Source organism: Aspergillus thermomutatus (genome assembly GCF_002237265.1).
Source record: "Aspergillus thermomutatus strain HMR AF 39 chromosome Unknown NODE_27, whole genome shotgun sequence".
Lineage (NCBI taxonomy): Eukaryota > Fungi > Ascomycota > Eurotiomycetes > Eurotiales > Aspergillaceae > Aspergillus > Aspergillus thermomutatus.
In genome coordinates this window covers 1-132268 of record NW_020798075.1, presented here as the reverse complement: position 1 = coordinate 132268, position 132268 = coordinate 1, and the positions used below count along the sequence as shown (strand labels likewise).

The window sequence follows — 132268 nt, the reverse complement described above, 5'->3', positions numbered from 1 at the left end:
AAACAACGGCTATGTAGTTCCTTGAGAAAAGATCTGCATTGCAGCCTAGAAAGAGGTACCTCCATGGTACGTCTATGTCTTTCTGTCCAATATGATTTGCTCGCTCTGCTAAGTCGTCCGAAAGGCCTCTCAGATTTCTGAGAGCTCTGGATACTGGCAAATGGATCCCCAATATAGAAACAGCTGTCTTAATGCTAGCAAAAACCAACTCCTTCTTCCTCTCAGTCGATGATCTCTGCCAACACTTGCTGCGAGCAGTCTGTCACGTCGCTCGCCAAGTACATACTTACGTTCAAACCTCATGAATAAAATCTTCAGCTAGTTACCTGGTACTATCAATCTCATCTTATTACTCCGTCGATTTTCTGGGTACTGTTTACTGTAACATATCAAGCCATAGCCTCATTTCATGGGTCTGCTTGGTGCCTCAGGCAGCAGTTCTCTACCTCGGCACACCGGTGTCCGCCTTGACACGATCACACGATCACAACAGCACATCCACTCGGCAGTCAAAGCCACTGAGCCCCATATCTATCTCTCGAACATGTCCAGCCGTCGTAATCGTTCTGCAGTTGCATGCCAAGCATGTCGTCGACGCAAAGTCCGGTGCACCGTCACTGTAACCGGCATTCCCTGCATCAATTGTTCCCAAGATGGAATTGAGTGCACAGTGGCGCAACGCCGAGGGACGTAGGTACATCCTGATCGGGATAGATACGAGACAATATAGCACTACAGAAAAGAACTAATCCTGATCTGATATAGCCAGCAGACAAGAAGTCAGCCCCTGCGCGAGATCCGCGCGCTCCCTCATCCGAGGCCCAGCCCGAAGCAGAACCCCAGAACATCCCGAGTCGAGTCTGGCGAGATGGTCGGTAGCAGCACCGTTTCAACTCTTCCCAGGAACATGCCTCAGTCCGGACGAGCTGTTTCGGAGCCAACTGCTGCGGCGGGCACGACGACTCCGTATTCCGAGCAAAGCCGGATTGAAGATGAAGAGCGCAGTGCGGCTGACTTCGCTACGGCTTCGCTGAAGCCTCGGGATGCCGAAGCAAATGATATGCCTATATACACTGGTCTGCTTCCATGACAGAATGCATTTGAAAAAAAAAAAAGCTAACTGTAATAGGGGAATCTTTGGGATTTTGTGCCGTCTTGGATGTTTTCGCCACACAAGCTGTCCCCAGACATGTATTCCGGCCATCGTCGCATCCTAGTCTTACCGCTCAGGATGTCGAGTATCTGAAGCTTAAGGGATGCTTGACATTGCCATCCAGTGACATATGCCGCGAGCTGCTTCGTGCTTATTTCCACCACGTGCATCCTATTCTACCGGTGGTAGATGCTGCTCAGGTATTGAAGTTTGAGCAGCAGCATGACCGACCAGCCGAATGGAATCTGCTACTTTTGTGGAGCATCTTCTTCGTCGCAGTCAATGTCAGTACCTTAATCACTGGAGGTCACACCCATCTTACTGACTGATCAGTTTATTCCTGCTGAGACTTGCACGGCCGCAGGATACTCTTCCAGGAAAGAGATGAAGGAAGCCATGTACTCCCGTGCAAAGGTGCCCTTCGCACTGACATTCTCGTCTTCTAGTACTGACGATCGTGACAGTGTATGTATAACAACGGCGCTGACGACAAAATCACGCAGATGCAATCTGCCCTCCTGCTCGGATTCTGGCACTCGGAGATGAACAACCACGCCCAGCCCTGGTACTGGACGGGCATTGCAATCAACCTCGGTCAGATCATGGGTCTCCATCGCGACCCCGACGCAATCAGATTCAATCCATCCATCACCGGCCGTCGACGAGCTTTATGGCGGCGTCTATGGTGGTCCTGTTTCTTTCGAGACCGCTGGCTGAGTCTCACCCTCGGACGGCCGTTGAGGATTAACCTGCTCGATTGTGATATTCCGATGCCGACAACAGCGGATGTTCTGAGTGATCTGTCCGAAGTGTCGCCATCCGTGGCAAGTCTGTTCATCCCGGATGACCTGGCACAATTGACCGAGTATTGGATTCTTCTACTGCGGTTGTCGAAAATACTGGGGGACGCTCTGACTCTCAGCTATCAGCCGAGAAGGTCAAACCCTACTACTGAGCAAATTGAGGCCATAGAGTCCGAGCTTCTGGCTCTCGAGATTCCGCACGAATGTGGCTCTGAGCAGAGCCAGTGGGCAAGGTTTGCCGTGTACCATTTGCAGTTACATTATCAGTATGTCGATCTCTCATAATCTTTACTCGTAACTGACATGAGAAGAGCGTTTCTGATCACATTCTATCGCCCTTTCACGAAGCGGCTCCCGGAAGGCGTGCCTTCTATCAATCAGACCGCATATCAGTCGGCAATACGTGGCAAAGTAGAGGCTGCTGCACTACAGACGAACCACATCCTCGATTCCCTGGCCCGCGAGAAACTTCTCAACTATGCCGGTCCAATGACGTGAGGCTTCCTCTTCACCATGCGATTCGGTTTCTAACTAGAATCCAGACCACCTCTCCTTGTCCCCGCCATGCACATCCACCTGCTCAACTGCAAGTCCGACGATCCTCTCACGCGGCAGCTCAGTCTCAACAAACTCGACTTTTGCATGCTGATACTCAAGGTCATGCAGGACGTGCACTCGGCCGCGTCGTATTACCGGGGTATCTTCTCCGAGGCGATCCGCCATATCTCATCCACATCGAGTAAGCCAACCGAACCTGGACCAGTTACGGTCGAGATGCCGCCGTCTATCCCAGGCGAACCCACGATGGAGACGTTGCTCAGCAGTGATTTTCTCGACGGGCTGATGGACGAAGCTTCATTTTTCAATTTTTGGGAGTCGCTCAGTAATATGTGATTCTGCAAGAATAATGCAGCAGCTATCTATTGGTATAGAAGTCTAGATAGTCTACATATTCTGCAGCTCAAGCACACGCTCTCTCGGCTATCAGTGGCTCACGCATTCGACTTGGGAGGCCACTTGATCCTCCTCTCAGCCCTCACATACAGATTATTCGGTCTAATCAACTGAAACATCGGATCGTACTCAATCGGTCCATCTCCTTCCCGCGTAAACTTATACCTGTAGATCAACTTGGGTAGGAATACCTTGATCTCTTGCAGAGCAAAATTGAAACCGATACACATGCGCGGCCCCATCGCAAAGGGGATATACGCCGCCTTATGCCGCTTCTTCACCTCGTCCGTCTCCCACCGGTCCGGGTTGAAGCGCGCCGGGTTATCCCAGATGGCAGGGTTATTATGGATGTGATGTAGGGCAGGGATGACCACCGCGTCTTGAGGGATTCTATACCCTCCCGGGAGGATCAAGTCGACCTTTGCGGTGCGCCCGGGCTGGAAGGAAGGGTTGTGCCGGCGCTGCGTTTCCTTGATATACTTGTCTAGGAAAGTCAGTTTATCAGTGAAGTCGGCTGTGATCTCTGTGCTGTCGTCGAAGCCGTGGTCGATGAGTTCCTGGAGCAGACGGTCCTGCATGCCTGGGTAGGTGACAAGGCCGTAGATGAGCCAGGAGAGAAGGGAGCTGGTCGTCGTGAAGCCGGCGCCGGTGGCGACGACGAGGGCCCAGACGAGACTGGATTTGGGAAGTTTCTCGCCTTTGTTGTCCGTTGCCCGGACGGCATAGTCTATTGCTGTTAGCAGTACTCGAAGCTCAGGGGGCTGGGTAGACCCACCAACCATGTTCGACGCTCGCAGCGCGGCATCCTGCAGCGGTAGATCCTCGACACCTCCCCTCTGCGCATTCCGGACCGACTCCTCGACCATCTGCTCGATGCGCGCCTTGCACTCTTTTAGACGCTTGGGATCCCCAAACGGCAAAGCGGTGTACCAATCCCCCTTCGATGTCACCTTTTTGTTCAGTGAGAGCACCTCCGCGATCAGGTGCACCATTTCATGGATTGGCGCGTCCGCTGAGGAGAAATGCTCAAAGTCTAGGCCTAGGGTTAACTTGCCCACTGCCTGGGACCCTAGCTTCAGCATATACTGATACACATTCCAGGCCTCGCCCTGCTCATCTAGCCGATCAAACACGGCACACGCATCTTCGACAGTCGTCTGCATGGTGGGCGCGTAATGCCGGACGGCTTTTGGACCTAATGCAGGCGGGAGGAACTTGTGTGCGACCCGCCATTCGGGGGTATCTGTGTCCCCTAAGAACACGCCAGCGGCAGGGGTCTTGAGCGAGTACAGCGGGTGCGCCTCGTTGATTTTCTTGGTGAAGAAGTCGGATTCGTTGAAGATGATGGCGGAGAGGACGGGGTCATTTGTCTGGTACACTGTGCGGCCTAGAGTGTTGGTCTTGATAAGGGGTCCGTATTGCTCGAAGAGACGCTGGTGGTTGCCCAGGTGGTCCGGGTAGACCTGGAAGAAGTTGCCGACGAGGGGGAGGCCTTTAGGCGAGGGGGCGTCCCGGACGGCGTGACCGTCAATCGCGATGGCGACGGGAACTGCGGATGAAATGATCTCGCTGATATCCGTGAGGCATGTGTCTTGTCTCGAAAATTCAATTCCTAGGAGAGTCAGTGCCGTTGGTTGAAGCGTTGGAGTTAGACTCACCACTCGGTTCCACAACGGCAAAATGCGATGCAGTCAGGTGCCGCAAGCCCTCGAGATCATGGATGCCGTCCAATGGAATTGTCCTCGCTGAAGAGATAGGTTCTCCCAGAAGGTAAAACTGTTGCGATGGCATCTTGGTGGCTCCGCTCTACAGGATTTGGTGCAGACGGTGGCGTATGACAGCTTATATACAAGTATTTTGACACTAGACATAAAGATTGGTCAGAGTTAGTAGAGAAAGCAGTATACTCGGCCGGCATACCGGGGATGCATGTCTGGAACTGACATTTTGATTGGCTATATTGCCTCGGTATGCATCCACTGATCTGCTTGTCTCATTTCCGGTGACAATGACAGTCATGTTCTCGGTCACTGGTCAATAGGATGAATTCGAGGGAATTAACATAGGAGATAATGAGATTTAAGTAATTTCCAGCCGAATATCCGTTGCCGAAGTGGAATGAGGCAAGAACTGACAAAAACGATATAACCACCCGTCTAGGACCCAATTGAGGACTTAAAACGACAGTCTCTGTTCCAACCACTGCTTCAGAGCTTCATGATGCCTGAATTCACGGTCGAAGACGTCGCAGGCCATAAAACCCGTGATGACCTCTGGGTGATCATTCACGGCAAAGGTACAGCCAGGCTCGCTCTCATCTGCTCTGTCCGGCAGAGCTAACTTGCCTAGTTTACGATCTCACCAAGTACATTCGGGATCATCCTGGTGGCGCAGATGTGCTGCTCGATGTTGCCGGTACTGATGCGACTGCTGCGTACGAGGATGTTGGTCACTCGGAGGATGCGGACGAAATCATGCAAACCTACCTGGTGGGCACGTTGAAGGATGCGACTCAGTTTGTTCGCAAGTCAGTCGTGCGTGTCGTCCAACAGACCTCTCAGCCAGTAGTAGAAAGCAACCCTTCGTCTCGGGTTCGCAAAGTTGCCGCCGCCAGCTCAGCGGCGGGGATCCTGAGCCTCTTATACTACGTCTCCCCCCGGCGTGGATCCTCGCAACTGCCGCTGGCCCTTCGCGACATACCAGCCTATCTGCCTGGTCTGCACCGCCTGTTGCCGTCAGCCATGACCGACATGCGCCTGCCACACGGGGGCTTCGTCAGTGGATTTGCAGCCGCTGCCCTGCTCTCCACTCTCATCGGTGGTGTTGTGGGCATCAAACTTTCGAAACTGACGCACATCGACTCCGGCTTCACTCGATATCCCAGTCGCATCAAGTGCCAGCCGAGACCCAAACCAGAGCCTCACAACATTCCTGGCTTCCTCAATCCGAAAGATTACAAGACGCTCCCTCTCGTCGAAAAAGAACTGCTGGCGCCCAACGTTTACCGATTCGTCTTCCAGCTGCCAGGCCCAACGGATATCATCGGCCTCCCGATAGGCCAACACGTTTCTATCAAAGCTACCGTCAACGGACAGTCCGTTTCGCGATCCTACACACCAACCTCCAACAACCTCGACCGCGGCCGCTTGGAGCTGGTCATCAAATGCTACCCAGACGGTCTCCTGACGGGCCAGTACCTCGCCAACCTGCAGCTCGGCGAGAAAGTGCAGTTCCGCGGTCCCAAAGGCGCAATGAAGTACCAGCGCAACCTATGCAGGAAGATCGGCATGATCGCTGGCGGCACGGGGATCACGCCCATGTATCAGCTCATCCGGGCAATCTGCGAAGACGACAGAGATACCACCGAGATCAGCTTGGTATATGCCAACCGCAGCGAGGGGGATATTCTGCTCCGCGCGGAACTGGAGGCGTTTGCGCGCAAGTACCCGAAGCAGTTTCAGATCTACTATATGCTGGATGATCCGCCCAAGGATTGGAGCTATGGCACGGGGTATGTGACGCCCGATGTGATGGCGTCCAGGCTGCCTAAGCCAGCAGCCGACACGAAGATCTTGCTGTGTGGTCCACCGGGGATGATCAATGCTGCGAAGAAGGGCCTTGTCTCGCTGGGCTTCGAGGCGCCAGGTGCTGTGGGCAGAATGACGGATCAGATTTTTTGTTTTTAGTTCTTTATTTTTCTTGGCCGTATTCTATTTGCATGGTGTCATGACAGAGGATAGACTGTGTGCTACACTGAGAGCTTTACTATAATATAAAAACTTTGATCTGTGGGACCGCAGTTACATGATACTTGCAAACGGTACTGTCATGGTGAATTCATTCATTCGATGTGGAAGTAAAATAGAAGGAAAGCATACGCCTACATTCTATTCCTCATATTGGTCATTGAACATACGGCTCAGGGGTGAAGATGGATCCAAGGATTCTCTGTCTCATGGATCAGTTCAACCACTCCCAGGAACATCCGGAAAAGCGGCAAAAGCGACTTGATTGATTCGTCCAGTGGGTGGATACGTTGCAGAGACTGCAATGCATGGCTCAAAGCCACCACGATGTTATCCAGAAGCTTCGTTCATCAAGCTTTAGCTTTCCGTCCCGTCGGCATCCACGGCATGCCGAGTCCCGCGGCACTCTAGCCAACCAGAATTCGGAAGCTCAGTTGGGTTCTTGGTATTCAAGTAGATGATCCAATCGGTAGAGGTATTGCTATCATGGTCCCCTCTAGAATGCGCGGACTGTACTGTGTCATTCATGCAGATCCCGCGGCTGCGATAGGAATCCGCCCCGAGAAGCTCCGGTTGTATACTCAGTCTGCACAAATGGATACCGTCTGCCGGCATGCCATTCTCGAAATATGCCCATCATTCGTCATCACAGTGTAGCCGTGGAGATATGACGCCTGGATGGTATGCCTCGTGGCCGCTGGGTCCGGACATAAATGCCTTGATTCATGCCTCTGGATACCTCTGCTCCTACTCTACTTTCTGAGCATACACACAGCTTTATACAATGCATCCGACGTGGCAGCCCCCAAAGAACTATCGCCAACGCCCTGTCGCTATTCTCGGTGCAGGCGTGCTTGGTCGTAGACTTGGTATGCCCTTCTGTCACATCAAGTGTCCACGATAAGACTGACTTTACCAGCATGTGTCTGGGCCTCAGCAGGCTACGATGTCCAAGTCCGCGATCCGAGTCCCCAGCAGCGCGCAGACTGTCTCGCCTATGTGAAGGATAACGTGGCTTTATATGCCGAGGGCACAGGCAAGAAGCCAGGCGCGGTAGAGACAACCGACAACCTCAAAGAAGCAGTGGAGAATGCCTGGCTGGTCATCGAGGCGGTACCGGAGAAAATCCAGCTCAAGATCGACACGTTTGCGGAACTTGATGCTCTCGCGCCGGGTGACTGTATCCTTGCGTCCAACTCCTCGTCGTACAAGTCTTCGGAGATGCTTGAGAGGGTGTCAGCGGCGACGAAAAGCCGGATTCTGAATATGCACTACTATATGCCACCGCAGTGTATGATTGTCGAGCTCATGACGGACGGGTATACCGCGGCTGAGATTTTTCCGTTTATGGTTGAGCGGTCCAAGGAGGCCGCGACGATCCCTTATGTTGCTCGCAAGGAGTCGACAGGGTTCATTTTCAATCGTCTGTGGGCGGCAGTCAAGCGAGAGGTGCTGACGATCCTGGCGGAGGGGGTCTCGGTACCGGAGGAGATTGACGCGATGTGGCAGGAGATGTTTGTCAAAGGAGGGAGCTTGCCTTGCAGGATGATGGATAGTGCGTATGCCCCGTGCCTCTTAATAGCTGTGTCTGACAAAGGAATAGATGTCGGCCTAGATACCGTCGCTTTCATCGAAAGCCATTACGTTTCAGAGCGAGGTCTCTCACCCGAGAAGACTGTCGACTTTCTCAAGGAGAACTATCTTGCTAAGGGTAAGCTCGGCAACAAGTGTCCAAATGGTGGGCTTTATCCTGCAGCATCACCCTCGGCGAATAGCACTGCCCAGCCGAAAATCATCGCCCTCGATATAGGTCTGTCTGCCGCCACCCCTGGTTTCAACGCCGGCCAGATTGTGGAACTCTCAGCCGACGGAAAGCTTCAACAAATACTCGTCAAGGATCAAGCCATGCCAGACGGTTTGGCAATTGACCCCGCGAGTCACTGCATGTTCTGGACCAACATGGGTATACCAGGCAAGAACGACGGAGCCGTCTACTCGGCCAACCTTGACGGCTCAGATATCAAGACAATTGTTGCACCGGGGACGACCAACACCCCAAAACAACTAGCACTGGATCTGTCTGCTCAAAAGGTCTACTTCTGTGACCGGGAAGGACTACGCGTATTCCGATGCAACTACGACGGAAGTGATCTCGAGATCATCATCCAAACGGGCAATTACCAATCTAAAGAGGGCCAAGACGCCACAAAGTGGTGTGTGGGCATCGCCGTTTGCCCTCGTCTAGGCAAGTTTTTCTGGACGCAGAAGGGACCTTCAAAGGGCGGCAGGGGCAGGATCTTCTGTGCTGGTATTGACATGCCCCGAGGTCAGACTGCCACGACGAGAGAGGATATCCAGTGTCTCTTGGAGGATCTGCCGGAACCCATTGATTTAGAGGTGGATGAAGAATCCGGGAAATTGTACTGGACGGATCGCGGTGAGCTTCCTTTTGGAAACTCGCTGAACCGGATCTCGCTGAATGAGACCGGGTCGGAGGTCGAACGGACTGGTCCTCTAGGCTATGAGGTGCTCACACGGAATCTGAACGAGGCAATCGGGTTGAAGTTGGATCTGGGGCATGGTCATATCTACTTGACCGATCTCGGGGGCAACGTTTACCGGACAGACGCGGATGGGAAACAGAAGGTTAAGTTGCATTCGGATGAGAGCCGTGCTTTTACCGGGATTGCTGTAGTTTAGACCGTTGAGTAGTCTGGATCTTACACTATTTGTAGCTTAAGCCGTGCAACTATACTAGAGATATCTTTTCGTGCCGTACCTGCTGACCTCGATAGAAGCATTTTATTGAGGGATGTATTTTTATGTGCCATCCTGTACGATGATCCACAATGATGCCAAAGTACGCGGAATAACTAGACTACGACTCATTGGCTAATTATCTGGATCATGTTTGATGAACCATGTTGGTTAGCAAAATGAATACGAAAAAGCCGCTCTCTAGTCTGCTTGTTGCAGTATAGCTCTCCCGGCGGCAATTACAGCCTCCAATAACGAATATCATCCCTCAGCCACCAGGTTGCAGCCTACTCTAATCCGTTAGCCGTCTACCAAGAATATATAAGTCCCAGGTTTCACTGTAACCAGTCCAACACAACCACTTCGAACATCATGGCAGCCCCTTCACTGGACAGTCTTCCCGTCGAGCTCCTCACTCAGATCAGCAGCTATTTGTGCCCCCTCTGCTGTGGAAGATATCCCAGCAGATTGAGCCAGAAGCACCTCTCCAGACTCAGTCGAACATGTCGGCGGCTACGCAACGTGTGCCAACCGCTTCTCTTCGACCACTACCACCAGGCCTCCAAGTCCATGACGCGTCTTCTCTCTTTCCTCCGGACACTGGATGCTCGCCCTGATCTCGCAAAGTGTGTCACTAGCTTAGACTTCCATGAGCCGGGCCAGTGTGATACCCTCAACGACGAAGATCGACAGCTGGTGGAGAGCTGCATCGCCGGGCTTGGTCTGCCCCAGTTGCCGGTCGACTGGCACAACTATCTCGGCGTGGAAAGACGACTGATCTTGACAGAACTGGTGGTCGCGTCGTGCCCTAACCTCGAGGTCCTCAGGGTGCCCATGAACCCAGAATGGATGGTGGGAGTGCTCGACTCGCTTCCAAAGGATCTTGTCTTTGCGAGGCTGAAGAAGCTAGATGTTTGGCATTACTATATCAGCGGCGACCACATGGCTATTGCATACAGGAAGATTCGCGGGCTGTTGCATGCGGCCCCCAATCTGGAGCACCTCCGCCTTCCCTCCATCGAGATGTTCTACCCCGGCAAGGCTGGAGTACCGACCTTTGAGAAGCTGACGGACCTCGATCTCGGCGAGGGTGCACCGCCTCCGTACTTTCTCAAGTGTGCTCTCGAGAGGTGTCCGCGTCTCCGAAAGTTCCGGCTACATTGGGTCAACTCGGACGGATACGACGAGGATTCCGAAGAGTGGTCGCCTTTGGACGGGTGGCGCGCCTTGCAGCATGTTCAGAGCTCCGTCCGCGAGATCACCTTTGAAGCCGGCATCGAGTTTCCGGACGGCGACAGTCTTGAAGAGGGCGTTTCGACGCTGCGGGACTTTGTGCATTTGGAGATTCTCAAAGTCAGTGGCGTGGCTCTGCAGGCCCTGTATAAAGTCTGGGCGCATCATACGCGCAACGGAAGTATGGAGCGATTTGTGTACCAGGTGTTTCCCTCTACGATTACAGAGCTTACTCTCTGGGATCCGGATGCGTCGCTTATCGAGGCTGTCCTCCTTCTCGCTCGCGAGGCTGCTCGAGAGCCGTATCCCCATCTAGCAAGGATAACAATTGGTCAGTCAGAGCATCTGTCGGGATACAGGTTTGATGTGGTGCAATGGGTCAGCCAGGAAGCCACTGTGAGGCGCGAGTTCGAGCGTTCAAGGATAGAGTTATGCATGGAACTGCCGCTGATCCCTGATTATTCGCAATCCTATGGTTTTAGATGAAGCACTCATTAAATATCAACTGTCTGGATATCATAATCGCCATAGTCGCATTCCCCTCAACTTCCCCCATTGAGTATCTTCTTGACCGACCCAAATCGGTGTTTCTTGGTCGTCTTCTCGGCTTCTTTGGTGCCTTTCCCTCCATCCAGGCCACGCAGCCGCCAGAGCATCCCCAGCACACTCGCTACAATCATCGCCTCGGACTTGGGATCTGCGCATGGCGGGAGTAGAAGCACACCTTCACTATGCGACACGGACATCGACACGCCCAGTCCGATGTGGTGGTAGATTGCATGTATCTCAGCCTTGGGCTCAGTGCTGCTCTCATCCGCGGTTTCCTCCGGCAGGCGAACCAGGGTATACCGCAGCGGGCCATGCTCGACTGGATGGACTTGCCAGTCGAACTGGGTCATCTTTGACTCGAAAGGCAGCCGGAAATGAAAGTAGGGGTGCTTGACTTTCCCGACTTTGGTCTCGGATGGCGGAATGGGATACGAGATGCCGACTGTGACCGGGTCAATTGGCTGAGCACTGTTCCCGTTTACTTTGATCGAGCAAGCTTCTTCCTCGGTTTTGCCGATTGTCCTGAAACATTAGCGATTTGCATATCGATGTCGAAGAGCAAACGTACATCTCCACCTCGGCATTATCCGCCACTGTCGAATCCGGTTGAACACGATACTCCACCGTCCCGACGACCTTGTCCTTGTCCCCTGCGGTAAAGTTGACGATATACGCCACGGGGATGTGATCCGTACCGTCACCCTTCGGCCGCTTCATCATCCCCAGGGAAACGGTGTACTTGCTCGACCCGATGGGTGCATCCCCAATCGCCTCAAAATACCGGGAGCTGATATCGTAAAGCGGCAAATGCGAGGTCGTACCGTCATGGCGGGGAATATACAAGACCCTGGACAGATGCTCGGGCGTAGTGGACAGCTGGCGTCCGAGAGTAGCCGCGATGGATCTCCAGCCGCTCCGGCCCTGTTGCTTTTGAGATGCATAAACCTCCCAGGCGATAGGGTCTTCCATTCTGCTGGTTCACTTTTCAACTATGGCGAGAGAAGTTGTGTGCTGTTACAGACTTGAATTCTGCGTCTTATATCTAGCGCAAATCTGCCATGTGGCCCATGACGGGAGGCGGGGCGCAGGAATCAAGGATATAAACAATACGAGATCGCCTGATTAGGCTCAGCCTCCGTGGGCAAGGTTTGATTGCCCGAGATTCATCGCAGAAGTTGCCGATTGGTGATTGCATCGACAAGCTTTACCTCTTTGAGTGTATGCAAGCGATGGTCGTCCGCAGTGCATTGTCTAAGCAGTAGGGCTGTGTTGCTCTACCAATGTCCCCGCCAGCAAAGCCCGATTGTTATTCTTCGAAAGGCTTGGAGATCTGATTGAACAGTGCGACAGCGTCATCGCATGGTAGTAGAGCCTTATTCCTTATATCCAGATCGTAATACAGCTAGAGGGGGCAATGAGTATAAGGCAGGGTGTATAGATCAAGTTAATCATAATGCCATACCCTAGGATCATCTCTGCTGTTCTATGCTACTCATTTCTTTAGGGACAGGATGATATAGTCCCAGGCAATATCTCATATTAGCCTAGGTCTCTAGTCACCATTCATGTATATAAAACCTGTGCAAATATCATACTCAAATCCAGCCTAAAATATCTGCTCCGCACCCTCTTCATATCGAATACCACGTATATCCTGCTCAATAAGCTGTCGAGCTTGACCGTCAAGAGGCCATAATGGTCGAACACCATGGTCACGCTCGACTGAGTAGCCGCCAGACCGTTTCACCCTTGAGCATCTGTCTGAGCCATGATAAACGCTTAGCAGCGTTCTCTTCCGTAGTTTCTGGCTGAGTTTGTTGTTTCCATTTGCGGAATCATTGGCGGACTGTGGTCTTTGAAGGAGAGCTATTAACTGCGGCCTGAAGTTTACGCATCTTAACAAGAGGATCTTCATTTGCCAGCTCAACTAGGATATCTTGTTGCTCACTAGTTAAGACTCTGGGCGACCACAGCGGGGTCAGGATGGCTGATCGTTAGATTAAGCCTTTAAGCCTAACCTCTCCAGGCTGCCAGAAAGGAACTTATGGTTCCCTTACTGCGATAGATTTCTGAATCAGATACCTGCTTGATCATATAGATCAAGTAACTGGCTCTGTTTCCTGTAATATCTTCTCCATACGTACTTCACCTTGCCGAGAAGAGACAGTTATAAGGCATTGTTCGCAAGTCATGTTGGGGTATATCCGGCAGTCTGAGGTATATGAGTTATGTATGATTGCTCCTTTGCATAAGTGATTCTTTTACCTGTTTGTGATTACAAAAGGATAGTGATACTAAGGGGCGGAAGTCAAATCCTCTTACTACCACGTAGATGTCAGATTCCGCGAGATATGCACATGGCAACAACCCAAGAAGGTATCGCAAGCGAAGACAAGACCCAACGCCACTGCCAGTTCTCGAATGCTGCTAGTGCATCCACCATGCCCGGAGATGCCGTCAATGGCCCTAAAGACAAACTATTATTGACCCCGCGCCACGCGATCAATGTGCTAGCACGGGCAAAGCAGCACATGTGGACCTGTGTGCCTGCGTGACAGGACATCAGCAAGCCTGCATGGTGCATGTGCGTATTACTAGTAGGAAAGTCGTATAAGACGGGCTGTAAGTAAATTGACCAGCTCTGGAAGGACTGAACATTGTATTACACTACTATTTCTACTAGTCTAGACGCCTTTTTAGTCGAGTGGTCTATGGTCGACAGACTGCTATATTATTACTATATCAATCCCCGGATGTTCTCGGACGTTCCCCCACTCCCACTCTATCCCATCCCAATAGAACGAAGCAACGAACCCGCAAGATCACGATGGCGACCGATGCAGATGCAGATTCCCGTCACAATGTCGACTTACACACCGGTAGCAAGTCGTACGATGAAGCCGTCGCGTTTACCGAGCGCATCATCAACAAAAACTTCGAGCAGCTCTTCACATTGTACCCGCAAATGAAGAAAGTCAAACGGACAAAATACGGCCAGCCCACCATCGACGCCGTCCTGCACCCGTCCCAGATCATCATTCCAACCGATTCGGCGACTTACGGGACCAACACGGTGTTGTACCAGCTGCGGTAAGTCGCTCCACAAAGCCTGTCATTGAGTCGGCGGTTGACGGCCCTAGATTCAAACAAGGCATGATGAAAGATGCCCTATCTAGTCCACTACCGCCAAAAGCTCGACGGCTCGAGGGTCCCGTTCTCCATCATTAAGAAAAAGGAGGACTCTGCACAGCAGGTGGTGAGTGACTTCATGAAAATGCTTAAAAAACAGGCACCAGAATTGGCTACCAAGATCAAAAAGATGATGAAAGCGATTCCAAATTTAAAGCTTGACTGATGTATGCAGGGCGCAGGAATCGAGGGTATTGGCAATATGAGATCGCCTGATGAGGCCCAGCCTCTGTAGCCAAGGTTCAATTGCTCGAGATTCATGGCAGAAGTTGCTACTTGGTGATTGCATTGACAGCTTTATCTCTTTAAGTATACGCAAGCAATGGTGGTTGGGCCAGTTCTGATCATTGTCTAATAACTCTTCATCACAATTATGGACTTACCACTCCTTCCTATGCCCTTGGCAGATAGACGCATCACAACAAGGACAGTCTAAGCTTCTAGACAAGATCAACAAGTTACACACGATCAGAGTCAGCCGTCTCATAGAACTACCCCAGCTAATCATTCATGGCAATCAGTCAAGTGGAAAGACTCCATTCTCAAAACCATCTCATGCATGCGCCAGTCACAAATTAAAGACACTGTTACCTTTTCACTTGACCAACTAATGGTCCTATATAGCTTGATGCTCAATCTGGGACCAACGGGTGAAATAATCATAAAATGAGAAAAATCAGTTCCGAAATAGCAGACATCGAACAAGCTCTGCTAGCACCGGAGGACCCAGTCAGAGAGACCGTTCAGGAGCTAGACCTCTGTCACTATCCAAGCGATTCCGAACCTACTGGAGGGAAAATTGCATCATCACCGTGCGTGGACGAAGCACAATAGCGTACTCCTGGCTCGGAAGGCCAGTGAACTCAGCAATCTCGTAATTGTTATCGAAAGAAGAGGAGTTGGCGACTTGAACTCCACGATCATCCAACACAAGCAGGTCATATCTTCGGTTCAGATACGATATGCCTGGTATAACAGGTCCGGTTGCGTTGGCGGGGACGACACTATCCCATGTAAAGGCGACTTTGACGGTGAATCTGCCAGTGGTAGTCGCAGGCGGGACCTGGATACGGTATCGAAACTTGGAGATCTTGTCTGGCCCGAAATTGCCCCTGAAAAAGTTTTCGCCCCCGTCCCAAGCATGGTTCCTTGGTGGCCTGTCTTTGATGGCACGAGTCTGGACAATGAGCACGGCTGCTTCCGCGTTGAGGGACCTGGACGTCCTGCCACCATGTGCCCCCGGATATGTTTCGATCGGCGCTGGCTAAAAGAATGGCTCTAAGTGCAACTGTTCCTGCAACCAGTGGAGATGCGAAGCTTGTGCTGCTCTTCGTCACACCGACTGCAGTGACCCCTTCACCATTTGCAGTTAAATGAGGGAGCTCGCGATCGAGGGAACGAGGGTTTCTATATACAGAAGAGCTGCTCATGGCCGTTGCGGCGTCGTTGTGATTGCCAACCACGATAGTGTTGTACCCCTTACCATTCACAAACTCACTTGCCGTGGAAGGGGGTGTATTGTTGGGACTGAAGTTGCCTGCAGCCTGTACAATGGTTATGCCTTTGCCAATCGCGTCCTTGAGCACATCATCCGCGAATATTCTGCTGAAGTTTGCTCATCTTGCCGGTGGAAGCTTTGGTTGATGACACTGCATTTTTGTTGGACGGCCCATCTCAACGCGTCGTTGCTCGTACTGTTGGCGGAGAAGAGATTGCAACCAGGCGCCATTCCATGGGGCCGTAGTACCTCGGTGTTGCTGATGATCCCACATACCAGACGTCCATGCTCATCATTCCCGTTACTAACGGGAGGAGGGGCCGCAGAATAACGACTTCTGATAGGGAGGTCGGCAGCAGTGGTTCGTGGTCCACTCTCGAAGACCGCTATGTTCACGCCTGTGCCGGTGAGACCGAGAGCATGTGCTCTGTCCGCATGAGAGACGGCAATCAAGTTGCCTAGATCTGTGACTTCGCTGTGATCGTCAAACAGCACGAACCCAATGCTCTCCATTCTGCTAACATGTCGAACCTGACCAGGTGACATGGATGCGTGAATGAAGTGCAAGAAGTAGGGAGCTTCTTTGATATGGATCCCAAGATTACGCAGCTCGCTCGCAACAGCGCAGACCTGCTCCTCGACCTTTTGCCAAACTCGACGCTCTTCTTCCGGCTGTTTCACGGAGCCAACTTCAATCCTGGCAAGCTCGGTGGCAAGCTCACCCAAGTTAGGTAAGATCACGACATCCACAGTGTCATTGTCGGCCAGGTGCTCAAGACGCTTCCAAAGCGTCTCGTTAACGCATCCGAACTTGGCCTTGCGGCTGCTCTCGATTCCAGCAAGGTGAGCAGATCCATCAATCTCTTCACCACTCTCATTAAATGCTTTTATGACCATCTGGCCATTTTCACAGTGCACAGCTTTGACAAACTCCACATAGCAGTCTCCCGAACGTGGACTCTGCCCAGGGGAGAGCCTGATAGCTCCTTGGTTGCCAAATGGACAGCGTGCTCAACTCGTAAGTCGTTTGACACACAACGCTCCTATGATAAAAGGGATCGTGATAGGCCCTGCCACTTATAAGGAATCTAGCCGGATTCTAGTATTCCCACAAGGCCAAAAGACCAACATTACCCATCTCGCAAATCCAGTAAGCATAACCACGTGACCATACACGCCTTAGCACCTGGTAAGAGCAAGACATTCTCTCATGCGAGGGAACTGCTTCAAGGACCCCCAACCTTGACGGACGTCATAGGTATCATAATCTATTCAACTAACCAATCTAGCCTACAGTGTATCACCAACCAAGGAGCCCACGGAGGACAGCAAGTCATACAGCAAATCATAAGACAAATCAAGCAGATGATGCAGATTAAGATCCAACTCACGATCAGATGGATAGCAAATGATTTACAGAACCAAGGACTTCAAATGGCTAAGGCAGCGAGCCACTACGCCACCCAGAAGGGAGCTCAGCCGGATCCACCAGCTTGGGCTACCCAACGCGCAAGATCCACTGCGTGGAGGCAAATGCGGAATACGCTCAATCAGGCACGAAAGGAGCAGTTCCTACAAAATCCCTTTGGCAAGTACACAAGAGAGATCGATGCGTCCCTTCCAGGACGACATACTAGGACCTTGTATGATCAGCTCAGCAGGACACAAGCATCGACCTTGGCACAACTCCGAACAGGCCACACTCAATTGAATCAATACCTACGTCGAATTGGACAAGCAGCTGAGGAAACCTGTGAATGCACAGAGGGGCAAGAAACAGTACAGCATTTTCTTTTCGAATGTAAACGATGGGAAACATACCGTGGGGAAATGAGAGTGGCAATGGGCAATCGATACGGGGACATGTCATACGCATTAGGAGGCCGATCAAGGAGAAAGAAACCCACAGGAGAAGAACTCGACCAGGAAAAGAATTGGAGACCGAACATGGAGGTGGTTAGAACAGTGATACGATTTGCTATGGCAACAGGGCGATTGAACCATGAGAACTAAGAAAAGGCATGTCACATGCATAGATAGATGACTCAGCATAATCAGCGCGGAGGCTACATGCAGCCTTAGGCTGCGCACAGCCGGAGGAATAATTCATTCATTCATTCTCACAGAGATCTACATACAAATTTCAATTGAACCTTTGAACCCCTTGTTCAAAGTGTGGAGTTGTTTTTACTAGTCCACTTACATCCTTATGATAGCTTCATAATCTGTCATTGCATAGTGCCTTGACTATGAACCCCTTCGTTCGGCTCGGTCGATTCCTTCGACGGCCATCATCTCCACCAACAATACTCAAGTCCTCCACCTTTCCCATACTGGACTCTGCCACGAAAATCGAGGAAGAACGAATGCCTGCGTTTGACCGAGGTCTTTATTATCCAGTCAAACTTGGGGATGTGTTTCACTCTAGATACCAGGTCCTCAGCAAGTTGGGGTTTGGTGCAAATTCAACAGTGTGGTTCTGCCGTGACCTTCAGTATTACGACCGGACCCTCCCTTATGTCTCATAAACTAGGCTAACCTTTATGATAGACGACACCGGTATATTGCACTAAAGATTTACATCAGCAGTCCCAAGGCGAATCAGGAGGTGCGCGTACTGGAGCATCTTTCAAGGATCAAGACACACCATCCCGGCAGCGGTCTTGTCCGTCAAATGATAGAAAAGTTTGCACTCGCAGGACCTCGCGGGATCCATCAGTGCATTGTTTACGAGCCGCTATTAACGAGTCTTTTGCATTTTCAAGCAACCCTGAATCCAAAGAGCCTTCCGGAGGACTTACTAAAGGGAGCGCTACAGCAGCTGTTACTTGCCCTTGACTATCTACACTCAGAAGCACATGTAATACACACTGGTTTGTACTCTTCAAAGACCTACTACTTGTAAACGGCTAATGTCCTGTCTAGATATACAAGCAAAGAATATTATTATTGGCGCAAAGGATGATTCAATCTTTCGTGAATGGGCTGATAACGAGGAAAATGACCCGAGCCCGCGAAAGGTTGATGGCGACTACACTGTCTATCTGTCTCGCCCGTTCCGTCGTAAGAAGGGATGGAGCGGTTTCGGGATGCCCCTTCTCTCAGATTTCGGGGAAGCTCGTCTGGGGAATGTACATGAGGGATTGATCCAGCCAGACATTTATCGTGCGCCTGAGGTCATCCTTGGAATGACTTGGACATCGAAAGTTGATATGGAACGTTGGGGTGTTGGTAAGCAAGAACGATAATTTTTTACCATTTTCTATGATATGATATGAATAATTAACAGGTGAAAGATCTGGGACCTCTTTGAGGACCACCATTTATTTGATGGTAGAGGACCGGACGGGAGTCATTCGGATGCACAGCTTCTCGCCGAAATGGTAGCCATGCTGGGCCCTCCACCCCCCGATTTTCTTCGCAAGTCTCCTCACAGTCTGAAGTATTGGGACTCCTCAGGTAGGATACTCACTACTAGAAGAATTCACCTAGTCTCCAGCTAACTCCCCGAACAGGGCAGTGGAAAGCCGCGGTAGAAGTACCACACAACTCGTTGGAGGACTCAGAAGAGTATCTTGAGGGTGAAAACAAGAAGATGTTTCTGCAGTTCGTGAGAAAGATGCTGCAATGGGATCCAGAGGAGAGGCAGAGCGCCCGTGAACTTCTGACGGATCCTTGGTTAACAACTCAGTAGCTGGCCGTACCTTCTATCATCCTCACTGGCAAGGCGGCTGCAGTAGGGTTTTCTTTTGTATGTAATGAGTCACACAAATGGCATACTTTCTGCTTGTTGGGTTTGCAAGCTTCGAAAGTACAAGCCAGGCCTATGGAGGGGCAGTTGGAAACCATAATGCATCCCCAGCAGTGGCAGCATTCCTGCATGAGGAAAATGCTCTCTTTTCTGGAGGCATCGAATCAATCATCAGTAATCTCGCACGCGAAAGAGGCCTTCTGCAGCAGGGTCAAGATGCCATTCGGAAAATCATCCTCATCTGGTCACGAACCTCCATGCCGGCACCGTCACAGGGAACTTTAGAGACCTATTCGAATATACTCCGATTCCTACCAACCCGTCCACCTCCCCCACGAGTGGGAAGCATTCGCAGTTTCCCGGCCATCCCTAAGTCAACGCCATCAGAGATTCAGCTATTGCTGTTTCCAACTCACACCCATGGACAATAAGGAGGTATGGAAGAGTCATTCAGACGGGATTTATCCTTATCTATGGTCAGAAGGCATGGCTTGTATGAAATCTTGTCGGACAAATGGCCGGTCACCTATCAGGTGTGTGCAATATTCTGCATATCGGCCATATGGACTTGTATCCTGGGCGAGGAACAGATTGATGCCTTGGGCTTTGTGAATTGGAATCGGTTGATCGGACTGGTTTTTAGCTGGTCCTCGATCCTGACTGAAGAGGATTGGGCCGAGCTTCTCGAAAGACAGCTAGTCACTCCACGACGTTGGATGATGATGATCCCACGAAAATTACCTGGGTACTTGATGTTCTTTGTTTGCGATAACCTCAGCACCTGGATTATGATTATTTGTCTCTATCTGTGAAATTCTCCTTCATTACTGCATCCGAATCAAAACCAGGATTCGGGATCGGGGAGAATGGCGCGTCCAAGTTGTACAAATCAAAACCCATGTTTGACAATTGGCTCCAGTCAAATCCCATGTAAGCAGTGTCATCCGCCTGTTCTATATCCGCCATGTCCCCGAGACTTTGTCCCGCATCAAGCGGAACATCACCTTCCTGCATAAAATCAGAAGCTTCCTTCTGAGGAAAGCAAGACTCCGCAGCCCGGAACATTGACTGAAAGGGAGGAGGGGCTATCGAGAAATCAGTGCCGAGGGGTGGTTCGAGCAAGGGCAGGGTGTCCACGTCCGTGGACGCCAGCGAGGGGACCCAGGACGCCGGACCTCGTGAACTGCCATCATCGGAGGCGGCTTCGACCATGTTCATGGAGTGCGCGTGTCGGTCCTGGGACGGGGGCTTAAACTCCCACAGAGTGAGCCACGACCCTGCCTGCTGCAACCTCTGTCGATTGCCGTCTTCCCCGCTTTCAAACCACGACCGCATTCTGATAAACACGGTGGTGAGTTTCGTAGCGGGCCACAGAGGGCCCCATCCCGCTGACATCTGGATAACGTGATTGAGGCGCTGGGAGACCTGGAGCCGGTCGACTGGCAAGAGTGTGTCTTGAGTCGGTAGCTTGGTTGCCGCGAAGTAAAGTTTGACCAAGATGATGAACGTGTAGATTATCCGGATCAGGTACATGGCGGGGAGGGCCCGAATCGTCGACATATCCAGAGAGGTGAACACGCGAAAGATGTTGTCTATCGTTTCCATAAACTCGGTGATCGCATGCGGCTCGATTGCAACAATCGGGGGTAATGGAGTCGAGCGGTCTTCATAGGTAACATCATCACTCATCGCTGTGCAGTGCGCCACTTCGTTTATGTATAGGCATGAGAAATAATACGAAAACTCGAGGGATTCTTACAACTCTCTGCGTCAGTCGCCGTCGTTCAAGACTGAGCCAGAAAATTCATAAGGACAGAAAAAAAGAGAAGGTTTTACCATCCCAACCATCAGCAACGTTCCTACGCCATTCGTGGAGCTGCCGTTTAAAAGCCCGATGTGTCACCTGGGTCTGAATAGCCCGTGATTTCTCGGGAGCAGAAGTCTCCTCCGCGGACAATTGCATCGCAAATTCTTCGGTAATATGCTGCAGCCGAATATGCCGACACAGAAGCTTGTCGGATGGAAGGGCCGCCGGTGAAGTCTCCAATACCTCCAGGCATTCGTCCATAAGACGGGTCCATCTCATGACGTTCGGGGCGCGAAGGGACATGGAGGTACTGGACATAGACCACGTTAACACCGCTGCACCAAAGAGACACCCTTTCTTGTTGTCCCCTTACTTCGAGCAAATATAGTGACACCCTAACCATACTCGCCGAGCTTCCAGCGACTCGGCCTGGAAGGCGCTTCCAGGACCCTTTTGCTTCTCCCGCCGGGGAAACATGGGGCTACCCCAGGATTTCGCATTCAGACTCTCCCCTAGTCTCATGATCAAGGCCATGTTGGCTGCTGTGTGGCTGATCTGGTAAATGTCCATTTGTTCCCCAGGCTCGACAGGCTCGATCGTGCGGTACCATGTGGCAGACACGATCAAGGCCTGGAGCAATCCGAGGGTATATTGTTCCGTTCGGAGCATGCAATGCACATATGCCTGGACTATTAGCTTCCGGAGTTTCCTCTGGGTTTCAACCGCACAGAATCCCGACGACGCCACGTCGAGAATAGCCAGGAAAAGAACGGGGTTATCACTTCGGACGTCGGCCGCCGTGATGCCTGGCGGAAAGACGACCACCGGGAATGTGGACGCCATGTTGGTCAAATAACGACCGAAGATCGTTTCGGTGGTACGGTCATCGAGGTCCGTGATGTTGTCGTCTAGCCATGATTGTATGGTAGATTTGAGATCTTCCATCCCCGAATTACCTGCCCAGGCGGATGGAAGGTTGGAGATGTTAGCGATGAAGACATCTTGGGAGCGCACTACCGAGCAGACTCACCATTGACCACGGACAGATTCCGATCATGTTGCTGGGTGTTGTGCGACAATTCTGAAGGCGAACGGACAGGGCTGGATTGGACGGTGTTCCCGACCGCGGGAGGGTTCTTCTCCCCAGCGCTGTCCTGCAATTCTGCAGACGACAACATCGATTCAATTCTCGATTCCATCTCCAGAATGCGGTTGTTCAATTGCCGTTGTCTCTTCCCTGGTTGACTCGTGGCATCAATGCAAGGCTTGCCGGATTTCTGGCACCGAAGGCACGGCATGCCAGGGTTAGGCTGGTCGCATCTTACTTTAGAGGCACGGCATGACTGGCATGCTCGAGGAATATTGCTATTATTGCTGCCGGAGTTGCAACGAGCATGCCTCTGCTGGGACTGCTGCTGCTCTTCTCCCATGCTCACGTCCCCCGAATCTGCGCCTTCATTGTCGGGAGGTGAAAAAGGTGTATTTACCCTCGAACTCCATGGATCCATGCTGTGATGTTGATGATCGGATAAGACTCACTGCGAGCAAATGTCGACGGAGTAAAATATCAGAAGGAACGACGAGCAGTAAAAGCGATAAAAGCTGACCGAAGCAAGGCGCTACTCAACCACCCACATTCCCCTCCGCAAGAGTTGAGACTTGAGGGCATTTAAGCAATCCCAGACACCTTCGACACGGTGAATTGGCACCAGATAGACTAGCGCTGACCTCGCAGAACGACGTTGAAACCTAAGAATATGACCACTGATATCGAGAACCACGGGGGGTCGAGATTGACAGTTGAGAGTTCAGACGAGACAAAGATCAGCTAGCTCCGTTTACCAAAGGGCCGGAGGGGCTGGTCGTCCCAGTGGACTCAAATCTGCCATTCCATTGTTGTGAGAAGTGCGTAGATAGTGCTGACTGTGTTTCGTGTATCAGCGTAAAGCAGCGAGTAGAGTCGCGTCTTAAATGTTGGTTTGCCAGCGTCTCACTCTCAAAGGATGAAGGAAGCAGGCCGTTGTGCTCTATCACATCATTCTATTTCAGTGGGAAATACTAGATAACTAGTACTAATATCCACTCTACTCCGTGACCAGCCCTGGGGGCCTTACGATCGTGGTCCAACTCTGGGAACTCGCTTCTGGCCTACCGGAAGTAGTTAATGCTCGCAGCATCCCATGAGTCAATCAAGCAAAAGTACTACTGTACTGCTACTTGTGATAGGCTAGATCGGATGTTAATCAGTTTCATAGGCTACCGCGTGGGCCTTGGTGGCTTAGGCCTTAGCCTACTAAGGTAAAGTAGCTGCTCGCCTCATGCTCTAAGGCCTGGGAGATCCAGCAAAATACGGAGTATGTAGTAGTCCTATCTACTCCGTCTCCATACTTGTCCGCAGTTATCCCCATGACTACAGGTTAGCCACCTACCCGGACGTGGATAGACACCTCGTAAGCCAGCCTCCTCACCTGCTTACCAGAGTACACCTCATAGAAACATCTGCCAGGTACCTTAGGATCTCAGGATTCGTGAATTACTTGGCCAAACTCTGCTAGAGGACTGTCTAGTTATCTAGGCTAGTGCCAGACCGATCTGCGTGTCAGAAAGTAGTAGGTTTCTAGGCAGTTACAAACTTGAAAGTACTACTACCCGTAAGTTACATTATAGGTCACTAATAGCAGTCCAAAGGGTCCATTCTAGAATAGAAATGCAGCTCAGGAGTGTCTGATGCCTAAGCCTCTATATATAGGTCTTATTAGATAACCCTCCTAGGATTAGGCTGAATCAAGCAAAGGCGTGCCCTGCACTTGGGGTTGAGCCGCCGTCGCCCGTCTCCTCCGCATAAGAAGACGCGCCGATGGGTCCGGATACAGATTCTCATCGGCGGTCAGATTCCGCGGCCGCGACGCGCCAGGGGGGTACTTGAATTCAAAGTCCGTCAACAGGTGCGCCATGATGATCTTGATCTCGTTGGAGGCGAAGAACCGGCCGGGACACGAGAACTTGCCGTGGCCAAAGTGGAGGTTGTTGTTGTCGGTCATGGCGAACTGGTGCTTGTTGGCTTCTTCCGGGTTGAGGCGCTTCTTGTAGTATCTGAACCCGTCGAAATGGTTGGCGTCCGGCTCCACGGAGGGGTCCTGGAGAATGGCCGCAGAGGGCATGCTGAAGTGCGTCCCTTTGGGAAGGAGGGTGCCGTCGGAGAGAGTCAGGTCTTCCGAGACGATACGGTTAAATGCCACTGCGATGCAAGAGATTAGTACAGTATAAATGCTGCCTTCATCTGGCGTTGGGGATAGCGCCTACATAAACTGGGAGGGTTGATGCGTTGGCTTTCCTTGAGGAAACTGTCCAGCTTGCGCATCTTGTTGAGAGTGGTCTTCTTCCATCCGCCGTCCTGGGTGATCACGTCGTTGATCTCCTCTCGCAAGGGCTCAAAGTACTCGGGATGCTGACAGAGATCGTAAAAACAATGAGCCGCCGCCATGGTGGTGGTGTGGATGGAAGCGAGACTCAGGAGCAGCTGGCGGTGCGCCAGCTTATCGGGCTGACCGTCGTTTTCATTGGCTCCATCCATCATCCACTGGAGTAGATCGTTTGGCTTTTCATAGTCAGGGTTACCCTTTGCTTCCTCTGCCCGGCGCTGGCGAACCATGGGACTGATGATCCGCTTCGCTGTCCGCAGGTTACTATGAATAGCCCAGTAGCTGGGAAGCAAGTGTCCCACGACGGGATGCATCCATTTGGGGAAACGCCGCAACAGCATGACTGTCGCAAAGACGTTCTCGGTGTAATGGATCGAAGTTTCGAGCCATTCCTCGTTGCGGCAGGCCGGTACCCCCAGAAACACCCGCGCCGAGATGCGAGCGACAATGCGCAGGACGATGTGGAAGACGTTCACATTCTGCCAGTCGTCGTCCAGATCGGCTGGGATCTCCTTTTCCATGGCGAACTTGAGCTCGGACTCGATCACTTCGATGAAGGAGCCGAGATTCGGGGTTAGCTTGGTCTGCAGCATACGCGTGTGCAGGTCGCTCTCCAGGAGGATCAGCGTGGTCGAGTACTTTCCCAGGAGATTCTTGATATGCGCCCGGATGGCGCTGATCTTCTCGTCGGGCAGGGAACGCAGCTCCTCGACATACTTGTTGGGGATGACCAAGATATCCGAGTCGTTGCGGGCGATTTTGAACATTCCCTTCTTGTACTATCCACAATCCTGCATCAACTGGAGTCTTCGGCTCAACATTCAGGGAGACATACCTTTTCGTATCCTTCGGTTACCTGCGCCAGAGCGCCCTGGGAGAAACGGAGTCCCACCAGCCATTTCGGCTCGAAGGGGGACCGGAAGCCCACGAAAGGGGCCTTGAAGGTTTTTGTGTTTGCAATCAGGGTCTGGAGCAAGTAAACCACGCTGAGGACGCCGATAATTCCCAGGTAGAGGGAGGAGCGATCGATAGACGCTGGTTCGGGAGGGTTGAGGTTCCCAGTGTGCAAGGTATGGTTGTCCATTGTCTCTATAAAGGTACAATTTATTTCTCTTTCTCTGTATAAAGAACAAAACACATTTTGACGGGACTCTACTGGCTAAATATATTTCCAGCCAGCCTCCATCTATCATCTATGTCTAATATATGTAATCCTACGACTCCCTCCGAAGGATGCTGTCGGTACCGGGTCGGGCGAGGGATCATCCTCTTTCAACCCATGCTCCGTGTAAGATGCTAGGTAGTTGGTAATCAAGGTGAATAATAATCAACCTAGAAATACCTAGTCAGAATCAGACCTGATAATACGTAGGATAGCTGGACTAGACCTAACTGAGACAGACAGATAGTAGTACTTGGCCCACCCAAAGTCGGTCCTCCTCCTCCCTCTCTCTCTCTACTTTCCCCTCTCTTACTGCTGTCCCTTTGTCTATTGCCATGGCCACATATCGGTACTACACACCATGACTCCAACAAGCAACGAGCAGCTAACTAACACAGTTTACAGGGAAGCCTGGGGTCTTTTCCAAGATGAACCCAAGTTCCCTTCCAATAACACCAGCATGACACAGACAACCCCAGATCCGAGCGCATCGACGACGACAATATCCAAAACAGAATTCGTCTCGGAACTGCGGCGTCTTCGACAAGATCTACAAGAGCTACAGTCTGCCAGGTAGGCACTCTCTCATAAACACATTTCTATTCCTGAATCCTGATTCCATTTCTCCAGCAGTCATCCCCACCAAAATCCCCAGATCAGCGACCGACCTGAGCCTTTGACCTCCACCGCCCAACCAGACAATCCTCTCGATCCAGCGTCCGACAAGTCGGAAACATTCCGCTGTTGGGAATCCTGTTGCAACGGCCGATTATTTTCCAATCGAAGTAACCTGATACGACATCAGCGGGAGCGAAGGGGGGAATCCGCGAAGCTGCGGTGTTCCTTTTGTGATGCGGTTTTCTTGCGCAGCTCGGCCCGGAATGCGCATGAGGCTGCCAGACGATGTCGTCGATGAGAGTGCACGCGAGGGGGGAAACACTGTCGGTGGCTCAGCTTGTTTAGATCAGTCCGAATAGAGAAAGAATCGCCTAGAGCATAGCTAGCATAGATAGTAGACACCCAAGTGGTCACCAATGTGTCAGTGGATCATCGATTTCTGTATATTGAACTGACCGGGTCATACACTGCAGCCTAGCAAGCAATCTTGTGTTCATTTGCAGTTATTTCAAGCAATCTGTCTAGCATGCATGTGGAATTCAAATGGCCCAGGTCTAGAATCATCAATAGAGAGCAACACACCGACACTCAATGCTCTGACGAGCTGGGTACTGGTCCTGATCCGGTAAACAGAACGCACCATGCGGCGTGCCGATGATTGCCTTTCCATCCCGAAAGCCTGAAGAGGAGAAAACCAAGGCTTCGGTTGGGTCTTGATGCGCGATATACCACCAACTATGCCTCCCATCACCGCTCAACCCATCAGTCGGGCCCTCCGCCGCCCCGGTCGCCGGTCGGCCCCCATACTTGACAACAAAATTGGAGGAATGCAGTCCGTTGTAATACTTGCGGTTGATCAGAAGCAGGTCATCGACCGGCATCTCGGCCGTATCCGCCACCATCAGGGGGTCTCGCTGCACCGGAGTCAACGGGCGCCAGACGTTGATCACCTGGAAACTGCCGTTGCGAACCTCGTCGGCGAGATCGGGAAACATGAACTGCACGATGCTGAGAGCGCCTTGGGGTGTTTGGTCCACATGCACGCGATATGCGGGCCCCTCGACGCCCTGGTAGCGGTCTTTGATCTGCTCGCCGTAGTCATTGCCGGTCTTGGTGCGAACAACATGGTTGAAGACGAGCACACGCTTGGCCCCGGTGCTGCTGGCAGGATTAGATTAGCTTGGTGCGATGAAGAGAGATCGAAAGAGCAAAGTACGGTACGCACACGTTTTGGACCAGCTTCTCAATCTCTGGATAGTAGACCTCTTTGACCTGGCCTTCCTCGGTGGCATCCGTGAGCGTTGAGTGGAGGGTCGCGAACTGGAATCCATTCCGATCCAGCGAATAGTGCTCCTTGCAAGGCCGCAGATCCCGGATCCGCATTTTGTGAGAGATCATATCCTTCTGGCCCAGCATCACTGCCATGTCGTTGGTGGCTGGCGGAGACCCATCGCTGTTGGGCACGTAGTAATTCACCACCGCGTCGACGCCGGAAGACATCGCATCGACCATGGAGAAGACAGTGGTAGAGCAATCGTCATTGCAGTCATATTGTCTACATCTTGCCAGCCGGCCTGATTAAATGAAGCACGAATCGCCGCTGATCATCCGATCCCGATCCCCCTGGACGGGAGGGGATCGCGTGTACCCGCTTTTATTGATCCTTCGGCGGTGGATCACCGAGGGTGGCTTTCCTGGTAAATAGCACAATCCCCCCGGTCGTGTCGTCCCTCTTCTCTTTTTTTACGTGTTGTCATCTGAAAATGGTATCCCTCAAGTCTGTCCAAGCATCCAACGCCAGCATCCGGGCCCTCCCCAACATAACAGCCCTGTTTGTTGGTGGCACCAGTGGCATCGGCCAGAGCACCCTGCGCCAGTTGGCTCGTCACGCCGACAGCCCTACGGCCTATATCATCGGTCGCAACGAGGCTCGCGCCAATCCCTTCTTATCTGAACTGCGGCAATTGAGTCCCAAGGGCCGCTTCCACTTTATCGAGGCGGATGTATCGCTGGTGCGCAATGTCGACGCCGCGTGCCGGCAGATCCTCCAGCAGGAAAAGCACCTGAACTTTCTCTTTATGACTCCCGGTGGTATCTCTCTGGGAGGGCGAAAGGGTATGCCTCTGCTTCGGACATATGTAGGGAGTGTGCCTTCAGCTGACGAATGATCCAGAAACCGTCGAAGGCATAGACCACCTCTTCGCTCTCCGCTACTACTCCCGCATGCGCTTTATCCAGAATCTCCTCCCTCTCCTTGAATCGTCAGGACCAAGCCGTGTGGTCAGTGTCTACGGCGGCGGCTTCGAGTACTCCATCAACACGTCCGACCTCGACCTCAAGCACAACTTCTCCCTGCTCAACGCCTACAAGCACTCCATTACCATGACCTCCCTGAGCATGGAACACCTCGCCAACACCCACCCTGCCGTCAGTTTCATCCACGTCTACCCGGGTCTCGTTGGCACCAACATCTACACCAACAGCTTCCCCGCACCGGTGTCGACATTCTACAACTACGTGATGTGGCCATTCATGTGGCCCTTTTCCGTGAATCTCGGCGAGAGCGGCGAGCGACATCTGTTCCATCTGAGCTCTGCACGCTACCCCGCTAAGCAGGGCATCGCGTCGCAAGGAGTTCCGCTTGAGAATGGGGCGGTGGCTACGGGTACCACTGGGGAAGTCGGGAGTGGTGCGTATCTTTTGAATTGGAAGGGTGATGTTAGACCGAGCACAAAGGTTTTGGCAAACTATCGGGAACAGGGGATACCGGAACTGGTTTGGGGCCATACAGAGACTCTTTTGGAGGCGGCGGTGCGCCGATGAATACCTAATAACTTATTACTTTTTGCATGGTTAGCTGGGAAATGTATAGTACCGTATAGCGAAGATCTACAATCAGCAAGCAAACATGATTAGGCCAGGTCGAAGGCATTCTTCCTATCTAGATACTTGTATCTATTTACTTCCTCAGTTAACCACTGATGGTATCGAGGGAATTGCCAACTGTTCCTACACACAGTACAATCGACCTCAAATAAGGCCATCACAGAGACTTCATTTTCGATCCAACTTCATCCAATATCTCTCCAGACAAGCGCATCCCACAAGTCGCAATCACTGTATCTAAGGCGCCCTGAACGGCTCCGTTGGCGGCGCATTCGGCAAGCCCACCTCGACCAACGGCGCTTCAGGCACAACCGCCTTCATGATGGGCAAATGCATCACCATCAAGTACCAGCCCGTAAAGTAAGGAAAGTCCTCCCTCCATTCCCGATCAAAGATCTGCGCAAACCCAAACGTGAGCAGGCTGGCACACATGATATCCGCCAGCGTCAGCCGGTCGCCAACGAGATACTTGCGGTCCCGCAGATTGTCCTCGAAGACCCGGATGGCCTGCCTCGTCTCGCGCTGGGCCTTGCGCACCTCGTCCGCGCTGTAGGGCGTGTAGCCGATCAGTGGTCGGATCCAGGCTGCCATGCGGTTGACGACGTCCGTGTTGGTGAACGAGATCCAGCGGATGATTTGGACGAAGTCCAGCGAGGTGCTCCCCAGGAGGGTGGTCGTCGGGTCTTTGTTTGTCACTGTAGGCAGAGAGTATGAATATCTCCTGAAGCATGATGCATCGTGGGTGAAGGGAGCAGGGAGCACGCACCGTGCAGGGCAATCGCCATACACTCCGTCAACACCAGCCCGTCCGCTCCGACAAACGTCGGTGTCTTTCCCAGTGGGTTCAGAGCCCAGTAAAAGTTCGGGACGCCGTTTGCCGGCTGCAGCTCGACTTGCTCCAGCTCCAGCCCTATGGATTTCGCGACCGCTTGGATTCCTAGGGCTCGGGGACTCCGCTGATCCAACCTGCGCCGTTAGCCTTCAAGGCAGATAATAGGCTTGGAGTTTTCTGAAGCATGAACATGGTATAGAGAACAGAACTGACCTTGTACGTGTAGATTTTTCCAAAGCTCCCTCCCTCCTTTGTTTCTTCGCTTCCATTCTGCTGCGGTATAGGCGATGCGTCGAGAAACATAGTCACCTCCACTCTATTGAGGCGTTGGAAGATGACCTGTGGCAGAATGGACGTCTATCATGAGCGTCGCTATTAACTCTAAGTATTATTATATATATTAACACAAGGACTATTGATCTTCATTCACTGGATCATTAACGTATGCATCGGCCATCGGATGGATCACCTCCGAGGCCGAAGGATCAATCTACCGGCCTCCGGGATCATACGAAGGGAAAGGGGTTAAGATCTTGGGTAGTGTCCTTCCTGGCATGGCTCGATAGTCAAGTTAGTCCCTGGCTTAGCTTTATTTCAGGATATCTGGAGGTTCAGCCATATCATATCTTCTCAATCGCGCGTTGTGGATCTCTTGAGAGGCGGTGGGCGATACCTTCCTCGACCTCTTGCGAGCATAAACTTATGAGTAATACAGTCATACCCTTCTCGGCGGAGCTGATCTATCTCTCTTGAAGAGCGTCAGACTCCCTTGGGACTTTTTTAGCAACGAGATGGCGAATGCGCCTCCGCCTCCCCCGGTCAACTTGGTGTATGCCAGCTCCTTCTCATCCAGGCCTCACGCACCCTCTCCCACAAGGATGACAGACCCCTAGCTTGAGGAGCAGCGTGTAATTCATGCGGACAATCTTACCCAAGCCGTCAACAGACACTGCATCTGCAGAGGACCTGCACTGTCACCCGCTCAATGGTGTCAAGAATGCGATTTACACGGCCCGGGAGTCTTTGCGCGCGCGTCCGGACCTTGGCAAGTTGATCGCCACGGAACGGCGGTGGTTGAAGTTGATGATGAGCAGCGGGAGCCGAGGAAAATGGCCTAAGAGCTGCGTGACTATCTCTTTCCCTTGATGGGGCCGAGAGAAGCAGATTGCTTGACTGATAGTCGCAACTGTGTTGTCCAGCCCGCTGGGTTGCCGTGGATGCATAGCTCCCCGACAAAGGCCTAGCTAGGGGTTGATCGTGGCTTTCACGCGCGTGGGTATTGCCCAGTGGACGAATACGCCACGAGCGCAGCAGGAAGGTGGCGCTGAAGCAGACATAGATGCTCGCGCTGCTTTCCAGGCCGGTGCGGGTTGAGTGATTCGGTGCCACGGTATAGGAGTAGCTGTGCCCATTCGGGGAGCAGAGAAGCAGCATGTACAAGTACAGAAATGCCAACTGTGCTCGCCGACAATTCTTCTTCTCCGCGCCTCGCGGTGATGTTTTGGCGATGAAAGCAATGAGAGCGTTGAGAAGCAGGAGTCCAAGTTTATGTCAGCTTCTCCTCTGCTGCACGCTTCCGCGTGTTCATAGAACATCCCAGAGTAAATTGTCGACTCTCCATGTCTGTTTCAAGCCCAGGTCTGGGATTTCAAGTTTGAGCTGGGGAAGCCCTGAGCGATGTATGGCTCTGATCTCACGTACGAGAGCAGCGAGATGGGTGCGGCTATGGCAATCTTGAATACGCATTAACAATTGATTCGCGTCTCCAGCTTCTTTAAGAAAAATCCTTGAAGTAATGATATACCTTGCCGTAGACAATCGCATGCTCTCCGAAGAGGATCAGTTTCCCTGGGGCAGACACGGTCAATGACCGATAGCTCCTCTTTGGTGATGGTCCCTGTCCGATTGAGCATCTATGCCTTCCACCGTGTAGCTTCCTCCGGGTTGTTGGTCTCGCTAGTATGTAGAGACAAAGTGGCGTGACTACAATCACGCGAACAGGCGAGGCTGAAGGCATGCCTTTCTACAGACATGAACTCAGTGCCCGGTATTATCGCAAAGGATCACTCCTCCGGAACGAAAGAACCAAAGGATTGATGATCCCTCGGCGCCGGTTCACTCCCTCGCCGTCACCGACCGCAATAGCCAGTCTTGAGCGATTCTTGGATCGTTGTCCAGGCGGGTAAGCTTGGGTTGATATGAAATACCTTCGATTTTCCTACATCCTGAGGTACTCGCTAGGTTCTCCCTTACAGCCAGAAGAGACCATGACGCGCCTAAACGCTACTGATCTATGCACTCAAGCCTCCCAGCTTGTCGGACAGCTACGGACAAAAGATGGCGAGCTGGGTTTCATGTCCCCGGCAGTCTACGACACGGCCTGGGTATCCATGGTCAGGAAGACGACATCAGAGGGCCCTCAATGGCTTCTGCCGGAATGCTTTGAGTACATTCTACGGACGCAGCTACCGGACGGCGGATGGGAGGCCTACGCCTGCGACATCGACGGTATCCTCAACACCGCGGCCTCCTTACTGGCCCTGGAGACTCATGCAGAAAGCCCCATTGCCAGCACTGATCCTCCCGTGGTAAAGATAAAGGAACGGGTTGAGCGGGCCCGCGGTGCCCTCGCGCGCCAACTGCAAGCATGGAATGTGAGAGATACCGTCCACGTGGGATTCGAAATCATTCTGCCCGCGCTTCTACGGCAGCTGCACAGCAAAGGGCACCAGTTTGAATTTGACGGGCGAGGCGAGCTGGAGCGGCTCAATCGTCTCAAGCTCTCCAAGTTCAAGCCAGAGTACCTCTATTCCGCCAAGACCACCGCACTGCACTCGCTCGAGGCTTTCGTTGGTATGATTGACTTTGATAAAGTGGCGCACCAGAAGGTCAATGGCTCTTTCATGTTCTCCCCATCCTCCACAGCTGCATACCTTATGTTTGCATCTTCGTGGGATGAAGATTGCGAACAATACCTGCGATTGGTGCTGCAGAATGGCGCGGGATGTGGCAGCGGAGGGATGCCGAGCGCTTATCCTTCCAAGTACTTCGAGGTCTCGTGGGTGAGTTGGCACGCTCGTCGCAATAGAGCCAATGCTAAATGGGAATTTCCAGGTTCTCACCACGCTTTTGCACAATGGATATTCGCCAAGCGACCTCGGTCTCGAGAACACCGACCTCCTCGGCGAGATGCTTCGCAATGCGCTACTCAAAGGAGGAGGGACTATAGGATTTGGTATGGCCTTACCAATGCGCTTCATCTCGCTCGCTCTAGATTCGCTAATGTCAGCTGGTGTATAGCTCCGTTAGTCCAGGCGGATGCCGACGATACCGCCAAAGCGCTGCTGGCTGTATCCTTGCTGGACAAACCAGTATCGGCCCACGGCCTGATAGAAGAATTCGAGGGCCCGAGTCACTTCCGCACCTATCACGGCGAGAGAGATCCCAGCTTTACGGCAAACTGCAATGCATTGCTGGCCCTCTTGAGTAGGCCAGATGCGTCCACCTTTGTGACCCAAATCCAAAAGGCAGCGGCCTTCCTGTGCGACGTCTGGTGGACCGCGGACAGTCATATTGGGGATAAATGGGTAAATGACTTCCATTTCCACGGTAGAAACGCAAATTACGGGCGCTAAATTATCTTAGAATCTCTCGCCGTACTATCCATCCATGCTCATGGCGGAGGCTTTCGGGAAGCTGCTGCAGGTGTGGTCAAACGACGGGCTCAAGTCGATTCCCAGCCGGTTGATCAGAGATCGAGTGTCGATCTCGCTGTACCAGGCATTGGTTCGCACGCTACAGACTCAGAACGAGGACGGATCTTGGGGCTCGCCACCCTCTCACGAAGAGACGGCATATGCCATCCTGACCATCGCTCACGCATGCCAGTTGCCCGTCGTCAACCAACTGTGGACAAACGTCCAATCTGCAGTGTCTCGAGGCCGCAGGTTCCTGGACAAGACTGCAGGAGATAAGCCGGAGTATCTGTGGGTAGAAAAGGTGACGTACGGCTCAATTCTCCTCAGCAAGAGCTATGTCCTTGCGGCGCTGAAGGTCTCCTGTGAACGGTCTTATCCCGCTCGTCTCGTGGATTTGTTCAACGTGAGCAAGAAGACGGTCATGGAGTTCGCACGCTTCAATTCCATGCTTCCCCTGTTTTCCAGTATGGAACCCTGGAAGATTCGAGCCGCCATAGTCGAGGGTTACATGCTGCTACCACAGCTACGCGACCGACGCCTGGCCGTCTTCCCTCGCACGGGCATGGAAGAGGACAAGTATTTCGAGTACATCCCGTTCACTTGGACCTTGTGCAATAATCGCAGGAACACTTTTCTCTCCACCAAAACGCTGGTGGAGATGATGGTGATCTCGTTCCTCAACTATCAAGCCGATGAATTCATGGAAGCGGTGGTTGGAAGACTCGATAGCAGCCAGCGATCCATGACTCGGTCATGCATCGACGAGATATTTCTCACACTTGACCACACGGAAAGCAATGCGACTACGCCACCCTGTCCAGAGAACACCGACGCAGACAGCTACAAGGGCCTTCCCCACGTGAAACGGATCAAGACGGGCTCAAAGGCATCACCCACGCCGCTCCCGAGCGAAGTTACCCCCGTACTGAGTGCCTTCGTCCACCACGTCATGGACCATCCTAGCATGAAAGCCGCCGCACCCCTCGAGTACGAGCGAGTAAAAGACGAGCTGAAGAGATTCCTGCTATCGCATATCCAGCAGGCAGACGACAACAGCCGCTTCGCCGCCCAGCTCGATTCCACCCGCGACGACTTCCAAACCGCCCGCTCAAGCTTCTACCGCTGGGTGTATTCCACCTCGTCAGACCACACGTCCTGCCCCTACTCATTCGCCTTCTACCAATGCCTCCTGGGATTCGAGCACGCCTCGACCAACGCCGCGTGCTTCCGGACCGGCGAAGAGAAATACATCGCCGAAGCGATGTGCCGCCATCTCGCGGTGATGTGCCGCATGTACAACGACTACGGATCCCTGGCCCGTGACCGTGACGAGCAGAATGTCAACTGCGTCAACTTTCCCGAGTTCGCGCAGGCCGGGCCCAAGTCGGATGCGGTCCGGCAGAAGCAGCTGTTCTCGCTCGCCGAGTTTGAGCGGTCGAATGTCGAACGAGGCTTGGAGGTGTTGGCGGAGATGGCTGCTCGGGATAGAGCCAAGACGAGGGTTCTCGAGAAGGTGCAGATGTTTTGTGATGTGACGGATTTGTACGGACAGATCTACGTGGCGAGAGACATTGCGAGTCGGATGTAGATAGATCTATCTTGTTTGCGGTGGCTATTATCACTTTCTGAATTGTATGCCCAGTCTATAGTCGTATCTAACCTTCCACAATGCTGACATCAAGAGCCTAGCCTGCTGTGTGTATAGCCGAATTTAGATACCTGGAGACCCCCCTGAAGCACCAAGATATCTTCAAACAGGAGAAGACTTGGTTTTGAATACGATGTTCAGCGAACCAGTTCGTCCACAGGGCATCTTGTCCAGATGCCTTGAGATATAAGCCTTATAGTAGAACAATGGACGAGTTATGTAGTTGACAGTACTTAAGGGGAGATGCATCACAGGTATAGATATCCTTATGTCTTCTATAGCAATCTATGTACGCTGAGAAAAAAGTTTCATCTATAGCTATGTTCTGACGAAGATCATTCTTTCTTTCGGTTATGGGCCAGGTGACTCTTCACCAAGGAACCCGCTGCAAGAGCAGAGCAAAGACTGAGCTCTCCAGCTAGCACGCCAGACGCCACCAGCAGAGCCAGTTCCTGTGCGTTTCTCCCTGGTTGCTCTGGGTCGGATCCCTGGACGCCCATCATCCCCAGCATCGCCTTTTGTGGGCTCAGGACTGTCCCTCCCCCAACGGTACCGACTTCGATTGAAGGCATGAAAACAGAGATTTGCAAATCCCCACCCACACTGCTCGAATGTTAGCAGCGCGACCTTTCCCACAAGTACGGAGGACTCACTTTTTCATCACGGTCAGAGTGCTGCTGCTCTGCACATTCTGTGCGGGATCCTGCCCAGTGGCAAGGTAAATCGCAGTCACCACATTGGCAGCATGGGCATTGAACCCTCCTAGAGCCCCCGCAACGGCACTGCCAACAAGGTTCTTGGAGATGTTGAGTTCCACGAGGGTGTCGACATCGGTCTTGAGCGTCTCTTGAACCACCTGTCCCGGGATGGTCGCCTGCGCGCTGACGGTCTTACCTCGTCCCTCAATCCAGTTCACGGCCGCAGGCTTCTTATCCGCACAGAAATTCCCCGAGAGCGAGACGATCTCCATAGACTCGAATCCGTGCTTTCTCATCGCCTCCACGGCCTGCTCGACTCCTTTTGAGATCATGTTCATGCCCATTGCGTCGCCCGTGCTGGCCGTGAACCGGATATACAAGTCCGAGCCAACGACCGTCGTCTTGATGTTTTGCAGCCGGGCAAAGCGACTGGTCGCATTGAAGCAATCCTCGATCACTTGGAAGCCTGCGTCAGAGTCAAGCCATCGTTTCGCCGCACCGGCTTCCTCAAGACTGGAGAAGCGTGCGATAGGTGCCCGGGTCATGCCATCGCCCAGTAGTAGGGCAGTCACGCCGCCCCCTGCATTGATCGCCATACAGCCACGGTTCGTGCTCGCAACAAGCGCGCCCTCTGTCGTGGCCATGGGCAAGAACACGGACTTTCCGTTGACCTTGATCGGACCCGCCACACCCAGGGGAATGGGCATATACCCTATCACATTCTCACAGCAAGCTCCGAGGACGGATTGATAATCGTACCCTTCGTACGGTAGTGCCGAGCCATCCACCGAGAAATTGATGTCGCCTGTGGCTTCGTGCTGTGAGACTATCTGCCGCCGCAGCTTAACGGCCCGGAGAGGGTCCTGGAGCGCGCTTTCAAGGCTGTAGAGCGGTATCTGATTCCGCGTGCCCAGTTCGATGATCTGGCTCTCGGGCATGGCGCGGATCTCCGCTGCGGAGGGGCGTTTACCGTGACCGGCACTGGTTCTGGCTGCAACCTCCCTCGGCGCTGGCTGTGGTCGAGTCGCTACTGTACACGGATGCGCTGTTCTGGTTGATAGTCCGTAGGGCGGTGCCCTTCGCTTCGCAGGGACCCATGGCCAGCCAAACATAGTCAAGGCCAAAGCTGCCGCCAGGGCGAGCTGGGGTACCCAATGCGTGAGAGCACTGAGCGATAAAGCTCCACTTGCTCTGCGGTCGAGGGGCGCGTAGATCATGATGTTGTGTACAATGGCATCGCTTAGACGGATTTCATCGCTCCGATCAAGCAGATGGTTGATATCTCCACATTTGAAATGATACACTTGCTGGAATGCTCGCCCTTGCCCATCGGCACCGTCGGCTGCCAGCGGTACCGATACACTCGCCGAGTCTTGCTCAGCTAGGCCCCGGTGCATGGCCAGCACCTCTGTCTCTGCATTGGTGCTGTTCCCGCAAGCGTGGCGCACAGCCTGCAGCCAAGCTTCGCTCTGCCGAGTAGGAGAATCTGTATGACTGCAGCCTGTTAGTAGCCTGCCTCAACGGTCGGCTTACACACCCTAACCTACCTATTGTTGTTGATCTGCACCTCAAATTAAGGATCAGCACGGATCGTCCATCTTGTATTCAGGAGACAGGGTCGTACATACAGCAGCAAGATGTTCTAACATGGACACATCTCCACCGGACTCGGCATGTGCCCGCAGAAAGGTCTCCCACTGAACCAAATGCTGGATTTGTGGTATCCCCAGCGATGTCGTGATACCGTCCACTGTAATCGGAGCCCTAGCAGGCAACATCAACACGAACAACGCGTACGAGACGCATATACTCACGCAGGCTCGGGCAAAGTGTTCGTGGCTCCGGAGAGAGTCCCTGGCTGCTTTCCCTGCCGAGGCTGCCATATCGAAATACGATCTCAGGAAAGTCCCTGCTGCGTTCCACGGAGGGGCCAGGGATGAAAATGCATCCATCCTGCTCGGGTCTGAAGGGACAGGGGAGAGTCTGTTGATGTCGACGCTAACGCGTGGAAGTTCTTCGTCAAGGGAGAGCGTCGTGAGGGAGGAGAAATGCCTTTCTGTCTGATATGCGAGAATTCCTTGAGTATATACTGTGTAAAGATTTGTTTACCAGGCTTTGAGTGAGAGGCAAGGGCACTGAAACAAAAAGATCCTGGGGCCGAAAGTCCACCGACGTAATCCGTCAATAGGATTGAAGGATCGCAGGGATCCGACCACATTCGGGCAGGTTGAGATCCCGCACGAGAAATAAGAGTCTCCAAGGAAGATGCCGAAACACGTAGGGTCAGCTTGCTAATCACTGGCTTTTCTCGACATTCGATCAAGGGGATGTTTGCGTGGCAGATCAGCGGTCCGGTGCGAGATAGCTACAGAGTACTCAACCCTAACAATGAGAGACTCTTGGGTAAGGATGATGCGGCTTCTAGATGCTGCTTTACTGTTCGGAGAGGAGCTGGTTATACGGTTATATTCTGGGAGAGACTGTGAACCGTGTCTAATAGCTGACGCATAACTGTGTTTGCTATTGGGAATTTCGGTTGTCACGCTTCGGTTGCTATGCTTAAATCCAAAGCAAAGCAACAATTATGCTTTACAGAGTAGGTAGCTCATTTAGGTATTGAATAAGGTTAGGAAAAGCTCCGTAGTATTCTGGGGAACTATACATCAACTGCCAAAACGAAAGAAACAAGTCCCATCTGATGCTTAATGGCAGGCCTGAAGGCTGCTCAACATTGCGTCCAAAAGAGCTTCCATCGAAGGATTCGAAGTTCTGAACTCCCGAAGAAGACTGCGAGCCTTTCGGTCCAGCCCGTAGAGTACTTCTCGCGTGTAATCAAGACTACCTGCTGCCTCCAGGATGCGGACTGCTTCTAGCTTGACCCCCATGTCGTCGGTCTTGAGCCTCATCATATCAAGCAAGATGTCCCTGTTTCTATTCCCTCCCCTGATCGCATGGCAGATGGGGAACGAGAATTTGCCCTCCGTCAGGTCTTCGAAGAACCCTTTTTGGGCGGCCATCTTGTTGATAGTTCAGTACCCGAGCCATACGACTTCCCGAAACGAAAGACGAACCTTTTCTTCTTTGACATTCTTATAATCGTCCAGTATCTGGAAGTAGAGACCAAGCACATCCACCAATTGCTCAACATCTACAGCATGTTTACTGCATGTCTGGAGCAGACGCACGGCCATCCGGAACAGTCCACCTGTCTTGTTAGCGATCATCTGAAGATAGTCATCCGTGGACGGAGGCAGCAAGTTATCCCGCCAGAACAGCTCCATGCCTTGACCGCGGTGCAGATTGACCATTTCTTCATTGAACACGGCAATCGCCTGGGGCCAGTTCCGGAGTCGAAACAACTGGTCCTGGGCCAGGAAGTAGACATAGTTGGCGGAATTGATCGTCTGGGCAATGCCGTACACCTCGTGCGCGCACGGTACACCTCTTCGCAGCTTGGAGCTATCTTGGATATCGTCGATGCTGTGGGATTTGCTTCTTTTAGCTCGTGAAGAGGCGGTGGTCAAGTTCCAGAGATAGAGCATGCAACATACAGCAGTGACGCATTATGTGCCATGCCCACTGTGGCCGCAATAGCCTGGCACGATTGCTCATCGACTTTGTACCAGTGGTTGAATGCGTCCAAGATCTTCCGACGGATCTCTTTGCCTGGGATCCCGGCGATGTAGTCGTACGGCTCTCTGATCACCTACACCAGAGAAAAGATGTAAGATCCGCACTGTCACGGCCGATTTACCTATTGAATCAAGCACCCACCGTTTCATTCGCCGCTTTCCAGTACATTGACAGCTTCTCGTCAATCGTGCCTGGGTCATCATAGAACCCATTCGACGGAGTGTCCGACTCCGACATCTGGGAGTCGTCAAGGCTAAGACTGGAGGAGGCGATGGAGTCGTGAGATCTATGAGTGCTGTGGCTTCCCCGGGGGGAAAAGTATTCGGTATGGATTTCTTTCTCAGGCGTCATACAGCCAGCGCCTTGGTACTGTGGCAGATCTTCTTGAGCTCTGGAAAATGGCATTTCTTTGTATTCTGTCGGTGGCTCCACGGCCGAGTCAAGTGCGGGCGCCATCTGTGCAAATCTGAATTGACTGCCAGATAGTGAGGCCATGAAGTTCAAGGAGTCGATTATATCTCTGACATGAGGTTGGATCATTTCAATCGGAAGGAGCAGAAGGATCAGCGGGATCCGCGCATATCCTCAACGAATCCCCCGCAGAGGCACTCCGAAAGATGTGGTCTGTCAGTCTGAAGGCGTGGAATAGATGATATACAGGAGGTTAATAATCTTATAGGAAATAGAAAGTCAGAGGAGAGATATTGGAAAGAAAACTCGAGAATTTCAATCCGATTCAAAGAGAAAGAAAGTGACAAGGTCAACATGCAATAAATTTGGTGGATGTCTTCAGCTCAAGCAGACCTGTGCGAGTATATCCCAGGAGGATGAGATTCTGTCTATAAATATCGCTGTACTCTCCGTAGTATATTTGAAGAGTAGCCCGAGGAAATAATAATACTACTACTAGTCGAGAGGTTGAATCCTGGCTATTTTCAAGGCCCTTAGGGCTGGAAATGAGCTACAGAGTGGTTGCATGCCTGAGGCTTGCATCTTTTGTTGATAGCCTTTGCTCTTGTGAGCCAATGAGATACCGCCAAGTAGTGGGGTGTGATCACCTGACTTGGAGGATTTGCATGTGATGATTGAATCTGTCCACAAAACCTAACTATCTGTTGGCTCATGCTTAAGATCTATCTAGGATCTATATCTTCATGATAGATAGATATCTGCCAGCTGTCTCATGAGCAGTTACTATTTATGTCTATTCTATTCTACCTGTATAATACAATACAACATGATAAACAGATAAGATGCAGATGTCTCCAGCTTCCCCGCTAATTGGGTCTTCTTAAATCTAGTGGATCACTAGCAGAATGGAGCTGCTCTTTCTGCCTAGTTCTAGCCAGCTACAGTAAGTACCTGTAAACAGGATTCTAGCCAGTTGTCTGCAATTGGTTCCTGAGGCTGCTTCTTTCTCAACAAAATTCCTCCTCCTCCTCCTTCCTCCCTCTTCTTTCCATCCCCAAACCAACCGGTATGTAAATGTTTCTATCATCCCACGTCCCTGACGCCTCTTCTGATGATCCATCTCACTTTGTCCACTAACAACTTGCAGTTTCCTGCTTGCTTTTTCTTGTCTGCCGCCGACGCCGCGGTGACTCTCACTCGTTTCTTCCCCACACTCCCGCGTCCTCCACCCACAAATACCCGTCAACTCCTCGAAACCGACATCCTCAGATTCAGGACATCAATTCAATCGGAATTGAAAGCTGATACACTCAATGTCGATTCTCGATACCACAAAAGACCTCTCGGCCCTCTTCACCCACCAGGTTCATGCGACCCCCGATGCCCCCGCACTGGAAGACGACTCCACCACATACACATATGCCGAACTAGACAAAGAGGTGGATGCTCTGGCTCAGCGTCTGCGAAGCTATGGAGTCGGAAGAGACAGCCTGGTTGGCGTGCTGCTCCCTCGGAGCGCCCATTATGTGATCGCTTGCCTGGCCGCTCTCCGTGCAGGAGGCGCATTTCTCGTTCTCGAGCTGGCTTACCCTCCTGATCTCCTGGCAGACGTCCTTGAAGACGCGAAGCCCGTGGTGGTGGTGACCCTTCGCGCGGAGGCAACCAAGGTCAAAGCCGATGTGCCGCTGATCGCTCTCGACGAGCCCGCGACAGACGCCAACGGACACACCAAGGAACCATCGACTCCTCTGCCGGCTGAGGATGACCTCGATCGACTGGCCTTTGTCTCGTATTCCTCTGGCACTACGGGCAAACCCAAGGGAATCGCCAACCCACATCGAGCGCCGGTGCTCTCGTATAACCTCCGGTTCGGCGTGCAGGATCTTCAGCCTGGTGATCGGGTGGCCTGCAATGTGTTCTTCATCTGGGAGATTCTGCGCCCACTGTTGCGTGGTGCCACGGTCGTGGCGGTTCCGGACGATGTGAGCTACGATCCCGCAGCGCTGGTCGACCTCCTGGCAGCCAAACGCATCACCGAGACTCTCATGACGCCAACGTTGCTGGCCACCGTGCTCGCGCGTCACCACGATCTCGGTGCTCGATTGCCCCATCTACGCACATTATGGTTGAACGGTGAGGTGGTCACGACCGATCTCGCTCGACGGGCCATCAAGGCCCTTCCGTCTACCCGGCTACTGAATTGCTACAGCGCATGCGAAACACACGAGATTGCCTGCGGCGATATCCGGGTGATGCTGGACGACGATACCCCATATTGTCCGGTGGGCCCCCCTCTGGATCCGAAGCACACCTATATTCTGGGTGAAGATGGTAAGCCCGTGCCCGACGGCGAGAGCGGAGAGCTCTTTGTTGGAGGGCCCCTTCTCGCCCGCGGGTACCTTAATCTCCCCGATACGACCGCCAAAGCCTTCACCGCGGATCCGTTCGACTCCACACCGGGTGCGCGCATGTACCGCACCGGCGACCGCGCTCGCATTCTGCCTTCGGGACTGCTGGAGATCACCGGTCGCGTGGGTGCGATGATCAAGCTCCGTGGGTATTCGGTGGTTCCTGGTAAGGTTGAAAACGAGATCGTCAAACACTTGGCCGTCAGCCATTGTGCCGTGATCGCGCACGGCGAAGGATTGGATCGCCAGCTGGTGGCCTACATTGTCCGGGACCAGGACGCCACCGATCGTGCGGCTGTCGAGATCAACCAGTCCGGCCACAGCCCGGCGGCGCGGCAGACTTTGGCGCCGTTTCTGGCTCATTACATGATCCCCGCCCTATGGGTGGACATGGACGAGCTGCCGACTCACGAGGTGTCGGGCAAGGTAGACCTGAAACGACTCCCTCCTCCGCCAGCTCCCAGTCCGGTGAATGGCAACGGGACCAAGGAAAAGGATCCCATCGGTATTGACCAAGTGGCAGCCATTTGGGCCACAACACTGCGAACACCCAAGGCGATGCTGAAGCCGACCGACAATTTCTTCGACCTTGGCGGCCACTCGCTTTCCCTGGCGGAACTCGCGTCGAAATTCTCCAGAGCGTTCGGTTTCCGCGTTCCCATCGCACGTTTGGCCGAGAACTCCACCCTGGCCGGTCACCTGGAAACAGTGCGTGCCATCCGAGACGGCCACACCGCTGCCGTGCAGGCCGATCTGCCTGCTGTGCTGCGCGCAGATGCGACGTTGGACGAGGACATCCGGCCCTCTGCTGATGTGAAGATCCGATCTGTGACGGATGCACAAACGGTGTTGTTGACCGGTGTAACGGGATTCCTGGGGGCTTTCCTCCTCCATGATCTGCTGGAAAGCACATCCGCACACGTCATCTGTTTGGTGCGGTTCAACGAACCCGCCGACGATGATCAACCGGGTGGTGTGGCTCGTATCCGTCGGAATCTGCTCGATTTGGGTCTTTGGCGCGACTCGATCATGGAACGCGTCGAGATCCTTCCTGGTAACCTGTCCCGGTCGCGCTTTGGCCTCTCCCCCGAGGCGTTTGACGAGCTGGCCGCTCGGGTGGATGTCATCATCCATGCCGCTGCTACCGTCAACCTGGTGTACCCCTACGCAGCCCTGCGTGGCCCCAATGTCGGAGGAACCAGAGAGATTCTGCGTTTGGCCAGCAAGGGCGGCGCAACGGTACAGTACGTCTCCACCAATGGAGTTTTGCCCCCGTCTGGTGAGAAGGGATGGCCAGAGGACGCCATGCTACCGGTTGATGACGTCCCCACGAAGCTGCTGGACGGTTACGGACAGACCAAGTGGGTGGCCGAGCAGCTGGTCCTGGAGGCCGGTCGCCGCGGACTGCCCGTCAAGATTCACCGTGCGGGCACCATCAGCGGTCACAGCATCACGGGTGCGGCCAATGCCTGGGATTTGCTGTCGGCATTGATCGTCGAATCGATCAAGCTGGGCTGCGCGCCCGACGTCGACGGCTGGAGGGCCGAAATGACTCCGGTTGACTTTGTCAGCAAGGCGATTGTCCACCTGGCCACGCAGACGCAGGCCGACCAGACCGTTTTCCACCTGGGGGACCCGGATCCGGTAGACACAAGACGCGTATTTGATGCCCTGTCGGAGTTGGGATACCCGACCAAGCGACTCGGATGGGATGAGTGGGTGGCGCTTTGGACCGACAAACAGGGGTTGGTCAAGGGAGGCGATGGCGCATTTACGGTTGACATTCTGCGAAGTGGGATGCCCACGGTTGAATTCCTCAGGGGTATCGTTGTGCTCGACAACGCGGCCACCAAGCCATTCCGCGCTGTGGTAGAACGGCCCAAGGTCGATCGCGCCCTCCTGGAGACCTATACTCGCCACTGGTTCGCGCGGGGATGGCTTCCCAAGGCGCCCGCCCGGTTGAACAAGCCCCTCGCCGCCATCCGGGGCCCCTTGCACGGCCGCGTGGCCGTCATCACGGGCGCGTCATCCGGCATCGGTGCCGCCGTGGCCGCCGCCCTCGTTCGCGAAGGATGCCATGTGGCACTGGCGGCTCGCCGCATGGACGCGCTCGAGTCTCTCCAGCGGCGGCTGTCCGGCCAAGGCAGGCAGATCCTCATCCAGCGCACCGATGTCACCGATCGGGCGCAGGTGGAAGCCCTTGTGCAAGCGGCCAGCGAGCAGCTGGGTCCGGTCGATATCCTGGTCTCCTGCGCCGGCGTCATGTACTACACGATGATGGCCAACGTCAAGACGGATGAATGGGAGCGCACCGTCGACGTGAACTGCAAGGGTCTCCTGCACTGCCTGTCCTCCACGGTGCCCGGCATGCTGGCCCGCGGCAGCGGCCACATCGTCGCCATCTCCTCCGACGCCGGACGCAAGGTCTTCCCCGGCCTGGGCGTATACTCGGCCAGCAAGTTCTTCGTGGAGGCGACGCTGCAGTCGCTGCGTTTGGAGACGGCGGGGATGGGGCTGCGCGTGACGGCCATCCAGCCTGGCAACACGGCCACCGATCTGCTTGGGATGTCGACGGACGCGGAGGCGATCAAGAAGTACGGCGAGCCGTCGGGGGCGAAGATTTTGGACCCGGAAGATGTGGCCAAGTCGATTGTGTATGCGCTGCGACAGCCGGCACATGTGGCGGTCAACGAGGTCCTGATTGAACCAAGGGATGAACCTATCTAAATATATTTCTGGCTTTAGCTATTATACTATATAGACTAATTCGGATCATGTTATACAACTACTCGACGAGCATAACCATCTGCTTTGCTTCTTGTAGGTCAGAGAATCCGCCATAGTCATCCACCGAACGACCTGCTAATACCTTAGGGTGAGAAGATTGCGCTATAATTAGAGGAAGGCTGCACAAGGCAGAGATCCTTTGTGCCATTGAACAAAGATGACAGATGACAGATATAGATCAGATAACCAATGAATTGAGGCCCAACAGCCAATCCAGGCTAGAGATGCATCTGCTGGAATGGGTTGGAACAGCCAGATCGGTGAAACACGGAAAAACAGCCCGAGGCACAGAGATGTCTCCTTGTCTCTTGTCTCACTAGCCAAGATGGCCAGACCGAGATCTCACCAATTGGATAGGAGATAGACACTGCCATTCCAGGTCTAGGGTCATTCCTTGGTCACTGCCAAGACGGTAGGATCTGTCATGTCAGAAGAGCTGAGAAGGGCCTTGGATATCGAAGCTTCAAGGGTCCTGCGTTTTGTTGCGTCCTGAGGAACTTCCAGAGACCATTTTCCGAATACATCTCGAGCTAGCACTCTCCGTCGACTTGTCTCGAGAAACGGCCGCTGGAATGCCTGCAGATGGCCTCTTACACGCGGGACATGGGGAGCCAGCTTTAATTAAAATAGTAGGGGCGATTTGATTCGATCAATCGGCTGTCATGACAGTCGAAGTATGCCCCAAGCTTCTATATAATGTCTGCATCCCTCGAGGGAGTGGCATTCTTCACCTCTGCTACGTGAGATGACCATGTATGCCACCGCCAATCAATCGATGACACTCCGTCCGCAGCAGCAAGACATGCACTACGACCTCCGCCCCCGAGCCCTGCAATGGGATGAAGTCATGGACAGCGAGTCCACCTGCGGTCTGTCGCCAACCGTGAGCAGCGATCTCGACCTGCGGTTCCCACCCGCGATGCCTCTGACCGCGCCGCAAGAGCTTTATCTGCTGTCCCCGCAATCGACGGCCTACCTCGGTCCGCCAGGCGAGCTCGGCCAGCAGAATCCTGACCTGAATGGATCTACAGCTAATGTACCCTCCGCCCGCCATCTACAGGGTGATGGGATAGATAGCTAATGGACGCGATAGCCAAACCGCCGCCAATCGCAGAACCGCGAAGCGCAGCGCCGGTTCCGCGAACGCCGGGAACAGGAACGACTCCAGCTGCGCAAGGGGATGGAGGAGCTGCGCGCGGAAAACGACACGCTGAGCGGACTGCTGGCCGAGGCCAAGAGTGCGAAGCTCAAGTTGGAGGTGGACAATGCGCGGTTGCAGGGGGAGCTGGAGACGTTGCGCAGACGGTGGCAGGATGTGCTGCGGTTGATGTCGGATATGGTGCAGCAGGAGGAGTCGGGCGAGGGGGCCTCGCCGGCGACGAGTTGTTCCAGCGGCTCGTCGTCGAGGAAGGAGATACAGAGTCTTAGGAGTTCGATCATGATGCAGATGCTGGTGCTGTTGTTTGACGAGAAGGGAGGGGAGTCCCGACTGGGGACTTTGGCGGGGGATACATGATCGTGTTGGATGAGATGACATTAGCATGAATGGAGTTATTGTGTTTCTCACGATATCATAACCCTGGAGATTCTTGGACTACTGCAGGAGTCTGTCATGTAGGACTCGTCGGACGTCGACGTAGCATCTATAGTTCGACCCAGTCCCGATTTGGAGATGTGTTGCCCTCTTCTGATTGGATTACCCATTGCTGAAGCCATCCGAGTCAATCTACCCAATTGCATTAAGCGAATCTAGTCTCTCCAAGCGTCCAACGTTGTACGAAGTGGCGCATGTGTCCGCACGCTAACCACCGCTAAGCACGTGGCAGGAAAATACTCCCATGTCAGCGTTGCCGTGTCTGACGGTCAGACCAAGAACTCTATTCTACAGGTCAGCAGATTCGACCGTCGCCTTCGTCTGTCGCCATGACCCCCGGAAGCGGCAAACCACAGCGGATCCTCTTTGTTGATGGCCCGTCGCTGGGCCGCGGGGGTGACGCTAAATCCCGCAACACGCGCTCAGCCCTGATCCGCCGCCTCATCTCGGAGAAACAGAGTGCATACCGACAGGAGGAGGAAGCCAAGCGAGAGCAGTTGATTGCTGAACGTCAGGCACGGGACCAGCACTTGGCGGCGCGCTGGTGTACCTGTACTGGAACGGGCAGGGACCCGGCCCTGGGCCCGGAGGAGGGTCGCGGATCTCCCGAGACTCAGGCTACGGGGACCAGAACTAGCGTAATAGTACCTCAGAATCAGATGCAAAGCAGCGATGGGAGTGGGAGTCTCTTCCAGATCTGCGGGACTTGCGGAGGATGGCGTGTGTCCGACCAGACCTCCCCGGCCCTGTCCCCCGGTCTTGCCACTGGCAGGGCAGACCCCTTTTCTCCGGTGGATCCCAACCTGGGGCCAAGTGTAGACGATATATTCCAGCATGGTCGGTTGAGTCGTTGCCTGCATATCTGACAGCTGGAGACTAACGTCCCTAGCGTTTATGCATCTCTGGCCGAACTTCCGCCGCACCGATTACGCCGGGAGATGCTACCAATCGCGGGTGGCACCCAACGTGCAGAACAATCTGTTGATCTATAGCACCCTCTGGGCCGCCTCGTGCCATCGAGACGTCCTGCGCATCAGCTACGGGTCCAATCCGGTGCTGGACACCAAGGATCAGCTGTACTACAAGGGGCGACTTCTGCGGCTGCTGCGCGACCATGTGGCCGACTACACCAAGGAAGAATGGCGAGACGGCGTCATCCTGGCCATCCTGCATCTGGCCGTCAACGAGACCACGCGACGAGACCTTAGCCGCGACCCGAGCCCGTTCACGCCCCCGTTTGTGGACATGCAGTCGCTGTCGTTCTATGGCAGTCGGGACTACCACACCCTGCATTGGGATGTCATTTGTAATCTGCTGCGCCAGCTGGGCGGGATCCAGTCCATCAAGCTGTACGCCCTGGGCTGGTTGATTACAATGTATCTACACTTCCTGAACCCCCATGACTGCGAGATCGTCTGCTAAGATCTCTCCAGCGCGGATCTAATGAAAGCGGCCCACTCTCTGACCAAACCGCTCTTCCCCCGGGTCGACGTTGAAGGCAACGAGATCAACCTTCCATCCCCTCTGCAAGTCTTTCCCCTCCCGGACGACCCATCCACGAGGAGGAACGTCGGCTTCAGGGATCTGCGGGCCCCCTGCCCACCGGTGAAAGAGACCATCGTGGACGTCTTCCTCCACCTCAGCGAATACTCCACCCTGGTGCAATGGTACTACAATCGCCTCCTCGATCCGTCGAACTGCGACCGGTTCGCCGACGTTCGCAACCAAGTCCATCACGCCCTCTTCAGCCTGCCCGACGAACACGACCCCGTCGAAACCGTCCTCGAGATGTGCGACCTGTCCCCAGATGACCTCTCCGTGTCGCATGGGCTGTACCTGACCTGCCGACTGGCCGCGAACCTGTACGCAACGCATGTGACCTTCCCGCTCCCGCGATCTGCCCTGCTCCGCGCCATGATCCTCCCGCTTCTCGCCAGCAAACTCGACCAAATGATGCAGATCGTGTCCAGTCCCTTGCTTCTCTGGTGCGCTACCGTGGCGGCCATCGCGGCGGAAGAGATGCCGGAGCACCCGCGGCTAGTAGGACATGTTGCCAGCCTCTGTCGGGAGTTGAAGATCACATCGTATCCGCACTTGGTCGGGATCCTGGAATCCTTCGCCTGGGTGGAAGTCGCATGCGCAGGGGGATGTCGTCGACTGTGGGAGAGAGTAACAGTCACCGGAGAGGGCGAGGGCGAGGGCGAGTACCTGGATGATATATCTACCTAACGATGCAACGAGCTGAGTAATGATTACCAATGATGTGCAAGACCCACAATCGGCCATTTAATGCTGATCTCGTACCGTGCCGCTATTCCCATTCTGGAGATGTCTTCTAGTAATGCCATTGGATGTAGTCCAGTCTCGAACAAATAACAATGGCCAACGGTCTGACAGAAGACGTGAACCGTCCCATCCTCACGCAAATAGTCTACCATCTCTAATACTCAGCGAGGCTGTTTCTCTTACACAATGACATCACCATATCTTATTACCAGGCACTTGTATATCGGATTTTATCAACTATTCGGAGGAAACTCGAGGTGCAGGCTGCAGTAGACGTTGCCAAAGCCACGGTTCGAGGAGGGTATGGAAGGAGTCATACTGTATATCTGCTATACCCCGTGGAAAGAAGCAATATCCAACTAGCTCGCTTCTTCGCACCCTGCTCGCGTCTCAACTCCACCTCCTCAGCTTGACCCCGACGCGCATCCTCCCTCGCATGAGGATCATGAAGATGATTCCGGCTATGAGAGAGGACGGTAGCCAAAGGGAGTGGCATGTGGAAAGCAGCGAGTCATGGCCATGTTTCTTAGTGAGCCTGATGATGGAAAGTCTGGGATGTATCATATTCAGATGAACACAGTTCATGTAAGCTACTGCTCGAGGCTATCCAGAGGTTCAAGTCAATGCAACTTAGATACATCATATAGCAACTACGATAACTAACGTTTAACAAATGGACTATCCTCGTCCAACCACGCCTCGAAATCCTTCAACCCGGGATGCATCTCCCTCAACCTCGTAATATCAGCCCGGTAACCATGCGCATAGAACCACTCAAACATCACCCTCATCTCCTTGACCATCCACATCACCATATAGCAAACCACCCGGAACGTCGTCGGCGCCTCCCTCCCCGTCTTCCGCCGCATCACCTCCTGCATCCGCTCATACGTCAGCACATCCCCCGCCAACGACAAGCACCGGTTCCTGTACTCGGCCGGGTTGAGAAACGCCTGGGCGGCAAAGTACCCGATGTCACTGACGGCGATACACTGCAGCGGCTTCCCCTGCAGATACGCGTCCCACGCCGTCACGACGAGCCGACCCAGGAAGTCCGGGGTGAGGTTGTCGAAGAAGAAGACCGGCCGGAGGACCGTCCAGGACATGTCGCTGTCCCGGGTCCGCTCGAAGAGATGCTGCTCGATGCGGTGCTTGCTGATGAAGTGCGGGATGTTGGTGGGATTGTCGACGGACGCGTCGCCCCCGCGGTCGACGGAGGAGTAGACAAAGTGCTGGACCTTTTGGGCCAGTGCCTCGTCGATCAGCGCTTTGCCTTGGCTTTCTTCCTTCTGCACGGTTTGGCCTTTGCCCATGGGTACCTGCACGCTGTACACGCCCCAGATGGGGCCGGACGATACTTGGTGGGCGTTTTTGAAGAGTCCCGCTGGGTCGTCGAGGTCGCCCTGGACGAGCTTGATCTTGGGGGATTTCTCGGCGAGTTTGTTGGCGGCTGCGGAGTGCGGATTGCGGGTGACGGCGAGGATCTCCATGTCGGCGTCTTCGGCCAGGAGGGCCTTGATGACGGCGCCACCCTGTTTGCCTGTCGCGCCGGTAATGAGGATGGACTTCATTTTGCCTATAATTTGATAATCGACTGATGGACTTGATATGGTCGAGTACCTCTCTATTTATGGTGGGTAGAACCGAGTTGTCATACTGATGTCAAGACTCTCGGCTCGCAAACCCTAATGCCGATGATGAATCAGCGAGCTCTAATATAGCGTACATGAAAAGAATCAAAATATACAAAGAATAGAAACTACAGCTTGCCAACACCAGCACTGGCAACCACCTTAGCAGGAACATCTGCCACACCGTAATGGCCCACCAAGCTCTCCTTGTACGAAGCCGCCTTGCTCTTGACGTCCGCATCCGTGCGGTCCTCCCAGGCTCCAGACCCTGCCAACCGATTCCACTCGCAGATATACTTGAGCTGGTCCAGACAGGCGCCAGCCGCACTCACCGTCTTGGTGGTGTACAGCTTGCCGCCCGCCGTGAGGGAGGTCTCCGTCAGCGGCGTTTTGACGTTCTCGAAGTAGTTGCCCTCGAGCAGCACCCAGGTGTTGGTGTCGATGTCAAAGGCATGGCCGCCGACATCCTGGAAGTAGTTGTTCACGCCGTGGAAGAAGATCTGCGACTTGGTGTGGTCGGTTCCCATGTGGGGGGCGCGGCCGGAGACATCGTGCAGCCAGTTGCCTTCAAAAGTGTAGTAATCCTCCAGGCCGATCAGCAGAAGAGTCCAGTAGTGCTTGCCGTTGCAGCTGGCGGACCAGGAGGTCCGGCCGTCGAATTCGTTGTTGGAGATGGTGACGCGGCCGGCTTTGCCCCAGCCGCTGACGATGAATTGGCGGCCGATCAGGGAGATCTTCCTCGTCAGCAGGCATCCTCTGTCCGGGGGGTTGAAGACATACCTTGTTGTGGTCGATCCAGACCATGTCCGCGTCGTCGAGGGTGATGGCATCACCGCCCCAGACGTATTGGGGGTTGAGATTCTGCTTGGATTAGCTTTGTAGAAGTATTTGTCAGGGGTTACACACCGTAATGTGAATGTTCTGGATAATCACGTTCTTGTTTCCATTGCGCACGCGCAGTCCCTTGCCCTTGATGACACCCTTGCTACCGACACCCACAATACTCTTGTTCGAGCCCACGTCCATGGGCGTCAGGGCGGCATTGTCGTACTTGCAGGACACCCAGCTTCCCCCGTCGCAGGAATCCTGGATCCAGGCCTGACCCTTGGAGGTGCCGCCGCTGCAGACAGTCGTGGATGGCATGCTGCAGCATTTGCCCGAGGTGGTGCCCTCGGTGCCGGTGAAGTCCCAGGTACGATCGATGAGGATCACCCGGGGAGTGTCGTCGGTGATCCATTGCACCAGTCTATGACAGTTAGCTTGCGAGTGATCTAGTGGCAGGAGACGTACTCGTCCAAGCTGGAGGGGGCTGCCGGGGTCGCCGAACCACCCCCTGTAGTACCAGCCGCAAAGCCAGAGGGAGAGCCCGTGACCTTGGCATAGGCCTGGGTGAGAGCCAGCAAAAGAGAAAGAATAGCTGTCTTCATTATTGTTGCTCTTCTATCGACGGATGTATGACCGCCGAATATAGAAACAGAGGGACAGTACTTATACGCACAAACCATCGCCCATCAAAAACAATCCTTCAGAAGTCCTTGACCGATAAGGAAACGCGCCTGGTAAAATGCGACATGTTTCAATCCGTTGTTTGAAGATCTCCCAATTCGGCAATCGGCCTGTTTCAGAGTGGCTCGGAGGAATCAGCGGAAATGTCTCAGGGGCATGCCAAGACCCTCCGACTGAGACATCGAGAGTCTGAATCATGCTTAACGGCGGCTTTCACGGGCTTGGAATCTATCTGACGGGTAACCGAGTCAGGTCTTTCTCGGCGGTAATCTACATGACACTTTGCGGCTATATTTGTCCTATCCACTTGGGCACGAAGCAGGGTTAGACCAGGAACAGCCGAATATACGAAGAACAGCTAAGGAGTGACATGTATGCACGTGTATGGCATCATATATTTGTCTCAAAGTGATCATGTAACTGGAGCTGCTTAGGGATTCTCAAAAGTAAGGATGCTGATCTAGGGCGAGGAGATTATACACATGTTTGGTTGAATGTATGAACATATATTCTGCATAAAGCTATGCACTGATTGATGTTATCTCAATGTCGAAGTTAAGCTTACAGAAAGTCACGATATCAGATCATTGTTGAATATCAATATCAATAACAAGATCTCTATCAAAGCAGCAATGTCTACAGACAAGGATGACCCCTCAGCACGTGGTTCACCGCTCGTTTTCTTTGTTCTCTGCCATCTCATCTCGTCCGCCCCAAGCTCTTCAATGACAGGCTGCAGGCACTTTATCTCAGCTTAGCTCAGAGGGTGGTCAACCAGCAGATCAAAGTAAATCAATGAAAGTCATCATAGTCGGCGCGGGAATCGGCGGGCTGGCCTGTGCCATTGCTTGTCGCCGGAAGAACCTCGATGTGCTTATCCTGGAACAATCAGCTGAAATTCTGCCAGTAAGCATCAATCCACAATACTACTGTTAGCAGAAGATGACTCGTTAGGTCGGCGCTGGGATCCAAATCCCTCCAAATGGAGCCCGGATCATGCGGGAACTCGGTCTCCTGCCTCAGATCGAGGAGAAAGGCATGAAACTCGAGTTCATGGATCTGCGACGCTACAAAGACGGGAGGATCATCGCCTCGATGCCCTGCGGTGAGACGGTGGAGAAGGAATATGGAGCGCCGTGGATGTATGTTACCCCTTCGTCGTAATCCCTTGCTAACAACATGTGCAGCGTCATCCATCGCGCCGATTATCATCGGATTCTTCTTGACAAGGCTAGAGACCTAGGAGTGGAGATTCGCCTGGGCGCTCTCGTGGACAAAGTCCTCGTTGACGAGACTGCAGTCATCGTGGGCAACGAGATGATCACCGGCGACGTGACCATTGGTGCTGATGGTTCGTCTCCCATCCGTCCACCTCATGTCCGGAGTTGATCCAACAGGTCTCTGGTCCAACGTCCGCGAAGTCGTCCTCGATGAACCCCATCCACCCGAAGAAACCGGAGACCTAGCCTACCGCGCTACCTTCTCGCGAGCTCAGCTTGTGGCCTTGAATGATCCAGAGGTGGAAGCACTCTGCGAGAAGCAAGGCGTGACTGCCTGGCTAGGCCCCAAGAAACACGCCGTCTTTTACCCCGTTCGCGGAGGACAAGAGTATAACCTTGTTCTGATCCAGCCTGATGATCTGCCGCCGGGAGTGCGCACGACGCAGGGGGATGTGGATGAGATGCGGTATGGGTATAGAGAGTGGGATCCAACGTGCGTGTTCCTGTACCTCTAGGCCTACGCCGTCGAGACTGAATCACTGCAATAGGCTCGGGAAGATGATCTCCTGTATCCCGACCGTCCTGAAGTGGAAGCTGTGTCATCTTCCCGAGTTACCGAAGTGGACTAAGGTTTGCTCCCCTGGCACATATTCAACACTTGTTAATATCGTACAGGGCTCCGTTACGCTGCTAGGAGATGCGTCCCACCCGACTCTGCCATATCAAGCCCAAGGGGCCGCCATGGCTGTGGAAGATGGCGCAGTGCTGGGGATGTTGCTCCATCACGTAGCATCCTCCCATGACTATAGATCAAAGATCCCACAAGCACTGAAACTCTACGAAGACATTCGAAAGTCCCGGACCGCCCGGAACGTCCAAGGCGCCATCCGCAACCGAGGCGGGTTTCACCTGGCCGACGGCATCCTACAACGACTGCGCGACTTGGTTTTGATGTGGTCGGGGCTGACTCGAGAGACAGACTGGATTGGGCTGATGTCTTCGCGCCAACGAGCTGTTTTGGGATTTGAGGTTCTGCAAGAGGTAGAGCAAAGGCTGCCAGAGCTGATGACATGACTCTGAAATGATAATCACCGCTTCCTTACACCCATAAACCAGTAAATATGCAGAAAAGGCCAGATCATCATGCGATTGCCCGACGTAAACTCCCATCCAGAAACATCCAGATCCGGCTGACGGAGGAGATCCCTCAACTCCTCAGGCGTCCTACACCGCAACGTAGACACCAACCCATCAAACGAACAGACCACCGAGAAGAGCGGGACCACATACGTGAAGAACAGATGCAAAGGCGAATACCAGTACCGCTGCAGCGTATGGAAGAACGGATACAGCACCATGACAGGGATATTCAGCAGCGACGAGAAATTGCGCTGCGCGAACTCGAAAACACTGCCCAAGTCAACACCAACCACACCTGATCATCTCGAACGAGAGAAAAAGAAAAAAACCTACATGAACGAATCCGCCGACTCAACCGCACTCCTCAAAACCCCCCGCGCCACCGCATCGTCGAAATGATGAAAACACAAGTTGAACACCCGACACTCCTTCCCCTCATCGGCAACCCGCCCGCAACACGTCGCATCTCTGACTTCGGGAATAAACGATATATGCTCCTGCTTCTTGGCGATGACGGCCCAAGCATCGATCCTCGGATTCAGGTCTGTTAAGACGAACCGCGCGGGCGGGTTCCCCTGTTCCCGGAAGCGGGAGTTCAGGACGCGCTCCATGGTCGAGGTGGGCCCTCCTGCTCCGGCGCAGCAATCTACGAATGTGTAGGATGATGCATCGGGCAGATTTTCAGTGACGAGCTCGGCGGCTACGCCTGCCGGGGAGGTTCGGCTGAAGGGCGGCAGGTGCAGGTTCCAGACGCTGGTGAGGTAGGATTGGATGTAGGCGATGATCCAGTCTGGGCACCAGGGTTGGTCGCCTATTTCAAAGAGGTGGAAGCGAGGAGAGAGGAGCATTTTGAGGTTTGTTGATGGATAGGGATGGACTAAGGAGATGAGAAGGAATTTCAGTCAAGGAGGTGGATGATGAAATGTTTTGAATGAGGGATGCTGATTGGTCAGTGGGCCAACTTCCTTGATTTACTCAAGACTCGGTTATGATGAGAGAATTCGCATATCAAAATGTTTATTGTATATACTTATTGAGTGACGGCTGCAGTCTCCCCTGCGTACGACATGCTCAGCATTGGAATGGCAGAAAGATTACGGAAGGATCTCTCTCGTATAAGAGAATATATACCTGCAATCACATTTCCAAGCCTAGCTTGCATCCAACTCATGAGATGGGTCTTATGCTCGGCGGACTGGCAATGGTCTTCATCTAGGGATGATCCGATAGAGTAGGTGATCACCATCTCTGAGCAGTATGTCTATAAAAGTACATCTTTCGCTTCCTAAAGTATCTTAGATACTTGGCTGTCGATAGGACTATTCACTAAGGGTATCATTGGCCTATAAGGTCTGTATTTGCGCCATGATTGTCTCGTGGGCTCTAGGATTTTCCTATACAAAGTGTCTGATTCTGGATGTGTACTCCCGGGTCCAGGCAGCATATACCGGATGATAGCACCGGCATAGACATTGAATAACACGATGGCAAGAGAATAAGGTTATTGGGAGCTTTCTACTATAATTCAGAGCAATCGCATGATCAAATTGTGAAGAGTTTGGCCTCTGCATCCGTCGAAATGATTACTTCCAAACAAGTGAGATACACATCTCGATCAAATGATATTTATTTGCTCTACAGAGTACAATAGACTGTCATGGCTCTTGTTTTATGGAGTTTAGTAACCTTCATGTTTTGAGAATCGGTCTCGCCTAGAGATATACAGTGGAAATGAACGCAGTTGTCGAGAGGACTTTGTGGATTTTATAGCATACGCATAAATGCAACAGGATCAAACATAGTGAGAGCAAAAACAAGCAAAAATAAGCAAATCAATACGAAAGCAAATAAAAGCAAAGCAGACCAGATCGAAGCAAAATGAAGCAAGAGCTAACAACGCATCAGCATTTCACTCCCTCGGCATAACAATATTCAACCCCTTCAACACAGCAGCAGCACACCCAGAACCAGAAGCCAAAGAAGCACCACGAAGACCCAGCACCGTACCAGTTGACTTGCCTGCCTCTGTCTTCTCTTTCTCCTCCTCGTCAACCTCTTCAATCACAATACGCGGGAAACTCACAAGACCAGGCGACCGCAACCCCAACTCATCCTCGTCTGGAAAAATACCAGGGAACCCATCAAACACAGGCGACTGCAGCTCCGTCCTGGCATCGAGGTAATTTCCCCTAGACGAAGGCCGACGAGTCCTAGGCGACCTTTCCGGCGGTTGACCAGGAAACCCCACGTACAGAGGCAACGGCTCGGGATGGGGACGGGTACGAGGCGAACAAGGGGAGAGATCAGGGGTTCGCGGCGTAGGTCGGTATGTTGGGAAAGTGAAGCTTTCCAACTGGCGCATGATGGATCCAGTCTGGTCTTCTGTGTCGTCGTACACCGAGTCCGAATCAGACACCCACAGGCTGTAGAAGTCCTCGTCGTCGGTGTCGTTGGCTGGGCTAGTAAGTCGTTCTGCCTGGGTGTTGAGCATGTCAGTACCGATCACCACGTAGTCTTCAGAGATGGAGTCATTACGTTTCTTGGCGGGGCTGGGACCACGATCGTCGTCGTCTTCGTCTGCTGCAGCGTCGTCATGGGCGTTGAGCGGGACATCGACAAATTCGTGCCATAGCTCGGAGGAAATGATGGTCGACGCATTACCATTAGGGCTGGACTTGATGGTACTGGCATCGCTGCTCTCAGACTTGGGCTCCCCAAAGTCAAGATCGAGAAAGGCGTCATTGAACTCGCGCTTCCGGGACTTGTTGGTGTGCCACTGCATCTTGGTGGTGATGATGGGGTCCGAGCTGTCCAGTCCTTCAATTAGGACGTAGTACGGGACGCTGGGAAAGGTCTCTTCAGTGCCTCGGGTCAAGAGCTGGTCGGGCCAGTCCAGTTCACACTGGAGACAGTACGCCTCTCCTTTGGTGGAGCACAGGTCGTGTTCGACCTTGATGTTGGTGCAGGACAGTTCGGCGGGATTCGAGCCGGTCTGGGGTGATTTGCGCAGCAAATTGAGGAACTCGACGCAGCTATGAATCGCGAAGCTAGAGATGTGGCCGCAGAGGGTATAGTGGTGGAAGGTATATCGACACATTGCGAAAAGCGATGGTGATGAAGATGGAATGTCAATGCCATTATTCGATTCGATATGTTTATATACACATAGGTGAGACATGCATTGAAGACACCAGCATCGAAAGTAAAACACTTTTTAAAGGGCTATTGCCGCAGTGAGACTCTGGCCTTGACAAATACAAAGGCCTTGTTCTCCTTTGTTCTGTTTGAACCCTTCATCAATAAACTGGCACATCCCCGTCATACAGGTATGAGACAACGACCAAGACTACTTGACCAACTCTTTATCCTCCCTCTCCTCCTCCTCCGGCCCAAAGTCCGCTTCCAGATCCATCAGATACCGCACCCCCGAATCCAACAACCACCACGCCATTGTCTCATGGATGAACCGCAACATGCGATTCTCCCCCGGCATCGGGGTTTCTGTTTCGGTCAATCGCCAGCTAACTGTCTCACTGCAAAAGACCACTTTCTCGCCCTCCTCCCAGTACCGAATCACCCACCGCCCCTCGCACTCCTTCATGTCAATCTCGAACTCCACACGATCAGGCTTCCGAACTAAGACCCGGTAGACCCCGCAGATGACTTCGCCCTCGTTGAAGTCCAGGGATTGTATGTACGAAGAACGGAAGGTCCTACGCAGTTCCCAGGAGCAGGTGGAGCGCTGTTTCCAGGCTTTGGGGAAGTGCGAGAAGACGGTTAGGTTGCGGCGGAGGAGCAGGACAAAGAGAGTGGGGAGATTGTGTGACGGGAGGAGTTGGCGCGGAACGGAGCGCGAGGCATGATTATAGAGCGAGAAGTACTGGTTTGTGAAGACGGCAGGGGGGATGGAAAGGATCGATGAAGAGAGGGACTGGGGGAGAGTGCCGGTATGGAGGACGGGGTGGATGCGGGAAGCCAGGGAACGATGGCTGAAGTAGAAGTATGCTGAGGTGAGAGTGAGACTGAGAATGAGGAGAGATAATAGTGACATTGCGATATTATGAAGCTATCCCATACTGTGCGTGTGCTATCTGCTGGTGGAGGGTAAGAGCTGTAGTCATGTTTCGGGAAGAATGTGTCATGGAGCTGTCAGTGGGATAAGGATAGACTTCGGGTGGCCAATAACAGATGACATTTCCGTCCAGATCATCTTACTAAGATCATCAATTATCACCGGGGGTTTATGCTGTCCTACATACACACTGAGGCTGACTGCTGCGTCAGACTTGATCGGTAGGCTTGCTGCCGTGGAAGCTTGAATCAGCCATGTCGGACATTTGTCACTCGACCAAATGAGTCAGGACACGCATATATTTCTCTCAATCCGAGTTCATCGACTCTTCTGCCAAGATTTTCTGACTGTAAGTGAAAGGATATCTATTCTCAGACGGAAAATGATGATCATGCTGACTGTAGTTGCAGCTCGCGGCTCGCCTACACGGCAGGATTGGTATAAATACGTATCAACACCATGGACTCATCCACGCAACCTCGCTATCCAACAGATAGGAGTCTCCATCAGCATCATGTCCCAAAAAGCCCTCATCCTCCAGGAAATCGGCCAGCATCTAGTCGAGGTTGACCGTCCCATCCCACAACCGGGCAAGGGCGAGCTCCTCATCAAACTGACCTCTGTCGGCCGTAGGCCTCTCCTCCTCCACTGCACCGCACAAACTAACCGGTTGATAGTAAACCCCCATGACCAGAAATCCCGCGATCGCGGTCTCTTTGTGGCAACTACCCCTTACATCCCCGCGCACGATCTCGCCGGCGAGATCATCGCCATCGGACCGGAGACAACCACTCACCTCACCATAGGCGAGCACATCTTCGCCCAGAGCCGGCTGCCACTCAACCAAGTCCTCAACGACTTCAACGGGCTGCAGCAGTATGCCCTGGTAGACATCAAGTATGCCGCCAGAGTCGCCGACACCGGTCTCTCGGATGACGAGGCCGCTACCATCCCCGTCAACGTAGCCACGGGCTTCGTGGTGTTCTTCTCCGAGGGTGGGTTCGGAATACCCCTGCCCGACAGCGGCGTGGACTTTGACTACGCGTCCCAGAAGCTAGTGGTCGTCGGCGCAGCAACGAACTGCGGCCGGTACGTGATCCAGTTTGCCAAGTGGTTGGGGTTTGGGGTCATTGTTGCCGTGGCCGGGCTACGGACGGAGGACGAACTGAGGGAGATTGGGGCTACGCATGTGGTTGATCGGCATGCGAGCGATGTCCTCTCCCGGGTGCGGGACATCGTGGGCGATGAGCTCGTCTACGCACTTGATGCCTTCAATTTCGGACCGAAGCAGGAGCTGGGGGTTGCGGTGCTCTCGGACTCGAGGCGCGGGACGTTGGTGACGCTTGCGCCGGCGGTTGGGGAGATTGATAGAGCAAAGACTGGGGAGAAGAGGGCGGGATATGAGCGCCGGTTTATCAGGGGTGCGTTTGCGACCCATCCGGATGGCTTTTCGAAGCTGTTCTGGGAGAGGATTACGGGGTGGTTGAAGGAGGGGGTGATCCGGCCGAGTAAGTATCGGGTTATTGAGGGGTTGGATGCGGATAGGATCAATGCTGCGTTGGATGAGTATCGTGATATGGGAGGAATGAAGGTGCAAGTCCATCCGAATGTTTGAGAGCCTTGAGCTGAGTTGAATGCGATTATGATTATGCTGGCAGTGGGCTGCCTCTTGCTACCTTGACAGTCTTTGATGTATAACATAGCATCCTTTCACACCTCAGGACAATCGGAGAGGGTATTGTTGAGACACTGGACATGGCCAATCCAGAATCGAAGCAATAAGAAATGATTTGACTCCTCCGTAGGTCTTCTCTTCCCCCGCCATGTATATCAATCTATTTGGTTTCCTCCACCTCGTAAGACGCCTTCCTCGCCTTTCGAGCCATCCATTTTCGGTACGCAATGAGACTGATCAGTCCCAGGCCGACAATGAAAACGATGCAGAAGACCAGAATAACACCGGGGTTTCTGCTCGCCCAATTCCTGCGTTTGGCTAGTTGGTGGATTTGCGAGTTGCGGAGTGCGATTGCAGCCATTGTCTGTCTTGTCAGTTTCTTCTCGACCAGCGGATTCAATTGACTTACATATTGGGCTGAGGTAAAGCTGAAGGAAGAGAAGACGGGGACAATGACTGTCTGTCACTGTCAGGATGATTTCTCCCTGGATGAAAATGGTGACACGGGTGATCAATGTAGTCAAGAGGGTACAGGCGCGAGATAGGAAGATGTAAGAGTATCGGGTACATCGGAAGATGGACAGGTGCAAGGTTGGCAATGACGTGGAGATATCAACAGTGCAACCTTGACTCGGTCGATGAGCAAAGTGGTCCAGAAAGTTAAGTGATTGATGATTCTGTATGCCTTGTTATCATCCTTGCGGTGTCATCCATGATGGTGACAGTTTGGCATAGTACCACCTCCATATCAGCTTGATATCTATGCTCTACAGGGCAATTACAGCATCAGCTACAGTATTCGAAGAATACATCCTGCTATTGTCATGTCATCTATCAATGATGAAGCTCTATCCGCCAAGCTCCGGCTCCCCAGTCCCCACAACCCCACGTCGATCTCCCTTATCAACCATAATAACCATATCATTCTCATACTCCAGAGTCCGTAGACAGAAAATATCTTTCTGAATAGGGCCGAGCTGATTCCATCAATAGCAGCAAGAAATTCATTGAGAAATATCAACCGTTCTGTTTAAAGTATGTACCTCTCTCAATTTCGTGCAATGATTAAGGTAGCTCTGTGGATCCCGTTCCGTCTGCGTCACCACTCGATCATGTCTTCCATCATTGACTGATTGGCCATTATTGTGTAGGGAAGAACCTAAGAAGATATCTAGGTAGGCCACAATTACAGCTCTTGACGTCAGCACTTCCTTGTTTCCTCACTGTGTAGGAGGAATGCGCCTTGTTCGCTTAGAGGTCATGAACTCGTATACCTATATACCTACCTCTCTAGAGATGACTTTTAGTCCAGTGGTGGGAATACGGAATCATATTGAGATATATATATATCCATTATATGCAGACTCAATTTCCAAGATTAATTGCCTGGAACATCAATAGATCATCCCTCAAATGGCCCCGTTTCTCGTCTTTAACGGCAGGACTAACAGCGCGCCAAGCATTGGCATTTCCACAGTGAATGCAATAGCTTAAGGTTGTCACGGGACCTTCCATCACATTGTCATTATTATTCTAGAAAGTATCACCTCAAACCTGGTTATCATTAAACACCACAATACATTCTTCATCATTACCTCCTCTGGATTTCCGATGACTGAGACCCTGAGTCGAAGAGATCCGGATTCCACCGCTAAGAAGCTAATCCTGCGCTGCGCCCTAGACCTCGTATTCGGGACATGAGGCCCCAATCGACACGTCCACAGACATTGATCATCGGTCCGCTTCGTTGAAAATGGAAATGAGATGGACGCCAGGGACACTGCTTCCCCTCGATTGGCTCCCTGTCTTCGGATTTGTGCCATTCTGGACTCCTGCTGGGTGTGCCCAGGTTGCACCACAGGCATGGATCTTCAACCCCTGATGGAGTAACGGGCACCTGTCACCAAGTCTGCACCAGTGAGCATTTCGAACGACTCTCCAAACTCGGCTCTTCGTGCAATCATCCTGGTCGTCATATATTTTATACGAGATCGCCCCCCTAGCGTCGTGTGTCCTGTCCTCCATTTAATCATGGCGCTCCCCACCGGATGAGAACCACGTCTTGACTCCAGAACTCGCCGTGTCCTCACATCACCATGGCACCTCTCTCACCAAGGATACTCTCGCTAGCAATCGGTGCTCTGGCCCTCACCCCGCTGACCTCCGCATGGACGCTCACCTGGCGCAACTCGACGGCCGGCGCCACCATCATCGAAGAGAACAAGCCCGAAAACTGCACGCGGATCTGGCACCAGGAAGGCGAAGCGTTCTCCTGGGATCCAGAGGGGAAATGGTGCATGCACTTCTACAAGGACGCTGCATGCTCGGAAATCGCTGGCCTCGCCTGTGACGGCAAGGTCTGGCGCAAGGACGCCAGTCGCAACCTCTCCGCCTTCGACGTCTACCCGATGCCCCCGGACTCGGTCAGCGTCATTTTCCCGTCCACCTCATCTACAACCACCACCTCGTCTCCATCACACACCCCAACATCCACCGCCGTAACAACCACCGCCGCAGAATCCCAATCAGCGACCTCCGCAGCGGCAACCACCACCCCGACCGGACCCCCCTCCAGCACCTCCCTCTCCGGCGGCGCCATCGCCGGAATCGTCATCGGCGCCCTCGCCGCCCTCGCCGTCCTGGGCGCCCTCTTCTTCTTCCTCGGAAAACGCAACCGCAAGGCTGCCCAGCCCGAGAACCCCCGCGCTACATCGCCACAAACACCGCAATTTCCGCCCGGCTCCCCGCTGGGCCTCGTCTCGACGAGCGACACGGGCTCCCCGGCGCCGGCGTATGTCGTCCCGCACAAGCAGGAACTCGCCGAGGCGGAGATGTACCAGGCCTCGTATCCGCATCCGCATCCGCATCCGCGCGCGTACGCGGGATCCAAGTTCGTCGAGTTACCCGGTAACGGGGCGGAGGCGGAGCTGAGTAATAGTCGGCAGGTGCATGAGATGGATGGGACGAGTGATATCAAGAGGCCGGTTTATGAGGCTGCTTGATCACAGTGTGGGATTTTGGATGTTGTGTATATTAGCATATTTGCATTTAATGATACCTGGTGTTGGTGGCTTGCTTCAATTTACTTCTGCTTACGAGTGACAAGACACGACAGTCGCCTGTAAATCATGAATTCGAATAACAAAATGATGATCAATTCCTGGTATCATAAAACAAACAAAACAACTAATTCCCACCCGCATGATGCACCTCCACCCTCCCACTATTATGCCATGTCGCCAACATCACCCCGCACTTCCCACAGTAATGGCTGACATCTTTCAGCGACGACAACAGGTAGGGTATACACCCGAGACAGAGAAGGAAGCACAGCACAGCCGCCCATCCACTGTCTCACATTAGTTTCTGTCCTTTAATACTTGCACGCAGTTGAAAGGGTCCCTTACTGCGTGGTATTCCCCGTCTGCGCCTCCACCCTCGTCATCTCCCGAGACCCGCATACAGGGCAGTCGACGGGCGTCGGCCCGCGCTGCAGCGCGTGCAGCGGTGTCGCGGTGTTGTACCCGCTTGGGCGGCCCGTTCCAGGGCCTGCTTTGTGGTATTCCTGTACTGGGGGCTGCGACACCGGTTGCTGCTGGGGATGGTGTTCGGGGAGGGGTGATGGAGGCTGCATGTGTGCGTTTTGAGGGACCATAGGAGCTGGCTGGTGGGTTTCGGGGCCGGGGTGTTGTTCGTACGCCGGGGGAGGGACTGAGATCATGATTCATGTTAGTATTTGTCAGTTGATTGAGAGATCAGACGTACTTGAGCTGATTTTTTCGCCTGCCATGGTGAGTTTCGACTAGATTGGTATGGGTATCCTGGTGATGTTTTGCTCAAAGCTTGAGGATACAAACATCTTTTATAAAGACAAGGAGGGTCCTATATATAACTAGGCTCTAGCCTGTCTCGCCCATTCACCACATTGGTTGAATTATCATCTCCACCAGATAATCAGGTCAATCAGGGCATTGCTTGGAGCGCTGTTAGCCTTGTGGCGGACTGGCGGCTGCAAACCTGTCATTCGGTCATACCTTGATGTTGGACAACGCATACGAAAAGCCGCAGTCTGATAGTGATAGTTCACAATACGAGCCTTGAGCTCTTGGACCGGTGCTACATAACTCTGATCTGCGAATGTCATTTGCGGACTGGAGCTCGGGAGGCTGTGCTTTGGGGCTGTAAATGATCGGCAAGGCTGTGGGCGTCTTATGGAGTCAGGAGTAGCGAACGAGAGACCGTGATTGGGAACATGTCTCCATCAATCCTAGATTGAGCACTAAACCAGACACAGACATAATTTGATACGAGGAGTTGTCTTGGCTGGTGGGGATGTTCTGGAGGCTGTGTTTTGAATCAGTTGCCTAGACCACTTGCCTGAATCGTCGGGCATACTTCGTCTCACATAATAGAATGGGGAATTTTGATTGGTTCTGCTTTGGTTCTTTGTCTCTTTGAAGTCATACAGAGACGATGGCAATCATAACAAAGATCAAATATGGTATTCCAGCTTTTGAGTACTTTCAGGTAAGCTTTGAGAGGCTGTCGCTGGTAATCGGCGACAATAATCTGATAATCGACGGGCGCGGACACAATCAGCTCAGTCGAGTTGGAAAACCTATATAACCTCATGGGTCTCGGAAGGCTCGAGACCTGCACCTAAGTCTCGAGCTGCATGTATCACGAACGACGTCAGGATACTTGATAGACAAGGCGTTGGCGAGAACCCTGTAGATTGTCTTCCATTGTCTCGTCAGTCTGTATGCTCAATGCAAAATCAGATGGGAATCCAGTTCATACCTCGTTGCAAGCTGCGAAGAACATGTGTTGAGTAAGTCAAGGTTGATTTTAAGGCAGGTGCCCAGTGCCTCAGGCGATCAATTGCAATATGGCCTAAGGCCGATGTGCTTGCCTTTTTGACGGACTTGTTGTGTTTCCTTTCTTTCTGTTCTCACCTCACCTTTCCCAAGACTGATAATTTTGATCAGTCTCCTTTACAAATCACGTTGGTAACTCCCTAGCCATCCTGAACATATCTTCGAATCTATCATCCGTCTTGTTGCTCCATTTTGAAAGTTGTACTGCAAGAAACATGTCCTCCCTCCAACCTCTGGATGAACTGATCCGACTGGACGTCGTTCTCTCTTGCAGAGCAGCGCAAATCTGCTCAGTTGGTCGTACATGCTCGACCATCTTCGCCTAAGAACCCGGACCGAGCCCTCAAAGCTCTCAAAATGACCTCAGGACAGGTTGGTAAACACCGTTTAGTACGTCCTTCTGGCCTCTCCAACAAATTGACATTGATGGTTAAGCTGACCCTTTGTCACCTTTTAGCCGTGCCCGTTTGCAATTTCCTCCCTCCCAACTTCAAGTACTGCTACACCACAAAAGGATGCCATGACACATTGACTCAAAGTCGACAGACACGATTGCACACGTCAGCGACCGGGTCGCTTCCGCACCCAGAACTACAGCAGCGTGAATCCTAATGCTCTCCGGCGTATGCTAGAGGATCCAAAAATGTGTTCCACCATTGATTTGGTCGAATGTGCGTCACATTGCTTCTGCTTCCATCGAAGCCCCGCGAGCTCTCATTGCGCCCCACTCCCTGGATTATCGAGGGAATTCGAACCTGTCGAAGGTGCTCGCGTGCAGCACGTTGAGTGATCCGCATATTCAACAAGTACTGAAGTACATGGTGAGTTCCTCTAATACTCGACATAGGCTCTTTGGTACCTGAGATTAACATGAGCTGATGGAGTCATTCCGACCCCTTAGATGCACTAAGATCAGTTACAGGCAGACGTATTTTTATCACGGTGCACCTGCCCCTCGTCGATGATTCAGAATCTGAACATCCAACTAGCTTGGCTGGCCTGCTGCAAGTGATAGCATTGTCAAAGGCGAAACAATCGGAAGCTATATTGAAGTTTACATTTCTCAGTGTCCATAGCTTTTCTCGTGAACAACCATCATAATAGAATCATGTCAGAGAAATATTTGGACATTTCGAGTCCTCCGAGCCTGCTATAACCGTAGACTGATGTTCGACAGAGTATTTTCGCGCTGGAGGGCGAAAAGCACCCGGCCGTCATCATGGTTCTCGTTCCGGGGCTCTTGCGACCCTGATATCATGCTACCATCTACAATCAGCCCGGCAGTATAGGAAAGAGCTATGCGGTGCAACGAATGACGGCGTCTGTCAACGGTTCTGCTGCCTAAGGCACTTGTCGTGTGACTCGCCAAAGCTGGCAGATTCCTCGCTATTCGACGACCTACTTAGCAGTCTTCATTGTCGTTACCCCAGTTTCCTTTCCATCTTTTCTTTTTTGTAGCACAATTATCAAGTTTGTGTGATATGCAGCTTCATCCCTGAGATTCATCTGAGTGCGCCATGGTACTAGCCTTGTACTTTGTCTCCACGCGTCATTACATGGTAATCGTCACTAATTTGACGAGTTTTCATCTCCAGCTCGACATGTATGGGATGGCTTGAGTATTGCCAGCCTTCTTCAGTTCTTCGGTCCTATCGAACATCTCTATGCCTTGGATTCTGAAGCTCAACAAGCTGTTTTCGCGCAGATGGCGTGGCCGAAGGCTCCGAAAACAGAAAAAGGATTCAAAAAGCGAGTCCAAGGATACTGCCATCAAGAGAAAGGGAAATCGCTTGCCTGTGGGTAAAAGATGGAGAAACTGCTCGGATTTTGACTCCTGGTTGCGAGAAACGTACATGCCGTTGGATGGCGCCTGCATACGGGATTTCAAGGCTTCCTACAACCCTCCTAACAGGGGCTTTCCTGAATGGATACAGCACCGAGCAGAGCAGTATATGGTGACCCTTCAGGAATTGCTTCAACAGGCGGGTATTAAGGGTATTCAATGGTTCAAGTTCCCAATTGCCGACGAGAGTGTGGACGAGCTGGTACGGGTTTTTGGATTACTGCTACGCGAAACTCTACACATGCCTCCCTTGGATTCCCACAGGCTCTACTTTTGTTATAAGACCATGCGAGAGTACCTTCCTGACCCAGTCTTGCTGGTCAGTCCAGCTTTGGACACTCATAACCAATCACTCTGCGTAGCCGAGTTCGGAAAGGAAGAGCCAATAGCTGTCCCAACTACGCCTCGATTTGGAAGCCATTGGAGGAATTGCCGAACCGTTGACGACTTTGCGAGACTTTTCAATCTGGATGACGATGCGAAGGGTTACATCGCTCCGCCCGGCTCAAAAATCAAACCAGATCTCCCGGCTTGGCTGAAAGAAGGTGCCGAGGAGTATCTGGATGTTGTACTAAGATTTCTGAAAAAGGGTGAATGGGAAGGTATTCACTACAGCAGAGCCGCTCAAGTTTCCCGAGATGATGAGAACGCTCTGATTCATATATACGTGGAACTAATGAAAATAAGCCCATACTTCGAGATGCAGAGGCTATCTAGCTATCATGAAGCACTGCTAAGATTGCTGCCCATCTGGCACCGCCCGCCAGTCCATAAATGGAAGCCTGCTCTTTTTCCCAATCGTTCCCTACATGATGTGACTTGGCCTCTCTACGGGGAGATCCTGCGTCGATTTCAAGAATTTAATATCCATCGCAACGAGCTCTACCGCGGTGTTGCGCCTTTTACTGCTCTCGTGGGCCCTGAAAAATATGGCAAGAGTTTTTTTGTGCAGCAGATGGCTCTACAAGGCTACACATATGTTGTATACCTCTTGTTGCAGACGGACAAGGCTTATCTCCAGTGGAGATCACCCGAAGACCATACTTTGGCGAAATCACCATGTGAAGGTCTCCCGAATCGGCAACGAATACTTGAGTGCTTCATAGCTGTCAATCTCGTCAATGTTAAGCTGTGCAGAGATGTCGGCATCTGTCCCCGAGCATTCTTCGACATGCAGACTCAGATCCCGTTCAACAACTTGTTCGAGGAGTTCAAGAAGATGCTATGGCAGGCATTTGAAAGTTTAACACAAGCTGTTCACCGTGTGACTGAGCGGCTACGGCCACCGGGCCGTCGGGACGAAGATGACAAGTATTGGAACCAGGCTTTGAAATACTGTCTAGGCAAGTACGCGGCACTCATGTGGAGGAAATTTTTCACTCTCCGTGCAGTATTGCCAATTTACCAGGGGTACCATGATTGTTCAGACCGTCCCAGCGATACTGCCCTCAAAGAAGGGAGTCCCGCTATGGTCTTGTGCATCGATGAACAGCACCTGAACGCCGCATGGCTTCCCAACAAGGAGCGTAAGTTGGCGTGGTATAACGAGATGATAAAAGCCACCTCCACTCGCGTAAAGCACCAATGGGATGCCCCAGAAGACCGTTTCTTTGCGTTGTTCGTACATCGAGAGTCATCTGATATGCCGCCGAAGCCCTATCATCCCTTCCCTGATATTCAGATCGAGCATTTGAAATAGAACGCTTTCTGTCCGGACACGTTCGGAAAACTTAATCTTAATCTTATATAAAGGGATCTAACTTGCTATTGTTGAAATATCCTTTGGTTTCCTTGCTAGCGAAATGTACAGGCTGCCTTTGGACTTCAGAATTGAGAGCACCCGGCACTTTAGATGCATGACATGATAGCGCAACTGAAAGCGAATGTCACCGTATGCAGCAGAGAATTAGCGACACCATTGACTCTTCGGCAATCTCCTCGAACGACTCGACACTCTAGGCAATGTCGTAGCTGTCGCCAGCAGAGAGCCATCCACCACAACCGATCTTCTGGCTCTAGCAGTCCGTTGTTACGATGGCAAGGCGGAGACTGAGCTGATCTGGCCACTCTCTCGAAGCTCGCTGCTGTAGACTTCGAAAAGATGGCTAGATTTTGGTTCTCAGTCCGATATGACTCTACCTGGCGTTGTCGACCGATGATTATACAGTTGTGAAGTTGGTTTGATTACCTGACAGATGTGTAGTTGAAGTTTGTGAGTCTAGTTCATGACAATAATATTTGAGGAGTCTAATCCTATCTGTAACTGATAGTCAACCATACCCGCTAATTCACCTTGAAGAATGTGTGATGAGCTATTATACATTGTTAACCTCACAAACCGAGTAGAAATGTTGCCTGCAGACACCGATAGCAAAAATAGAAACCAAAATACAGAGATCCCAAATGAGAAGTAGAAGGCAGACGAGGCCCCCATACCGTCAAGAGTCACGATGACCTGTCCCGAGGACCTCGTCATGGTGTTTCGCAGAAAAGGTACCGATGCGCGGTGGGTTCCCCTGTAAGCTGTGTTATTGGTGACCCAGAAGGCTCTTCCTCTTGGACTTTGAGTCTCTGGCAGCGACAGGAACCTTGTCTAATCGGATTCCGAGTCCAGCTCCGCGGCTATCGAAGTGCCGGGTCTGTGTATGGCCCGGTAGACAGGAAAATGACTGAAGACAGGCATTCTTTCCAAATTTTTGGCGGGGTGATTGTTTCTATAAACATGCCCACTGAGCCTTGCCCTCACGTTCCATGAGACAGGGCAACGGCACGAGTCGATTATCGCCAGTGAACCGGACCATGCTCTCCGCAGCTCGTGCGGTTGTCTGTAAAGACTCTCTTTGCCTGCTAGGTAGTTCGCCGTCATCCGGGTCCAGCATGTTCTTTTGTGACCGTAGCTCCCGCTTAGTGTTCGAATTTCTGTCAACGTGCAGGATGTTGGGCGTTTGGTGTGATCCAGGAATGCTGACAGCCACAGAAATGAACGGCTTCGCCGTCTGGAGAAGGCTCCATGAAGATGGACTCGGGTGCTCCCTAGAACGATGCAATTGCGAGTACACCCTGACTTCGACTGGTGCATGTACGACGATATGGCAGGATGATCCTCCAAACTGAGACAGTCCTCGGTGGAGGCACATTCGTTCAGGCTCCGAAGCATAGCTCACGTCCGCTGATGCTCGCTCCTCGAAAAGTGGCTGAAGCCCAATGTCGGAATTGTAGAGCAAAGGCGACAACTGCAGACGTTTTCCGCGCCTGACGTGCCCGACGGCTATTGCAGGCCATGAACGTTGTATGGCAAGCCTCGGGGTTTATGCTTTCAGATCGTTAGTTAACCATTCTGGTATTGGGAGAGGAACCAGGATAACTTACAATTCATCGTTTCTTCGCACCAGTCAGGCCATGAGCCCGACGATATGCCCCTTTGACATTATCAAATACCACAGCCAGAGTGATCATTGCCGTCGCCATACCAGGACACACAGCTGGATCCCAATATCCCTCGACATCATAAAAACCAGTGTACCATTCCAGTATCTCTGCCAGATGGTATGCATTTCTAGCATACCCTCCATGGTCTAGGCAGCCTCATTAGTATACCAGCAATATTTGGGCTATCAGCCCATTCGCCATCTGGCTGGACCTCCTGTATCACGATTGAACTCAGACGTGAGATCAAGCGCACTCGCATGAGTGACCTGACACAACGTCACACCAATGAAGGGTATATCCAAGAGCCACGCCAGAGGCTTGGACAACCGCCAGCCATTCGTGGTGGAATCGTCTCCACGCACGGTCGATAGCGCAGAGGCAAATGACGTCCCAATTTGCTTTCCTTCCTTAAGATCAACCTTTTTGTCGCAGTTGAGCACGCCAATGGCTCAACAAAGGCTGAACGTGGACCCTGATGTGCCCATATTCGGGAAGAGTCTTGCTGAGAGCCCATGAATCCGCAACGTTGGGCTTCTGAGCTAACAGATGCAGATGTAACTTCACGAACACACGGCAGGATGGGGAGAGGGTGAGAGTGTCAGACGAAAGCGACACCACTGTATCCTGAAAGCTCTATGGTGCTCAAGGTCACTCGTACAGATGCCCTTTTTTTGTGTAAACATGTAAGTGACCATGGCAGCATGAACTTCATGAGGAAGTGTATTCGAATTTGAATATACGGTACACATTCCTGAGGTGCTCTCGATTCGATTGCGACCTTCGCTGACAAGGACAAGCTTCCCAAGTTTGTTGTTGGAACCATCTGAGACTGCGACGCGACGTTCCGGAATGCCTTGCCAGCCCGCCCCCGGGGAGAAATAGAGGAGAATAGCAGGTTGTAAAGGTGCAGAAACATCCTCATCAATTTTGTATGGCCGTTTTTCGGTGTTGAGCGTTAGCTCTTGCATTGAGGTCTTTTGCCCCGTCATGCAAGAAGAATCAAGGCAGACGACAACATGTTGTGTCGCAGTAAAATTTGTCGAATGTGTCCATGCCGTCACGCTCTCCTCTGAATACGACAACATGTTGTGTCGCAGTAATTTTGGTCGACTGTGTCCATACCGTCACGCTCTCCTTTGAGGCCTGCAAACATGCAGATGCATGCCCATGCACCTCTTCGCTGTGCATGAAGCGCCAGAGCCTAGAATGCCCGTAATGGGAATCGGCTCAGCGGTGGAACCACGATACCGTTCATCGTCAAGGCCAATCACACGCAACCAATCTGAAAGGTTATGAGACATCAGCATAATTGCTGTGTCGGTTGTTCAAGATCGATTGTGTCGGTCCTTGTTTCTGGCCGCGTGTAGAGAGCGCCAGCACAGCAGGCCACGATGTTGAGCGAAGGTGCCAGGGGAATAATGAAACTGACAGTCACCACAGGCCACCAAAGGGTGGTCAATTCGACCATCTCCATGATGGAGTGGAAGATTCCAGAGGTTGGAAGCTATCAAGAAAATTGCCAGAGTATTGCACCGCGGTTCGTGACAACTTGTAAGGCGTGACGAGAATGAATTTCATGGATGACAGCGCGTGCTGAGGACTCCCATGTTGGTACTCCGTAGACATTCGGCCGATCGATACCTCGGTTCGATTCGTGTCCTCCTCACGAAAGGGCCACTGGCTCTGGACAGCCTCACGTGGAGTGTGTAAAATGCCAATTGCAAAGTCATCAAGCAGTTCCGACTCGTAAGGGGAGGTTCGGAGAGAGCGCGAGACGCCAGGATAAGAAGGGAGCAGAGCCCAGCCAAGTCGGGTTCCATTTGAACTTATTCCGAAGCGACTTGCTTGGGTCGAGCGAACGACAGCAAGCGTTCTCAGAAGTTTTGTACGTTTTTCTGTGCTGGAAAAGGCCAGTTGGGCGGACTGTATAGACTTGTGTCGCCCATACGTTCTGGGTCACTGGCACTTCGCAAGGTATAAGGAGATCTGGGATGGCCGGTGATTGTCGGACATCAATAACTGTTTCATTCCTTTTCAAAAACAGGCCTGCGGGTTGATCAGGGAAAATGGCAAGAAAAATGCAGGCTCAGACGTTTGAGGCATGCGTGCTTCGAATGTACGGGAAACACGCACAGCAATCGCTGCTGAAGAGCATTGCGTTCACCTCCTGCATTGAATTCGGAAGTGAGCCTTTCCAGCCATCAAGGCGCAGTGGCAGTGATTAGATCCACTCCCTCACAGTAAGCATGTCCAGATTGCCGATGAGCTTCAGAATGAAACCGAAGCATATGTATGGCTCTGTCGAAATAGGCAGGAGGGAGATGTCGAAGCATGAGCAGCGGTCGAGATTGGACTGAGTCTCTTATAGATATCGATCAAAAAACGGAGACCCTCGGTGAGGTTTGTTGATTCTGATCGTCACTCTTCCCATGTCGATCCATCTTTTCGGCAGGACACTGGCAAATGGGACTGTATACCGGTGGGTTAGCTTCTGCGCCACTTTCCGCGGATCTCAACTCCAAGCAAAAGAGAACTCACCTGCCAATAAGGAATGGCACAATGTGACCGTCAGAAAGGGTGTTTTGTCCCGACGGACCACCACTTGTGAACCGCTGGCACTCGATAGCCAGGGTCAAATTCCATCGGACTGAAGGGTCCAATACAGAAAGCAATGGAAAAAGCCATATGCCTGAGAGCTGTCACACCGGCGGTCACCTCCTGCTTTGGTGATGCTGTTGTCATATCGACAAAGATGCTGCTTGACCCAATCCTGCGTAACTTTCAGGTAATAAGCCGAACGCCCCGCTGAGGCCTTTCCCCGGCCGAGAGCATGGTGTGTAGAACACAAGAAGACGGACCCGTTATCTGCAGGTACACTTGTTTATAGAAAGAGGCAAGCGGTTATCTATCGCGGCGTAGCCAGACTGGCCGCTGTTGCGCAGTTTCGCATCAAAGTGCGAAACCGGTTACCAGCTGTGCTGGATGTGATCTCTACTGCCTCCGCAGTACAGAGATATTTGGCGGGCCCGTGAAAATATCGAAATATTTGGCAGTCCGGAGCACTATCAAGTGCCTAGCATATCGATTGCGAGCGAGCGGAAAAGACAAGAAGCTTTGTGAGAGTGCAGTGAGACAAGTGCTGCAGACTCCTGCTGTCTGTGACTGTCGACAGAAAACCACAACAGAGTTGCTCATAGAGAGCACGTTCCGCCAGCTTTCAGATATGAAAGGAATCTGCGTCTCCAATGTAAGCCTGTCGTCGATGACCTCAAACACCGCAAATCATCGTGGTGGGCTGCTGCCGCAGTTGATGTGCCGTTCTCTCTTGAGATGGGGTCATGGTTGGCCGTTTCTGTGTAGCCCTGATGAACCACCGCTGAATATAATCGTTCAGCATCTGATAGCCAAGACGACCTCTCAATCGATGACTGACCGAAGGTCAACATCGCCCGGCATGAACAAATACAGCTGATTGTGAAACTTGAAGTCAAAGGGCCGTGGTACCATGGATGCCAGTTCGGAGGCATTGCCGGAAATTGAAGAAAAAGGCAGCAATTGAAAACGGTTGCCTGTCTTGCAGGTATCTTGAGGTGCTGGCACATGGCGGTGTTTGTGTTCATATTCCAGCCACCAGAAAGGCTGCGAGAGCAATATCAAAATGCAAGACAAATCGACATGGATGCCGTCTGACAACCTGGAGACAACAGAGTTAATCAGATGAACTGATTATCGTTTTCGAGAACACTCACAGATTCAAGAACATACCAAGGAACGAGGAGCTCTCCAGGGTGGATCAACTCTCGAGGCCCAAGACGAATACCATTTGGACATGATCTCCTCCCGCGTCAGAGGCGCCACATAAATATAATTTTGTGGCTCGAACTTTGGAAGTGATAGGTGCCTGCTCGTCTGGATTTCAGATGTAGCGCGGCAGAGCTGTCGAAACAGTAAGCCGGAGCGAGGCATGCAAAACCCGCATGTTGTAACAGTCATTGCTCCGCAACATTCATCGACTCTTTTGTTGTATCTTGAGCACACAAGGTAACACCACATTAGTATTTTTGATCATCATGTTTGAAAGGGACATGACTCACCAAGCATCATGTTCGATGCCATACTCCCACACAGTTCACTTCCAGAGAACTGGGTCTCTGTGATGTCAGGGTCGCATTTGTCAAAGTCCGCTGGCCAGTTGACGATTGTATCCTGCATCTGCTGCAGCGCTGAATCTGCCCATCGGCCATTCAAAACCAAGAAAACACTGCTGTGCAACTTGGGCAGCAGCAGCGTAATCGCTGTGCCCTCATGCTGCAGTGCCGCACCACCACATCGGGACAAAGGTGAATGATGCCCATGTCCGAGGGATGTTGGATGAGGGGGCCCCAAGAATCGACCGAAACACAGAGAAACGGACCGTACATTTCGGGTCCGTATTCGAAGGGTGGGTACAGTAATGCCCCTGGTCAGGTCGTAGGTGTGTTGTTCTCGTTCAGCCGGGGCTCACGTGCGATGACTTGTCGCTCAAACATATTTTGTCCAGCTTGGGCAGGCTCTCTGGCCAATGTGTCGAGTCCGTCGTGCAGATGAAGATTGAACGGTTGAACGGTTGAACGCTGTTCGCAAAGGCGGCAACACTCCGGCTGCAGACTTCATGTCCCGCAGCGAACCAAGGCTCGTAGTGCCATGGAAATTCGACTGAATGGCACCTCAGAAAGGGACACATCAGATGACTTTGAGCTTGAATCCGGGCAATCCACGGTGGAAATGCTGTTGGCGTCCGGGACGAGGGACCATCTTTCGAGAGCAGAGCAATGCCTTCCATTGCAAACTTTCTTGCTGGAGAGGCGATACCACTGTCGTCGGTCAGAACAACACATTTGATTTGCTCCTCAGGCAGACTCACCTAATGCGTTTGTGGAAAGAATAACCGAGGCTGGATCGACATGTCCGAGATGGTTGGGTGGAGATGTATCTTGCCAGGGCTTGGCCGTCGATGTCTGGCTGTGACATTATCATGGGCATTGAAGCCTGGGCCGTTGGGCAGTTAGTCGACGATACTTTTGGAATTGCAAGCTCAACGTACCTGTTTCCTTTGCAACTCTGGGAGTTGATTTCAACCCATTCGAAGTGAGCTTAGGCCGTGGCTTCGAGGCCAGAAAACCACTTCGGTATGACTCGGGAGATAGGCATCGGATTTGTGACTTGCCATCACCTTCGAGGTTGAAATAAGGAAAACAACGAAGGACTGGGGCATAGCAGAGCTAGCTGCTTGCCTCCTTAGTGGTGTGATCGTAAGGTATCACTCATCCCTGACTGAGGGGACAACAACATGAAACCGAAGAGAGAAAGGTTGCTAGCATGTAGACTGCCAAAGGTGAATTGAGAACTGCCTCGATGATGAGAAGAAGAAGAAGAAGAAGAAGCCTCGAGGAGGGGGGAGAGGGGGCTATTTATCTTCCTCCTGCTGTCCAGATCCGTGAAGGTATTCGATTATTCTCGCCTACGTGAATATTGGCAGATAAATCGCGTGAATTTCGATGTGCAAGAGTATGGGATAATGTTTCACTTTCTCGGATTCCGTCACTATTCTTTAGCCATGAATTCTAGAATACCAAAATCGTGAATACTCACTCTGCTCTCACTGAATCAGGCTGAATGAGTGTATCTCGGACCAACTCCGACTGCTGTCGTCCATCCCACTCTCCTCCCCCACTGCTTGGACCTTGGACTGCGCATTTATAAACGCCTCAATCTCGTCGGACTTGAAGTTAGAGTAGTCAAGTCATTAAATTCATTCCTACATTGAAAGATCGTAACACAGAGAAACACCAGAATCAATCGAAATGTCTAAACCTACTATCGGCTTCGTCGGCCTAGGAGCCATGGGCTTCGGCATGGCCACCAACCTCGTGCGCGAAGGATACCCCGTTGTCGGCTTCGATGTGTTCCCAGCCTCGGTGCAGCGGTTCCAGTCTCAGGGAGGAATCCCCGCCTCGTCGCTACGGGAGTCGGCAGAGGGGAAGGACTTTTACATTTGCATGGTCGCGTCGGCCCCGCAGGTACAGTCTGTTCTTTTTGCGGAGGAGGGTGTTGTGCAGTGTACGTCTACTCTTCGTATCTATCTGACTGATTATGTGAGATGAACCTGTTACTGATATAAACAGACCTCCCGCAGAATGCTACCCTCTTCCTCTGCTCCACCGTCCCCGCTTCCTATGCGCAGTCCGTAGCTGCCGAGCTGCAGTCCCGCGGCCGTGCCGATATCCGCTTCATCGACTGTCCCGTTTCCGGAGGCGCCAAGCGCGCTGCCGATGGGACCTTGTCGATCATGGCGGGTGCGTCGGAGGAGGCGCTGAAGAGCGGTCGCAAGATACTGCAGGTCATGTCTGATCAGAACAAGCTGTACCTGGTACCTGGCGGCGTCGGGGCCGGGAGCAACATGAAGATGGTGCATCAGGTGCTGGCGGGAATTCATATCCTGGGCGCCAGTGAGGCGATGGGCTTCGCGGCGCACTTGGGGCTCGATGCGAAGACGACTGCCGACAAAATCATCGGTTCTGAGGCATGGACGTGGATGCATGAGAACCGGTTGCAGCGGATGGTGGAGGAGGACTGGAACCCCGGTGCTAGCGCGCTGACGATTATTCTCAAGGACGTGGTAGGTTACCTCTACTGTTGCTTTTCGATCAGATGCTGAATGTCTAGGGTATTATCACGACTTCTGCCCGCCAACACCACTTCCCGACCCCTCTCTGCTCGACTGCCGAGCAAATCTACCTCTCGGCGCTGCTGCAGGGCTACGGCCCCAAAGACGACTCCGCCATGGTCCGCCAGTACTATTCCAAGCCCCTTGCCAGTGTGACCTGCACCGCAGAGGATCCCTCCGGTGCTCTCCAGCTCGTCCTAGATCTGATGCTGGGGATCAACCTCGTGGCAGCGGCAGAAGCTATTGCGTTTGCGCGGTATCTGAACGTTGATCTCGCGCAGTTCCACCAACTAGTCAGCGCCGCGGCTGGTGCGAGCAAAGTGTTTATCCACAAGGGATTAGAGATGATCGAGGGAAGACTTGGGGACAAGGCGCCGGAAGGGTCTCAGACGCTGGATGAAGCCGTGGTACAGATGGAGAAGGCGGTGCAGAAGGCGAGGGACCTGCACTGCCCACTGCATCTGGGCAATGCGGCGTTGGAAAAGTTGCTGATGGCAAGGAGACAAGGACTCGGAGGGGAAGCGAGCACAAGCGTGATCAAGGTGTTTGGCCGGTAACTTGTACTAGTATATCATTATCTTCTGCAAAATGAGTCTAAGCCTAGGCCCCTTAAATCGCGCGGGATTCCAAATCGGTATTGACGTCAGTCGGACCAACTCCGTTCGGAGAGTGGGGGAGTTTTCCAACAGTAAACACTGCAAGCCATATATATAAACGGCACATATCCTCGATTGAACCTGCGACTCTGCACTACATTCCTTCCAATCGATCTTTACCTCAGTTTCTATTGCATGACAAAATGACCTCCAAGATGGCCTCCAACCGCGCCCTCTCCATTCTCGACCACGCCGCCTCAAACCACTACGGCGTCCCCGCAATGTGCTGCTACAACCTCGAAGGCATCCTCGCCACCGTCCGCGCCGCAGAAGCCAAGCGCTCCCCGGCCATGATCCTCCTCTTCCCCTGGGCAATCCACTACGCCGACGGCCTGCTCGTGCACGCCGCCGCCGAAGCCGCCCGCAAGGCGTCGGTCCCCATCGCCGTGCACATGGACCACGCGCAGACCCCCGAGATCATCCGCTACGCGGCGGACCTGGGCGGCTTCGACAGCATCATGGTGGACATGAGCCACTACGAGAAGGAGGAGAACCTGCGCCTGACCCGGGAACTGGTGGGGTACTGCCACGAGCGCGGGATGGCGACGGAGGCGGAGCCCGGCCGGATCGAGGGCGGGGAGGACGGGGTTGCGGACACGGCGGATCTGGAGGGGTTGCTGACGACGCCCGAGGAGAGTCTGGAGTTTGCGGCTACGGGGATTGACTGGCTGGCGCCTGCGTTTGGGAATGTGCATGGCGAGTATGGGCCGCGGGGGATCCGGCTGGAGTATGATCGGTTGACGAGCATTCGGGAGGCTGTCGGGGATAAGGTCCGGCTTGTGCTGCATGGGGCGGATCCGTTCACGCCGGAGATCTTCGCCAAGTGCATTGAGTGTGGTGTGTCCAAGGTGAATATCAACAAGGTGTTGAACAATGAGTATGTGCGGGTGCAGCGCGAGAAATCGGGACGGGCGCCCTTGACGGCGGTCCTGGAGGAGGCGACGAATGAGATGCAGAAGGCTGTCGAGAGGTGTATGGATATGCTGGGGTCTACGGGGAAGGCTGTTTAATTGTGCTATTATTTCATATAGACTTGCGAAACTACCTTGTCTTTGCCATTTCCATCGATCATACTTTCGTACCAGATAGGTCAAGAAGAGTAACCCCACGTTTCCCCGCATTTTTCGCATTTTGGCCGAGGACCCACTCGGCAGTGCTCCGTCTTCAACAGGCCAATGAGACAACATTTCTTGATTGGCAGGCCACTTATCCCGAAAGGGATAGTACCTATGCTGCAATGTGGCGCGCAGGGTTCATCCTCTTAAACGCAGAAATACTGCTAAACTCAGCCAACCCAGTTTGACAGGAGAGAAACTCATAATGTAGCCTTGTTTGTTTGCCTATAATTCCTCACAGTAGGAGACGTTGCAGTGGGCTGAAAGCAATACAACCAGCAGAATACAAATGTCGTCGTCTCACTTGCTTAGGAACTCGGTACCAAGTGAATTCAAACTATCAACAACTCATCAGACCCTTGTCCTCTCAAACAGTGTGCGACTGAATCGAGACATTGCTTTCAGCCGGGGACCTAGCGGGGATTCGAAATGGGAACCTTGCCCGGCGCCTTCGTAGCGGCACGCCCCCATGATATATTGCAGCATTGGATGGCAAGGCCCTGAAGGATTCTGCAAAGTCTTCTTCCTCTTGGTAGGTGATATCCTCCATGACTCCCTGTATGTGGTCTAGAAGATCATCCTTGGAAGAATGCGAACCAGAAGATTGGACCAGACGAGTCGACCGAGCCAGGGCGCTGGAATGGATGCGCAGTTGCTCGCGCAAGGATATGACCTTTGAAGTATTGCCGTGCATTCTTCTAGTCAGCTCCAACAAAGGAGGCGTATCTGGGTAGTTGTGAATCTGCGAATGACACATTACAAGTTCGCGACGAGCGTGATTCCAGACAGGGCCCCATTCGGCGAAGACGTGGAGCAAATCCACGATAACCCACAGAGGCTCGACCCTCAGGCGGTGCAATCGCGCCGTATGTGACTTGCTGTAGTACGTTGCAAGTCGCATTTGTAATCTTGGACTTGTACCGATGACGAAAATCATCTTCCGAGCGTTTGCGCCGACTTGACCTGTTGCCGGTCCAAGGATTGAAGAAGGACAGATCCAAATCGCGATCGGAAGGACACTTATGGCTGCAGCTTTGTTTGATCCAGAATTGGCTACGCTTGTATCGACAAATGGATAGGTCAGCAAGAACCTTAGATCTGAGATGAATTCAGTTTGGCTTGTCGTCGAAATCGACGGAGAGGAGAGCTATACCACCCGAGGTCCGATCATCACCGGGGATTATGGCCAGATTCTGACCGGATGTTGCATTATAAGCAACATTTTCCACCATATACGTCGGAAACCCTGGAATGCACTGAGCAAGGATATCCAAGGCTTCTGGCTTATAGTCATTGACTCGAACAATGCTTAAAAGTGGCAGTCAGCAGTGCGTTTCAATGATTGGATTTAAGACGTTTGCAGTACCTCAAAAGTACCTAATCTCTCCTGCATCCTCGGCCTTCTCCTTACAAGCGAGTAGCTGCGATTTAATGTCTGCTACATCCTGCCAACTTCCCATGCAGGAATGAGCTTGAAATCTATGTTGTTGATGTTCTTCACAGCTCTTGCTAGTTCTAAATTGTGAATCGACCATAGGTTGGGGCAGCCATGGACGATGCTAAAAGTGTGTTAGCATTTATATCCATGATGGAGACCACATAGCGGATTGTCAGTTCTTGATACTCAACATATAAGGGCGATGATTTACAACAAGACTGAAAGTAATTATGGAGGCTATGCATCAACCTTTAAAGAACACACAGGAAAGGCCATCATTCGGCCTTGGCCATCTCATGTTTCTGAGCAGAGAAAAATAACTGGCTCCACGTAGCGAGTACAAAGAATCCAGAAATAAATAGTCAATGCTTGACCAGCTCATCCTATCATCTGGTTACTTTGAATTGCCAATGATGCACCTTGTCACCCCTCTGTTTATATCAATCAACACTCTGGGTCGAGGGGAATTCAGCAAGCCTGTCAGGGTGGTCCAGCCCGCATCTCTCCCTGAGAATAAGGCCATCCCACTACTGTTACCATATTATTAGATTTCTTCTCACAGACAGATAACAGGAAATAAGGATTACCTTTATTTTCTAAAAACCACTCCAAAAAGATGCTGTTTGAAGAGTGGCTTAACTTATGCAGTAGATCACATGGCTTAGATGATAAGCTGCCATGCTTCATGACCACTTATTACTTAACTACTTCACTACCGTCCAACCGTTTGATGACTGACCTGATTCATTAAGGCAATGGGACGTTAGCATTAAAATAACAAGGACAACCAGTCATTCATTTAGTCAACTCCTACATCAACTTTAGACACTCCACACAATATGTATTAGTGGCAGCTAGATCTCGTTGAGAAAGGAAACGGTCGAAAAATGGCCCCAGGACTAAGAACAGGTAACTACTAAAGACTCAGCATGGTGGCGCCGTAATCAACCATGCATGGTTTCTCCTCCTGGGTCAAGTAAAAGGTCTGTCTCAAGATTAGGGGAGAGTAAGTTATGCCCTCTGCGGTTATTATAGAAGCTGGCCAAGATAGTGGAAGTAGAATGTGACAGAGAGAAGGGATTCCTAGATCTATAATCATCTTGACAAAGTTCTATCAATTAAATAAATGGAAGTCGAGAGTAACTGAGTTCGTCGAGTGGCCATCACCAGCAAACATTTAGGGCAAGGAAAACTGCCCGATATCTCGGGGGGTTCTTGGTCAGCACACATCGGGACCTTTTCCGTCCCTTTGCCTGCTGAGAACAAAAGAACAGGAGACAGCAAACAATGGTCTTAATAATCATCAAGTGGTAAATCAATGGAATAACCGAGGATCCAAGCAATAGTGGATCCGGTCTGATGGTTGTCCTGCTGTGTAGCCTTCCTATATAAACACTCTTTTACCCCTTTCGGCGATTCCACTCCAGCCCTAATCCCCCGTCAAGCACCCGAACACAGTCACTTGAGAATGGAAACAGTTCATTGCGTTCACTCTCCCTGTATTGTCTGTCTCAATGTAATTTCTAATCCAACTTCGCATTACATGACATTTGTCAGCGTTGCTGATGTCTGGAGACGCGGTGTGTCTCTTCTGGAGCTCAAGTTAAGACAGGATTCTTCCTCCTACGACGAGCTATTCATTCCACTCCATCACCTTCGAGACTAGGACATCGTTCGGTATCTCTCCAGGCCATAATTTCTTCAACAATGACTGATCTTGCAGACGCAAAGGATACCCTAAACGACACAGAAAAGCAAGAGAGTAGCTGTTCGGAAAGCGAGCAGTGCAAGGATACTTCGAAGAGTCCACGCAATGTCCATGGTTTCCTATGGGTGACGGTTGTTCTGGCCATCTACAGCTCAACATTCCTCTTTGCCCTTGACAATACCATCGTCGCCAACATCCAGCCTGCCATCATCAAATCGCTGAATGGAGTCGACAAGCTGGCCTGGTCCGGCGTCGCGTTCGTGATGGCCTCCAGCGCGACCGTCCTCACTTGGCTCCAGATCTTCAACCAGTTCAACATCAAATGGATGTACATTTTCTCCATTGCCGTGTTCATGGCAGGCTCCACCATCTGCGGAGCGGCGCAGTCGATGAACGTGCTCATTGGGGGCCGTGTGATCTGCGGCGTGGGCGGCGTGGGCCAGTACGTCGGTGTCATGAATTTCCTCCCTCGCTTGACCTCGATGCAAGAGCGTCCGATGTATGTCAGTGCGATGGGTCTGACCTGGGGCGCGGGCACCGTGCTCGGTCCCATAATCGGCGGTGCGTTCACCGATAGCTCTGCGGGCTGGCGGTGGTCGTTCTACATCAATCTTTGTGTCGGCGGCCTGTTCACCCCAGTGTACATCTTCTTGCTGCCTTCGCTGCATCCGCAGCCCGTGGCGACCCCCGTTATTGAGCGACTGAAGCGGATGGATCTAGTGGGCACGCTGATCCTCATGGGTGCCTTTGCGGCGGGAGTCATCGGTGTCAACTTCGCCGGCGCCCTGTATCCCTGGGATGCACCAGGCATCATCGTCGCACTGGTGCTCGGCGGCGTGTTGTTCATGATCTTTGGAATCCAGCAAACCTTCTGCATCTTCACCACCGAAGAAACACGCCTCTTCCCCGTGGAGCTCGTCTCGTGGCGCAAGCCTCTCCTGACTCTCCTCTTTATCTGCGGCTACTGCACGGGAGTTTGCGTCACGGTCCCCACGTACATCATCCCCCTGTACTTCCAGTTCACTGCGTCGGATGAGTCGCTCCAGTCGGGCGTCCGACTACTCCCGTTTGTCTGCCTGCTCGTCTTCAGTTGCGTCGGAGGCGGATTCCTCACCTCCCGTCTGGGATACTACATCCCCTGGTACATCATGGGAGGAGCCTTGTGTCTGGTTGGTTCCGCGCTGATGTACACAATCCACCCGCACAGCGGCGCGGGAGCCACCTACGGATACAGTGCGCTGATCGGTCTGGGAGCGGGAATGTATCTCCAACTGGGCCATGCCGTGGCGCAGGCCAAAGTCAAGCCCGAAAAGGTTCCGGCCGCCGTTGCCTTTACCACCACCGCGCAGCTGAATGGATTGACATTTGCATTGGTCATTGCACAGTGTGTCTTTGTCAATGAGGCTGCGAAGCGTAAGTCAAGTCAATTTCCCCCCGCATCGTGAGCTCTGTGCTGATGGTTTCCTCCCCAGGAATCTCATGGGTTCTCCCACACGAGGCCCATTCGACCATCATCAATGCCATTTCGGGAACTGGCTCAACGTTCGTACAGGACTTGGACCCGGCCACCAGGAGCAGGGTTCTCTCTGCTATCGTCACGGCCATTGATCAAACTTATATCCTCTGCATTGTAGCTGGTGCAGTGACCCTGCTTGCGACATTTGGTATGAAATGGGAGCGGCTGTTCATTCCTGCTGCTGCTGCGTGAGGAGATGTGAGACATGGTGCTTTTCTCTAATGTTCTTTTCATTCCCCTCTCCTTCCTCCTCTCCTTTATCTTTTCCGCCTTATGTTTGGCAGTGTAGCTATAGAGAAATTTAATCGTATCGTCCAATTGACATTCTTGAGATACTATATTTCAAATATATCAGATCGGTGATTTTGCATCACCAAACAACATTCCTGACGCTACATAGTATCACAGCAATGCATCACGCCCAATCAGAAGAGTGACAGACGAGAGAAGCCGAAGAGAGACCATCCTGGATGACCGCCCACGTAACCCACAAAGCCTTGGTTAGAAAGCTAGATAGCTCTGCCAAGCTAGAAACTATAGCAATTGAGAAAGTGGTACTTGAGGTGCAGGAGCCATAGAACAGCGTTGTTGCAGGCTGGTGTTGGTTAGGAATGCCGATCACTCTGTATAAAGACAGAAAAGGGACCCTTGTCTTGGATTGATAAACTACATTTCATTTCATGGATCGACTTTCTCCTTTTATAAGAGAGATGTATTGCTTTCTACCAAAGAGTGCATAACATGACTGACATAAGAAAGTGCGTGTGCGTCTGTAAAGAGGTGAACCCTTCAGCATAGTCCTTCCAAAGATGAATACCCGACCAGGACAAGGACATATTGCCAATAGCACTACCCAGATTCCTCCTCTGTAAAGTCTCCCTCTTCCAGATCCTCACTATCCGGGACCACCCATGACTCCCGCAGTTCCTGACCGTCCCAGTCCTTGGGTAGAAGGACTGTGCGCTCGGTTCCCTCGACTCGCTCAATGGCTATTCTCCGTGTCAGTAAGTTCCCAAGCAGTATTACACGCCACTTACAATAGTATGGGTCACCTCCCAGATATCCCAGCGGAGTATTATCTCTCTTCGTTGGTCCAGCGGACCCGGTAAAGCTGATTTTGCACCTGTTCATCCCGTTTAGCAGTGGTTTCAAGGTACCTTGAGATGAAACTTACTGATAATAGACCAACATATCGTAGAGCCCGTCCCATGTCTTCTTTGTAGTTCGGCCATCGGTACACATCCCGTTGGCTCCCGCATATTGATAGCGTTGCTGGCCCATGGTATTGACGGCGCAAATCACCCACGTGGAAGAGCCGACGACGTCCGTAGCGGGACCTTTGTTCCCGGATTTCCCGGTGATCGTCCCCCTGGTGAAGGACTGGTCGGGCCATTGGCTATCCGGGTTCTGGCCAGCGCGTGGATAGGAGAGGAACAGGGTAAAGTTCCGCTTGTGGTAGTAACCCAGGTTGTCTGGACTGACCTGATCCGCATGATTCAAGCCGGGGACACGTGTCTTTGGAATGCGCGTCGTCCCATACGTGGACAGACGTTGTCTACCTCCGAGGCCGCCTTTCCGCGTCCAGCCGCCATTATTCCAGCGGACCCAATGCGCATTATCCAGCGTCGGACTGCCGTACGTGTTGAAATATTCGACATTGGTTTCGAGGTTGTTTAATAAGTCTGGTCGTCCGTTAGCACCTCCCTTTTGACACAACAAAGGGGATCGGCTTACTATGGCACATTCCCTGGCAATCGTTCTGCCATTTTGGAACGCAGGTTCTCACGGTGCCTGTCTTCACTTCGGGGTTCACGCCGAGGAAATCAGCTCCACCCTCCTCGGTGGATGCAAAGGGAAACTCATCGCAGCTGGTCAAGGTCGTCGTCGCGGTTGTCGTCCCCAGGGCCGCTTGCCGGTAGTTCGCGTTGTCTTCCGCGCAGGCGCCACTCTTACAAACTTGTCTTCTTCGTGGCTCCTGGTTAGAAGACTCCCAGGTCAGGGTATAACCGTCATTGGGGCGATTGTTATTGTCCAAGAACTTTCGAACATTAGTGCAGATGCCGGACAGCTGCGCTGTCCCCGCAGGTCCCTGGAACGCGACGTCAGAGAAGAAGGTCACGCAGTTGTAGTAAAGACGGGGTATGCGATTCTTGCAGTCCGTTGGCGTTTCTCTTTTTTGGAGCTCATGAGTGTCCTCGGGCATAGGTATGAGGTCGCGCCGTTGCATGCTTTCGCTCGGAACGAAAGCCTCACAGACGCTTCCAGTAGAGGTGGTGCACCGGAATGATCCAAGCGTGAATTGCGGCTCTTTTCCTGACTGGGGTGAATCCTGGCGCTTCTCGAGGGATGCGTTGCCGTAGGTAGGGTACGGGTCGACGTGCAAGTCGAGGACAGCACTGTCGGTCCGATGTCTCTCTGGGCCGACACCGAAGATAGCACCAGGTAGAGGCTCCTCGGAGAGCAACGGCCCATGATCAAGAGATCGCTTCGTGGATGGGAGTGAGGAAAACGTCTTGGAAATGATTGGAATCACGTTCTGAGGGAACGGATACCAAATACCGCTCGTCCATTTGCCATACTTGTAGATCTCGGCCACGCAACCGAAACCGAATCTGTAAAGAAAGTTCACCGAATATCCAAACGAATAACCCTGGTTGCCATTTTCGAGCGCACCCGATGCTTCCGCATGGAAGTTGAGCGTCGTGTTGGCAAATGCAGACACATGAGCGTCGGCCAGCGTGCCTTTGAGAGGCCCAATTCCTCCGCCGATCTTGATGCCCAGGTTGATCTCCGGCGTGACGTCAATGTTAATGTCGACAGCGGCGCGGACATTGCCCGAGATTGAGGGTTCCAGCCCTTGGTTGTTGACCTGCGCTTCTTCCATGTCTTTAACGTCCAGGTTGTTGCTGACCTCGTCGTCATTGGGGAAGTACAGCTCGACGGGCTTGAACTGATATGTCATTCCGACTCGCAGGTCTCCAGAGACCGTCACTCCGCCGCTGATCTGGCCCCAAAGATCCATGGTTGGTCCCACGGCTGCGATTCCTTTGATTGCCAGACCGGGGTAGGTCAACGTATCGATAATCTTCTTCCGTTCGCTAGGGTAGTTGAGCTCTGCGTTTCCTGATATCCCCACCCCTGCGTATACCCGCGGGTGCACTCCCACATAAGCAAACATATCTGTGACCGTTGGTGGCACGACGGTTCCCGAAAAGTAGTAGGAATATCGAGCGTTCATCTCCATATTAAAGTCGGCTGTGATATCCAGCCCGGTCTTGAAAGTTATGCCTGCGTCGTTGGAGCACTGCAGGCGTCCGCTATAGAGAACCAGAGACCGCACTAGCCCCATAGGCAGCATGCCGCCATCTGTCTTTGTGACGGTGGTCATCTTCTTGACCCAGTCCACAAATACACCCCACCACCGACGATGAACGCTGCTGTCACTGGATCGGACACTCAGTCTCCCCGTGTGGTTCTGTGAGGAGCGTTCGGTGTCCAGCACTTTTGCTCGATCCACGCGGACCTTCCATTCCGAGAAGGTCAGAGCCTCGTCTGTTGAACGCTTCCGCGTGGACGCAGGAGAGTTGGTCATTTCATCCCAGTACGGCAGAAGGTTCGTGTAGTCCACGCGGATGTTGACTTGTTCATCGTCTCGTTTAATCAAGTGGAAGTTGTAGTCGAACGTTAGGGAATAGATGCCTAGATCGGGTTAGGTGCTGCGAACAGGACCGTATAGATGTAGACGAAACCTACCATTCTGGTTCTCACTGGCATCTCTTTTCTGGATGGCCCACTCTGGCAGATCCCTCTTCGATAGCTGTTCTACGGGCACCATGGAGACGACTCGTGCCCAGGGGCCCTCCCCAATGTGGTCCGGGAGCCTGATAATGGTGTCCTCGGCCCCTTTGTAGAAGGTCTGACGACACTCCTTGGAGTCGGCAGGATAGTTACAATAGACGAGAACGGTCTCTTCTGAGTGGTCAAAGACTGCGTCCATAATCGTCTGGTTTGTAGTGACAATGCTCCTCTTCTTGACATTCACTGGCTCATCGCGGGTCACGACGGTGTACTGCGTACCAAACGCATTGTTGATCGAGCCAGGGGGGCCATCCAGCATGACAAAACCGTAGGGATCGGTGCCCGGATCGTCTTCCATATCGTCCGGTCTTGTGTCTTTATTGTTGTTGCCGAAGTTATCGCTGAACTCCCAAGTGACATCGTCACCAGCGTCGTCGTAATAGTGGCTCCAGAGATACTTTGGTTCGACGGGCCATTTTTCGTTGTACCGGGAGGGGGGATCGCAGCAGAGCTTGAAGTCAGGACTCATCATCTCGGGGATCTGGAACCCATAGCACTGGCTCGATGAATACAGTGAATTGTCGTAGATCCAGGACGGCGTCTGTGCCGTGGTGACTTCCAACTTGTTCTTCGGGCACTGCCCTGGATTGCAGTCCTTTATGGCCCAGTCACAGTTCGCAAAAGCGTCTGGGGTTTCCAGGTCAGAATTCTCCAATTCGTCCTCCAGTACGGCAGAGTCCCTAGGAATCCTTCAAACATGACTTACCACTTTTTGGACAGCAGAACTCCCGGTATTGCCGACGGTCGTTATCACGCACCGCGCCCATCCACGCAGTGCCACACAGCCCTGGATGATCATGTCAATGCTCGCAACAATAGATTATGTTATTCGATGTTAACCTACCTCCCTTATCATCATCATAGCGCATGCCAACCGAGACCTCATCGCTACCACACTGGCTCCCCACTGGAACAAGATCGCAGCCGGTCCAGTGACACTTGTTCAGGATCTCCGTGCTGTCACAGCAGAGCTATGGTGGCTATTGTCAGCGTCACCGGTATTGAATGCAACATATCGAACGAATGCTTACACTCCGTTCTCCTGTGTAACAGTTGCGTTGTCCCTTTGCATCAATGTATGTGTCGTAGTTGAGCTCAAACTGCGATGCTCCGCAGCCACGATCGCAGCCAGAGGCTGAGCGTTCAGGGGCTCCCACCCACCCGCAATTCTGCGGCATGGCTTTTGTCGGGCAGCAGATGTATCGCCACCAATTCTCCGCGCACTCGCCGTGCATGGGGAAGTCCCCGTTCTTCTGGACCGGGGCATGGGCCATCTCGACCGCTGTGTAGCCACTCTGACACACCTGATCTGGCCCGCGCTGATCGCGACTGCCATCTGTGCAGGTAGGTGTGGTATAGCAGAGCTCCCCAGTCCATGCCGAAAGATCGGAGGCCAACTGTTCAGCTTCCTCTGGATCAAGCCCGGTGTCCCTGAGAGCGCCCTCCATTGCCGCTTCCCCGAATAGGCCGGTCATCGCCTGGTGGTCTTGGGTATCTAGATCGATGGACCAGATCATGAGACCCTTCAGACAGCGCGAAGTGAGGTACTTCTTTTTGGCCGTGAAGCTTTGCTCGTCGTCAAAGGATATCCACTAGACCTTGTCAGCGTGATATCTCCCCATTTCTCTTACAATGTGCGAACAAACCTGGTTGGAGCCGTACACCATCCATTTCACGGAGGATGCCTCGTCGTAGAACGTTTTTGACCCTAGCTGGGCTTCCTTGCTGATCACCTCTGTTGCATGGAGTCACGTAAGTCACGGAGAGATAGGGCATCAGACTAGAGCATACGCACCGCTATATGAGAGAATGCCCGTTTCGTTGGTACATTCCCCGGCAAAGCCAGCACTATCAAAAGTACAAGTCGGCGGAGTAGTGCACGACAGATCGGAAATGGTAAACGAACGGCCATAGAAGCCAAATCCCATGACGACCTTGTGGGAGCTTACTCCATTCCTCCAGAGCAGGTCAAGGCCCTGCTCGATTTCCGTCAGATTGGTGTGGCCCTTCAGGTATGGGCCGGTCCAGACATTCTTCTGGTCCCAGATCCCATGGATGTCGTAGGTCATGACGTTGAACCAGTCGACGTATTTTTCGAGATTGTTCAAGTTGAACCCGCGTAGGTACCAGTAGCTGGCCGGAAGAGTGATGGTCAGCTGCCACCCTGGATCCTCTCTGTCGAAGGCTTCGCGGATATCCGCACAAAGAAGGACAAAGTTGTCGTAGTCGAGCGTCGAGCCACCGCGGTCGTCTGCAACCGGATACTCCCAGTCTGTCGCCGTTTGTTAGTTTGAAGCAGTCCGGAACATTTTCAGTCGGGAACATTGTGTACGAACCGATATCGACACCATTGAGGCCGTAGCGCCGGATATACCGGATCAGGGATGCAATGAACTTCTGTCGATTTGGCACGGTGGACGCCATGTCAGAGAACCGGTGCTGAGTCGGGGGGTCGTTGAACACCCAACCGCCTAACCACTGCATGAGCATTACGGGCAATGAGGTAGCCAACAGGCTTAGTACTGACCAAGGGCGATATTCACTCGTAGACCGGGATATTTCTTCTTCAGCCGCGACACACGAGCCACGATGGGACCCTGACCCTGGGCGTCCGTGATCTCATGACCTTCGCTCACATATTCAAAAGCAAGATTGATATGCGTCAAGGCTCCGGCGGGAATGTTCTCGGGCAAGTAATTGTCACAGCCTCTGCTAGCTGCCCACAGGCCGTAGTACCCAATACGCACATCCAGTGCCATTGCGTCGTCGCTCGCGGAGCATTCTGGGCGTCTGGACCGACGTTAGATGGCTCATAGGCTTCGGGGCATGGGGAACCTACAGAACCGGCAGACAGCCGTTCTCATTTTGACATTCATCGTTGCAGAAATCGTCTGTTGTACCGCAATAACCCCATTTGCTATTCAGTCGTCAATATACCGTTGATAGATTTATGATCTTCCTGCCAACAGCGGGGTTCCATACCTGCAGCAGACATTCAACGGACAGTCGAAGCTGCCCTTTGGGGCGTACTTGCCACATTCTGCAGTTGCATTGCATGAACCCTGGCATCTAACAGGCATTTAGTTCATTCAATTCATGGACGCACAATTAAGGACCAAGCGGAGGATCATTTACCCCTCGCCGCAGAAATCATCACCAAAACCGCATGATCCTGGTGTTCGAATACAAGTTAGCGGGTCATGCCTGCTGATGAAAGGTTCGAACTGACCTTCTTTGCTGCAGCATCCGCTCTTACACGGCTCTAAAACGCTGCATGTTGTGCCCTGTTGAGCGGTTGAGAATCTCCACTGTACAATACCGAAGACCAGAAACACCAAAAAGACCCTCAGCTCCATGGCTTCGCAGACCTTTAGAATAAGAGACGGTGGCCGAGTCTGAGAGGAGAGAGTGAAAAGAAAAATGAATGACTTGGTGAGACATCTTCTGGTGCATCAGGTGCTCTAATCTATATTTCATGCAAAAGGTGCCTCGAGAACCATGCATATACATCAATATTAGCCAAGCCATCTTGATACAGACCAGCGTGATTGTTCAGGGTTGTGTACTGCCAGAACTAGCTAGGCCCGGGGGCCTAATTGAACGCCTTGAGCTAGTGATGAGTGTATTCCCCTGCATATTGGGGCTAAAAGTTGGTGGCTACAGGTTCCACGGCATATTTAAGGCCTACCAATCGGACGATGTATACCTGTCAGCCCAGGTAGCAAAAGGTCGTATTTCATGCAACCAGGTGTGCATTCGACACCGGCGTTTGCCGTCCCTTCCTGTCGACTGGGTCTAGCAGGCGAAGTATGTATTGCAAGTCATCTGTCAAAGTGTTGAAGACTGACATATTCCAAGCCAGTGCTGTTGACCTGACGCGATATTCCCTTCAAAAAGCACAATGGCATTCTCATCCGTACGCAGGTGTTGTGCTTTCGGTGTCCTACTCGTTGTCCTTCCATTGCAGGCGACTGCAGTGAAGATATGGGACAGCCCAGCTGCCCTGGGAACCGCCATTCCAGCCGGCTGCCGTGGAGCTCTAACGACCAACATAACATGCCCGGCGAAGTTGATCACCGCCGCTGAGATCGTGAACGAGGTCCCCCAGAATGAAACGTTTCTTGAACAATATTGCGAGGCCACCTGCAGAAACTCGCTTCAGGTATTCTTTCCTTCTGCCGGATCAGGGGATGTTCAAGAGCTCAGGTTGCTGAGACCTCCTCCAGAGCTTCGCAACGCTTGTCAACACCCGCTGCGGCAATACCGTGTACTCCTTCGGCAACTCGACGAAGCAGTCTGGCAATGACATCGCAGTCCCCTTGCTGTGGGCGCAAAACGTCGCATGTCTCGAGGATTCGTGAGTTTATAGCAACGCTGTAGTGCTCCGGGATTCTGATTTTGATGAATGTTTATACAGCACAACCCGTTCGCTATGCTTGCCGTCGATTACAAACCATACCGCTCAAGCCTGTGACGACTGCACACTCCAGTATTTGGCTGGCTTGCTTAACTCCACCTACGGGCACCGGAGAGTGAGTGAGGGCTCGTTCTCCGCGCTCGCTTCATCCTGCAGCGTGGCCCCGACGGCATATCCCCATAGCACCGTCACGTTCCCCCCTGCGCCCACCAGGTATGAAAATCCTACGTGGAGCGTGCAAGTCCGATGAGAGACTGATGCGGATAATCAGCACGTCCAATTCATCAGCACCGTGTTTGGGCACCGAATACACCGTGGCCCAAGGGGATACCTGCGCGTCCATTGCCCAGGCGAACAATATTGCATACTATCGCCTTCTGAGCGACAACGGCATCGACCTGAAGTGCGAGACCCTCACGGTGGGCACCAAATTATGCGTGGGTGATAGCTGCACGCTCCACACGGTCAGACACCCACAATCCTCTTTTCCACATAGCTGACGCTTGCCCCAGATTGCGGCGAACGAGACCTGCAAGGATATCCTCGCCGGTAAGGACTTCACCATCACCGAGCTCCTGGCCTGGAATCCGATCATTCACAGGAGCTGTGATAACCTGGCTACGCTGGTGGGCCATACTATCTGCGTCTCACCCCCGGGCTCCGGAGACTGGGATATCCCCATTACGGTGACTTACAACGAAACCTGGACAGTGCCCACGGGCGACTGGGTTGCGCTGCCTTCTGCCGCCGAGGCCTCTAATGTGACCCGCACGGATCCATATGCCTTTGGCAGCGTTGGGACCGTGACGGCGACAGCGAACATGACCTATTGGAGCCTGGGAGCGTCCCGGATCACGGACTGCCCGGTGAAAGACCAGGATATTGAGGACGGATTCGACTGGGCCCTGATGCCGGAGGATTGCAGCAGCAGTATGGAGCCGTATTGCACGCCTTTTCTCGACGAGCCTGCGCCGCCCTCGACCACCTTTGCCTCCAGCTGTCTGCCTAGTGTAATTATGGGGTGGTAAGCGGGAATACTATGGGTAGAAGACATGGGTCTGAGATTTCACAATGAGTAGTACGTACTATTGAGGAATGTATTCTTCCCTGCGTCGTTGGTACAGTGTGTATTGCCGGATACTGCATGATCCGGATTTCGGTCAGGCCTGAGTGTAGGTTTAGCATTTTAGGCCGGGCTTAGATTAGGCCCCCCAAGTTTAGCTTGGCGTACAGTAGTCTATCACACGGTCTTGAATACTTGGCTAGCATGCCTCTCCTCGTCCGCTGGGGTTACATGGTGCGATCTTGGCCGTGCATGATGCCTGCATGCCAAGCAACCTTGGGGAGTACAAGGTCTACAGCGCCACGGAGATGCCATTAGAGTCAAGAACACTGAGAGTTGGATTTTCTTTTCCTACAGGGAACTAGCCCGTCTAGTTCTCAATCAGAGCCCCGCGGGTGCCGTTGTAGTTGGCCAATTCCACTAAACTTATAGAGCTGAGGAGTGAACTCGTGAGGCCCTCCAACCTGCAGTTACAAGGGTCCAGCCGGTTATCCCAGGCGATATTCCCATGCTCATCCAGCCAGAGAATTTTAATCACTCCAGACTCAATGGCTTCTCGGTCCAACAGATAAAGACCAGCCTGAATTCTCAACTGCGCTCGAGCGAGGTCCCGCCAAACTTCCTTGCTCTCCTCCTCAGCCTGCGCCACCATGTACTCATCATTCTGCCCACTCTTGTACTGCAAATCACTCCCATCGCCATTCATATCAATAATGCCATGGAAATCTGTGATGCCGGGAACGCGGACTATCACCTGACGCCATGAGTCCTCACTGCCGTCATTGAAATTGTAGAGGGCGGGGTCATCCAGGATCTTATTCTCTGAGACACCCTCTCCAGGCACCTCGGATCTCCATTTGAGCTCTTCGTATTTGCTCACGAGATCCGCGTCATAGCATGTCCGCAGCCAGACGGTCTGCCAGCCGGCGCTGCTGACCAGGCTGATATTGCGCTCGTGCACTGTCTGGTGTGTGGCCAGCACGCGTCTGATCTCCTCGCTGATTTCAGGCGGAGAGGTCTCACTCTCGGCACGGTGCTGATACGGCTGCGAAGGGGCAGTCAGGCCGCCCGCTATCTTACTGCAAGGGGAAACGAAGGACATGCCCAGCGTTCCAATAGCGTCAGCTTCTGCCATTCCCAGACGAGTCCCTCCCACTGTTCCTGACTGTCTCCTTTGGCATTGTGATCCCAACGTTCCTGTGTGCTGAGGTCAGACCGGAACAGAGCCGGATGGATGCAACATATAATTTGGGAAAACTAACCGAAATGAAGATGTCGAATGGTAGACGGCCGTAATCGGCGTCGATTTCCAGCGTTTCCCCCGACATTGGGGGCCTAAACAGCGAAGTGGAATGGGCGGAGGAGGAAAAAGAAGAGGTGAAGTTGATAGTGGGAGAAAGCACAAGATGGAAGAATAAGATCAACTGGTAAGTGCCATCAGATATGGCCTAACCACGCTAGTTTACTCCAATTGATCCTGGTGATTTATCCTTTAAGCAGTCAGGCAGTCATCTTCCTAAATGAGTAGTAGGAGTGCTAGAAGCAAGTAGAGTTCTGCTTACCTTCTTGATTATAATAACTCAATTTATTTCTTAACCTTATGATACTACAGAAGGTAGCCATAAAGATTTAGGCCAGATTCAAAGAATTCGAATCCCTGCAAGGCCCCCCATACCAGGGTCAACCGGAGTAGTCCGTCTGGCATGCCAATGCAACCTCGTTTAGACCCCCTATGACTGTGAGACATGATAATCAAACCATGGCAGATATCGCTTCATTTACTCCCACAGGCCTAGCGCTGACAGATTGCTTAGTTGTCAGCATGTATGTGCTCATTGTATGGGATGGTCCGGTTCATTGACCTCGCCTGCAGCGATGGATGGCATGGAAGGAGAGAAGAATTTATAGCTCAAAAGGGGAGGCTGATCCCATCCCTCTTCGTAGTTTCAGCCCCATCCCAAGATATCCGTCGGTATGCTTCTGCAGAGTCTTTTGCCCTATTCCCTCCTCTTGGTCGCCGCGCTGGCGAGCCCCCGTCTTACCCGACGACAGGATGGCCCTGTCGACCCTGGCACGGCGGCCGATTGCACCTGGTATGACACGGCTCTCGACAAGACATATACCTGCGAATGGTTCGAGCGCAACTGGGGATTGACCCACGAGCAGTTTGTGTCCTACGTGCGTCTCTCTCCCTTCACCACTCTCCGAATCAAACCCCAATCAGCCCAATCAACTAACGTGCATTGTAGAATCCCTCAGTCAAGGACGACTGCAGTGGCATCAAGGTAGGTAACTCCTACTGCGTCGAGGTCAACCATGGCCAGCCTCGTCCGACCACCACCACCACAACTAGCACGTCCACCCCGAAGCCCTCTCCGACGCAGACCGGCCTGATCGACACCTGCACGACCTTCTACCTGGCTGTAGCAGGCGACACCTGCGACAAGATCGTGGCCAAGTACGGCACCTTCACAACCGCTGAGTTCATCTCGTGGAATCCCGCCGTCGGCGCGGACTGCAGTGGCCTCTGGGCGAAGACCTACTACTGCGTGGGCATTCCCGGCACGCCAACCACGAAGCCTACGACCACGACCACGCCGACAGGTGGCCCCTCGCCCACGCAGACGGGGATTATCTCCACATGCAACAGCTTCTACATGGCCGTAGCAGGTGACACCTGCGACAAGATCGTCGCCAAGTACGGCACCTTCACGTTGGACCACTTCCTGAGCTGGAATCCCGCCGTGGGCAGCGACTGTTCCGCTCTGTGGGCCAAGACCTACTACTGCGTGGGTGTGCCTGGTACCCCATCGACTAAGACCACCACCACCACCACCACCACAACGACCCCCACTGGGCCGTCGCCGACACAGACAGGCATCATCTCCACCTGCAATCGGTACCACAAGGCCGTGAGCGGTGACACCTGCGCCGGGATCGTGAAGCAATACGGCACCTTCACGCTGGACCAGTTCCTCTCCTGGAACTCCGCCGTGGGGGCGGACTGCAGTGGCTTATGGCTGGGATATTACTACTGTATCGGTGAGGGCGCACTTACTTCTCCTTCTCTTGAGTTGCCTCTGGAGACACCGGACTAATATCCGCCTAGGGGTCCCTGGAACACCGACTCAGCCCCCCACGACAACCACCCCGGCCGGCTGCACGAGTGCGCCGACGCCCACGCAGCCGGGCGCCGTCTGCGCTTGCAAGAAATGGCACAAGGTGGTTAGCGGCAATACTTGCGACAGCATCCAGAAGCAGTATGGCATCACCGCGGCCGACTTCAATCAGTGGAACCCGCAGGTGGGAACGAGCTGTTCGACTCTTTGGCTGGGATACTATGTCTGTGTGGGCGTGTAAGCTTGGGTCTGTTCATACATAACATTCTTATCCATGTTTAGTGCCCTCAAACAAAGGTACAGAACGCATCAGGGTAAAGTCAACGAGGTTCTCTCAGAATAATGCATGACTCGGAATATAAAAAGGCCATTTGGTTCTATTTATCATCACTGATCTTAAAGCGGTCGCGAAATGAGCGATCATAGACTGCGATGGGGTTTTGAAAAGCTGAGTTTCAGCCTGATTAGATTGGATTCTTGTTTTTGCTTGAGCAGATGGTCTTTCTCCGGATCAAATGGTTGGTAGTAATCGAAACCAAAAGTGGAAGACTCATGAGTTAAAAGACAGTGTTTGTTATCACACAGTGTAGCAGGAAGCTAGCCTAAAACAGATAAACTAGCCATAAGGGGAGTTGTCAACCTCAGGCTTAATATTGGGTAGTGATACAGCAACACCCCCTAGGATACACCGACACCCCCCTTACCTAATTACCAGTATGGATGTGACCACTGCAAAAAGTGGATTTTACTCTATATATGATCTGTATTTTAGGCTTAGTGCCAGGGCTTAAGGCTTAGTAAGGTAGTACTATTTAGTATTCACTGTGTGTACGTCTATCTGTCAAGCAGATATGTTTTTAGTATCTACATCACCATTGAGGCATATGAAAGCCAATATAGAAAGTGGTCATCTAATGCCAACAACTATAATCACTATTGCGTGGATAGTAATCCACATAGAAACAAATTCTGTATTCCCTGGAATGGAACATTTATCTCAGCGATCTCCAAATGTCAGAAAAACTATTCCTCTTCACAAGAGGGGGCTTGCTCGCCATTCCCATCAACTCATATACCGCATATTGAGCGTTGCGGACACTGTACTCCATACTGCATGTTACCTCACACAGCATTTCTATAAGTTGCCCCCGCGAACGCAAGATTTGTTATAAGTTTCGGAATCACATAGGGCCGATCATCAGGAAACCAATTCACCAGGGAAGACGTAGCTAGTGGTCTGATCATCGGTATGGTGATTGCAGCTGGGAGAATCTGATCCACAGGGAAGTGTAGCTGCTGGAGCAACTGTATTAGTATCTCCTCCCCTGAGCAGTCCAGCATTGGCTTGCGCACGTAATCGTCAATTCGGTCAGGATATAGGCCGTAGCCCCAGACAACGTAGACGTTCTCATCTAGGAACGCTGAGTTGTGTAAGGTGACGGTGAATGATTCCAGCCTTGTCTTGTTGATCTTGGTGGAGAACGTCAGCGGCTCCCCATAATGAATTGATTTGTGAGACAATTTGATCTATAGTGACCAGTCGCCTATCATAATCTCATCTGGAGTAATGGGAGACGGAGGCGACCCATTATGCCCGACAATGGTTCCTAAACTCATTGAGCCAAGGGTGACAATGACGATGTCGGAATCATTAATGGTAATCGGACTGATGTTGCCATGCTCCACCACTTCGATTTTAAGACTGTGGTAGGATGGTCATCAGGAGTCATCATAATATCAATCACCTCTGAGTTGGTGGCCAAGTCCACGCCTTCGTCGTGCAGGAAATCGGTTATTGGTACCACTATCGATTCATGTATGGTATATTGCGTCCGATGAAGGGTGCTCACACGATTGAAGTCCTTGAGCTTGTCAGCATACTTGAATAGCTGCCTGCGAAGTTCCATGGCACTGTGTTGGGGTCGAATTGCGAACCTGCCGGCTGAGTGAGTCAAGCCAAAGGGACGAGGATATTTGAGCCTAGCTTACGTGGTGGACCATAATTTCCAGGCATCCGAGCGGAAAAAAGAGGCATCAAAGATGTCCTCGATGCTCTTGCCCTTAAGGCTCCTCTCATACTCTAGAACCAATTTCAGAAGCTCGCATCGGTGTTTGAGTTCGAAGTGACAATTCTTGAGGGCGAGCTTCTCCGGATGACCGTCGCCACGCTTCACAAAGCGGGCGACACTCTTGCATTGGTTTTTGGGATCTCTCTCAGAATCCCGAACAGTATCGAGAATCGACTTGCACGGATCAGCTGTACTTGGAATGCGGGATAGAAGGCTATCCACACATCGATCGTGGAAGAATGGTAAATCCCCGGTCCTCAGAATATAGCCATTTTCTGCATCGCCAGAGCTCTTTACTTTCAAGTCACAACCTCTATGGGCGTTGAGGAGGTGGATGTTTCTGGCCGGCAACCGAGCGTCTTGGAGCAAGTAGACAGCAGCCGCGAGAGATGCAATGCCGTTGCCTATGATCCATGCTTGCACCATATCAGGGGACTGGATCCGTTGCTTTCTCGCATCTCCCGAGATATGGTCATGTTGGACGGCGTGATTTGAGGATGGCACTGTTTCCATGACCGCGAGAGTCTTAGAAGTCATTGATAGGCTGGTAACTTCATCTGATGATCACTTTTCGAACAATCAGTGGCACCATTTCCAAACGGGAGGAGCTTATCAAAAGGTAGATTTATACCAGCTGGAAAGTATGCATGGCTTTGATATACTGGATTGACACCTTTCCTTCGCTCAGAAACTTGTTTTTATAGAACATCACATTCTTTCATCATAGCGAAGGATCGGGGCAAAATAGCTTCTAGATCGTCATCCGCTCAAAGCTATTGGATAATCTCATACATGAGCTCATGTAGCCCTACATGGCGGCTGTTGTTCCTTGGCTCATGTCCTGCATGATCCATGAAAAGCTGAAGACGGCCCAAACAAAAATAGACCCTGTTCATAAATCTTTATGACAGCTCAGGGGCTTTTCCAAAGTGTATATCGTCTGTGGTTTGTGGAGATGCATGTAGACCTTAGACAATATCACTAAAGAAAGAATCACCAACATTCTTACGGTGCAACACATGAGACGAAGTAAGAGGAATATATAAATGAATCTGTCTATGAGCTGGAATTTTGCTGCTAGACATTACATGAAAAATCAAAACAGATAGCCTAAAACAGAGTAACAGACCAAGAATGGACTGATACCCAGATCTATCCATATCAGGGTTCTGCACCTAGCTTTTTCTGCCTTGAGTAGATCCTGCAATGCGAAAGCTATATCTCCCTCCTGTACCCTTTTATCAGGCTTCCAAGTGAACTTAGTTTCGCCAGATTGTGGATTTTGCTGTGGCGAAAACACAGTGATCAGTAAAGTGGCGTGTGCGGGACGACGAAAGCATATAGGAGATAGAACGAAAGGTCCGGCGATCTCTCCAGAGGGATATCCGGGTAGTAGTATCTGGACGTTCGAAGGACAATCTCTGATCCATTTGCCATGTGTGAGGCGAAAGGGACCAGAACTCGGAGATTGCGGTGAAGATACGGGTGAAACTGGCCTTCAATATGTATCTCAAGATGTTAGATAGGCTGGTCCGTCAACCTGGAAAGATGGGGGAGTATCAATCGTCCCGAAGCACCGTAGCTTCGCTCTTTGCCTTTGCTATAGTGGCAGCAATTAACAGATGTAGGTGGTTATCTGCCACATTGCGTGAGGATGATGCTTATATGGAAGATGGTCTGCTGTGTGATGAGGATATTGTGAGTTTGGAATCCAGCTTTCTTGGTTTAATATAACACCAGCTCCACCAACACTATGTTCTGAACCATTAGCATATAAACTTGATCTGATGGGAAGTGCTTGGATCGCTAAGACGCTGGGGAGCTCCTGGATATGGTGGACCAGATCCATGAGTATCATTGGAGGATTCAATAAGTATGTAACTCATCTACCATAGTAACAATCTTGATCAACTGAAAGATAATCCTGTTCGCGATTCTACCTAAGCCTCCAGCAGAATTTCCCCGTATCTGTGTAAGTGCAGTAGCACCTAAAAAGAAGGTGTTGAGGCAGGCTGGCTTATATCAGCTCTATGTTCCTTAAACAGAGCATATGCATTAGCCTAATCAACCCCACATTGATCCACGTTTCGCCTGTGCTAAAACATCTGACTTCATCCAACAATCAACAACAAAATGTCTCTGCATGAAGGTCTAGTTCATCTCAAAGAATACGATATCAAAGACAGCAATGTGGAATTGATCGGTTCGGAGATTGACCATCGCGTCAAATACAACTCGGCCGCGTCCGAGCCAGCCTGGAACAACGGCCTGGTGGGACAACAACGCGGCCTTTTTATCTGGCGCATTGAGAACTTCGAGGTTGTCCCCTGGCGCAAAGAACGAGCGGGCGAGTTCTACGATGGCGATAGCTATATCGTCCTGCACTCTGACACAGTAGAGGACAAGCTGTGCCACGATATCTTCTTCTGGCTGGGAAGCAAGACCACCCAGGACGAGGCGGGCACGGCCGCATACAAGACCGTCGAGCTTGATGAGTTCCTGCATGGTACTGCCACGCAGCATCGCGAGGTCCAGCAGCACCCCTCGGCGGAGTTCATGGCATTGTTCCCTCGCCTCTCCATTCGATCTGGAGGCGTCCGGTCAGGCTTCGCCCACGTCGAGACAGAGCAACAGGCGCCGAAGAAGGCCACGCTCCTTCGGATCTTCAAGCACCCCGGTGCTGTCCGAGCTGATTCAATCATCGTGTACGAGGTCGCGCCGACCTGGCAGAGTCTCGACGAGCATGACGTCTTTGTCTTGGATGAGGGCGAGAAAATCTGGGTCTGGCAGGGCAAGAACTGTAGCCCGATGGAAAAGGCAAAAGGCGCGCAGGTGGTCAACGACATGACCCTTGCTAAGCATGTCGACGTCGAGGTTCTTTCCCAGCTGGAATCACGATCCAAACTCATCGTGGACCTGCTCGGCGGCAAGGATATCAAGCAGTCGTCCTTCCAGGCACCGCGTCCCGTCTCTTTCCCTGCAAGAGGTGATCGGGATAGCAACGAGTCTCGGTCGCACAAATTATTCCGACTCAGTGATGCCGTGGGGGACATTTCATTTGACCTCGTCAAGGATGGTCAGCGGATCTCCCCATCAGACTTGGATGGGAAGGACGTGTTTCTCTGCGACACCGGTAGCAGACTGTGGGTCTGGCAAGGCTCGGAGGCGAGTAAGCGGGAGAAGGCGCTGTGGCTCAAGGTCGCCCAATCCTATGTCAGGCAGATTCAGGAAGATCCGACCAGCTCAGCTGCCCATCTGATTCCGATCTCAAATGTGGTGCAAGGTTATGAGTGTCCAGCATTTTGGAAGGCTATCAGTGTATGATTACCCACCAATTGAGTATAAATGTCGAGACATAACCTATCACTGTTCTTCGAACGAAATTTAGCAATTTAAGTAGATGACAACCTGTTCTGCCCTCACTATGATCTCAGCTGATGCAGAAATGAAACGCTCAAAGGCAAGATCTCCCTGATCCAGTATGAATTACACATATATAGAAAGTGAGGGCAGCATATCTAGTAAAAGGACTTTTTGGAAATGGCTTGCCAATGTAGTATATAAAGCTGTGAATGGTTTTCATCTATCAGTCTGGATGACCTTTGCAACACTCTGTAACCAGAACACTATTAAAAAAGAAGATGAAGCTGTTATCGGAAGCAAAAATTGGACTATGTGGGAATCGAACCCACGACCTCCCGCATGCGAAGCGGGCGCACTACCACTGTGCTAACAGCCCGGTGGTAGTATCGCCACCCAGATTTTGCTTCTATGAACATAATCGAAAAATGCACGTAGCTGAAGTCTTCGCGGATCGATTTACTGTCATGTTGCCGCATCCAACATGCGACCTGAAGACATCTTCCAAAGATCCTTTCGACGCCTATGACGATCATAATTCTATGAGTACCAGTGACAGCGGGAAGAAATTCAAAGACTGAATGTCGCCACTATATTGCTTGAAGATCACATACTCAATTTACACCTATGAAAACATCCGACATGAATAACCTCGAAATCGAGGAGAAAAACTAATGGAACAACATGGGCAAAAAGGATAACACAAGAAATATAGGCGCACAGGGGAGAATGAACAAATGAAGACAACAAAGAGCCTTTTCTTTTATTGTAAACACACCATCTAATGAGCAGCGAGCATCTTCTTGATCTCAGCAATAGCACGAGCGGGGTTCAGGCCCTTGGGGCAAGTCCGCGAGCAGTTGAGAATAGTGTGGCAACGGTAGACGCTCATGCTGTTGTCGAGAGCGTGCTTGCGCTCAGCGGTCTTCTCATCACGAGAATCGGCCAGCCAGCGGTAAGACTGGAGCAGGATGGCGGGACCCAGGTACTCCTCGCTGTTCCACCAATACGAAGGGCAAGAGGTCGAGCAGCAGGCGCACAGGATGCATTCATAGAGACCGTCGAGTTTCTTGCGCTCCTCGGGGCTCTGGCGGTTCTCGAGACCCTGTTCCTGAATTAGCTGGGCTTCGTGGTCACAACATCTGAGAAACACTCACATCCTCGGTCTTGGTGTCACGCTGCAGGTAAGGCTTGATGGACTTGTATTGCTTGTAGAAGTAGGTCAGATCGGGAACCAAGTCCTTGACGACGTAGGTGTGAGGCAACGGGTAGATACGCGACTCCTGCTTGGTGTCGGTGGGAATGCGGCCTAACGGGATGTTAGTGACCACGCTCGATGTCCTTTATCCAGTCCAAATGTGCCAAACATACACAAGCAAGCCAGAGTGTTGATGCCGTCGATGTTCATGGCACAGCTACCGCAGATACCCTCTCGGCAACTTCTCCGGAAGGTCAAGGTGGGGTCGATCTCGTTCTTGATTCTGATGAGCGCATCCAGCATCATGGGACCGGTCTTGTTCAGATCCAGGGTGTAGGTCTGCATCTTGGGCTTCTCGGTGGGCTGGTCAGGGTTCCAGCGGTAGACGTGGAACTTCTTGATTCTCGGAGACTGGGACGGGTTGGGATCTGGGACGTCAGAAGTCCTGGTTTTGGGGGTGACCTTGGCCTCGGCATTGCCAGAGCGACCGACTCCAGTAGCGGGATCAACAGTGGCATACGAGCGAGCAAAGACGGCAGGACGGAACAGAGGCCGCGTGGATGCGACGAGGCGCGAGGTTGAACGAAGAGCAGCCATGGTGGGCGGACGAGAGGAAGGTCGTTTCAATCACGCGAGTGCGCTGGAGTCAAAGGGTGCACGAGCCGGAAGGGGTCGATTGAGCAGCGTAGAGTGGCAGTGAGGCAGAGAGGAGATGTAGAGATGGTCAGATATAGCACTAGCCTGCTAGCGGCGACGACGAGATGAGGTTCAAGGGAGTCCGGAAGACGATTCAGACGCCGCTGGAGATGTTTTGTCGCTTCTGGGAGCTAAGGTAACCTCGGGTCTGGCGGTCGGCAATTTGCTGACTCAGCGCTTCCAGGCCAATCACACATTTGCTAATTGCAAGCGTCGGGGATACACGGCGAAAGCTCGCTGGCATGCAAGAAATATAATTCCCCTGCTGCCACTCCGTCGTCACTATCGGCAGATCTTCTGCTTTCAATTGAGAGGCCAATCTCCTCCTACTGTTTATGATATACAGTCACATCCGATTCATGAAGTTGATAGACTTGATTGAGTGCATAGCCAATGCTCAAGGGGAAACGGAATTGCCGTCCCGATGACCGACCCTCATGTGAATGAGCCTGAGGCAGCAAGGCACCAGCACCATTCCTCCTTGGGTAGTGGCAATTCATTCATCCATCCTGAGATCATCGATCGCTTTGCCAATCACATCAGTTCTATCTGGACCCCAGATCTGTTCAGCAATCAGACTCTGAGAATCTGATCGGCACCGATTATCGATCTTTCTCTTCACACCCTTCTCCTTGATCGTCCCTGGCTGTCCAACTGCCTTTTCACCGCGCTTCCAGCATTCCAACGGTCAACCTGTCTAGCTTTCTTGCAAGCTTCGCTGCAATCAATAAGTACTGAGATAACAGGTTGTAAATGCCAACTCTGACAGTCAAATTTGGTTGACCCCTTTGGCAATATGTGCTATTGACTTTTCATCGGCAAGTGTCAGGGATACATGACTCTGGCGTACTCCGTACCTCCCACATAATCATGGGCATGAATTCATCACTTCAGGAATATCTGTCGACAAGAGGATTGCGACCTTATAGTGACTCCACCTTCACAGAAGGCGACGTCGAGATCATTGCAGTATACTCCTTGGCCATTGAGCCCTTGGGTCGCGGCAATACTACATTATTCAATGAGGCAGCAGCACCGGGGGATTTTTCAAGACTCTAGACCGAGGATGTCGAGAGCTCTGTCCATCTTCAGCTCATAGTAGGACTACCAGGCGAGGACCAGACAGACCTCTTCATCTCTTCGCAATGAGGTTGCGGTGGCTGAAGAATCATTCTAGTGGGCCATGGAAATTGTCCTCCTATACTCCGTTCCAACGTTCAAGTTGAGTACCAACGTGTTAGTTATCATACGATATATTTCCCTCGTCCTTCCAAGTCATGGTCGAATAAAGTAGCAATATAAGACAAGGGGCTGACGTATGCAGGGGAGATGAAATTACTTAGTTCCAAAGCCTTCCCACTCGATAACTAATATATAGTATAATCTACAGATACTATTGCGGAGCGAAGCGTAGCATGTCTTGTAGAAATACGAGTACGGAGTACATGATGAACAGATTAATACACTCACAATCTAACAAATACAATGCCCCATTTGAGTGAGGGTCTTCGGGCAATTTCCTGCAATTAAGACAACTACTTACTCCTCTCTACTAGTACTTATCTTGACCACGTTGTAGGCAAGGCTAAGCTCGGAACTTCCGCTGTTGCCCTATGTGGATCTGCATGGCTATGGAGAATGGAGACATTTGTATGATGCATCATGCAGGGGCTCTCGAGTCTTGGCCCTTGAGTGAGTCTGGAAGCTAAGAGGTGATTTCTTATTCCATGTGGCCTCGAGAGTCAGTTGTGGTGATCCACTGTGGATCGTGTCCCTCATCGTTCCTGATTCCAACCACAATGAGAATTGAGAACCATGATCAATTAATCAAGACAAGAAGCGTTCAGAAAAAGCCAAGCTGCTAGAGTTTCGTATTCGCATAGATGCAACGCCTTGAGTCTCGAATCTCGCCAGCATCATCCATCCAGTGGATGCCTCAACCTCGCTCCCGCCAAGACGGAGAATCTCTCGAGAAAGATGTTCGCAAGTTCCTCAGTCCGACGGAGACTAATTGCAAAGAGGTTAAGATCTTGTTTCGAAGTAGCACCATGAAACACTTTAAACTCGACTCCTCCGCCCCTTGCCCCGTTATTGGTGAACTATCCACAACCCACTATTCATCAGTCAACGGCTGGACGAGCTCAAGGAGAAATTGTGGCCGACGGTTGGATTCTCATTTGATTCACTTTAGCCTTCTGTAATCATAGTCGTAGACTAAGCACCGGTGGGCTGCATTTCCAGGGCCGGCTTAGTCTGGTACGTTTCATCTAACAGGCATCTATTTTGTATGGCGCTGCATTACTGACTCGGATAGATGAACCGGATCTGATAATAGGGGTTTGTATCTCTGGATGTCTCCATCTGGACCATGTCCGGAATCCTGAGATGAAGCGTATATAAGGCTTCAACCCCCCCTCCCTGTCGTAAGGAGTGCTCCTTTGAACCAACCCATTCATTCCTTCTTACTCTTCACTCTTAGTGCCTACTTCATTCATTCATTCCTTTCTCCTGTCATTCTTTCTCTCATCATGAGATATACCTCTCTCTTCGCCGCCGTCACGGCTGCTCTGGCCAGCACCGCCGCAGCCGTTGGCGTCTCGGGAGCCGCCGAGGGCTTCGCAAAGGGCGTCACTGGAGGTGGAAGCGCCACCCCCGTGTACCCTAGCACAACCGATGAGCTGGTCTCATACCTCGGCGACAGCCAGGCCCGCGTCATCGTCCTCACCAAGACGTACACCACCTCCCTCCCCGCCATGTCCTGAAGGATGGAACAGCTGAACACTGACCTCGACATCCCCAGCTTCGACTTCCGCGGCACCGAAGGCACCACGACCTCCACGGGCTGCGCCCCCTGGGGCACCAGCTCCAAGTGCCAGCTGGCCATCAACCAGAACTCGTGGTGCGACAACTACGAGCCCAACGCCCCCAAGGCCAGCGTCAGCTACGACAACGCCGGCGTGCTCGGCATCACCGTCAACTCGAACAAATCCCTGATCGGCCAGGGCAGCGCCGGCGTCATCAAGGGCAAGGGGCTGCGCATCGTCAGCGGCGCAAAGAACATCATCATCCAGAACGTCGCCATCACCGACATCAACCCCAAGTACGTCTGGGGCGGAGACGCCATCACCCTCAACAACGCGGACCTGGTCTGGATCGACCACGTCACTGTAAGTCTCTCTCATTAATCCTTCAACGCGCCTCACAGACCAGGATAAGTGATATTGAGGCCCGGTGATAGACCGCCCGGATCGGTCGCCAGCACATCGTCCTCGGCACCCAGGCCGACAACCGCGTCACCATCTCCAACTGCTACATCAACGGTGTCTCGGACTACTCTGCCACCTGCGACGGCTACCACTACTGGGGTATCTACCTCGATGGCTCCAGCGACATGGTCACCATGAAGGGTAACTACATCTACCACACCAGTGGCCGCTCCCCCAAGGTCCAGGGTAACACTCTGCTGCATGCTGTACGTTCCTTTCCCTCCTGGTTGGGGTTAAATGCTCGCAAACTAACGAGAAAGGTCAACAACTACTGGTACGACAACTCGGGCCATGCCTTTGAGATCGGCTCCGGTGCCTACGTGGTCGCCGAAGGCAACGTCTTCCAGAACGTCGAGGTCGTCGCCGAGTCCCCCATCTCCGGCAAGCTCTTCACCTCCCCCGACGCCACCACCAACAAGGTCTGCTCTTCTTACCTGGGCCACACCTGCCAGGTCAACGGCTTCGGAAGCTCCGGCACCTTCAGCCAGGCTGATGAGGACTTCCTCTCCAACTTCAAGGGCAAGAACATTGCCTCCGCTTCCGCCTACACCACCGTTGTCTCCAGTGTTACCGCCAACGCTGGCCAGGGTAAGCTGTAAGTGGCTTGCACATTCTTCGTTTACCGTACGACTCGAAAGTGACGGGGAAGGCCAAGGAGACAGAAGGGAGAGCTATCAAATAACTCCATTTAATTTCTTGTATCTAAGTACTATTAAGCAATCACTGGTGATTCGCAATAGGCCTAAGCTAATTCGGTTTCAACCTTCCTTGCCCCTCCCTCCCAAGGGAGCGTAGAGGACCTATGCAAGCCCAGGGAGGAAACTTCAAGCCTCCCGAAGTCCCAAACAAACTAGCAGAATAGCAGAATAGGAATAGTGGCAAGAGAGTCTCGAATATTAACAACGGAAGAATAAACCAGTCGCAGCGTACAGTCTTCATGCCTCAGAAATCCCATGACAGGACCTCAATTGACAACGATCAAGCCAGGTCCAGCCACTGTAGCCCGAGCCACGGCATTCGCATTCGGAAACGGACCACTGCTGTTGGTCACAGCAGCAATGGTCAATCCATTCATCAGGTACTCGTCGTAAGGGAAAAGGACCTCTGCGACAACCGTCCGGTGCTCGACGGAGATGATGTTCATTGGTTCTACTATTGGTAGATTCAGTTGATTGATATAGGTCATCCACACGTGCTGCCCCGGTGCGCCGGTCTCGGTAGGCCTCCAGGCGACTCGGATGGTCTGGGTAGTGTTTGCTGGTGGTGTCAGGATGGCCAAGAAATGGAATGTTTCCAGTGGAATTTCATCGATATTCGGGCAGCTGCCAGGGACGACAAAAGCCTGGATTGCAGTGAAAGCAAAGTTGAGATCACTGGTGGTGAGGAACGGAAGTTCACTGGGAATCTTGTCCTGGAGCAAGCGGAACCAGCCCTCTTGTTCGCCTTCGTTCCCGATCACAGAGGAGATGATTCGAGTGAAGTTAAAGTCACCCCCGACGGCAAATCGCTCCACCACATCTTGCAGAGTTCCAAGGACAAGATCGGTGAAAGTGGCGGCCAGAGCGATTGCGTGGTCAAAGTCGGAGACAGGGAAGTGATACCTGCAGGGAAGGATGGGCGAAACATTGAAGTGTTGAAGGGCATAATTAGCGCTCAAGGCATGCAACTCTTCTTGCTAGAGTCAATTGTTAGTCAAGCGGCTTGATTGATGGCCTCCAGAGGGTCTTACCGCGCGAATTGCAGTGAGACTTCGGACGACCATGTTCCGGTTTTCTTCATCGGGGATCTCAAAGCCCGTCACATTGTTCGTGACGTTGAGAAGAAGCTCGTTGAAGAAAGCCACCTCAAAGAGTTCATTGAAAGCAATCAGTTGTAGGTTTACAATACCTTCCCGGCTGATGTGATCTGGAAGAGGCGTGTTTGGCAGCGTTCCGTGTGCTCTCAGCTCGATTTCGCGTAACTGACCAGGACTAGGAAAGGGCATTCCATCGGGCAGAGGAGGAGCTTCGTGCTCCGACTGGTGTGGAGCAGCGAGAGTGGGATTCACTATGAAGAGGAGAAAAGCAATAATAAGAAGCTGCATGATGATGGTGATGATGCGACTCGAAGGTTGGACGGTAAGAGATATGAGACTCAGAAGCGTAAGGAGTGGAATGGAGATAATGGATGCAGTGGAAGCTGGGAGAGGATGCTGAAGATTGAGGAATTCGAAGATGCCACAGGGAGAATCTCCTCCATATAAACAGTAGCCAGATGTATCGAGCATAATGCTCCTTCCGTTACGTACGTACATTGCTGTCGCTGATAGTAACAGCAGCCACAACTGCCAGTGCACTTTCCTACAACCAAAGCCCATTCTTTTTTCTGTTAACAAAGTCGAGAGACTGGCGGCTCATGGCATCACTCTGTTGTCATTCTCCTTCACTTTCTGGTGCAGCAGTCAGAATTCTCTGGAACGGCATCCTATTCTTAGCCAGCCGAGGGAGTATAAGAGAACCCCCCAACTCCCTCCTGCCTTCTTCTTCCTTTTCTTTCTTCCATCCCCCATTTTTCGTCCAGAGCACTCTGCCAAAGAGCAAATTTCTTCATCTCACTTCATCATGGCCAAGGAAAGCTCCAACATTCTCAAGCACTACCTCAAGCTTGTCCACGAGCTCCGCAAACCCAAGCCAGCTAATCACTCCGAAGAGTCCTCGCTCAATGACAAAGTCGCGCCATTCAAATCGTAAGCGACGCCCTCAAAGGCGGATGAGCAACTTGGCTACGGCTTGAAGCGGGTGCCAACCCCCTATCCCCTCTTGGCTCGGAACTGAGAAGCTCTTTCTTCTCGCCTTGCTCTTGTTTTGATATGATCCTTGTTTCACTTGCTCGATACCAGCAGCTTCGAGCTGCCCTTGCTATTGTCTTTTACGCAAATGTTCGTGTCTTGTGAATAAATTTGCATAATACTTGTGCTTTGAGATCGGAGGATCGTCTTGTACTCGAACTTTCTGTATACTGCACTCAGTCAGTCAACGAAACAGTCAATCAATCGATCAATCAACCGGTTGATAAAGTCGTCCTCTAATTCTCCATCTTTGATTTGAATTCGTACTTTGCATTTGTAAAGTAACAGTAGTCATCACACAAGTTGCATTGTTCTACCTTGTGCTATCCTAGCTTGCCTCCCTTCAGGCATCTTGTATACTTTATTACTCGATAGATAGGCAGGCCTAGGCTATCACTAGCACTAACGATACGCTTTACTCAGACTCATATGAGAAATAATGTTAATCCTTCAAGAATAGCTTCTGTCACAAAAGTCACTAGGCTTGCCAAAGTTGGCTTTCCAGTTCTCGTCCCACTATCATTTGAGTGTGGTCTTGAAAAGTGAGGCTGAGAAATTATATCAATCTATTCCGTTATGCCTCGAGAGTAATTCACTACGACATTTCCATCTGACGTGGGGACAGGCAGAACCCCCCGAGGACTTGGAAATGGTCGACCTTAATGGAATTCTAGTGCAGACTGCCATTATTTACGACCTTAGGGAAATCTCAAGGCTTGAAACACCAAAGATGCGAGACTAAAATCCAAACAGGTTCTTGTCCTCATCATATCCCCACTTCTTCAGAACCGGCAAGACCGCTTTCTGAATCATGGTAGGCGGACCACACAGAAGCGCAGCATTCTTCTCCCCCGGCTCAAAGGCAAACTTGTGGAGGATCTCTTCGTTCACATGTCCCTTTTCTCCCTTCCAGTTGTCCCCAGGGTGGGAAAGCACGTACGTGATCTGGAACTGGTCCGGATGTTCCTGCGCGAACTTGTCGAGTTCCCCGCGCAAGAGAATATCTTCCTCGGACCTGTTGGCATCAATGGCCCTGACCTTGATTCCACTCCCCTGTTCGGTCTTCAGAATTCGTGCAATGAGCTGGTACCCCGGTGTGATACCCGATCCTCCTAGAATCAAAGTGATGTGATCGAAATGATACGTCTTATCATCGACGAGAAATTCGCCCTTCCCGCGGTATCGAATCTCGCCTGCGGGCCCTTTCACCTCGATTTCCTCGCCTTCCTGTACACAGTCAAGTATATTGCTCATTGTGCCGCCTGGTTGTGCCGCCTGGTTGTGCCGCCTGGTTGTGCCGCCTGGTTGTGCCGCCTGGTCGTGCCGGACTAGGGAAGTACGTTTTGACCACGAGGTCGAATGTGCCGTCTTTTTCGGACGGCAGGATGGGTCGGGTAGGGGTGTATGGACGAACGACAAGCCGGTCCTTGAAGTGGAAGCCGATCTGAAGATGTTGGCCTGTCTCCAGGCCGAGCTTCTTGTCTTTGGAAGGGAGTGCAAAGGTGTAGCACTTTGTGTCCTCCGATACTGGTCGTTTGCGGAGGAATTTGACTTAGGCCCATCTGCGACATCGAGGTGAGTTTTTGATAGTCAATGGTTTGAAGAAGGACGAGGACATACTTGTGACGCTTGAGTGCGACCTCCTCTTCACCTTCTGCTGATTTCGCTTTCTCCTTGGCCGTTTCTTCGGCTTCCTTCTTGATGAACTCTGACGTTTTCTGGGTGACGGATCCCAGGAGGCACTCTATTCGTTATGTTAGCCCGTTATGACAGACGACGGAGAAGGGCGTCGTACCCTCTAATTTCTGAACAGCATAATCATCGTGGATACTTTCGTATTCCTCCGTCGTCTCTTGGTGGACCCGGCCCGCGTGGGCCATAATGGGCGCTTTTCCTCCTGGATGCCAGCTCAGTACACTGGTGGCACCGTATACCTTACCGTTGATGACAATCCAGCAATCCTGATCTGTGGTGTGTTTTTCAATCTCCTCACGGGTAAATTGTTTCTCGGGAACGGCTGCTGATCGTCGGATATCTTCCTTCTGGATACTGATCGATGGTTTCATCCACCCATTCTCGCCAGTGCCTGGTTCAACAGGGTGACGGAACAGCAGGTACGACTTGTTGTCTGTCGGGTCCACTGAGGTTTCAGACTTGACGATGTAATGGGAGTTGTTCATCATGCTGCTTTGTGTTCAGTAAAGGCTAGACCTTCTGATACGCTGTGATGGCTTGGCCACTCACCCCTCGAGATTCCACGTCGGCTTTTCCGGCTGAGTGTTCTTGTTCACATCCCAGCAACGGACTGTGATCTGCTCAGCGCGAAGTAGCTGCGTGATGTCGATGTCCACATGCCAGTGCAACCAAGCCAGAATTTCCTGCCATGTCGCAGCGGTGCCTCGGGAAACTGTTCCATGTCAACAGGCGTCAGAGCATGCACTACGCATCTCAAACATGGCTACGACATACCTTGCGAACACAATACAGCCAGTTGGCACCACCATCGAGACTGACTTCAACCCTCTGTACCTCGTTCCCACCCCCATTATACGCATAACCTGTGATCCGATATTTTTTGCCCTTTCTCATTTCCGCCAGATCTATCCTCTCCCCTTGCGCCGGCCTCGCGATGACCGAGTTCAGCATCTGTTCCATGCACGCCGTACTCGGGTGATGATACATGGTCTGGCCTATCTCGTCAAACCGGTCGGTCACGAAGCTGGGAACGACCCGGTTATCGAAGATGTGGTAATACGTGTCATTTTCATAGTCGGTCACCCAGATCTTCTCCAGCCACTTCACCGAACGTCCGCCCACGTACCCGGGAATCACCAGACGCAACGGGTAGCCATGGTCCGCAGGCAGTGGAGAGTCATTCATCTCGTAGGCAAGGATCACATCATTGCAAGGATCCATGCAGTAGTCGAGGGGGATGGAGGTCTCGTACTTTCCTTCGCTGAGAAGCTCGGCACCTCCAAAATTCACCCAGAGACGCACATCCTTGTATTCATCCATCAGCTGCAGGATATCCGCCATGAGCAGGACGTCTCGCACGAGCACACCCTTCCAATAGGCACAACCTACGGCGCCAGGGCCGAAGTTGAATCCTTTGCTGCGCTTGATCAGATTGAGCTCCTTCCTCCGATTTCCGTCGCACGCCATCAGGGCGGGAATGTTGATGCTGTTGAACTGATCCTTCAAATCATCCATGAACAAAGTCAATGACTTGCCGGCTGAGATCTCCAGCTTGTGGTTCTCCCAGAGGAGGTGAGGTACTTGGCCGTGACTGCGCACATAGTGTAGCCAATTGGGGGTGATGAGGCCTGCATCGAGGAGTTCGACCAGCTGTGGCTCTCCATTCAGGGGATGCTTTCCGGTGATTCGAATCAAATGGTCCGTCCGAGGAACCCAGTTGTCGGGGGTGAACTGATCGGCTTCATCGATCTCTCCTGGGATGAAGGAACACCCCACAGGCGAACGTCCCATCCCGTCGTTCGATTTCAAGGAGCGCATAAACTCTGCCTCCTGCTTCAGATACTCCAAGGGTGCCTGTTGCTCCGGGGTATACTTCGGTTGCGAGTCTTCCTCTTTACCCCCTTCCTTCTTCTCGCCCTGATCTGACTCGGCAGGCTTCTTCTCCGAGCCGTCAGTCCCATCCTGCTGCTGCTCGCCTCCCTTCTCCTTGTCCTTCTCTTCCTGCTCCTTCTTCTTCTCATTAATCAACCAAGGCTGCTCCTCTTTGATAAACTCCTCCGTCGTATGCAGCACATATCGCCAATGCTTCGGATGCACATCCGGCCTCCTCAAATGAAAGTCCTACTCTAAATGAGCCTCTACCATCCATCCCTCCACCCCTATTCACATTCACATGAAGAAACGGGATACGACTCACCTCCTGCTTCGCCAAAAAGCCCCGCACGGTAAGCAGCTCCCCCGTCTTCGCCTTCGCCCGCAGCTCCTCCGCCCGCTTCTCGGCCTCCTTCTCAAGCTCATAGCGCCAGTCGTCGCCCTCGTGCGTCAGCCCCGGGAAGCGATCGTCGCGGTTGCGCACGCCGACGCGGTGGCTGTGCGATTGCGTCCAGTCCGGCTCGTTGAGGACTTCGAGGTCTGTTGCGCCGGTGGGTTTGCTAGGCATGTTTGTGGCTTGACTACATCAAGGGTATTCTTTTTTACTCCTTGTAGGGTTTTGTATGCGGGTTGACTATTTGATTACGCTAAGGGGCGTATTTAATGATCTTCACCTCCGCGGAGATGTGTTGTAGAGAGAACCCCCCATGAGAGGCGGATGACATCACGCTGTCCCGTAGAGTTTTGGTGTCGGATACTACGGTTCCAAAGGGTTGGTGTGCACCGCGTGGATGTGTGCTCATAATGCTGTGGAGTGACAAGTTTAGTGGCTGGTCCATGGCTGAGAAGCTTACTGCCTTCCCGCTAAAATGGCCTATGGCTGCTGGAATCAAGGCGCAGAACGCACCACATATGCACGAATAGTCTAGGAAAGATTAAAGTCTGCTGATGTCATTGGAAACCCGGGCTTGAATAATATCATCCCACAGCCCTAGTGAACAAGGAAGAAACACCTCCCAGACTCGCTACCCCAGTCAGTACCAACCACAGAAACTCAAGGCTGGCTGTACAGGTGCTCCGGAACCGATCGTCCGGTATGCGGGCCCAAGCTGTCTCCGTAGTCTGTCCATGAGCGCTTTCAAAGGACTGGCCCTTGAGTTCCTCCGCGACGTGGTCCAAAAACATCGTCCCGCTGACAGTGACAGCGATACACATTCCCACTGTCCGGAAAAGCGAGCACATCAGTAGAGCAGACGTAGGGTTAATGCTTCTTTCCTCCTGGTCGCCATAGTCTCGTGGCACTGGTGCTGGCCGAAGGCACTTTTGGTAGCCGGAGACCAGGCATCCATGGCCCGTGCCTGTAGCGACGAGGACGAGGATCCATCCGGCGGTTGGAGTGGTAGAGTCCAATGTTACGAGACATCCTGTGCAGAGAATGATAAGCATCCATCCGACACGGACCAGCCAAAAGGAGTGGCGACGGTCGTCCAGAACTGGGAGCTTTTCTGTCAGGGCTAGGGCGAAGAGGGCGAGAGCCATTATAGAGGCGAGGCTGGCTGCGGTGAGTGGGAGAGGAAGCGAGCGGACGAAGATGAAATATATGGTTAGGTTCTGTAAATGGTAGAAGAGCTAAAATGCAATCAGCGAATGACTCAGTCGGAACCCTTGGGAGGCCATACCGTGAAACCGTGCAAGAAGCTGCCGATGTACATCATCAGCGCGGGGAGAGTCCTGAAATCGTTCTTGCGGAAAAACGGTCGAACAGCCCAATTCGTCTCATATAGAGCTAGGACGAGTGTCGAGGATGTTCCGAGAACAAGGGGAGTCAGCACCCGCCAGTCGCTCCAAGGATAGCTCGTTCCTCCCCAGCTGATCCCTATAAGGAAACAGCACAGCGCCAGGAGAGTCAGCACAGCGCCCAACCAGTCCATCTTCAACAACGTCCGTGACGAGATACCCCGATGGCCTCTCAGCTCAACCGCAAAGGGTATCACGAGCATGCCGAGCGCACAGAAGAAGAAGCTCGAGTAAAACGCCCCTCGCCAGGCAATGTACTCGTAGAACAAGGTGCCCATGACCAGGCCAAGGATGGCTCCCACCAGGCGGACCCGGGAAACATAGCTAGAGAAGCGTACAAGGTGTTTGTCGGGTATATTCTCTGCCAGGCAGAGCAGCGAAACAGACAGCACGCCCCCTCCGCCTAGTCCTTGTATGAATCGACCAGCGACTAGCTCGGATAGTTGCAAGGAGCCACCACACACTCCCGTCCCGATTGTTGAGACGACAGCTGCCGCGACCAAAAGAGGCCCGTGCCCGATTACCTCGGCCAGTATCGAAAAGAACATCTGTCCCGTTGCGCTGGCAAGTAGATAGCATGAGTTGAGCCATAGTGTGCTACTGAGGGGTTCTCCAAACGTGAGGGATAAGCCCTAGTCATTCGTCAAGAGGGGAGTCCCTGTGGTGTCTTCGGAGCCCTTACAGGTATGAATGGTATGACCATCGTCGCATCAAAAGCAACCAACATGGTCAAGATCGAGACGCAAATCAGAACGAGCCATTCCTTGACTCGGGGCCTCCATTCTCTGCTCCCTGTGTTGGCCTCCGTCACGGACAACTCGACCGTGTCAGTGTAGGAAAATGTATCGTCATCAAAACCGTGGAATGCTGTGCCGGACTTGAAGCTGTCTCTGGAGGTGTTTGCAGTGCAGTCTGTATCAATGGATTCTACACCCATTTGGTGTGGTTGCGCAGTTCAAGACATAGATGGCGCCAATGTCAAGTAGACAAATGTTCTAGAGAATGATGAGAGGACTGCTGGAGGGAAATATGGTAATCGAAGCAGATTTATCAACGACAAAATTGAGAAAAGGCATGGCTTCCACTGACGTGACTTTACTATAACAGCATGATCAAGCCTCCGCAAGGGATGTACGATGATAGACCCTAAACCTGGATGGTCGTGCGCACAGATGCGCACAGATCCTTCCATCGTGGGAAAAGGATTATTCATAGCAGGAAACAGACAGAAGGAGTCAAAGCTCGAAGTTCGGGCTTGAACCCTTGATTCAAGCTCCAGTTGAGTTGTTGTCCGGATACTCTCCTGCATTCCTGATGTGTTATGCCGTCCAGTCTCCGATCAGGCAGGATTCGTTGATGCTGCGCACGGCTCATGCAAGGAGTTCTCTAAATGATATAATGATATTGTTTAACTCGAATCTGGAATGCAGGAGGTCAAAAGTCGGCCGTTTCGAAGCATCCGTGCCAACTGCCAAGGTGAGTCGGCATTGCTAAGTCGTGATGTTTTGTTGCCCAAAGGCATAAATGATGAGGTTATTGAACGCTGATCCAATGAGGCAATTGATCCTCCATTCTCACTTTGCACCTATCAAGAAAGTAAGCGCAATCAGCCGGAAAAGACGGCTAGCACAACAGGAAACGAGATCATCTCCTTCTGTTACCTGACCCGCGATCAAAAGAAACGTTATACCCAAGAAATTGAGATTCTTGACATTCGTGTCGTATTGCGGAAGTATTTACAATCAAGGACGAACAAGTCGAGACTTGATAATCTCAAATATGTATAAACAGAATGGATAATCTCATCACTCGAGCTTGTCGCGAGACGGTGGTCTCGAGAGACGCGATTGATCTAGAGACGACTTCGTGCTATGCGCCGTGCTGACAGCATGGAAGGAAAAATCAAGCTCTCCCACGAGAGCCTTTACATTCCTATCAAACCTCTCTTTTAGCATCTCGTCAAACATGGACGACGACTGACTCACCTCATCAATCTCTCCACATCTCCAACAATGCATCTGGTCGATATCTGCAGTACAGAGAAAGTGGCGAACCCCGGCTCCGCAATGTGCTTGATGCTGAGAATGTCCTTGTCGAGTGCCTCTAATCTCTTAGTGAAACTGTACGGTCGAGGAGTCTTCAGGTAGGGCGGCAGAGGTTGTCGGTTCGTAATACTTGCTGAGAGGAGGCACAGAACCGAGGTCACCTCGTGAGTCGTGACGCGTGCACTGGACACCAGTCTCTTGAAGTCGTGAAGCCAGTCAGAAGTCGATGCGTTGGGGTCATCGCTCATCTGCAAAAGAGTGTCCGAGGCATAGCCTAGCAAACTCAGATAACTAACGATGCTATTGAATGTTAGTGGCAAGTCACTGGTAATGAAAGTGAGATGGGAGCTATACTTCTCAATGGATGATATGATAGCATCGTACCGCTTCTTGGGAAACCGACCACCGATTGGCACCTCCCATTTCAGAAACCCTGAATATGTTCGTAAGCCATTCAACATCAACATCTGCTTAGAAAACACTTTGCCTCGCGCTTTCTGCAGTCTTCGCCCTGCTGAAGTTTTCAAAGCCAGATCACCTTCGTCACTCCGCAAGCGCGCAGAAACGGTCTCGTGGATAATAGAATAGTAATTCGCCAGTAGATAAAGCGAAGCTCCAAGGCTCTGGCGAAGAACGCCATGCTCGGAGATTGGAAACGGGAAAAATGTCCAGAAAAATGCCACCGCGATACCCCCGGCCACTGTGGCCAGACGATATGGAGCAAGAAGATAAATGGGATAATAGGCCTGGCCATTAGAGGTCGCAACCTTTTGCCCAACCTTGCGCACCTGAAGTTCATAACCGATGATCATGGAAGTGGTGATGATGACGATAATCCCAACAATTCGAAATCGGAAAAGCTTGATAGGAATATAAAACGCACAGGCGACAAACAGCCAGAAGAAGACAATCACGCCTGGTGTCTTTTCGCCTGGAATATACCAGGCCAAAAATGTGAGAACCATGGCTATCACAGTGCCAATCAGACGAAGCACAAAGCCAAAAATGCTCTGTCCCGAGGTCGGTGACATGCTGATGTTAACCATGATCATGGCCCAGACCAGACGTTGCTGGATGAAGAAGGTCTGAGTCTGGTGAAGTAGGGCAATGACATAGATAGTCATAGTAGCGCAAGCCACTCGAAATCCGTACGCTGATTCTGATGAACGCAGTAGCCATGGTATTACCCTGATTTTGTCGCCAATCTTTTGAATGGTGGTTTCAGGGGGCAAATGCTCTGGATCCTTCCTGTGCCTGTACGCTTCACCAAGCTGAAGGATGTGGTTCTGCGTGTGGATATCGCCCAAGTGATCGTCTTCATGAGTATCCTCCGCCTGAAGTATACTACGTGACCACTTCAGTAAGCGTTTAGCGCCAGGAATGATCAGACGTGATCTTGACAGCTTTCCACTTTTGACTTTCTCATCAGCGAAATGAATAAAATCGAGTACTGTATGGCCTGTTGAGTAGAGTAATTGTTCCATCTAATTCAAGAAGTCAGCAGCAAAATGCGAGCAAGTTGCTTTCGCACATACATAAAGAAAAAGATAGAGCTGTCGACGGCTCCTATCGCGACCGACCCTGGATTTGTCTAGCAGGAATTCGTCCAGATCGGGCATGTCAGAAGAAGGACGCTCGAAAAAATCCGGGGGTAATGTGATGCCCTTCTCTTCACTCCAGGTCCTCAGAGCGAGTCGTTTTGCCACCTTGAAGTCGTTGAGTTTTCGCTCATAATAAGCTGTGAACCCTGCTTCTCCTGGGGACGGGGGTTTCTCTGCAGACGCTTCCAGATCTGCGGCCCCGTCCGTCGACGCATCTTTCTTTCCGAGTGAAGTTTTAGGTGGCTTTGTCAGTTGCAATGATAAAGAAATGTGATCTAGGCCGCTATCGATAGTCTCAATAATCGAGGCGAAGGGATCATGCACAGCCCTCATGATTTCGTTCCATTCGTGTACAACACGATTGCGTACGGTGGTAGGTATATCCGTTGCCAGGGGATCAATAGGCTCGTTCCATTTATTGTACTCCGAGAGACGCTGGAAAATGTCCACAACGAAGCTGAGACCGACCACAGGGATCATCACTTGGCGTAATTGTCTGAAGATGGCTTGAAGATCGTCAGGACCGAGCTTCCCAATGGCGAACTCACGCTTGGCGAAGGTTAGGTCGGCGTGCAGTTTGCCATGAAGGTCCGTAATCTTCTGGATCGCAGTTCGAATAGCTTCTGCTTCTGGGCTATACACTTTGCCCTTTTTGGTATACTTCTCGACAGTCTCGTCATATGTCTCGGCCCGGCCAAACATGTCATCGCGTTCCAAAGTCTCAAAGTACTTTGTATGAGCTTTGAGAGCTGCGCGAAGGCTTCCGATATAACCTGCCATCTCTTTGAATACAATCTGTCTTGAGGTCACAGGATAGATAAACAGGGAAACACCCGTAGTGAGTCCCAACCCGATCAAACATGCCTCAAGCAGGTTCCTCACCAAAGCAATACCGGCGGCCATGGTTGGGAGCCGAGGGGCATAAGAAGAAGTGATATTGGCGATTATGGCATATATAATCACCGGAAATTGGAACTGTTGATAGTGGGCACGGAACGAGTGCACCAGGTATATCTGGAAGAACAGCAGCACGCCACTCACGGCGGAGGCGGACGAATTGTACTCGTTGGCTGTCGGATTCGAACTCGACGTCGAGGCCGCATCCGCAGCAGACTGTGTGTTTTGTCGTGCTTTCACGCTGCAAAACATCATAAGCAGAGCAAAGGCCGTTGCAACGCAAACCGCCAGCACGTCCAAGATCAACATCTGGATGAATTTGGCCCGTGGCATGATGGCAAATCCGAGAACGGAGATGATTGCTATGAGATAACCGATAGTGCTGAACCGTGCCGCAACAGCATCGGCTTGAAATCTGTTCGTTGTTAGAGCGATTTAATGAGAGGAACTGAGGACATCTCTTACATGGCTATGGCAATAGCAGGCGGTAGAGCACCTCTAACATCTTGTGAGTTTCCAACAGGCAATGTCAATGTGATTACTCACTTCATCATCAAGATCACCGTCCGCCGATCCAGGTCCAATCTTGACCATCCATTCTTGACCATACGGAAAAGGTTCCATTTCTCCTGCTCTTTCTTCTTGTCTGGCTCATCATTCTGTGAGTACTGTGAGGAACTTGCCGACTGGCGCGAACTGACTCGCGACGCCATGGTAAGATCAACAAGCTCAGTACCACCCCGCGTTTCTCAATCAGTGGACCGTTGGAAGTTGATAAAAACAAGATCTCACTCTATCTGTAGACTGGAGGCGATTATCGACATGTTCACGTGATCATCAGATACATCCTCCGACGTTAGTCAAACAAGGTAGAGGTCCAGTTTGTGAGTAACAATCGCACGACTTTTGCAGAGATCCCTCCAAGAGTAACAGATTCGGATTAAACTTTGGTGAGAACTCAGAACGGGAGATGCCAACATCGACAGTCTGGGCGGAATTAGATCGCCCTTGATGGTGGGCCTTGCAGACTCACAGATGCCTCGGATCTGCGATCCTCCTCGGCAGACCTTTTTTCTTTCCGATAGAGACTTTTAATCAATACCACAGCACTTTGTCACATCGATCATTGATGATTGAGAGGCATGACCTTCGACATTTAGATGTTGGTCAGTGGTTGATGATGGATCTGAGCAATGATGCAAAGAATTCCGCCCCAAATAATAGCGATTATCGAGTCCGAGCGACTCTACTTACTCTGTGGGTCGGCTCCCGTGGCTTAGTAGTTCTCTCCTTGGAAAGTAGGAAACAGATGATGTTATCTTGTTATATCTGTTTGATGTCCTTGTTTTGATCGTAGACTTCTGTTATAATGAATTGAAGCTTGCAGTCCAGACTTCTGATTTCAGTCTTATCGAGGAGGATTTCTCCGATCGGGAAATGCAAGCATTAAGCAAGGGAACTCATCAGGGACAATTGACAACTGACAACCATGAGATGTGGGACTGGCATTATCAATCAAGATGATCTTGAGTGAATGTCAATCATTTATTGTGACCACTCTGATGATAACTTTCTTGATGCATATCCATGATGTTGCAAATGATATTTGCTCTGTGTCCTACACCGAATGCAGCCAATCAATTGGCGTCTCTGTTTAATTAACCCCTTAATTTGATCTACACACACAGGAAGTCGGCTATCGCTACCTCCACGCTCATGATGGTCTTCAGATCTGAATAAGCTCATGAAATAATCATTCAACGGCATCATGTCTACCGACGTGGAGAAACCTCTCCCGCAACTGTGTCAGGATGCTTCTCACCCGCCAATATCCCATGTCCCCTTTGTGGGAGTCCCGAAGCGGAAGCCCGTCCCTATCGCAAAGGCTTCTCCTAAGCCAGCAGCTATTGCGACCAAAGAATCTAGCGTACATCCTCCCACTAAAGCAGCTTGGTGGAACTGGCGACAATTCTCGAAAAAGAAGCGCATGATTGTCACCGCAGTTGCAGTCGCGGTCCTCTGTCTCCTTGCTCTAATCCTCGGCCTTGCTGTGGGATTGACCAGGGGCAAAAGGTGAGTACTATAGCGAGAGTGTTGCATATTACACTGGCATTCTATCTCTTCGGGAACATCGGCTGACCAAGGCTAAAGCCACTCGAATCTTCCTCTTCCCACCTCCCATGGTGGTCCCTATTCAGGAGATTTGACCTACTACAATCCCGGCCTCGGCTCATGCGGCCTCACCAGCACAGACTCGGACATGATCTGTGCCGTCTCGCATGTCCTCTTTGATGCTGCTTCGACGGGGTCGAATCCGAATGCGAATCCCCTGTGCGGGCTCAAATTGAGGCTTCGTCGAGGTGGAACGACCGTAGACGTCAAGGTTGTTGATCGATGTACGTCTTTTGTTGCTTTCATTTCTATTCTCTTCTTGCTGACATGAATCCAGGTGTAGGATGTAAAGTGGATGACTTGGACGTTTCGCCCGCGGTTTTTCAGAAGGTTGCTGATCTGGATCTTGGTCGGGTCACCGTTGAATGGTCATGGCTGGAAAACTCACCTGTGGCTTCATCACAGTCATGACAGATGAGCGTTTCGGCTTCTTTTACCCTCCTTGTTTTTTGCTCGACTTTTTGAGAACATATACCCGTTACGACTACTGCACATGACTTTCTTTGATTCGCATGAATTGATCTATTTGCTTCTACTCAGTATTCTGGCCAGTCAGGATCAATTTGTTCACGCCATGCGCGTAACCCTCCTTGTATATCACCGACATATCTTTGTCCACCCTGATCGAGCCCCAACTCTTTCAACCTCCGAACTGCGATCTGCGAGTCGTTCCCAAGACGGCACACAACATATATCGGGTCCGTCGAGGTAGCAGACGCTAGGTCTGGCGGTAGCCAGGACGGTAGCGAAGGTTGGGCGTCGTTGTCTGCGTTTGTCGTAGAACTTGATGCTGACGACAAAATGGTAGAGATGGGAATGTTGATGCTGTTTTCCAAATTACAAATATCGAATTGCACCTTCTCCCTCACGTCGATGATCGTGGGCTCCTTGTTTATGCTGCCTCCGTCCTGTGGCACTTGCTTAGGATGCTTTTTTCTAAAGTCAAGGGGCGAAATTCGCTCCTCTGATAAAAGTGACGCTTCCAGGCCTGCAACACCACAAAAAAAGACATAATCAGTAGATCCTGCTTTGAGCGTCTCAAGCGTCACGCTGGCATCGGCAGAGCACACCGCACATTTCGCACGACGAGAGCGGAGTTTAATGGTTCGAAACGGAGGCGTCGAGTATGCGGAGAATATAAGCAGAGATGGAGGTGTTCCGCTTGAATTCGCAGCTGAAGAAGTAATTATCTTGATGGCCTCGAGTGCTTGAAGAACCCCCATTGTGCCTACAACTGGGCCGAGGATCCCGCCGTCAGCACAGCTGACAACGCTGTTCGCCGGTGGCGGTTTCGGAAAAACGCATCGATAGCACGGTCCTCCTGTCTTGTCTCCCACTGGCCGAGGAGGGTAGTTCAACACCATGAGCTGTCCTTCCGTCCGCAGTGCGGAAGCAGAGACTAGAGGTTTCCCGACCAGAACCGCTATATCCGAGATCAAATACCGTGTTGCGGGATTATCCGTGCAATCAAGGATTAGATCGTAATCTTTGAAAATATCCGGAGCTTCTTGAGGCGTGAGGTGTGCTCTATATGGTACGTATGTAGGATGGGGATTCAGCCTAAGATCCGGGAATCAACCAGTCAGTACCTGAACACATTCGATGGGGTCGTCACTGAACTGACTCTCGCAGATATTCGATGGCGCTATCCACTTTGAACTTTCCAACATTCTTGCTCCTATGCAGCACTTGCCGGTGCAGGTTCGAGTTTTCCACGGTGTCTCCGTCGACCAGGCCCAAGGTGCCCACACCCGCTCCAGCAAGGTACAGCGCTGCAGGACAACCCAGCCCACCTGCTCCAACAATCAGGACCCGTGCGGAGCGAAGCTTCAATTGGCCTATACAAGTGACCAGAATATTAGCAATGCCATAATCACTAAGCCAACGCGGAGGATCGTTGTGCTGTTAGAGCAGCACAGTGCACATACCTGGCAACCCAAGTTGCGGTACAATCATTTGCCTTCCATACCGCTTGTATTCCTCGCTGAGCAGTGGCCACTTCCTTGTCCCATTGTCACTCCTTTTGTCGGTAGCGATTGTTCTCGCGGTATCTTGAGCCTTGACGTCGGCAGCTGCTTGCTCAGCCATCTCGAGCTCGCGTTTCAGACCTGCAAGCTGGGCCTCGGTGGCAGCGATCTGAGCGCGCAAGGACGCGCATGTCTGCTCTAGATTCTCCATAAATAAAATCAGCAATAAATATACAGTAGTAACACTTTAAACACCGGCACTTTTCCGACCGTCTTTGCACACTTGATTTGGCGCATCAAATTAAAAACCCCGCGAGAGGAGCTAATCTTATCGTCCCAATCTCAAGAATTGCGCTATTCCCTTCTGAGTAATCCCCACATCACCAGCGCACGTGCCTTGCAGCATTTATGACGTCCATTGTTCTTTGTATTGTCCTCCACGATTATTATATCTACTTATCTTCCTCATTTGCAGTTACTGCTCTATCAATTACTGATGAATGTATTCCGTTCTCTAGCGAAAACTCACTACGATATGCTTCTCAGGTCACTTCTCAGTTCAATATATCTTTGGAGCTTGTTCCTCATGAGCGTCCGCTGTTCGAATGCATAGGCCATGCCTATCAAGCTCTCCTCGCTCCATCTGGGTCCCAGAAAGCTGATTCCGAACGGGATACCAGGCGCCTTTTTAATCAGGTTACCACGTGGATTGTACTCAACTGGTGTTCCCTCGGGGAACGCCCCAAGAGGGACTGTGATTGCTGGTGACCCGATGATAGCCGGTATATCGGAAGCGAGAGCTGTTGGAAGAATGACAGCATCAAGCTTGTGGCGGGACAAAGCTCCCGTTAGCCCTCCCTCTTCTCCGTAGTACAGGCTCTGCAAGTGCAATGGCCAGAACTCGGGAGACGTGTTGTTGATACCGTTGCCAAGCGCGAGATCCCAGATCCCTGTATCACGAGATGGATAGTCCTCTAGTGGCTCCTGCTGAGTGAAGCGCCGAATATCTTCTAGATTCTGAAGATTGTTTGGATTGGTCCTCAATTTCGAGAGATATGATGCGATATCGCTTATAAAATCAGCAGCCACAACGGCCTGTGGGATCAAAGTGTTGAGGTAGGCGTCGTAGCCTGTGAAATTCGTGTCCTCAACGATTGTTGCGCCTGCCTCGGAAATCACGGAGACAGCGGCCTCAAATGCAGACACTATCGGTTCACTTGACGCGTTCAACGTGTTGATAACATTACGGGGAATACCGATTCGTTTTTCTTTCAATCCGGACGACTTGCAAGCTGCGACGTAATTCGGGAGGCGGCTGCCAAATGGAGATGCCAGGGTATAGTTGTCGTTTTCATCTGGACCTGCAATCGCTTGCAGAATCATTGCTGCATCTTTGACAGTCCTGGCCATCGGCCCTATTGTATCCTGGCGCTGGCTTATGGGGATGACCATATACCGTGATGTGAGACCGACGGTGGGCTTTATGCCGACAATATTGCTATTCTCACTCGGCAATAGAATGCTTCCGCTTGTCTGATCAATCCTCCGAAGTCAGCATATAATGAATGGGAGCTCTCTGCGGATGAAAGTCATTTACCTCGGTACCTAGGGCTGCCAGGGCAAGGCCCAAATCAGCTGCCACGCCACTGCCGCTTGAACTACCGCTGGGATTTTGCTTTGGGTAGTAAGCTGCATATGTCTGACCTCCCTGGGGGTTCCAGCCATCGGATCCATTCAGTGACCTGAAGTTCGCCCACTCTGACAGACTGGTCTTGCCGAGAATGATGAGGCCTTCTTGTCTGAGCCTTTTTACAACAGTTGAGTCCGCAGCCTGCTTGGCGCCAACAAGCGCATAAGAGCCGGCTGGTGATCTCAGTCAGCTATTGAGTCGGGATGCAACCGCATACAAGCTTACCAGCTGTTTCCATCTTGTCCTCGGTGCCGATGTTGCCTTTGACAAGGATGGGAAGGCCATGCAAAGGTCTGCCAGCTGTCAGTGAATGCTCCTGTCATGAAAGTCCTGACTGCTGTTATGCCTCACCCTCGTACGAGTCCATGATTTCTCTGCAAGTCAAGCTGCCGAGCGATGTCCCATGCGTCGGGGTTGACCTCGAGGACCATATGAAGTGTCGAGTTGACCTCATGTATCCGCGTCACATACGCCTAATGGCCATTATTATCATGAACGCGGGTGTATGAGCGAGGGAAATGCACCGACATTGACCAGGTCAACACTGGAGAAGCAGCCCTTAGTGAGCCCCTCCTGAAGCTCGGCCGCCGTTGCTTCAATCAGGGACGGGAATACACATTGGCAATCTGTTGTTCCATTCGGCCAACTTCCAGAACCCGACACAGTGATCGCGGTGTACAGAAAGGGCGCCGGAAACCATACGCTCCAGTGTAACATGATTGTTGAGAAATAGGCTAGCACAATCCCGAATGCTGCGAAAGTCAATGCTGCTCCGACCAGGCACACACCACCTTTCCGCTTCATTATATATTCTACGGAGATCATCTTCCAGGTTGTGCCGAGTCAGACAGATACTAGGGGTTATGCATCGCTCGCGCTACTGTAAGGGATGTAACTGCGTCTGTTTTTGCTGAGTCATTTGATGCAGCAGTTCAGAATCAGACCGCGGTTAGAACACCTTTGCACAAAATGCTAGCGCTGACGCCTTCATGCAGCCAAGCAACAGCCACGCTTCCTACTGCATATTGACTCATAAGAATCAGCCAATACTGACTCAGAGTCCCCTCAGTTCTGAAATTCGAAACGGGTAAACTACATTACTGCAAGAAAAGAGCTAGTAACCCATCGTCCAATAGCGCCGGAATGCATCATCGTCAGACCTAGCTAGAAAGGTGATATACGACCTCTTTCACGATAGGGCCTCTCCATGGAACATTCTGTCTCATCCTAATACTCTACGTTGCCGAAATTGCTCTGAGTCATAAGCTAGACCTTGTCCTGCTGGGTCTGGCCTCCAGCTTCCCTGTCGATATTTTCAGCGTGTGTTGCAACACTCTTGTGCAGGGCATGTTTCACCGCGGCGTGTCTCTCGTTTCCATCGACTGCGCCAAAGAGGACATCCATCTCTTCTAGGCTACGACCTTTAGTCTCCTTGGCAAAGAAGAGAATGAACAGGCCCATGGCCACACAGAAGATGCCGAACATGAGGAATGTCCGCCAACCAATGTTGTTGACAGCACGAGGGGTAATCTCGGTTACGACGAAATTGAAAAGCCACTGACTTGTGGCTCCGAGACCAACGCCGTATGCACGAAGACGGGTCGGAAAAATCTGATGCGAGTGAGTGTCAGCATATACGCTTGAGCGACAGAAACGTGCAGAGGTCACCTTACCTCGCCAATATAGACCCATGGAACAGGTCCCCAGGTCGAATAGCAGATGACATAAAGATAAATCATCACGACCATGGCGATGGAAGCCTGGGATACCCCGGAGGCGTTTGGATCGGGCGGGTGCGTGGCTAAGACAGCCCCAATGATGAACATCATGGTCGCCATGCAGGCAGCGCCGCCAATCAGACTTGGCTTCCGGCCCCATCGGTCGATACCGATGAGCAAGAAAATCGCTGTGGCGACGACCTTGACTGTTCCATAGACGCCGGTAGCAAAGAGGGATGAACTTGTCGCGCTCAGGCCGATCGTCTGGAAGATCTGAGGAGCATAATAACCGATTGAATTTGTGCCGCTGAACTGCTGCCAGAACATGAGCACAACTGCGAACAGGAAACGATTCCGGTTACTCTTCTGCAGGAATTCTTTCCAGGTGAGCCCCTCGGTCGCTGCCAGCTCGTCTTCAATGGACGTTCTGATCTCAGCCATCTCTTTCTCCACTTCCTCATCGTTCGCAGGTTTGTTTCGGATGTAAGCTAGAGATTGGAGGGCTTCTTCATAGCGACCCTTGCTCATCAGCCAGCGAGGTGATTCTTTGAGGAAAAAGAGTCCGATGAACATCAGCCCACCGGGGATGAGCTGGATAGCGACCGGGACACGCCATTGCTTTGTACTTGTCGGGATGTGCAGAGAAACCCCGTAGTCGAGCCAGTATGCGAACGTGCTTCCGATCACCAGAAACTCCTGAAAGAGACCGGCCACACGCCCACGGATATTTGCAGGGCAGTTCTCACTCACGAAGACTGGGGTGATGCTCGACATGCCGCCGATGCCTAGTCCAGCCACCACACGACCGCCGTATATCATACCAATCTCATGATGAGCTCCGACCTGGATAGCCGCTCCAATTAGGAAGACTAGCGAGAAGATCATGAGAGACACGCGACGCCCGAGGCGGTCGTTCAAAACGGCGGCGAAGATGGCACCGAAGAAGCAACCGGCCGTCAGCAGCGACACGACATTGGAGGATACTTGGGCATTCTTCGATGACGCAAATCCGTCCGAGCCGCTGGGGAGTCCAAAATCTCTTTTGAAGCTGTCCAGGGCGAGGACGCTGCCCATGACACCGGTATCATAGCCTGCATCCGCCAGCGTGCTCGTCAACGGATTCCTTGCCAGACGACCAGCTAGGGAAACGTACCAAAAAGCAGTGAGCCGGAGTAAGCCACTGTCGTAAGGATATAGACACGATAATTCTGGAAGAAACCCATTGTCACCGTGAGCAGTCAATGGGACTCTGCAAAGTGGGAGCAGAGGAAGACTCTTCCCTTTCTCACCCTCTATATACCTGTTTCCCTCTCCCCTCTCCCCACCCCTCCACTCTCCGCCTCCCCACTTCTCCAGGATTGAATTGTATCCAGAGTATGAAGACCCCTATACTCGACCCATCATCCTGAACCAGACTACAACAACACTAGCATCGTCAAGGCCGTAGTGGCGCAAACAAGCATATTTCATGGCGCCCACCAATCTCATCCTTTGTCTGTAGAGGGGTGGATACAGACGGAGAAATTCTGTGCGTTGGACAGGATGAGATTTTCCGTCCACTCGGGCGTGTTGTTTTGTCTGCACCAAGCCCGCTAACAGCGACTGAATACTTTATAATAGTGAAGAAGGCGATCGACTGGGATAGTGGGTCATGGCTTGATATTTTGATTTTGCAGGTGTGCCAGCTAAGCATTTCGTCATGATGTTATTGAGTGCAATTCATGCTTACATCTGCCAGCTAATCTCCTAGCAGCTAGAGCAGTAGGTTCCTATACGGCTATATGCTGTTACTATTTGTAAAACTAATTCCAAAAGACAGGCGCCCTTGACATCCCATGTAGAGTCAGCGAAGGAGATGCTGTTTCTAACTCCCGCTGGTTGTCCAACTCGTAAAGCCGAGGACCTTAACCGAACCCCCCAACGCCTTCGTAGCGAAGTTGAATATCGCAATGCGGTATCCCATGAAGTACTGCCAGCCGCTATCAGAAGTAAAGGCACCGCCAAGCTGCGAATACGTGCTCCCGTCCGTGCTGTAGTAGAAGGTCGATTGCTTCGGGCCGTCCGCACGCGCATCCATGCGGATCTGGAGGTAGATCCGGCGCGTCGAAACGGACGCAGTCCCAACCACGGTGCCTGTGCTGGTCGTTGCCCAGTTGTTATTCGGATCCTGGGTGAGCCCTTGGACTGCAGTCACGGTGTAGCTGTTACCGCTGCGGACGACCCCAATCCACGCACTCTGGTCCTTGAAGACAGCCAGCCCGCACTGGTCGCCGTCGGCCATGTTGGCGAAGTCAAGGAGGACAGTGCCGACGGGGAACTGGCCGTGCGGTCGATGGGTCAGGGTGTTGCGCGCGTGGTACAGGTCGCTGGTCACGGTGGCGGTCTGCAGAGTGAGTCCGGGGTTGTTGAAGGAGAACTTGGTCGTGTCCGGATTGTGGTTCCACTCCCACATCGGGCCCAGCGAGCTGCCCCAGAACTGGTCGCCGCCGATCCACGACGGCACGCTGTCGTTCTTTGGAAGCGGGTACGGGTAGGATTCGCCCCAGGCGTTGTTCACTGTTTGGAGAGTGGGGAAGCCGTCCGAGCCCCATGTCACGGGGGCCAGGACCGGTAGTCGCCCGAGGGGATAGGCCCACGCAAAGGACATAAAGTACCACTGCCCATTCGGAGTCTCGATCAGACTGCCTTGGACCGGTGAGCCGGATCCTGGGATGGGGGATGCGATGTTGTTGTTGAGGATCTTCCTTTCATAGGGTCCAAAGGGGCTGGAGGCCTTCCAGACCTCGGTGATTCCGTTCGCGGGGCAGTCGTCGAGAATGTAATACAGGCCGTTGATCTTGTACATGCGGTTGCCCTCGATTCCGCCGGGGCACTCGGCGGGGTAGCTGAACACTTGTTGTGTCCTGACGATGCTCAACCCGTCCGCAGCGAGCTGGGCCACGGAGACGTTGTTGCTTCCATAGGCCACGTACATTGTGTCGTCGTCGTCAATCAAGAGCCCACAGTCGTAAAAGCAGGGCTGAAAACTCGCTGATTGCTGCCAGGGGCCCTTGGCATCCGGGGCTGTGTAGACGTAGGTGGTCCAGAAGTTGATGCAGCCAATCCAATACCATTTGTTGTTACTCTTGCGATGGCGTAGGGTGGAGGCCCAGGTTCCGCCGTTATAGGCCGTCTGGCCGTTTTCCATGTTGTAGTTGGATCCAAAGTCCAGACTCGGCAGAGAATGACCGATCAGCTCCCAGTTCACAAGGTCGGTAGACTGGAGAATTGGGGCACCGGGAGAGTAGTGGAAATTGGAGCTGGACCAGTAGAAGGTCTTCCCATCGGGGCCAAGGAAGATGTCATTGTCAGGAAAGTCTTCATAAATGACGGGATTGGTGAACGTCTGTTGAGCTTGGGCTACCAGCCCAAGCCCTAAGAGAAGACCAGCACTGAAGCACAACATCACAAGAGAACACCGTTCAATTATGAGTTGATCAGAGGTTGCTTTTCGACAATCTCAGGGTGCTGAGGAATAATGCCGATTTATATCCCTGTTGTCCTGGTAATAGCCTAATTCATCAGGAGCAACACGAGGATTATTAGCCAAAACTCGGTTCCCCTCATTCTCATGCATTCCATAGCTAGTGATAGGTGGATATTGATTAAAGCACAAAGTAGATGATGCTATTTAGGCATACTGATCTACAGTTTGCCGTTTCGGATGCCGAATCCTGGGATAAATGCCCCATTTCTCCACATCCTATATTATCCCTCTCCCGTTCGTTCTGCCTTTTCCAGGGCTGATGCCACACGGGCGAATTGGAGCAGATGGAATCTACTCATTTCGACTACTTACGGGACAAGATTGGTTTCATGGCCTTGTGGCTAATGTAAACGAGAGAGAGGTTAGAAGATAGGTCTAGCGAGCGAACATACGTAGTAGATAGTCAGTGCACGGCCTTGGTAAAGCATCCCCCACAGGAACGGGGGATATGCCCGACGGAGGTCCGCCTTACAGACCAATTATGACTGACAAAAGCAATGCAGACACTAAGAGAGTAGTAGTACCCCAGCTCCGGGCCACTGTAATAGATCCACCACTTGATGGACCTTCTGCGCAACCAAATGATGATAGTTGCAGTGAGGTGGAAAGGCATTGATATACTTGCTGCTGTTGAGATTGAGTTGTGGAATTGCAATAGGCGTAGCAATCCTCCTGGTTACTAGGGTAGTACCCGACTTGACCGCTCACACAGCATCCTTTTAACACGTCGTAGGGCGTTTGGGTGGCATTCGTCCGTTCAAAGAGCGAAAGGCCGCAGCTGTTTGGATAGGGCAATTCTGGCATAGAGTCGCTGTGGTTCACACACCGAGCTGGACCGGATCTGGCGGAGATATCCATTGTGTGATGCTCTCGTTCTGTGGAATAGATGAAATTCTGAAAGAAAAAATCGATGAGATAAGAACCTAGAAGAGGCTATACCGACTGAGGGTAAGAGGGAAATAAACTACCTACGACTGATATTAATGAGGCGATGAAAGTTCCCGAGCTTACTAGAAATAAGGAACCAGTGACTGCTTTGATAAAGGGAAAAGGCTGGTGTTGAGACTGTGGGAGATGCAGGAAATTGTATCCCTGTTGAGGACGGTTGGGGAAGAAAGGAAGAGAAATGAGATTAGACGGACCAGTCCTTTCTTATAGACCCTGTTCACCAAGGTTTGATTTCTGGGGTGTTTAGTGCATGGTCTCTAGACCATAATGCGACAACAAATACAATAACGTAATCGGTAAGCGAGCGGATCACGCAACCGAGTGGATCACCCAACGCGTTTTGACTGCCATTTCAAAAGCTGAAGTAATTCAACCCGCCACCATGCCACCAAAAGCGCGTATAAACTCAAAA

General features: G+C 52.2%; 52 protein-coding genes across 52 annotated transcripts; 24 read left to right on the top strand and 28 right to left on the bottom strand.

Moving 5' to 3' along the window:
* Window positions 1–653: 653 nt before the first annotated feature.
* On the top strand, window positions 654–2850 carry CDV56_108864 (fungal specific transcription factor domain-containing protein; the record flags this gene model as incomplete). Its single annotated transcript, XM_026762483.1, has 7 exons — window positions 654–694; window positions 766–1076; window positions 1130–1437; window positions 1487–1567; window positions 1618–2222; window positions 2268–2450; window positions 2499–2850. The coding sequence occupies 7 exons, from the start codon at window positions 654–656 to the stop codon at window positions 2848–2850; spliced, it is 1881 nt and encodes a 626-aa protein (XP_026617230.1).
* Window positions 2851–2948: 98 nt separating this feature from the next.
* On the bottom strand, window positions 2949–4701 carry CDV56_108830 (cytochrome P450; the record flags this gene model as incomplete). The annotated part of the gene is made up of 2 exons (XM_026762449.1): window positions 2949–4522; window positions 4569–4701. The coding sequence occupies 2 exons, from the start codon at window positions 4699–4701 to the stop codon at window positions 2949–2951; spliced, it is 1707 nt and encodes a 568-aa protein (XP_026617229.1).
* A 429-nt stretch (window positions 4702–5130) lies between these two features.
* Window positions 5131–6596, top strand: CDV56_108798 (putative cytochrome b5 reductase; the record flags this gene model as incomplete). Its single annotated transcript, XM_026762417.1, has 2 exons — window positions 5131–5206; window positions 5260–6596. The coding sequence occupies 2 exons, from the start codon at window positions 5131–5133 to the stop codon at window positions 6594–6596; spliced, it is 1413 nt and encodes a 470-aa protein (XP_026617228.1).
* An 844-nt stretch (window positions 6597–7440) lies between these two features.
* CDV56_108750 (putative 3-hydroxyacyl-CoA dehydrogenase) lies at window positions 7441–9356 on the top strand (the record flags this gene model as incomplete). The annotated part of the gene is made up of 3 exons (XM_026762369.1): window positions 7441–7525; window positions 7576–8211; window positions 8260–9356. 3 exons carry the CDS (start codon window positions 7441–7443, stop codon window positions 9354–9356), a joined length of 1818 nt encoding a protein of 605 aa, XP_026617227.1.
* Window positions 9357–9785: 429 nt separating this feature from the next.
* Window positions 9786–11132, top strand: CDV56_108708 (uncharacterized protein; the record flags this gene model as incomplete). The annotated part of the gene is made up of 1 exon (XM_026762327.1): window positions 9786–11132. One exon carries the CDS (start codon window positions 9786–9788, stop codon window positions 11130–11132), a length of 1347 nt encoding a protein of 448 aa, XP_026617226.1.
* Window positions 11133–11188: 56 nt separating this feature from the next.
* Window positions 11189–12164, bottom strand: CDV56_108682 (uncharacterized protein; the record flags this gene model as incomplete). Its single annotated transcript, XM_026762301.1, has 2 exons — window positions 11189–11717; window positions 11764–12164. 2 exons carry the CDS (start codon window positions 12162–12164, stop codon window positions 11189–11191), a joined length of 930 nt encoding a protein of 309 aa, XP_026617225.1.
* A 1858-nt stretch (window positions 12165–14022) lies between these two features.
* On the top strand, window positions 14023–14619 carry CDV56_108632 (uncharacterized protein; the record flags this gene model as incomplete). Its single annotated transcript, XM_026762251.1, has 3 exons — window positions 14023–14285; window positions 14403–14451; window positions 14560–14619. The coding sequence occupies 3 exons, from the start codon at window positions 14023–14025 to the stop codon at window positions 14617–14619; spliced, it is 372 nt and encodes a 123-aa protein (XP_026617224.1).
* A 549-nt stretch (window positions 14620–15168) lies between these two features.
* CDV56_108585 (uncharacterized protein) lies at window positions 15169–16779 on the bottom strand (the record flags this gene model as incomplete). Its single annotated transcript, XM_026762204.1, has 3 exons — window positions 15169–15644; window positions 15724–15928; window positions 16159–16779. The coding sequence occupies 3 exons, from the start codon at window positions 16777–16779 to the stop codon at window positions 15169–15171; spliced, it is 1302 nt and encodes a 433-aa protein (XP_026617223.1).
* A 1352-nt stretch (window positions 16780–18131) lies between these two features.
* CDV56_108513 (putative protein kinase) lies at window positions 18132–19576 on the top strand (the record flags this gene model as incomplete). The annotated part of the gene is made up of 5 exons (XM_026762132.1): window positions 18132–18376; window positions 18433–18755; window positions 18808–19109; window positions 19179–19341; window positions 19398–19576. The coding sequence occupies 5 exons, from the start codon at window positions 18132–18134 to the stop codon at window positions 19574–19576; spliced, it is 1212 nt and encodes a 403-aa protein (XP_026617222.1).
* Window positions 19577–20425: 849 nt separating this feature from the next.
* CDV56_108426 (Zn(II)2Cys6 transcription factor domain-containing protein) lies at window positions 20426–22948 on the bottom strand (the record flags this gene model as incomplete). Its single annotated transcript, XM_026762045.1, has 4 exons — window positions 20426–21324; window positions 21470–21750; window positions 21841–22396; window positions 22471–22948. The coding sequence occupies 4 exons, from the start codon at window positions 22946–22948 to the stop codon at window positions 20426–20428; spliced, it is 2214 nt and encodes a 737-aa protein (XP_026617221.1).
* A 1266-nt stretch (window positions 22949–24214) lies between these two features.
* Window positions 24215–25946, bottom strand: CDV56_108349 (cytochrome P450; the record flags this gene model as incomplete). Its single annotated transcript, XM_026761968.1, has 3 exons — window positions 24215–24678; window positions 24744–25641; window positions 25698–25946. The coding sequence occupies 3 exons, from the start codon at window positions 25944–25946 to the stop codon at window positions 24215–24217; spliced, it is 1611 nt and encodes a 536-aa protein (XP_026617220.1).
* Window positions 25947–26359: 413 nt separating this feature from the next.
* On the top strand, window positions 26360–26876 carry CDV56_108324 (uncharacterized protein; the record flags this gene model as incomplete). Its single annotated transcript, XM_026761943.1, has 4 exons — window positions 26360–26373; window positions 26430–26597; window positions 26655–26767; window positions 26830–26876. The coding sequence occupies 4 exons, from the start codon at window positions 26360–26362 to the stop codon at window positions 26874–26876; spliced, it is 342 nt and encodes a 113-aa protein (XP_026617219.1).
* Window positions 26877–27205: 329 nt separating this feature from the next.
* CDV56_108298 (uncharacterized protein) lies at window positions 27206–28154 on the bottom strand (the record flags this gene model as incomplete). The annotated part of the gene is made up of 2 exons (XM_026761917.1): window positions 27206–27803; window positions 27868–28154. The coding sequence occupies 2 exons, from the start codon at window positions 28152–28154 to the stop codon at window positions 27206–27208; spliced, it is 885 nt and encodes a 294-aa protein (XP_026617218.1).
* A 251-nt stretch (window positions 28155–28405) lies between these two features.
* Window positions 28406–29465, top strand: CDV56_108257 (uncharacterized protein; the record flags this gene model as incomplete). The annotated part of the gene is made up of 2 exons (XM_026761876.1): window positions 28406–28757; window positions 28816–29465. The coding sequence occupies 2 exons, from the start codon at window positions 28406–28408 to the stop codon at window positions 29463–29465; spliced, it is 1002 nt and encodes a 333-aa protein (XP_026617217.1).
* A 300-nt stretch (window positions 29466–29765) lies between these two features.
* Window positions 29766–30629, bottom strand: psoE (glutathione S-transferase psoE; the record flags this gene model as incomplete). Its single annotated transcript, XM_026761848.1, has 3 exons — window positions 29766–30223; window positions 30295–30494; window positions 30574–30629. The coding sequence occupies 3 exons, from the start codon at window positions 30627–30629 to the stop codon at window positions 29766–29768; spliced, it is 714 nt and encodes a 237-aa protein (XP_026617216.1).
* Window positions 30630–32627: 1998 nt separating this feature from the next.
* CDV56_108078 (terpene synthase family protein) lies at window positions 32628–35646 on the top strand (the record flags this gene model as incomplete). Its single annotated transcript, XM_026761697.1, has 4 exons — window positions 32628–33422; window positions 33475–33595; window positions 33661–33947; window positions 34006–35646. The coding sequence occupies 4 exons, from the start codon at window positions 32628–32630 to the stop codon at window positions 35644–35646; spliced, it is 2844 nt and encodes a 947-aa protein (XP_026617215.1).
* Window positions 35647–36041: 395 nt separating this feature from the next.
* CDV56_107984 (hydroxymethylglutaryl-CoA reductase) lies at window positions 36042–38356 on the bottom strand (the record flags this gene model as incomplete). Its single annotated transcript, XM_026761603.1, has 4 exons — window positions 36042–36309; window positions 36360–37898; window positions 37952–37965; window positions 38033–38356. 4 exons carry the CDS (start codon window positions 38354–38356, stop codon window positions 36042–36044), a joined length of 2145 nt encoding a protein of 714 aa, XP_026617214.1.
* Window positions 38357–39106: 750 nt separating this feature from the next.
* On the bottom strand, window positions 39107–40493 carry CDV56_107912 (FPP/GGPP synthase family protein; the record flags this gene model as incomplete). The annotated part of the gene is made up of 4 exons (XM_026761531.1): window positions 39107–39421; window positions 39476–39884; window positions 39956–40110; window positions 40179–40493. 4 exons carry the CDS (start codon window positions 40491–40493, stop codon window positions 39107–39109), a joined length of 1194 nt encoding a protein of 397 aa, XP_026617213.1.
* Window positions 40494–41761: 1268 nt separating this feature from the next.
* CDV56_107737 (non-ribosomal peptide synthetase) lies at window positions 41762–45583 on the top strand (the record flags this gene model as incomplete). The annotated part of the gene is made up of 1 exon (XM_026761356.1): window positions 41762–45583. One exon carries the CDS (start codon window positions 41762–41764, stop codon window positions 45581–45583), a length of 3822 nt encoding a protein of 1273 aa, XP_026617212.1.
* Window positions 45584–46394: 811 nt separating this feature from the next.
* Window positions 46395–47159, top strand: CDV56_107680 (putative bZIP transcription factor; the record flags this gene model as incomplete). Its single annotated transcript, XM_026761299.1, has 2 exons — window positions 46395–46679; window positions 46737–47159. The coding sequence occupies 2 exons, from the start codon at window positions 46395–46397 to the stop codon at window positions 47157–47159; spliced, it is 708 nt and encodes a 235-aa protein (XP_026617211.1).
* A 407-nt stretch (window positions 47160–47566) lies between these two features.
* Window positions 47567–49466, top strand: CDV56_107578 (uncharacterized protein; the record flags this gene model as incomplete). Its single annotated transcript, XM_026761197.1, has 3 exons — window positions 47567–48074; window positions 48127–48613; window positions 48671–49466. 3 exons carry the CDS (start codon window positions 47567–47569, stop codon window positions 49464–49466), a joined length of 1791 nt encoding a protein of 596 aa, XP_026617210.1.
* Window positions 49467–50182: 716 nt separating this feature from the next.
* On the bottom strand, window positions 50183–51094 carry CDV56_107510 (NmrA-like family protein; the record flags this gene model as incomplete). The annotated part of the gene is made up of 1 exon (XM_026761129.1): window positions 50183–51094. One exon carries the CDS (start codon window positions 51092–51094, stop codon window positions 50183–50185), a length of 912 nt encoding a protein of 303 aa, XP_026617209.1.
* A 188-nt stretch (window positions 51095–51282) lies between these two features.
* Window positions 51283–52581, bottom strand: CDV56_107448 (polysaccharide lyase family 1 protein; the record flags this gene model as incomplete). The annotated part of the gene is made up of 4 exons (XM_026761067.1): window positions 51283–51888; window positions 51935–52015; window positions 52061–52400; window positions 52445–52581. 4 exons carry the CDS (start codon window positions 52579–52581, stop codon window positions 51283–51285), a joined length of 1164 nt encoding a protein of 387 aa, XP_026617208.1.
* An 874-nt stretch (window positions 52582–53455) lies between these two features.
* Window positions 53456–54954, top strand: CDV56_107341 (putative salicylate hydroxylase; the record flags this gene model as incomplete). Its single annotated transcript, XM_026760960.1, has 6 exons — window positions 53456–53566; window positions 53615–53802; window positions 53848–54011; window positions 54058–54373; window positions 54429–54510; window positions 54556–54954. 6 exons carry the CDS (start codon window positions 53456–53458, stop codon window positions 54952–54954), a joined length of 1260 nt encoding a protein of 419 aa, XP_026617207.1.
* A 14-nt stretch (window positions 54955–54968) lies between these two features.
* Window positions 54969–55868, bottom strand: CDV56_107286 (uncharacterized protein; the record flags this gene model as incomplete). Its single annotated transcript, XM_026760905.1, has 3 exons — window positions 54969–55104; window positions 55171–55290; window positions 55354–55868. 3 exons carry the CDS (start codon window positions 55866–55868, stop codon window positions 54969–54971), a joined length of 771 nt encoding a protein of 256 aa, XP_026617206.1.
* A 1061-nt stretch (window positions 55869–56929) lies between these two features.
* Window positions 56930–58117, bottom strand: CDV56_107188 (uncharacterized protein; the record flags this gene model as incomplete). Its single annotated transcript, XM_026760807.1, has 1 exon — window positions 56930–58117. One exon carries the CDS (start codon window positions 58115–58117, stop codon window positions 56930–56932), a length of 1188 nt encoding a protein of 395 aa, XP_026617205.1.
* Window positions 58118–58366: 249 nt separating this feature from the next.
* On the bottom strand, window positions 58367–59071 carry CDV56_107139 (uncharacterized protein; the record flags this gene model as incomplete). Its single annotated transcript, XM_026760758.1, has 1 exon — window positions 58367–59071. The coding sequence occupies one exon, from the start codon at window positions 59069–59071 to the stop codon at window positions 58367–58369; it is 705 nt and encodes a 234-aa protein (XP_026617204.1).
* A 535-nt stretch (window positions 59072–59606) lies between these two features.
* CDV56_107067 (zinc-binding alcohol dehydrogenase family protein) lies at window positions 59607–60707 on the top strand (the record flags this gene model as incomplete). Its single annotated transcript, XM_026760686.1, has 1 exon — window positions 59607–60707. One exon carries the CDS (start codon window positions 59607–59609, stop codon window positions 60705–60707), a length of 1101 nt encoding a protein of 366 aa, XP_026617203.1.
* A 2156-nt stretch (window positions 60708–62863) lies between these two features.
* On the top strand, window positions 62864–63769 carry CDV56_106911 (uncharacterized protein; the record flags this gene model as incomplete). The annotated part of the gene is made up of 1 exon (XM_026760530.1): window positions 62864–63769. The coding sequence occupies one exon, from the start codon at window positions 62864–62866 to the stop codon at window positions 63767–63769; it is 906 nt and encodes a 301-aa protein (XP_026617202.1).
* Window positions 63770–64170: 401 nt separating this feature from the next.
* On the bottom strand, window positions 64171–64557 carry CDV56_106869 (LITAF-like zinc ribbon domain-containing protein; the record flags this gene model as incomplete). Its single annotated transcript, XM_026760488.1, has 2 exons — window positions 64171–64478; window positions 64533–64557. The coding sequence occupies 2 exons, from the start codon at window positions 64555–64557 to the stop codon at window positions 64171–64173; spliced, it is 333 nt and encodes a 110-aa protein (XP_026617201.1).
* A 2751-nt stretch (window positions 64558–67308) lies between these two features.
* CDV56_106615 (uncharacterized protein) lies at window positions 67309–69186 on the top strand (the record flags this gene model as incomplete). Its single annotated transcript, XM_026760234.1, has 1 exon — window positions 67309–69186. One exon carries the CDS (start codon window positions 67309–67311, stop codon window positions 69184–69186), a length of 1878 nt encoding a protein of 625 aa, XP_026617200.1.
* Window positions 69187–70201: 1015 nt separating this feature from the next.
* Window positions 70202–72223, bottom strand: CDV56_106416 (uncharacterized protein; the record flags this gene model as incomplete). Its single annotated transcript, XM_026760035.1, has 6 exons — window positions 70202–70755; window positions 70877–71062; window positions 71170–71335; window positions 71388–71455; window positions 71575–72026; window positions 72090–72223. The coding sequence occupies 6 exons, from the start codon at window positions 72221–72223 to the stop codon at window positions 70202–70204; spliced, it is 1560 nt and encodes a 519-aa protein (XP_026617199.1).
* A 4536-nt stretch (window positions 72224–76759) lies between these two features.
* On the top strand, window positions 76760–78179 carry CDV56_106044 (uncharacterized protein; the record flags this gene model as incomplete). Its single annotated transcript, XM_026759663.1, has 3 exons — window positions 76760–77015; window positions 77081–77574; window positions 77622–78179. 3 exons carry the CDS (start codon window positions 76760–76762, stop codon window positions 78177–78179), a joined length of 1308 nt encoding a protein of 435 aa, XP_026617198.1.
* Window positions 78180–78421: 242 nt separating this feature from the next.
* CDV56_105959 (class II fructose-bisphosphate aldolase) lies at window positions 78422–79288 on the top strand (the record flags this gene model as incomplete). The annotated part of the gene is made up of 1 exon (XM_026759578.1): window positions 78422–79288. One exon carries the CDS (start codon window positions 78422–78424, stop codon window positions 79286–79288), a length of 867 nt encoding a protein of 288 aa, XP_026617197.1.
* A 472-nt stretch (window positions 79289–79760) lies between these two features.
* On the bottom strand, window positions 79761–80853 carry CDV56_105847 (uncharacterized protein; the record flags this gene model as incomplete). Its single annotated transcript, XM_026759466.1, has 3 exons — window positions 79761–80491; window positions 80547–80701; window positions 80771–80853. The coding sequence occupies 3 exons, from the start codon at window positions 80851–80853 to the stop codon at window positions 79761–79763; spliced, it is 969 nt and encodes a 322-aa protein (XP_026617196.1).
* Window positions 80854–82538: 1685 nt separating this feature from the next.
* Window positions 82539–84247, top strand: CDV56_105603 (putative MFS transporter; the record flags this gene model as incomplete). Its single annotated transcript, XM_026759222.1, has 2 exons — window positions 82539–83952; window positions 84012–84247. 2 exons carry the CDS (start codon window positions 82539–82541, stop codon window positions 84245–84247), a joined length of 1650 nt encoding a protein of 549 aa, XP_026617195.1.
* Window positions 84248–84904: 657 nt separating this feature from the next.
* On the bottom strand, window positions 84905–91189 carry CDV56_105060 (uncharacterized protein; the record flags this gene model as incomplete). Its single annotated transcript, XM_026758679.1, has 15 exons — window positions 84905–85044; window positions 85093–85178; window positions 85230–85737; window positions 85790–87754; window positions 87809–88540; window positions 88620–88700; window positions 88758–88884; window positions 88945–89505; window positions 89560–89648; window positions 89709–90185; window positions 90250–90384; window positions 90441–90703; window positions 90753–90830; window positions 90896–90982; window positions 91170–91189. 15 exons carry the CDS (start codon window positions 91187–91189, stop codon window positions 84905–84907), a joined length of 5349 nt encoding a protein of 1782 aa, XP_026617194.1.
* Window positions 91190–91814: 625 nt separating this feature from the next.
* CDV56_104890 (LysM peptidoglycan-binding domain-containing protein) lies at window positions 91815–93358 on the top strand (the record flags this gene model as incomplete). Its single annotated transcript, XM_026758509.1, has 5 exons — window positions 91815–92075; window positions 92140–92270; window positions 92331–92543; window positions 92602–92794; window positions 92843–93358. 5 exons carry the CDS (start codon window positions 91815–91817, stop codon window positions 93356–93358), a joined length of 1314 nt encoding a protein of 437 aa, XP_026617193.1.
* Window positions 93359–93763: 405 nt separating this feature from the next.
* On the bottom strand, window positions 93764–94721 carry CDV56_104769 (uncharacterized protein; the record flags this gene model as incomplete). Its single annotated transcript, XM_026758388.1, has 2 exons — window positions 93764–94597; window positions 94656–94721. The coding sequence occupies 2 exons, from the start codon at window positions 94719–94721 to the stop codon at window positions 93764–93766; spliced, it is 900 nt and encodes a 299-aa protein (XP_026617192.1).
* A 646-nt stretch (window positions 94722–95367) lies between these two features.
* On the top strand, window positions 95368–96753 carry CDV56_104605 (LysM peptidoglycan-binding domain-containing protein; the record flags this gene model as incomplete). Its single annotated transcript, XM_026758224.1, has 3 exons — window positions 95368–95571; window positions 95643–96435; window positions 96503–96753. 3 exons carry the CDS (start codon window positions 95368–95370, stop codon window positions 96751–96753), a joined length of 1248 nt encoding a protein of 415 aa, XP_026617191.1.
* Window positions 96754–97634: 881 nt separating this feature from the next.
* On the bottom strand, window positions 97635–99094 carry CDV56_104391 (uncharacterized protein; the record flags this gene model as incomplete). Its single annotated transcript, XM_026758010.1, has 3 exons — window positions 97635–98039; window positions 98258–98447; window positions 98502–99094. 3 exons carry the CDS (start codon window positions 99092–99094, stop codon window positions 97635–97637), a joined length of 1188 nt encoding a protein of 395 aa, XP_026617190.1.
* Window positions 99095–100714: 1620 nt separating this feature from the next.
* Window positions 100715–101905, top strand: CDV56_104108 (gelsolin family protein; the record flags this gene model as incomplete). Its single annotated transcript, XM_026757727.1, has 1 exon — window positions 100715–101905. One exon carries the CDS (start codon window positions 100715–100717, stop codon window positions 101903–101905), a length of 1191 nt encoding a protein of 396 aa, XP_026617189.1.
* An 817-nt stretch (window positions 101906–102722) lies between these two features.
* On the bottom strand, window positions 102723–103736 carry sdh2 (succinate dehydrogenase iron-sulfur protein subunit SDH2; the record flags this gene model as incomplete). The annotated part of the gene is made up of 3 exons (XM_026757548.1): window positions 102723–103046; window positions 103099–103250; window positions 103313–103736. The coding sequence occupies 3 exons, from the start codon at window positions 103734–103736 to the stop codon at window positions 102723–102725; spliced, it is 900 nt and encodes a 299-aa protein (XP_026617188.1).
* Window positions 103737–106363: 2627 nt separating this feature from the next.
* On the top strand, window positions 106364–107700 carry CDV56_103519 (polysaccharide lyase family 1 protein; the record flags this gene model as incomplete). Its single annotated transcript, XM_026757138.1, has 4 exons — window positions 106364–106590; window positions 106636–107002; window positions 107074–107307; window positions 107362–107700. The coding sequence occupies 4 exons, from the start codon at window positions 106364–106366 to the stop codon at window positions 107698–107700; spliced, it is 1167 nt and encodes a 388-aa protein (XP_026617187.1).
* Window positions 107701–108065: 365 nt separating this feature from the next.
* Window positions 108066–109184, bottom strand: CDV56_103362 (putative sexual development protein (LsdA); the record flags this gene model as incomplete). The annotated part of the gene is made up of 2 exons (XM_026756981.1): window positions 108066–108776; window positions 108831–109184. The coding sequence occupies 2 exons, from the start codon at window positions 109182–109184 to the stop codon at window positions 108066–108068; spliced, it is 1065 nt and encodes a 354-aa protein (XP_026617186.1).
* A 1482-nt stretch (window positions 109185–110666) lies between these two features.
* CDV56_102526 (putative nitrate reductase) lies at window positions 110667–116229 on the bottom strand (the record flags this gene model as incomplete). Its single annotated transcript, XM_026756145.1, has 9 exons — window positions 110667–111354; window positions 111549–111672; window positions 111724–112112; window positions 112173–112306; window positions 112398–113744; window positions 113821–113992; window positions 114541–115124; window positions 115175–115924; window positions 115975–116229. The coding sequence occupies 9 exons, from the start codon at window positions 116227–116229 to the stop codon at window positions 110667–110669; spliced, it is 4443 nt and encodes a 1480-aa protein (XP_026617185.1).
* Window positions 116230–117097: 868 nt separating this feature from the next.
* Window positions 117098–120548, bottom strand: CDV56_101949 (uncharacterized protein; the record flags this gene model as incomplete). The annotated part of the gene is made up of 5 exons (XM_026755568.1): window positions 117098–117224; window positions 117278–118821; window positions 118873–120250; window positions 120301–120333; window positions 120382–120548. 5 exons carry the CDS (start codon window positions 120546–120548, stop codon window positions 117098–117100), a joined length of 3249 nt encoding a protein of 1082 aa, XP_026617184.1.
* A 1055-nt stretch (window positions 120549–121603) lies between these two features.
* CDV56_101685 (RlpA-like double-psi beta-barrel domain-containing protein) lies at window positions 121604–122418 on the top strand (the record flags this gene model as incomplete). Its single annotated transcript, XM_026755304.1, has 3 exons — window positions 121604–121908; window positions 121987–122231; window positions 122285–122418. The coding sequence occupies 3 exons, from the start codon at window positions 121604–121606 to the stop codon at window positions 122416–122418; spliced, it is 684 nt and encodes a 227-aa protein (XP_026617183.1).
* A 125-nt stretch (window positions 122419–122543) lies between these two features.
* On the bottom strand, window positions 122544–124185 carry UBA4 (HesA/MoeB/ThiF family protein; the record flags this gene model as incomplete). Its single annotated transcript, XM_026755052.1, has 3 exons — window positions 122544–123567; window positions 123632–123845; window positions 123936–124185. The coding sequence occupies 3 exons, from the start codon at window positions 124183–124185 to the stop codon at window positions 122544–122546; spliced, it is 1488 nt and encodes a 495-aa protein (XP_026617182.1).
* Window positions 124186–124502: 317 nt separating this feature from the next.
* CDV56_101096 (putative amidase) lies at window positions 124503–126381 on the bottom strand (the record flags this gene model as incomplete). Its single annotated transcript, XM_026754715.1, has 5 exons — window positions 124503–125507; window positions 125572–125837; window positions 125890–125957; window positions 126016–126137; window positions 126193–126381. 5 exons carry the CDS (start codon window positions 126379–126381, stop codon window positions 124503–124505), a joined length of 1650 nt encoding a protein of 549 aa, XP_026617181.1.
* A 549-nt stretch (window positions 126382–126930) lies between these two features.
* On the bottom strand, window positions 126931–128605 carry CDV56_100762 (sugar porter family MFS transporter; the record flags this gene model as incomplete). Its single annotated transcript, XM_026754381.1, has 3 exons — window positions 126931–127275; window positions 127338–128473; window positions 128536–128605. The coding sequence occupies 3 exons, from the start codon at window positions 128603–128605 to the stop codon at window positions 126931–126933; spliced, it is 1551 nt and encodes a 516-aa protein (XP_026617180.1).
* A 641-nt stretch (window positions 128606–129246) lies between these two features.
* CDV56_100414 (uncharacterized protein) lies at window positions 129247–130827 on the bottom strand (the record flags this gene model as incomplete). Its single annotated transcript, XM_026754033.1, has 1 exon — window positions 129247–130827. One exon carries the CDS (start codon window positions 130825–130827, stop codon window positions 129247–129249), a length of 1581 nt encoding a protein of 526 aa, XP_026617179.1.
* Between the last annotated feature and the right edge of the window lie 1441 nt (window positions 130828–132268).